The sequence below is a fragment of the Equus asinus genome, chromosome 4, assembly GCF_041296235.1.
Source record: "Equus asinus isolate D_3611 breed Donkey chromosome 4, EquAss-T2T_v2, whole genome shotgun sequence".
In the NCBI taxonomy this organism is placed as follows: Eukaryota; Metazoa; Chordata; class Mammalia; order Perissodactyla; family Equidae; genus Equus; species Equus asinus.
Window position 1 is genome coordinate 23,515,401 of NC_091793.1, and position 136,155 is coordinate 23,651,555.

The 136,155-nt window shown below is 59.4% G+C and overlaps 3 protein-coding genes and 3 long non-coding RNA genes across 21 annotated transcripts in view; 4 read left to right on the forward strand and 2 right to left on the reverse strand.

Moving 5' to 3' along the window:
* Positions 1–5,127: 5,127 nt before the first annotated feature.
* LOC139045037 (uncharacterized) lies at positions 5,128–8,476 on the reverse strand. Its single transcript, XR_011502600.1, has 3 exons — positions 8,346–8,476; positions 7,885–8,010; positions 5,128–5,261 (listed from the first exon to the last, which is right to left on the reverse strand). It is a non-coding gene; the product is annotated as an uncharacterized lncRNA (long non-coding RNA).
* A 1,522-nt stretch (positions 8,477–9,998) lies between these two features.
* CARD10 (caspase recruitment domain family member 10) lies at positions 9,999–35,646 on the forward strand. Of its 2 annotated transcripts, none has more exons than XM_070506912.1 (21): positions 9,999–10,378; positions 10,553–10,804; positions 11,648–11,785; positions 13,525–13,850; positions 17,675–17,866; positions 18,781–18,936; positions 19,507–19,632; positions 20,748–20,939; positions 21,964–22,098; positions 22,390–22,505; positions 23,336–23,364; positions 23,764–23,887; positions 29,334–29,493; positions 29,932–30,043; positions 30,511–30,754; positions 30,933–31,002; positions 32,000–32,114; positions 33,467–33,625; positions 33,719–33,834; positions 34,280–34,395; positions 34,617–35,646. In XM_070506912.1, exons 1-21 carry the CDS (start codon positions 10,240–10,242, stop codon positions 34,852–34,854), a joined length of 3,255 nt encoding a protein of 1,084 aa, XP_070363013.1. In that variant the 5' UTR covers positions 9,999–10,239; the 3' UTR covers positions 34,855–35,646. The 2 variants fall into 2 exon arrangements, with proteins under 2 accessions (XP_070363013.1, XP_070363012.1); XM_070506911.1 differs by having other exon boundaries at positions 10,122–10,378; positions 34,283–34,395.
* Positions 35,647–38,264: 2,618 nt separating this feature from the next.
* Positions 38,265–84,174, forward strand: MFNG (MFNG O-fucosylpeptide 3-beta-N-acetylglucosaminyltransferase). 14 transcript variants are annotated; one of them, XM_070506915.1, is made up of 15 exons: positions 38,266–38,753; positions 43,891–43,939; positions 44,219–44,321; positions 44,743–44,896; positions 47,842–47,927; positions 49,711–49,876; positions 51,463–51,548; positions 75,015–75,153; positions 75,364–75,561; positions 75,846–75,918; positions 76,547–76,684; positions 77,225–79,363; positions 79,645–79,735; positions 81,771–82,212; positions 82,907–84,174. In XM_070506915.1, exons 1-11 carry the CDS (start codon positions 38,499–38,501, stop codon positions 76,633–76,635), a joined length of 1,398 nt encoding a protein of 465 aa, XP_070363016.1. In that variant the 5' UTR covers positions 38,266–38,498; the 3' UTR covers positions 76,636–76,684; positions 77,225–79,363; positions 79,645–79,735; positions 81,771–82,212; positions 82,907–84,174. The 14 variants fall into 14 exon arrangements, with proteins under 14 accessions (XP_014706720.1, XP_070363016.1, XP_070363017.1 ...); XM_070506916.1 differs by having other exon boundaries at positions 77,567–79,363; XM_070506913.1 differs by having other exon boundaries at positions 76,547–79,363.
* A 3,700-nt stretch (positions 84,175–87,874) lies between these two features.
* LOC106837590 (uncharacterized) lies at positions 87,875–135,051 on the forward strand. 2 transcript variants are annotated; one of them, XR_001399669.3, is made up of 3 exons: positions 87,875–88,397; positions 97,007–97,168; positions 134,912–135,051. It is a non-coding gene; the product is annotated as an uncharacterized lncRNA (long non-coding RNA). The 2 variants fall into 2 exon arrangements; XR_001399670.3 differs by lacking the exon at positions 134,912–135,051 and adding an exon at positions 122,288–124,227.
* Positions 127,283–132,183, reverse strand: LOC106837588 (uncharacterized). The gene is made up of 3 exons (XR_011503038.1): positions 131,682–132,183; positions 129,871–129,953; positions 127,283–129,191 (listed from the first exon to the last, which is right to left on the reverse strand). It is a non-coding gene; the product is annotated as an uncharacterized lncRNA (long non-coding RNA).
* Positions 135,052–135,198: 147 nt separating the features above from the next.
* Positions 135,199–136,155, forward strand: part of ELFN2 (extracellular leucine rich repeat and fibronectin type III domain containing 2) — a 7,543-nt gene continuing 6,586 nt past the window's right edge. The window contains exon 1 of the mRNA XM_014851231.3: positions 135,199–136,155. This exon is cut by the window's right edge and continues 1,664 nt beyond it. Within this exon, the coding sequence (XP_014706717.1) occupies positions 135,344–136,155 (812 nt within the window). The 5' untranslated portion in view covers positions 135,199–135,343.

Sequence of the window (136,155 nt, forward strand, 5' to 3'; positions counted from 1 at the left end):
TGTTTCTTACCTTAAAGTCTACTCTGTAACATCGTGACAGCTACAGCAGATTTCTTTTGGTTAATTGTGTGATATATATCTCTCTTCATCCTTTTGTTTTCAGTCTTTCTGTTGTCTTATATTAAGATCATGTCTCTTGTGAGTAGCGCACAGTTGGGTTGGTTATTTTTATCTAGTGTGACAATCTTATCTTTCACTTGGAATGTTTGGAGTAATTTTTGAAAAACTACATGTTTCTATTTAATCAGCACAAATTGGCTCTGAAATAAAAGATGAATTAGCTCTTTCACACATTTTCTCTCTTCTCTTGCTACCTTCTTCCCAGTTATTATTGTTTATATTGTTTTTGCTTTGTTGGAGTTATTTTTTTTTAAAGATGGGCACCTGAGCTAACATCTGTTACGAATCTTCTTCTTTTTTCTTCTCCCCAAAGTCTCCCAGTACATGGTTCTAGTTGTGAGTGCCTCTGGTTGTGCTGTGTGGGATGCTGCCTCAGCGTGGCCTGACGAGCGGTGCCGTGTCCGCGCCCAGGATCTGAACCTGCGAAACCCTGGGCTGCCAAAGCAGAGCGTGCCAACTTAACCACTTGGCCACGGGGCCGGCCCTGTTGGAGTTTACAACATTTACATTCTGTTTTTTCACCATAACTTCTTCCCTTGGTTAGTTTTAATTCTCTGTTGAAGTGGGTTCAATGCCTTTTCCCACAGCCTCTCCATTTCTGCATTCATTTATTTAGAGCCGTCTCTTATTCGGCTGCTCGTTTCTATCAAGTAGTTTTTCAAGATGGGCCTATATATGCTTCATGTTATTACTTTTAGTTTAACAACACAAAGACATCTCAATAAAGGCATGAACCCATAAAATAAACCCAAACCAAAGAAAGCAATAGCAAGAGGCTCCCGTCGCCCCCTCAAGGTGCATTGTATTTACTTTCATTCATCTCCTTTGATTTGTCTTAGAAATGGTGGTTCCAACAAGAAGGACCCAAAACTAAAACTATGCAACTATGTACCAGGGGGCTTTGGGGAGGAAAAAGAAAAATAAAATCCTTAAAAGAAAGAAGAAAAAAGAAACGGTGGTTCATAGTGAGATTTCATTCAAAATACCGGTTTCCACTTCACCTCCAGTAGATCGCAAAAAGAAACTGACCGCATCAAGTGTGGGTGCAGCTGTGGGATGCACGCACCACCGCGGGGGCTGTGAACTGGTACAAGCACGTGGCAAGACTGCTCAGCAGAGCTCCTGAGACTGAGCACACGCTAAGCCCATGACCAAGCAAGCCCGCTGTCGGTATGAACTCAAGAGAAATGCTGTGCATGTTCATCAGAAGACGTGTGCATGAATGCTCGCAGCAGCAGTATCTGTAACAGCCCCCAAACAGGAATGACCCAAATGCCCATTAAACAGGATATTCACACAACGCAATACCATTCAGTAATGAGAACGGACAGTGTGCAAATACACGTGCCTGCATGGAGGAATCTCGCTGACGCGTGGTGAATGAAAGACCGCAGATATGAAAGAACACAAATGGGTGCAACCGATCCATGGCGACAGAGGACAGAGAGGAGTCGCCCCTGGAGGAGTCTTGACTGGGCCCTGGAAATGCTGAGCATCTTGGTCTGGGTGGTGCTCACCTGGGTGTATACACAGGTAAACAACCAGTGAGCTCCCACTGAAGATCTGTGCACCTTACTGTGTTTTATACCCAAGTAGAAAAATTTTAAAAGCTTTACAAAAAGCTTTGAGGCGTCAGGTCACCTCGACCCAGGACTTGGAGACTGAATCTGCTATGCACAGGCAGAGCAGGCTCCTTGGCTGGCACCTTGATCCAGCCCCTGTCACCTGCTGTGGCAGAAGAAATTTTCCAAAAACATCTGGCACAGTGTTTCCCACTCGACACGTGTTCTGAAACTTCGCTACTCCTCCAACAAGAGGTACAGTCTATGCCCTGCCCCCCCATCCCCTCCTGACTCCACCCCCAGCCTGGGCGAGCTTTGACTGCTTTGACCAATAGAGCATGACAGAAATGACACTGGCTGACTTCCAGGGCCAGGTCATGAAGAGCAGTGGCTTCCTCTGTCTCTCTTTGGAGACCCATCTTTGAAACCACCATATAGGAAGCTGGCTGCCCTGATGCCACCATGCTGTAGAGACCATGCAGTGACCATAGAAAGAGAGCGAGGTGCCTGGGGAGCCCCAGCTGTCTGGCCTCTAGCTGCCCTTTGAGGTGTCCCAGCTGATGCCATGTGAGCAGAGAGGAGCAGAGCAACTGAACTACAGATTCAGGAGCTAAATAAATGGTGCCTGTTGTTTTGTGCTGCAAGGTTTCGGGTGGGTTGATATGCAACAAGAGGTAACCGGAACACCAGGTAACTTTCTTGCCCAGTGCTCCCTCCAGGCCCTCTCTACTCCACCCCTGCCAGCCGCACAGGTACACTCAGTTCCCTGCCACAGGAGCAAAGTCCCCTGTCTGTGCCACAGGAATCTGCTCCACTCTTCCAGACCTGGCTTCTTCCCTGCCTCCTCCAGGGAGCCCTCCTGTCTGCAGCGTTGGGCAGTCTTTAAAATCAAGCTGATGGTGGAGGATGATGATAATGGAGGAGGCTATGCATGTGGGGGGACAGGGGGCAGATGGGAAATCTCTGTATCTTCTGCTCAATTTTGCTGTGAACCTAAACTGCTCTAAAATATAAAATCTATCAAAAAAAAAAAAAAAACAACAAAGGGCAAAACTGTGTGTCTGGGTTCAAATTCCAGATCCTCCACTGCCGAATTGGGTGCCCTCGGGCAAGCTGCTTAACTCGGAGCCTCAGTTTCCTCCTCCATAAAGTGGGGGTAGTAACAGCGGCTCCTCCCCTGGTCTGGCGCGAGGATTAAAGGCATTAATCTACAGGAAGCGCTCAGTAGGGCCCTGGCACCAGCAAGCGCTCGGCGATGTTGGCGGTTCTGCTTACGGCCCCAGGCCTGAGGTCCTGTCTCCTCTGAGCTCTGGGAGCTTGCTGTGTGTGAGACGCATGGGAAACTTGACGCGTATTGTTTGTTCACTACTTTATCCTCCCCGTATCCCGGAGTGCCAGCTGTGCGCCAGGCGCTGGGCCCGGCTCTAGGGTTGCAGCAGTGAAGGAGGTGGACACACCTTTGCCCTCAGGGGCTGACATCCTATGGGGATGGAAGTGGACAAATACATCAAGAGTTGACAGATTGTTTTTTTTTTTTATAAGCCAGTTTTTATTTATTTATTTTTAAATTTTATTTATTTATTTTTTTTGAGGAAGATGAGCCCTGAGCTAACATCTGCTGCCAATCCTCCTCTTTTTGCTGAGGAAGACTGGCCCTGAGCTAACATCCATGCCCATCTTCCTCTACTTTATATGTGCGACGTCTCCCACAGCATGGCTTGCCAAGCGGTGCTATGTCCGCACCCGGGATCCGAACCGGCGAACCCCAGGCCACCCAAGCAGAACATGCAAACTTAACCACTGCGCCACTGGGCCAGCCCCAAGAGTTGACAGATTTTCATGAGAGCTACCAAGGGCAAACAGAGGAGGTGGGGACAGAAAAATAGAGGCCGTCCTTTCCACAGGGTGGACAGGGAAACCTCCCTGAGGAGGGACCTGTGGGCAGGGAAGGGTGTGGAGGAGCCAGTCACAAAAGAGGGAGGGAAAGGACTTCAGACAGCGGGGCGGGACCAGAGCAGAGGTTTCAGTGGGGTCCGAGGGTGCAGGGGCCAGGACCAGGGTGGGTGTGAAGGCGGGGGAGGCCGGGAGGGGCCGGATGGGCCAGAGTCCGGCTCCTCCCAGCAGGCCGAGCCCTCGCGGGGTGCAGGGCGCTTGACGTGTGCAGGACTGGCCCATTTCTTCCTCTGAACAGCCTGTCCCCTAGGTGGTGTGACCCACCCGTTTCACAGAGCAGGAGACCGAGGCCTGGAGAGGGGCTGTGGAGCAGGCAGTGGGGCTCCGTGCTGCTGTTCATGTCATCCTGGCCGCCCCATGGCACGGTGGGGAAAATGGGGCAAGAGAGGAGGGTCCAGCTCCCCAGAGTCCAGTCACAAGCGAGGGGCAGAGCAGGCATCTAACCTGGTTCCCCAGAGGCCTTACCTGGGCCTGCCCCCCGGGGTTGCGTGAGAGGGAATGAGTTCAGCACCTGGCAGGGGTCAGAGCTCCCTCGGTGAAGCCACTGGGATGATTATTCACCAGCCTCCTGGGCAGGACCGCCCACTCACCTCATCTCCTCCCCTGGGGGGGTTCTGAGTCACGGGGACTTGGGAGAGCAGGACTGATGGCTTGGAATGTGCAAGTGCAAGTTCGAGCTAGTGAGAGGAACGCCCTTTGGGAACATAATGTGAGCTAGTGAAGGGCCCTTTGGGAACATAATGTGAGATTTCCCGCCCCTGGGCCTTTGCACTGGCTGTTCTTGGTATGTGGACGGCCCTTCCCTCTCTTGCCTCTTTCCCGGCTTTGGTTTTTATGGCGCTGGGCAGAGTTGAGGATTCCCTTGTCTTATCACTGCAGGCAGCTTTACCTGAAGAGGTTGGCCCAGGGCACCAGTCGGGGCTGCGCACTGAGACTAGGCGGGGAACTGTGCTGGCAGGTGGGCTGGGGGTCACACAGGACAGGGCAGACCCCCCCCCGCCCCATGCTTAGCACGGGACCAACAACATCGCCTATGTGGCTCCACGTGTTTTAGCTGTGTCCTCATCTGAAAAATGGGGAGAATAGGAGGACTCACCTCATGAGTTTGTTAAGATTTAAGGAGCTAATTCTGGAAAACGTTTTCTATAATACAGCGCTCAAAACCGTTTGCTACTGTCGTCGCCGAGTGCCAGCTTTGTGCCAACACTTTACATAAAGTCACTCATTTAACGGGACGCCATTGTTATCATCTCACTCCTCAGTCTGGCCAAGAGTCAAACCCTCACTGGAGTGTGGTCTGTGTGATCCCGAGGTCGGTCACCAGGACGGCACGGCAGAGGAAGGCATGCGAGCCATGGGGCCCAGTGAATCAGCTGGCAGGTCCCCGGCCCTCCCTTTCCTATTGACTCAGCTGGGATGATTCTTCAGGCCTTTCTCTGGAATTCCCACCCCAGGCAGCATTCCCCGGTGGCCACCTCCTCCTGGATGCACTCTCTGCTGAGCTGGCAGGCGGCTCGTGCTCTCATGGCAGCCCCTGGGCTGTGTTTTGCTTCCCCCTTGGGGTCGCCATCTTCTCTCAGGAGGAGCGCCGGTGGCTTGCCTGGATGGGCATCTCCCTCCGATTACCTTAGGGGTCAGAGGGGCAAACGGAGGCACAGAGAGGACCAGTGATGGGGCTGGGTAGCACAGCCACGGTGAGGGGGGTCGGGCTGGAGAAACAGCTTCTATTTCTGGCCGCTTCCTCTGTCTTCTCCCAGCCCAGCCCCAGACGCCCCAGAACGGAAACCTCCAGCCCAGCTCAGCTCCAGACCCTGGGGGAGCTCAAGGCCAGGCAGGCTTGAATCTCTCTGTAATTGATCTGCATTGGGATGGGGGTGAGTCAGCCTTCCTACTGCCCCCCGCTGCCAAGGCTGCTGGGGGGGGGTTGCCATGGGGGAAAGAGAAGGTGGAGGCAGGGCCACACTTTCTCCCTCTCGTCCCTGTGGGTCCCCAGCTCAACCACGTGATGCTGAAGGGCAGCTCCTGCAGCCAAGCCTCAGGGTGCCCAGCTCTCTCTGCCTGGGGAGCCCAGCACTCACCCAAGCCACTGAAGCCTCCAGCCTCAGTTCCCTCAATTTCTGTAAAATGGTAGTCTTTTCCCCCTAGTTTCGTTGAGGTGTAATTGACATACAACATTGTATTAGTTTAAAGTGTACAACATAATGGTTTGATACATGTATACATTGTGAAACGATGACCACAATAAGTTTAGTTAACATCTATCACCTCATGTAGTTACAAATTATTTTTTTCTTGTGATGAGAACTTCTAAGATATACTTTCTTGGCATCTTTCACATAAACAACACAATCTTGTTAACTCTAGTCCCCCTGCTGTATATGACACCCCCAGCACTTATTTTTCTTGTAACTGGCAGTTTGTAACTTTTGCCCCTCTTCAACCACCAATCTGTTCCCTGTTTTATGAGACTAGTTTTGATAGATTCCACATACAGGTGAGGTCATACAGTATTTGTCTTTCTCTGTCTGACTGATTTCACTGAGCCTAATGCCCTCGAGGTCCATCCATGTTGTTGCAAATGGCAGGACTTCCTTCTTTCTTACAGCTAATATAAAGTGGTCGTCTTAGAGACTCTTCCAGCCCAGACTCCCATGGTCAGCCACAAAAGACTCCCCAGCCTGCCTATTCCTCCCCCACCCCCATGGAAAGGTCTCAGGGGAGGGACCTACTGCACAGAGGTGTCCGAGGGGGACACTGGGCGGTGGGGAGGGAAACAGACGTCGCTGCATCAACTCAGTTGAGTGTTGCATTTAGCATCCACCTGTCAGCTTGCTAGGCGCCCTCAGATGAAGGGCAAGGAGAAATCTAGGAACGTGCTCAGGATCACAAGCGCGTGTTGTACTGGGTTTGAACCCCGGGGCTGGTCCGGCTCTTGTGTCGTGCAGCCCATCAGAAGGCATCTCCCCAAATCCTGGGTCTGTTCACCAGTCCCCTATTGAACACCTACTGTGTGCCGGTCCTGTGCTGGGCACTGCCACATATCGATGGATGTACCCCAGGCCCTGCTCTTGGTGAAGAGATGGCCAGACAAGGTGAGATCAGTCTGGGGGAGCCCGGGTTCACCATGACCCACATTTACAGTCTAGCAGGAGAGAGAAACTGAGGCTCCAATTCCTGGGCTGCAATCAGAGGCTGCTAAAGAGGGAGAGAAGGGGCTGGGGCTGGGGCCATCCCTGAAAGAGGGAGTGAAAACGTGGGTCCCTGACTCTGTGGGCTTTGAGGCTGGTTTGGGAAAGACATAGTAACACAGGATTACTACTGATTAAAAGGAAAACCAAAGTCTTGACAATGACCTGCAAGGCCTTCTGCTCTGCCCCCCCCCCCCCGACCTCGTCTCTTGTCCTACTCCACTCCTCATCCTCACTCATCCTGGAACATTCTGGCCCACTCCTGCTGCCCAAGGACATTTCTCTTCTTGGAGTGGAAGCCGACACCACACAGGTAAAGAAAGCGAGAAATGGGGACATGTCTGATGGGGAGAAGCGCTGTGCCAAGAATAGCCCGGAGTGGCTCGGGGCTGCATGGGAGCCGTGCCGGGGAGCTCTCCCTGCCTGGATGCTCCTGTCCCAAGGGAGGTGACATTTGATCAGAGACTTGAATAGCTAGAAGGAGACCTCCATGCCAGGAGCATTTAGGCAGAGGGAATAGGCGGGACAATGGCCCTCAGGTGGGGAAAGCCGACTGGTTTCAGGAACAGAATGAGGCCAGTGAGTGAGCGGGCAGTCGGGGGAGGTTGGGGGGCGGGGGGCGGTGCAGCCGGCAGGGTCTGGGGGCAGTCTGCATTTTATTCCACTTTGGTGGGAAACCTTTGGAGGGTTTTAGCCGTCTTTTAAAGTGATCCCTCTGGCTGCAGAGCGGACTATGGTCCAGAGCTCCATGGGTGCACGGGTTAGGGGCTTGGACCAGCGGGGTCAGAGGGGGTGGGGTGTGGGCTGGTTTGAGGCGTGGGGACACGCTTTGCTACAAAGCGGGAAGAGGACTGACTGCGCTGTGCCCATTTCACAACTGAAGGAATTGCAGCTCAGAGGCAGTCCCTGCACAGGGGGATCATGGTGCCCATTCTACAGATGTAGAAGTTGAGACGGGAAGGAATTTGTCCAAGGAGACATAACTAAGGTCACATGTATGTCCCTAGGGCACTTTCTCTGCTCGCAGACGTCTCCCTCTCTAGGTGTAGCTGATTACTCACCACCTGCCTTTTGCAGACAAGGAAATTGAGGCTCAGAAGAACAGCACCCATGGCAATGAGCCTGCGATAGGACCCAGGGCTCCTGGTGGAGGCCTAGACTCCTGTCTCCCTGCCTTCCTGGCGTGGCTGTAGGGAGAAGATGAATGTAGCAGAACCCACAAGAGCACAACAAGGGAGGTGATGCTTAATTGCACATTCCCACCCTCGGCGCTATGGGTGCCCAGGGACACGAGACGGATGAGGCGGCTCCGCTTTGTGGGGAAGCGGATGTGTGCCCATCTGCCTCCCACCTGGCTCTATGCCCACTGTGTGTGTGACTGTGTGTCTGTCACTGTGCCTGCGAGTGTCACTGTGCATGTGAATATATGAGTGTGGTGCCCATGGGCACTGCAGCTTCCCCAGGAGTGTTGGGCACCCAGGAGGACCCAGCTACCCCCTGCTCAGACCCGGTGTCCCCTCACCTCTATGTCTGCTTCTCCGCAGGCTCCTTGGTTTCGGTGCCTTATCTCTGGGCCAGCTTAGGCTTCTGGGTGAGAAAATAATTAACCACAGACGCATTTTCCAAGCTTCCATCCCGTTCTCCTGGCCAAGTTAAAAATATTCACAATGAGCAGGGTTGCTGGTGGGACAAGTGCAAGAGCCCGAGGACACTGGGGGGCCACAGAGAGGAAGGGGTGTATTAGGAGGAAGGCCTGGTTTGTACATGGGCACAGAGCTTGGGTGAGGAGAAAGCAGGGCCAGGAGCTGGGCTCCCCGTGTGAATTTGGGCAAGCTCCCTGCCTTACTGGGCCTCTCCTTCCTCCTCTGTGCATTGAGGAATTTGCACTGGAAGTCAGTACTTCCAAAGCATTTCCCCTGGACATAAACAGGTGATCCCCGAAACAGAAACAAACAAAAAATGACAAAAACTTCTGTGGTTCTTCAAGCTTGGTAAATGACACCAGGACATATAAAGTGAAACTGATTTCTTTACTGCAGGGCTTTTCAGAGCTTCTGTTTGTTGCAACTTTATCTCTGGATAAGTGACAGAAATACACGTGGCATTTAATTCGGGTGGCATTGAAGGAGTTTGGGGAGTCCACAGCTCTGTCCTCGCCAGCTCTGCCCCCGCCAATCCTCACTCTTGGCGGGCACTCACTGCTGCATGGAGAGTTGGTGTCCCCTGTGCCAGCAGATGCGGGTTTAGACTTCACTGTGTGAGTGACCACTAGGTTCCCAAGGCCGGAGGGGGAGGGGGAGGCGGAGGGGCATTTCTAGACATCCTTGACTTTGACCACAGAACCACTCCAAGGTTTTCTGGGTCCAGCATCTGGAGGAACACCCTTTGGGAAACCTGGGGTCCCCGGAGCCCACGTCCTCCCCTGAGACTTTGTGTAGGACGGGAGTTAGCAGTGGCACCCTGAGCATTCCCACGCCGTCTCTGATGGCCGCCGTGACTGCTGTGCTTCGCTGCCCCCTCAGGGGCTGCCCTGGAGCTTGAGGGAAGGTGTCAGAGCTGGCAGTCTGTTTGGGGACACTGAGGCCACAGAGGACAAGCACTTGCCCAGGTCGGAGCAGGTGAGAGGCCTGGGTGGGATCAGGGTCCCAGGCTCCCAGGCAGTGCTCCCACACTGAGGGCCCCAGCGGCCCCACGGCTGAGCAGGCCATGGAGCGCGTCCACCTGGGAGAGCTCTGGGGAGGGGCCTGCGGGAGTTCCCTGAAGCTGAGCCCGCGCCCCGCACTTCGTGGCCATTTCCTGGGAGATGGAGAAGATAGGACTGCGACCCGCTGTGTGGCTCGTGCGCAGGGTTGGTGTGATGCGTAGGTTATGTGGACGTGCGTGCTGTGGGAGCTCTGTATGAGTATGCTGGGTGTTGGTGTGGGCCAGGTGGCGTGACGCTGTGTGCTGGTGTGACGCGTGCACCGTGGGGTGGGACACTGTGTGCTGGGGTGACGCTGTGTGCTGGGGTGACGTGCGTACCCTGGGATGTTACGCTGTGTGCAGGTGTGACGTGTGCACCGGGGGTGTGACACCGTGTCCTGGTGTGACGCCGTGTGCTGGGGTGACATGCGCCCAGAGGCCGCGCCGCGAGTGCCCGGGCCCTCGCGCGGGGGCGTGCCGTGGGCGTGGGAGCCGCAGCCGCGTGTCGGGGGCAGGTGTGCCGCGGCGCCCAGGGTCTGAGCGCTCGCGTCCCGGCCCCGCCCCCGGAGGTCGGGCAGGTGTGGGCGGGCCGCCCGACCCCGCCGCGCCGGCCGGGAGAGCCGGCGGGAAACAGGAAGCGGGCGGAGGCGCGCGGCCGGACGGCCGGGAGGCAGGGCGTGCGGGCGGACGTGCGGGTGCTGGCCGGCCGGACGCTCGGCCCGGCCGGGGCGGCGATGTGGGGAGGCCCGGGCAGCCCGGGGGGCCGCGGGGACGAGGGCGGGGCCGGGGGCGCCGCGGACACCGCCCCCCTGCGCCGCCGGAGCCGCCGCCCGAGCGCGGACCCGGGAGCCCGAGGCGGCTGCGGCGTGCGGGGTGAGTCCCGGGGGCGCGGGCGCTGCACGCCCACCGGGCCGACGGGGCGCGGGGTGGGGGTGGCTCCGGCGACGACGGGCGGCCGGTCCTGCGGGCGACGCCCCGAGGCGGGATCGGTCGGCGCAGCCCGCCCCGGGGCGCCCCTGCTGAGCCCCGCGCGCCTCTGGCCCGCAGACCCCGGGGACGCGGCCATGCCGGGCGGGGCCGAGGCGGAGGAGGCCGAGGAGGAGGCCGGGGCCGGCTCCGGGTCCGAGGCGGAGGAGGACGCGCTGTGGGAGCGGATCGAGGGCGTCCGGCACCGGCTGACGCGCGCGCTCAACCCGGCCAAGCTCACGCCGTACCTGCGCCAGTGCCGGGTCATCGACGAGCAGGACGAGGAGGAGGTGCTGAGCACCTACCGCTTCCCGTGCCGCGTCAACCGCACCGGTGAGCCGCGGGCGGGCCCCCGCCTTCCCTGGGGCCTCGGCCGGGCCGCCCGTGTCCCCGAGCGCCGCGCTCGGAGCCCTGGAGCCGAGGGCAGGGCCGTGGTCCCCCGGGGCCTCGGTCTCCTCATCGGTCGAGTCGGGTGCTTGGATGCGCCCACCATCCTGACTCCTCCTGAGCCGCCATCACGGCCCAGCGGGTCCCCAGTGCCCACACCGCCTCTGGGTTTTGTCTGTTTAGGGGTTTCCTCTCACTTCTGGGCCCGCGTTAGAGCAGGGGCTGCGGGTGCAGGCTGGGCGTGGGACCTCTGGGTCACAGCCCGTGGACTTGGCATCTTTCCTGTGCCCTTTGCTCTCTTGGGTTCGCTCTACCCCTTCCCTCTGTGTGCCACACGCTCCTTGGAGAGTCAGTTTTCAAGTGCTCAAGACCCGTGTTAGCTTTATGAGGGTCCCCACTCCCACAGGGTGTGCCTTTGAACCAGAGCTGGCAAAGCGATGAGGGTCTCATGGTGGAATTTCAAGCGCTGGCCAATGGGAGAAACAGTTTACTTTTCATTTGAGGGTGGGGGTCTTCTCTGTGCCACTGGAAAGGCTGCGTTTGCTGGCCCTGCATCTGTGGGGGGGCTGGTGGGGGTGAAGTCAGAAGGTTGAGGAGCTGCTGAAGTGCAGGGGCCATGCCTGGGTCTGGCTCTCCTGCTGATGTGTTGAGACAGGCCCCTGTGTGTGTCACAGGCTCAAAAATCTGGGGAAGGTGGCCCTGGAGCAGGAGTGGGGAGGGGGAGGAAGTGGCTGGGCACTGGGGGAGGCCTCCCCGTGACCCCCCGGGCACCCCTCTGCCGCTCCACAGGGCGTCTGATGGACATCTTGCGCTGCCGCGGCAAGAGGGGCTACGAGGCCTTCCTGGAGGCCTTGGAGTTCTACTACCCAGAGCACTTCACGCTGCTCACGGGCCGAGAACCTGCCCAGCGTTGCTCCATGATCCTCGGTGAGTGTGACCACCGGGCGTGCCCGCGCCTCGGACGCCATTGCAGGGCTTCCTTACCCGGCCCCGTCAGGGAGGCACTCCCATCATCCCTGCTGAACAGGTGGGGACACTGAGGCACCAGGAGAACTGAAGCCGTGTGCCCAAGGCCCCGCAGCAGGCTGAGTGTGGGCCTAGGGTGCTAAGCCGGTTAGTATGAATTCAGAGCCTACACACTTCCCATGGCTCCTTCCCCCTGGAATTGTTTTCAGACGTGTGTGTGTCAGACGGTCGTGGGTTTCCAGTTTCTTGTGTGAAAAATTCAAATGCTCCAGATAACTCCAGAATAAAAACAAAAGATCTTTTACTTCTTCCTTCAGCTCTGTTCTACTGGTAACAGTTTGGCAAGTCTCCTATTTTTTGTTTTTTATATGCGCGTGTGCACACGCACACACACACAGGAATCATCCTACGTGTGTCGTTTCGTATTTCAATTTTTTTCCGAACAGCTGATTTTAGCAGTTCTTCCACATCTGTTACACTTGTTTTAAATGACGACTTAGTGTTCGTTAGTGATGTGCCCTAAGTCATTTTACCATTCCCCTCCTGATGGACATCGAGGTTGTTTCCAGTTTTGCAACATTACCAATGATGCTGGGAACATCTTTCTCTGTGCATCTTTGTGCAAATGTGTGTCTCAGGAGCAGAAGTTCTGAGAACTAAGAAGAGTCTGTGTATTTTAAATGTTAAATCAACGTACATCCCACCAGCAGTCTGTGAGTGCACATTTTGCTGTCCCCTCATGCATCCTGGGGATCATTTAAAAATCGTTTTTGCCAGTCGGATATGTCAAAAGTAGTATGTTACTGTTTTTAGTTCATACTTCATTGAGAGATGTAGTACGCAGCTTGCTAGCTGGTACACCTTGGGCAAATGAGTTGACCTTTCTGTACCGAAGTTTTTCCGTCTTTAAAATGGGTGCAAGAATAGTACCTACCTTAAATGTTGTCATGAAGACTAAATAAATTAATATATGTGTCTAGCCCAAAGAATAAAGTCAAATATTAGTGGCTACTATTAGTATTGTTATTGCTGGTGAGTTGGAGCATATTTTCCTGTGTTTATCAGTCATTTTTGTTTTGGGACTTGCCTATTCATAGTTTTTGCCCATATTTTTATTTGGTTGTTTGACTTTTTTTTTTTTTTTTTAAAGATTTTATTTTTTCCTTTTTATCCCCAAAGCCCCCCGGTACATAGTTGTGTATTCTTCGTTGTGGGTTCTTCTAGTTGTGGCATGTGGGACGCTGCCTCAGCGTGGTCTGATGAGCAGTGCCATGTCCGCGCCCAGGATTCGAACTAACGAAACACTGGGCCGCCTGCAGCGGAGCGTGCAAACTTAACCACTCGGCCACGGGGCCAGCCCCGGTTGTTTGACTTTTATTATTGATTTGTAGTAGCTCTTTATATATTGTGGCTCTGAATCCTTTGTTATATTTTCTCCTGCTTTGTTGCTTGCTTTTAACTTGGTTACATCTTTCATTGTTCAGAAATTTAGACATTTTTATATGGATTTGTCCAACTTTTCTCTTATAGCTTCTAGATTTTGTGCCTTGTTTAGGAAGACCTTTCCTACCCCCAAATTATAAAAGTGTATTCTAGGATTTCCTTCTGATGTTTTTATGTTTTGGGTTTTTCTGTACAGTCTGCTATCCCCCTGGATTTTATTTTCCCTACCTGGCTTTTCTCTCCCCTGTTCCCGGCAGATGAGGAGGGGCCCGAGGGCCTGACTCAGTTCCTGATGACAGAGGTGCGGCGGCTGCGCGAGGCTCGCAAGAGCCAGCTGCAGCGAGAGCAGCAGCTGCAGGCTCGGGGCCGGGTGCTAGAGGAGGAGCGAGCAGGACTGGAGCAGCGGCTGCGGGAGCAGCAACAGGCACAGGAGCGCTGCCAGCGGCTGCGGGAGGACTGGGAGGCGGGCAGCCTGGAGCTGCTGCGGCTCAAGGATGAGAACTACATGATCGCCATGCGCCTGGCACAGCTCAGTGAGGAGAAGAACTCGGCCGTGCTGCGCAGCCGTGACTTGCAGCTGGCGGTAGGGCCTGGGGAGATGGGCTGGGGCAACCTTTGCAAAAAATGATGGTAATACGGTAGCCAGCGCATATCCCAGAGCCACTACTGCTGGCCGTTGGACCATGGGCAAGTCCTTCACCTCCCTGGGCCTCCGTTTTCTCATCTGTATTATGGGGATGTTGATAGCACTTATTTCATCAAGTTGTGACTGTGCAGTTCAACTGGGGGTGATTTTGCCCCCCAGAAACACTTGGCCGTGTCTGGAAATGTTTTTGGTTGTCCCAAAGAGGAGTGTGCTATTGGGATGTAGTGGGTGGAGGCCAGGGATGCTGCTCAGCATCCTGCAGCTCACAGGACAGCCCCACAACCGAGAATGGTCCAGCCCAAGATGTCAGTAAGTGCTGAGGCGGAAAATCCTTGGGTTACGAGGATTCTGGGAGTTGAATACATGCACAGTGCCTGGCACGGGGTTAGTGCTCAAAGCCTGTATCGTCGTTAGCCTTTGGTGTTGATATTATTGTTATGAAGTGCCACTGTGTGCCACGCTAAGTCACCATGCGCCAGGTTCTCATTTCGAAATGCAGACTCTGAGGCTTAGATCGTAAAGGCACGCACTCAAGGTCACAAAGCCGGGAAGTGGCACAGCCTGGACTTGAACCAGGTCCGCCTGGTGCCGGCACTGGCCTCCGCCCTGTGACGCTGTTCTGCCTGCTCGGGTCCAGGGGGAGTCTCACCCACCCCTCTCCAGCAGCGAGTGAGGCCACGCCTCCTACAGGCCCAGGAGCCCAACCACATTTTCTTGGTTTCTTACTGGGACCTAGCTTGGGGGTAAAGCTGCTGTTTTCCTGCCTCAGGGAGTTGTCTCAAGGATTTAACAGGGCTCTCGGTGCACAGTGGGCCTTCTCTGGCAATACCACATGAGGTTCCATAGGGGCTTCTGACTGTGGGATTGGACCCCCTCGGCCCCATGAGCCTCAGCCATGGCTGTGGGCTTGCAGGCTGTGGCAGGTGCCCATGGACGATGGGTGGCAGGCGTGAGGCCGTGGATGTGGGTGCACTGCTGTGCTGCAGCCTGTAGCTGTGCATGCTGGCGGGTTGTAATTGGGGAAATGAGTCCTGATTGGGGGCAGTGAGGCCACGGGTTGGAGGGCCCAGGCTGCCGGGCCGGCTTGAGGGTGCAGGAGGCTGATGTGCGCGTGTGCGTGACCTGAGTCTGTCGTCCGAGGGCCTGTGTGGTGTTTGGCCTGCAGTGGGGCTGTCTGAGGCCTGCAGACTGGCTGCAGGTTGAGCAAAGGGTGGCACGGACAAGGCTTTCTTCTCTGTGCCTTTGTTTCCTCATCCTCCTCACAGCGGGAGGTCCTGGATGAGGATGACAGAACAATACGGCACCTCCTGTGCGCGGGCACTTCCTCAGGGCTTGCCACGCACCATCTCCTTTAATTTTCTAGCAGCTCCATTGGGACAGGGGCGGGGGCACTGTCATTGTCCCCATTTATGGAAGAGGGATCAGAGGCACAGAGAAATGGGTTAGAGCACTTTCGTAGGGTCCCAAGATTGAGAATTTCTGGCCTCGCTCTTGGCACTGGTGGTGGGGGGGCTTGCAGGCAGGGGTCCCCCCCTCTTCACCCAGGTCCTCTTTTTCTGAAACGGACATAGGACTTACTGTGAGGTTTTCTTGAAAGAGAGGGTCCTGCTGCCCAGAGAGGACAGCCACCGGCCCAGGGGTGTGGCTGGCAGGGCTTGTCACACCTTTGGGTTGCATGTGATGGTGAGTTGGGTTGGATGTGTGCATGTGACTGGTGGGCTGTCCTGCGTGTGTGTGGCCGTCTGGAGTCCCTTGGGGTGGGCTTGGGGGATGAAGGAGAGGCGATGGAGGTGTCTCTGTGTGCCCACAGATAAGCCGCAGGTGCACATGGTTTGACCACCTAGGGTTAGAGTGATCTGCCGCTAGGCAGAGAGTGGCTGCTTTCCCCCAGTTTAGGGGGTAGAGAGTGAGGGGGGACATTTAATTAATAGATAAGATTTTCTTTGAATGTGACTACCGTGGGGCCAGCCCAGTGGCCAAGTGGTTAAGTTCAGGTGCTCTGCTTCAGTGGCCAAGGATTTCATCAGTTTGGATCCTGGGCACGGACATGGCACCGCTCATCAGGCCATGCTGAGGTGGCATCCCAAATGCCACAACTAGAAGGACCCACAACTAAAATATACAACTATGTACTGGGGGGATTTGGGGAGAAGAAGAAGAAGAAGAAGAAAAAGAAAATTGGCAACAGATGTTAGCTCAGGTGCCAATCTAAAAAAAAAAGGAAAACAAAATGTGGCTACCGTAAATTTACCTTAACTCATTGGAGCTTTTCTGCCACAAAATTAACAAAGATGTTGCAGATGGAAGTGAGAGCGGCTGACGGTGCCTGGCTTGGCAGCGTGGGTCCCCTCCCCCTGTGGACAGGTGTGTGGTGGCTGCAATTTAATCCTGTGTTTTATAAGGTGCAAATTTAATGAGCTGTTATTTCTAAGCAACATAAACTTAAGGAACGAACGCTGTAATTTTGTGCTAAGTGAGTTCGTACACCAGGATTAAACGCATCCGTATTTCCTGGCGTTCAGTGGAGACTCCCAGGTGGCCTGTCCCCTGAGCTCATCGGGGAGCCTGCTGGCCGCGGGTCCGGGAGGAGGCCGTATGTGGGGCTGCGGTTTGCCGGGGAGAGTGACCACACTGGCCCTTGTAACGAGCTGTCTTTCTTTGGCGGTTCACAAAGCGTGTTTTGTGAGGGGAAAGGAATGTGCGAGTCATGAATTTCTTTCTGAGTTCTTTGCGGAGGAGGAGTGGGCTGTTAATTCCAGTGCAGCTGCCTGACCTAGCCTCCAGACCCGTGTGTGTGTGCATGTGTGTGTGTGTTGTCATGCTAGACTCTGAGGGGTGGGGGCTGTAGGTCGTTGTCCAAGAGAGGCCAGGGCACTCCAGGGGCACCAGGCATTAGCGTGCCTGAGTGTGGCCCCAGAGGTCATTGTGTCCTTTCCCAACTATGACTTCATTTTGTGGCCTGCCACCTGCTGCTACTCTTGTCACTGTCTGGCCACCTCAGACCCCACATGAATTTGGAAAATGACTCTGGCTGAGTGCATTCATAATCCAGCAGACTGGCCGGGTGGATCTACTCTCAGCCCCGTGGCCACCACCCAGCTGCCCGCCCACACCCCCGGGCCAGCGTCTGGCTGCACACACCGAACTGGTGACAGGCAGGGGTTCTGGGCTTCTGTTTAAAGCTATGGAGACAGCCACTGTCACAGCCCAGCAGCTCTGCCGCCAGCCTCTGACGGTTTAAAGGGCCCTGCCCACTGTCTTGTTTGGTGCTTGCAGTGACTTTGGGAGGTGGGGGGTGGGGGAGGGCCTTGGCTGGGTCCATTTTACTGACAAGGAGATCGAGGCACAGAGAGGGGCAGTGACTTGCCCACAGCCACACTGAGTGGAGGCAGAGCTGGGCCCAGACCCTGGCTCCACTGTTCTGGGTGCAGCCCTGCTTCTCCTCTGCCACGCCGTCCCTGGGCCGCCCTGCCTGTGCTCGCTGTCAGCGTTGTGGGACGGACGACCGTGCTGAGATGCAGCACACCCACCCCCAAGTCCTGGGAGCCGGTTCCCCTGGGAGGCTGGCTTGGCTTTGCTGCCCCTCTTCCTTCCTCATCCTATTTGCCCAGCCTGTCCCTTCTTCATAGACGAGTCCGGGCAGGACCCCTGCTCAGGCCCCTCTGGGGACCGAGGAGGCACCCAGGAGTGAGGGAGCAGGGCCTCTCCCGGTTGCCTGGCTGGTGGTCCCTCCCCTGGCTGACCTGTATCTTGGGCCCCAGGTGGATCAGCTGAAGCTCAAGGTGAGCCAGCTGGAGGAAGAGTGCTCCCTGCTGCGAAGGGCGAGGGGGCCGCTCCCTGGGGCCGAGGAGAAGGAAAAGGAGCCGGACAGTGCCGACCTCGTGTCTGAGCTGCGCGCTGAGAACCAGCGGCTGACAGCGTCGCTGCAGGAGCTGCAGGAGGGCCTCCAGCAGGTGCGAGGGGCAGCGCTGTGGGGTGGGGGGCCCTCCTGCTGCTCACCTGTCCTCCTGAGGCCTGGACAGTGAGGGTTCTAGAATCCAGGATCTGAGATCTGGAGGGAATCCTGGCCAGCCTCCTGTCTCAAGCTCTGAGCGGAGGGCCCTTAGTGCTCAGCTCTCCCTGGGTGTTTAGTCGGGGGTGGGTGGGTGGCCCCAGGAGGCCTCTGAACTCCCTGGAAATGTGCACCTGGCTTTGGTGTGAGAGTTTTTTTTGGAGAGAGGGCCCCCGGCTTCCCTCGGATTTGTAGAGGAGTCTGTGACCCTGGGAAGGCCCTGGGTGGCCCTGGGGCTTGCACAGTGCCCTGTGGCAGGTCGGCGCCGCCTGGCCCCTGCTCCGCACAGGAAGTGGGGGATGGGAGCCAGGGCTCTGGTGTATTTCATAGGGTTGCGGGTGCCTGGCTGGGGTATGGGTTGGGGGCTGGATCTCAGGCCTATGGTCGACCTGCCTGGGCCAGCCTCAGCCCCTGTGACGACCCTTTGTCAGAGGGGCAGGAACAGGCCTTGGAAATAGCACCCGTCTGTTGCCCTGGGCGGTGGGTGGAGTTCTGAGCAGGAGAGAGTGGCCTGGCTCTTGCTTTAAGAGTAAGACCCTGGCTGAGCTTGTCAGAGCATGCCCTCATCCCTTACCTCACTTGCACCCCAGATGCTCCCTGGAGGGCGGGCCGGGCTGGCAGGGCCACACCCACTCCAAATACTGGGAAACCCAGGTCCAGAGAGGTCATGGCCCTGTGCCATGGTGGCAGAGCACTTAGTGGGGTGGGTCTGTGGGCGGTGTGTCCCCCCTCCGCCTCCCCCCCCCCCACCTGCAACACACACTCACGGAAGGCCCTGGGCTGGAGGCTGAGGCAGACCTGCACTCTGGCTCCCAGGAGGCTGGCCGGCCGGGAGCCCCAGGCTCAGAGCGCATCCTCCTGGACATCCTGGAGCATGACTGGCGGGAGGCGCAGGACAGCAGGCAGGAGCTGTGCCAGAAGCTGCACGCCGTGCAGGGGGAGCTGCAGTGGGCCGAGGAGCTGCGGGACAAGGTAACGTCCTCCGTGCACCCCCGTCCTCCCCCTGCCTGGCCCCCACCCTCCTCCTTGCTAACAGCCTGGCTCCTGGGGAGGGCAGGGTGGTGGACATCACTGGTGTATTTCCCCGACCTTTCCTGAAGGTGCCGTGCTAAGAGCTGTGCATTTATGCGTTCTCAAATATTTACTGAGATGCATCAGCCAACAAAACAAAGGCCCCTGCTCCTGTGGAGGGTAAATTCTAGCAGGGGAGATAGCCAGTGCGCCACGCACCTAATCCTAGGTCACTCCCTTCATGCAGCAGAAGGAAGAGCCAGAGCAGGGGGAGCGGGCACGTTACAGTTTAAACGGGGAGGCCACGGTTGGCCGGGAGGGTGTCGTCATTGTTGTCCCCATTTTACAGATTAGGAAGCTGAGACCCAGTGAGGTGAAGTCCGTGGCCCAGGCCACGCAGCTGGGGAGGTGGGCACTTGTTACTGGGGCTCAGGCCTCTCTCCCTGGACCTGCTGGGCACCTGCTGGTTAGCTTCCCTGTCCCCAGCCCCGGGGTCTGACCTGGGCACCTGCTGCCCCGCCCCGCTCACAGTACCTGCAGGAGGTGGAGGACCTGCGGCTGAAACACCGCACGCTGCAGAAGGACTGCGACCTGTACAAGCACCGCATGGCCACCGTCCTGGCCCAGCTGGAGGAGATTGAGAAGGAGCGGGACCAGGTGAGCCCAGCCCGCTGCGTGCGCAGCCCTGGTCCGGCCACGGGTTCTGGTCCAGGGCAGGTGAGGGGAAGTGGACGGGAACAGTAGAAAAAGACTTTAAGGGGAATGATCGGTTTAGGATGGGGCAATAGGCTGGGAGAGACACAGACACAGGACCGTGATTGCTCGAGAGGCACCAGCCTCGCCCCCTGAACACAACTGCCCCACCGCAGCTCCTGGGACGGCTGCGAAAGTTGGTCCTGGCCCCACATTTCTGAATTCCTTGTTCTCTCCATGTCAAGGACAAGGTCTGCACAGGGGAGGTGCTTGCAAATATTTGCTGATGAAGACATTCTCTAAAGGTCTGCCTCCCAGGCCCTGGGTACCACGGCCCCCACCTCCTGAGGCCACGGGGTGCGCTGAGGACCCCAGGCCAGTTCCTCCAGGCCCCCGGCCCTCCTGTGTGAGGAGATGTGAATCCTGCTAGAGGAGCTGAAGTCTACACATTAGCGTGGGCCTCAGGATCCCCCGGTGGGCTCGGTGAAAACATAGATGGGATGCTCCATCTCCAGGTGTTCTGATTCAGGTGGTCTGAGGTGGGCCCAGGAATCTGTGCTTCACCCGGCTGCTCCCAGCCCCTGGGCCTCTGGCCCCAGCTCTTTCTGAGGCATTGGGTGGCAGGTCCCGGCCACAGGCCCGGGTCTCAGGGACCCTGGTATTCCTTATAGGAAAGTGCTCTGTGTGCAATGGGCTGGGTTTTGAATCCAGGCTCCTCCACTTAACGCAGATGCTGTGAATAAAGCCCCTGGCACACAGTAGGTCTCCCAGAGAGATTTAAGTTGTTCTCGGGAAATGGTAAGAGCGTGGACTCTGCAGCTCGATCGCCTGGCTTGAAGGCTCTGTGGCTTGGGTTTCCGTGTCTGTAAAATGAGAGGAATGAGAATCTCTAACTTGGAGAGGTAGTGTGAAGGTTAACGAGCTGATACTTAGCGCACGGCTCGGCACACAGGAAGTACTTACTGAATGTCACTTGCTGTTCCTGTGGCCACCCCTGTCTGAGAGTCGGAGGCCAGGACAGTGGGGCCAGCGTCGCTCCTTCAGTGCTGGCCCCAGCCGCTGCCCTGCCCCTCCCCCAGGCCATCCAGAGCCGCGACCGCATCCAGCTGCAGTACTCACAGAGCCTCATCGAGAAGGACCAGTACCGCAAGCAGGTGCGGGGCCTGGAGGCCGAGCGCGACGAGCTGCTGACCACGCTCACCAGCCTGGAAGGCGCCAAGGCCCTGCTGGAGGCACAGCTGCAGCGGGTCCAGGGTGGCCCCTGCCTCAAGGTGAGCGGGGTCCAGAGCCCAAGGGTCCTGGTGGGGACTCTGGGGTTGTGGCGGGAGTGGGAGCCTTTGGTTGGGGCGGGTGTGGGTTGGCGCATCAGGGAGCAGGACGGGAGGGGTGGGTCTCTGAGTTTCTGGGGTGGCTCCTGCGGCACTAGAGATGGTTTGAAGCCTGTCTTTGCCTGCACTTGGAGAAGCCTGGCTGCCTGAGGGCCTGCGAGCAACTTGGAATGCAAAACATGGGCCCTGAAGTCCTTTAGAGACCAGCCAGTCCTATTCCGTCATTGAACAGGGCCCAGAGAGGATCAGAGGCTTGCCCAAGGTCACACAGCCAGCCAGCACTGGAGCTGGGCCCCCAGACCCCTTGTAAAGCAGATGCTGGTCCTTGGACCTCTGCCTTTTCCTGTCTTGGGTTTGCTTGAAGATGATCAGTAGGCCAGGTGTTTAATGCCTGGAGGAATAGAGGGGGAAGCATGAATCTGTGATTTCTCACTTTTTAAAACCCTCAGTGGCTTTTTTGCTTTTAGGTAAAGACAAAGCCCCTTCCCATGCCCTGGAGGCCCTGCAGGGTGGGCCTCTCCCTCCCTCTAGCCTGATTCTCTGGGTCTCAGCCTTTTAATTCTTGGGATGTGTCACAGTCCTGCCTCAGGGCCTTTGCACATACTGTTCTAGCTGCCTAGACCATCCTCCCTAACTTTATCTACTTAACACCTACTTATCCTTGAGTTCTTAAGTTCAAACCACACTTTCTCTGGCAAGCACTCAGATGCCCCCAGGCTGGGTGTGGCCTCTGAGTGGTGGCTGCCTTGGATACATTCCTTCTCTGCTGTCTTGGCAGCTGGGGTTTATTTCCTTCATCTGCTTGTTTACAGTTTGTCCCCTCTGCTAGGCTGTGAGCTCCATGAGGGCAGGGCTCCAGCTCCGTCCTTCCCCACTGTGTCCCTGTTCCTGGCACACGTTCAGTAAATGGCCGAGGCTGGCCCCGGCCCAGCACCGCTGACCCCCGCCCACCCGCTTCCTCTCCCAGGCCTGTGCCTCCTCCCATTCCCTGTGCTCCAACCTCAGCAGCACCTGGAGCCTGAGCGAGTTCCCCTCCCCCCTGGGAGGTCCAGAAGCAGCCGGGGAGGCGGCTGTCACGGCGGGATCTGAGCCCTACACCTCGGTAAGACGCCTGCCCCACCCCGAATATAGGGTGGAGGGACACCATCTCACGTGTGAGGAAACTGAGGCCCAGGAAGGCCAAGGGCCTTATTTAAGCTCATCCAGAGCCAGCTCGGTGCTGGGCCCCGGCCTGGGTTCCAGGAGCCCAGGGGAGACACCCACCCACTGCAAGCATGTGGAGCCCACTCCTCCGCTCTGGGCCCTAGTTCTGTCTGTGAAATGGGCACAGACTAGGGGTGTCAAGTTGTGGGAAGGTAGAGTGGGGGTGACCAGGCCCCGTTGTGCGTTGCAGGAGGAGGCCACAGACAGCGAGAAGGAGATCAACCGGCTCTCCATCCTGCCCTTCCCCCCCAGCGCCGGCTCCATCCTCCGCAGGCAGCGCGAGGAGGACCCCGCTCCCCCTAAGAGGTAAGGGGCAGCAGCCCAGGGAGGTGGCGCTGCCATTTCCCAAAACAGCCACCTCCCAGAATCCCTAATGTCAGATCAGGTCCAGGCTGTCACCTCTCTTGACTGCCCCAAAATCGCAGGAGCTCTGGAAACCCAGGTCCCTGGAGTCATCGGTGTGACCGAGGTCAGGGGTTAAGACGAGGCCAAAAGGCAGTGGGCTCAGCCCCCATGAGCACCCTGGCGGGAGAGTCACAAAGATCCTGAATGCAGGGGAAAGCCAGCATGGTTCAGTACTGGGGGATGCAGGGAATGCTCCAAGGGGTCAGGGACCTTAGGCAAGAAAGCCAGCCCAGCTTCGGGCATCAGTAGCAAATGGCAGCTAGAAAAACCAGCCATATCCGGTGGTGGCAAGACTAAGAGCAAGGGATGTCCCGCCTCCTGGTGTACGTCTCCTGGCACCGGCTTGATCGGATGAGTGAATCCTCCGTGACTGGGGCGTGTGATGAGGAGGTCACAGTCTAGTGTGGGAGGCAGACCTGGGAGCCACGAATGACAAAGGTGGAAAGTAGGGGCGAGCGGTCAGGGGAGACTTCCAGGAGGAGGTGGCGTTGAAGGACAGGCCAGGGCATTCTAGGTGGAGGGACATGGTGGGGGTCGGGATGTTAGCTTCTTGCCCTGTGAGTTTAGGGGAGCTGGGTGGCACGCATGCCCTGTGCCTGGGACCTCCGCCTTGGGTCTGGCCTGTGTGTGCTCGGGGGCTGTGGGACCTTTCGGTGGCTGGGACAGGAGGTGGGGATGGGGCAGTGTGCCCACTGCATCTCAGCGCTGCCCCGTCCCGCCCTCTCCGCCAGGTCCTTCAGCAGCATGTCGGACATCACAGGTAATGGCCCTTGGGGACTGTGGGGAGGGGTCGTCTGGCGGGTGGCTTTTCAGCCCAGTTGAGGCCTGTGCTGTCTGCTCTGCCCTTGGCCTGCGTCCCCTCCCTGAGGCCCACCGTCCCCTGGCCGGGGTGGGGGGCTCTGCTCGGGGGGCCCTGGGGGACTGTTCACGCCTCGCGCTGAGCCCAGCCGGTCCTCTCTCCGGTTCCTGGCTCTGCTGTTGGGGCCCCTCCTCCATTCTGGCCCACCTTCCACCCTCTTCCAGGAAACTGAAGGGTCACCCTGGTAGGCTCTGGGCCCTGGGCCATCCCTGGGGTGGTGGGGCTCTGCTCCTTCTCATGGACCCCAGGCCTCCCTTGTTTCTCAGCCCAGCACCCCTGAACCCCACTCCTCCTCCCCAGGGAGCGTGACGCTTAAGCCCTGGTCCCCCGGCCTCTCCTCGTCCTCCTCCTCCGACAGTGTGTGGCCTTTGGGAAAGCCCGACGGCCTCCTGGCCAGAGGCTGTGGCCTGGATCTTCTCAACAGGTACGGAGCTGCCTGGGGGTGAGGGAGCTGTGGGGCTGGGCGCTGGATTCCTGGAGGGCGCGCAGGGGCGAGGTGGCAGGGCGCAGCTGCTAAGCCTTCGCTGTATGCATCTGTCAGAATAGGGAGAGTTTTAGACCCAGGCCGGCCTTGGATTCAAATCCTGTCACCACCGCTTATCGTCTGGGTGACTTGGGCTGCTCACTTCACCTCTTTGGGCTCATTTCCTCATCGGCTAAAGGGGAACAGTGATCTCTTCTGTGTGTGGGTGTTTTTGAGGTTAGGACTTGTGTCAGTAAAGCGCCCAGCTTTGCCAGGCGCTTAGTAGGTGCTTAGTACCTGAACTGGTTACTTGCACTGACATCCTGCTCGCCCGTCCCCCCCGGCTCCGAGCCCCCAGCAGGACTGAGTGGCCCAGCAAAGCTCTGTGCAGTGGGTGGGGTGAGGCCGCCGCCGGAGCCCCTGCAGCTGGGCTGGCCCCACGCCCGGGACAGGAGTCACGAAACACCCTGGCTCAGAGCGCAGGGCGGGCGCTGTGCTCTCAGTGCTCGTCCGTGAGGGGCCTCCCTGCTCAGGCCTGCCCGAGATCTCAGGAGGGCGGGTGGAGGAGGAGGCCGTGCTGAGGACTCAGCCTTTGACCTCAGCCGTGGAGAGCGAGCAGGTGGGGAGGGCAGCTGGGTGCCTGCACGAGGAGAGAGCAGAGGCTGTCCAGGGTGGCCTGGGTTTGGCGGTGTCTGGAACTTGAGGGGGGGAGGCTGGGCTGAGTCAGAGCCGGCTTTGTGAGTCAGCTGGGAGAGGGTGGACTTTGGTGTGTGCCCCCTGGAAAGCCTGGGAGGGGTGAGCTCTTACTAAATGCAAGGCCAGCTGCTGGCTGCCTTACAGCAGTCCCTCTGTCCTGGGAGTTTATTCTGTGTGTCCTGGAAGGTAGGCGTCATTATGATCATCCGTGTTTTATAGAAGAGGAAACCGAAGCTCAGATAGGTTAAGCGACTTGCCCGAGGTCACACAGCTGGGAAGTGCCAAGGCCAAGGTCCACAGCGACTTGGTCAGATTTGGGTGTTTGGAACCTGTGTAGGAAGCTCTGAATGTTCGAGCTGGAAGGTGGGGGTGCTGGATACAGCGGACAGGTCACACGAGAAATCAGGGCAGGGCAGGACCAGGGGCCTCCTGCCTGCTGGAAGCAGCTTGGCCAGGCCGCGTCCAGGCCCCTGCCCCCACCCTCACCCCCGGCAGCGGGCCCAGTGCGACATTGTTTCTCCCCGTGCAGGACGTGCTTCTGGGGGAAGGGACGGAGGTGCCTCCCTTCCTGCCCGCCTCGGCCCTTCCTCCCTTCCTCCAGCTCCGGCCGGCAGCAGGGGTCCTGGCTGCTGTCCAGGGGGCGCAGGAGGTTCTGGCCCAGCCCCTGCCGGGCCCCATGATCACATGGGGCCACCTCTGCTGCCCACGCCATTCCTGGAAAGGAGGGAGACCGGGGAAGAACACAGATTGGGGTGGGAGGAGGGGTGGTGGACTAGGAAAGAGGGGGACGGACAGGCAAAGGGAGGAGAGGTGCTGGGGGTAACGTGACAGCACAGTGGAGCAGAATAGATTGGGGGCTGGCTGAAAGCCCGGCTCTGTCACTTTCTCCTGTGGGGCCTCAGGCAAGTCAATGTCCCAGTGCCTCAGTTTCCTGCTCTGTAAAATGGGGTCACAAAAGTTCCTGTCCCCAAGCATCATTGTGGGGGTTCCGGTATTCCTATTGGAGAGCTCAGAACGGTGTCTGGCTCACAGTGATGGTGATGTCAACTCTCAGCTCTTATTATTGTTGCTGTTGCTGCTTAATTCTCAGAGTAGCCCTGGGAGGCTGGGAGTTTTGGCTCCATTATGCAGACGAGGAACACGAGGCTCAGGGAGAGTCAGGGAGTCGAGGCCGCGTGGTGGTGGAGTTGGGGATTCCGCTGTGCCTTCCTTCCGTCTCAGCTGCTTTTCACTGCACGCTCGTGTTGAGTCCTTGCTACATGCTGGGTACTTCCAGTTCTCTGGTCTCCCCTGCCCTTCTTTTTTTTTTTTTTTGAGGAAGATTAGCCCTGAGCGAACTGCTGCCAATCCTCCTCTTTTTGCTGAGGAAGACTGGCCCTGAGCTAACATCCATGCCCATCTTCCTCTACTTTCTATGTGAGATGCCTGCCACAGCATGGCTTGCCAAGCGGTGCCATGTCTGCACCTGGGATCCGAACTGGCAAACCCTGGGCCGCCGAAGTGGAATGTGTGAACTTAACTGCTGCGCCACTGGGCCGGCCCCTACCTTGCCCTTCTTGGCGCTAGGCCTTTGGGGCAGGGCAGAGGATGATGGACAGTGGGCATGCGGGGGCAGGCCAAAGGATGGGCAGACAGATGGACAGGGAGGAGACAGTGAGGAAGAGCCCCAGAGTGCAAGTGGGGCACTGAGAGGGAAGTGTAGGGGGGCACTGGGAGAATATCGCGGTGCTGTCTCCCTGGCGGGGGGGCCCCTCCCCGCCCACACTTGTCATGTAGATGCCCAATCGCTTGTACTTCTGCTGTCCTTGCACAGAGAGGGTCTGAATAGGTCACTGCCTGCCTCCGCCACCCACGGCTATGCAACCCTTGTCAAGTTACAACTTCCCATGTCTCAGTTTCCCTCTTCTCTAACATGGGGGGAATGACAGATGCCTCCCATAGGGCTGTGGGGAGGATCAAGTGAGGCAATCTCAGCCTCATAGGCCCCTGACCTGGAACAGAGCAGTCACACGGCCTAGAGATCATCCCAGAGTGCCTGAGGTGGGCCCACTCATCCAGGCCACTGGGCCATCACTGCTCAGAGCTGGCAGAGCGACGGACAGGCCCTGCTCCCCGCTGTGACCTGACCTCCAGACCTGACACTGGGGGAGGGGCTGGGAGCCTTCACCTGATGGGCGGGACCCCGTCCGTCCCACCGCCCACAGGCAGGGTTGGGGTCCATCCCTGTGGATGGAGATTGTGTTGATGGAGAGCCGGGAGGCCCGGGAGGTTGGAGCAGGCACCATCTGCCCCCGCCATGTTCCTCTCTCGTCCCCCACCCGCTTGTCTGCCGAGGCCTGGGGCTGAGAGGGACCTGGTCTGGACCCTGCCCTCAGCGAGCCCCCAGGTGGACTATGAAAAGTGTTGAGAGCAGGTAGCCCAGGGTGGTGGGGGCTCAGAGAAGTCACTTGGTCCCTGTGGGAGGTGGGCATGGGCGTCCTGAAGGAGGGGATGCCTAGCTGGGTCTCAGGGAGCAGCGGAAGTTGACAAGAAGGGCCTGAAAACCTGGGGTGGCCAAGATATTGTCCTGACCCTGGAGTTGCAGGGAGGGGAGGGGCGTGCTGAGGTAGGGGGTGGTGAGCAGGTGGGTCGTGGAGGGCCCAGGTGCGGGCTGCTCGCTGGGCCCTCGACTGGAGAAGCTGTGATGGCCAGTTGTCTGTGTGTTTGTAACAGGTGGGAAGACTGGGGCCACAGAGAGGTGACTTGCTCTGAGTCACACCTGGTGACAGGGAATGTCTGGATTTTATTGAGCACTTGGTTTCGCTGGGCACTGTTGTAAGAGCATTCTCTGTTTAACTCATCGAGTTGCACAACCAGGTAGCAGACGCACACGGGGCTGCTGAGGATGGGAGGGCCGTCCTCTGTAAGCAGCCGGCCATCTGGCCCTCTGGGCCACATTCCTCCAACTCTGCTGACTGCAGCCCACGGAGAGAGAAGCCCAGAAACCCAGGACACGGGCCTGAGACAAAAGGATCACGACGATCGCTGGGCTTCCCTGGAGGGAGGCAGCCTTACGTTTTCTACTCCATTCCATTAAAACACGGACTTTCACAGCCCCCTGGGGACAGGCCTGTGGCTGGAAGCCCCCGGAGCCCGCTGGTGTCCACTTCTACCTGCATTACCTTTACGTCCGTCTGACCCTCGCACCCACAGTGGGAGACGGGTGCCATCCTTGTCCTTGCTTTATGGACGTGGTGACAGACTCCAGCTGCCAGCTCACTCGCCTAAGTCTAGGGTGTAGTTGGCGCTGGGGTTTGGAGCTGGCCCGGGTTGCTGCAGCCATACGGCCATTGGGCAGCATAGCCAGGCCCGGCCTCAGGCCTCCCAACTTGGCCCAGGCCTTTCCACGTCACCTTGATGCAGCCAGGACAGTCCCGGGGGTGAAGGGGCCTGTGAAGGCAGCACCGATGCCTCCAGCACCCAGGGCCCGCAGTCCCTCGGGCCCGGCTCTCGGTTTTGACTGAGAGGGCAGGAGCAGAGACGGGCCCCTGGGCTCCAAGTTCCCCCTCCGCCTGGGTGTGGATTCAGCTAAGGTCGTTGCAGCCTTGCCCGCCCTAGGCTGGCAGCAGGGGGCAGTGTGGCTGTGTGTGCTGCAGCTGCGAGGGTGGGTAGGGAGGCGGGTAGCTGCCCAGGCTCTGCCTGGGTCCCCTCTCCAGCTGGGGCACACCTGCTAACTTGTGTCTCCGCTTCCCTAACACCACGGCCAGGGAGGGGGTGATGGGAGAGAAGTGCGGTCAGTTGTCTCTGCCTGGCCACAGGGCCCACCTGTTCTCATCCAGGGACAGGCAAAGCCCTGCCATCATGGGGATCTTGGTGACTCTTTGTCTTAACTGTCAGTGGTTCCTACTGCCCACGAGAGGAAGGCCACACGCCTTCATTCCGTGCCCTCCACGTGGCCTCCAGCTTGCCTTTTCTGGGAGCTGTTTCCCAGGATGTTAAATCAGTTAATCAGGGTGAGGAGCTTAGCATGGTGTCTGGCACATAGGAAGCCCCCAGGGAGTGTTTGCTGTTAGTTATTATTACCGTTATTAAATTCTTCCACACATCCTGTATTCTGCCCTTCACACCTGTGCCCGTGCAGCCCTTCAGCCTGGAACGGCATCTCCTCTCTGTCCCCCACGGGCTTCTGTTCTTCCCCACGGTGTAGCCCAGCTGGGCTTCCTCCGGGGAGCCGCTGCCCTTGGGCTCCCACTGCCGGCTGTAACTGCCTGTGATGTGTGCTGTGTTCTACTGGTGACCTCCCTCCCTAGCCTGTGAGCACAACAAGCCTGTCTTAGTCATCTGCTCTGTGCCAGACACTGTGTTTGGTGCTAGGGATCCAGAGGTGAACACGAGAGAAGGCTGGTTCCGAGGGTGCTCTTTGCGGTAGGACACAAAAGGGAAGATGGAAATGCACGGCAAGGTGCAGACGCGCTCCTGCAGGAAGTCCGCCTCACCCACCCGCGCAGGGGTCTGGGGGAGAGAGGTGGCTTTTGACCTGAGCTTTGCAGGATGAGCAGAATTTGCCAGGCAGAGAAGAGGCAGAAACGCATTCCAGGCGGCAGGCACAGCAGGTGCAACGGCCCGGGGTGGGAGTCATGGCATCTTCGGGGGAATCGCTGTGGTTCTTCAAGAATGTCGGACTGAATCAAAACTGACTCAACTGATTCCCATCTCCCGTCTCTCTTGTCAGGTCTCTGGCTATCCGAGTGTCTGGCCGGAGCCCCCCCGGGGGGCCGGAGCCCCAGGACAAGGGCCCAGATGGCCTGTCCTTCTTTGGGGACAGCTGGTCTGGGGCCGTGGTGCGGAGGGTGCTCTCTGGGCCCGGGTCGGCCCGGGGGGAATCAACAGAGGTGAGGACCCGCCCCTCTGAGCTGGAGGTGGAGTCAGTGCTTCAGGCGGGGCGGGGCACCCTCTGATTGGTGGATCTGGGTGACTGGGCGGGGCTTCTGGGGATTGGCCGGGGCAGAAGCGGGTTCCGCGATTGAGCAATCGCTGGTGGTCCTGCCTTAGCCAGCGTTAAATGAAACCGGATCGGGCGTAGGCTGGGATGTGGGGCAGACTGCCAGCACCTGGACGGATCCCGCCCTTGACCATGGGAGAGACCAGGACGAGCCAGGCTGGGTGGGAGTCTTGTGGGGCGGAGGCAGGGTCTGACCAGGCAGCCCCCTGTGAGGTGGGGGCATCTGAATATGGGCCGTGGTCACCTCCCGACCCGGTCTTCGTCCAGCCTCAGGGCTGCTGCCCTGGGTAGCTCACTTCTGTCCCTCCCTCTCTGGGTTTTCTCCCAGCCAAGGGCAGAGGCTGCTGGTCTGGAGCGGGCAGGCCTGGAGGGTGAGGCCCAGCAGGGCACCTTGCCCTGGAACCAGGTGTCCACGCTCCCCTTCCTGATGGATGTCAAGGGTAAGTCTGCCCTGGGGTGAGGACTGGGAACTCACAAGTGCTAGGAGGTCAGAGCTGAGGGCCCGAGAGAGGGCTCACCCAGCCCATGGTGCAGGTGGGACAACTGAGGCCCCAGAGGGAGACGCTCTGTCTCCAGCCTTCTGGCAGTGCCCTCGCTCCCACGCTGCTGCTGTCTCCTTGCTGGTCATCTGTTCTTGTGCCCTTCCTCTGTCCTGTCCTCAGGACGCAGCTTACTTACTCCTTTCACTAAAGGAGTACTCAATAGGAGTCCCGGGTCTGTCCCTAGGGGTCTTAGTGGCCGGGAGCAAGTCCCTACCCTCTCTGGGCCTCAGGCTCTCACATTGAGAGGGGGCAGGTGGGTCCTGGCGGCTCAGCCTTGGGGGTCCGTGTCTCTGGCTTCTCCGAGGCTGATCCGTGACTTCATCCTCCTCTTGCTTCCCTGCCGCCCCTGCCCTGTCCATGCCCAGCCTGCCAGTCCTTCCATGAGGCCCTGGATGCCTGGGTGAAGGGGCTGGGTGCCGAGCCTTTCTACATTCGAGCCAACCTCTGCCTGCCTGAGCGGGCCGACCCCCACGCCCTGTGCGTGAAGGCCCAGGAGATCCTGCGGCTGGTGGACCCGGCTTACAAGCGGCGGCAGGAATGGTTCTGCACGCGGGTCGACCCCCTCACGCTGCGGGACCTGGACCGGGGCACTGTGCCCAATTATCAGAGGTGACGCAGAGCCAGGAGCCTGGGGACGGGGTCCCCCCTGGGAGCCGGGACTGGGATGGGGGATTCTCCCCCTCCTCCTGCAGTCCCTCACCATCCTCCAGGACAGGATAGGGGGCTGGAGGAGAGGAGGTGACGGGCTCCCTTTCTTCCTACAAACGTGTGACATGCTCCCCCACAGGGCCCAGCAGCTCCTGGAAGTTCAGGAGAAGTGTCTGCCCTCCAGCCGGCACCGGGGGTCCCGCAGTAATGTAAGCAGGGCCGGGTGGGCAGGGCGAGGGCCTGAGGGGAGGGGTGCTGAGGGTGCGGTCCACAAGGGAGAGGGCAGGCTCCATGCCCTGGTGGAGGAGAGGAGGGAGCCTCCAGGCCGCTCCTTCACCTAGTCTTGGTGGGTTGTCTACCATGTGCCCAGCAAACAGAACAGCAGGGCTCACTGTGCGGGGTATCGGAGAGGATTTGCTGAGATAGATGCGCCACATATGTGGTAAGCACATCAAAGCGACAGCCATGTCCCCTTTGCCGGTCCCTGGATAAGGTCTGGGCTGGGCTGGGAGGTCGTCCCCACTGTGCACATGGGCATAGAGAGGCTCAGAGGCCGCGGCAGAGAGAGGGTTGAGGGCGTGGCCTCTAGCCGGGCTTCCGGGATTGGAATCCCAGCTCTGCTGCTCATCAGCCGAGTGACCTTGGACAGCTGCCTGACCCTTGCTCGAGGCTCTGTGTCCTTGTCTGTGAAATGGGGGAGTTACGTTGCCTGCCTCCTGGGCAGTGGACTGTGTCAGTGCGTTCGTGCATGCCCGGGGCCTTGTTTGTGTTTGTCACATGGTAGGCATCCGATACCTGTGAGCTGTGGGTGTCATGGCTGCTGTTATTTATCTTCCTACCTGAGGTCACATTGCTAACTCATTGGAAGAGACCCCGGAGTTTGTCTCTTATGTGACATTAGGCTCCTCTGGTCTCTGGGCCTCGGTTTCCCCATCTGTAAAGTGGGGGTGGACCTGCGGTTCCTCTGCCTCTGCCTCTGCCAGGTTTGCTCCCTGGGCCCGTAGAGATGGTTGCCCTTGCCTGCCTGGGGAGCTGCGCCCGGCCCTGGGGGGCAGGAGGAGGCCTGGGGGGGAGGGGGCTCTTGTGCTGACCCAGAGCCCCCAGACAGCAGTGGCAGTGGGGCCCCCTCCACCCAGGGTCCCACTCACTCTCCCCTCCCCCCGAGGGTGGGATGAGCTGGGCCCTCAGCTGCCCCTCCCCCCCCAGCTGAAGAAGCGCGCCCTGGACCAGCTGCGGCTGGTGAAGCCCAAGCACGCGGGGAGTCCTGCGGGGAGTCCTTCGGCCGACTCGCCGGAGCAGCTGCTGCTGGAGCCCTGCGCAGGTGAGGCCGGGTGCGAAGGTGCGACCTGTGCTGCTCGCCGAGTCAGGAGTGTGCACGTCCGGGTGGCCTTTGGCCTGGAAGGGCCTGTTGTGAGGACTGCAGGGGGCCGGGGCGCATCCGGGGGCCTGAGAGAGGAGGCTCCCCTGGTGGGAGATGGGCCACAGAGTCAAGGGAGCGGGTGGAGGAGGCGCAGGTGCGCGAATGCGATTGTGGGTCTGTAGGAGCTTGGGTGTGCACCGGCAGGGGCCTGTTCTTGTCTGGCAGAGCGTGTCTAGCTGTGCTTGTCATGCGTGTGGGCAGCAGGTGCCATGAGGACCCCAGAGGGGGTCCTGGAGGCAGCAGGGTGAGGCCTCGGCCAGGTCAGGGAGGAGGGGCTGGGGGAGCCCAGATACGGGGGTAGCAATGCTGAGGGGCCAAGGGGGGCGGGGAGGGTGGTTAGGGAAGGCTTTCTGGAAGGGAGGTTGTTTGAACTGGGGCGTTCAAGGATGAAGAGGAGTTTGTTCCAGGCAGAAGGCACAGCTTGTGCAAAGGCACAGAGACGTGGCTGTACGTGGTGTGCTTGGAGGACACTGAGAACAGCAAGTGGGTATCGAGCGCAAGCTCTGTCATGCGTTGTGCTCGGTCCAGGAGACACAGGGGTCCCGCCCTCTTGGAGCTTACTGCCTAGCAGGGGGCAGGAAGCAGATGCCTGCCGATGAGAGAATCATACCTGTGAGCATAGTTACAAAGGGTGACGTGTCATGGAAGAGGACTGGGTGCCCGGGGCCCTGCCCTTCTGGGGCTCAGGGAAGGTGAGACCTGGGCTGTGAAGGGAGAGTGAGAGTTAACTGGGCCCAGAGGTGCAGGGGTGGGGCTGTGGCCTCCCCAAGGCGTGCAAAGTCCCTGTGATTGGAGGCAGTTGGTCTGTGAGGCAGGAGTAGAGTCTGTGATGGGGCACGTGGCTCGCCGCCTCCCCAGGCTCTGGCGGGGCTAGGTCACCCACGTGGAGGATGTGGCTTTTTTCATGAGAGCCGTGGAAAGTCACTGGTGCGTTGAAAGCAGGGGGGTTACAGGATCTGATTTAGTTTGAAAGCCTCTCTTTGGCTGCTGAGTGGAGAATGGCCTGTAGGGGGCAACGGTGAGGCAGAGGGTCTAGGAGGAGCCTACTGCAATGGTCCCAGCGAAGGAGGGGGCAGCTCTACTGTGTGTGTGCACCCGCAGGTGGAGGAGGAGCATTGATAGGACTTAGGAAGGGAATAAAGGTGGGGGGCTTGGGAGGGGGTGCTGGGGTTTTGAGTATCCAGGAGAGAGGAGCTGGGGCCCGGCCTGCACCCTCATCTCTTCCAAACCCACCCTCCCTCCCCCCACCACAGAGCCCGAGCGGAGCCTCAAACCCTACAGCCTGGTGCGGCCGCTGCTGGTGTCCGCCCTGCGGCCGGTGGTGCTCTTGCCCGAGTGCCTGGCGCCCCGGCTCATCCGCAACCTGCTAGACCTGCCCAGCTCCCGGCTGGACTTCCAAGTGTGCCCAGCGGGTGAGCCTGCACGCTCGGGGGCAGGGACGGGGTGGCACCCCCCCGGGGAAGCCAGGCCCCCAACCTTCATCCCTGCCTCTCCCTGCTCTGCAGAAAGCCTCTCTGGGGAGGAACAGTGCACGTCCTCTGCGCCTGGAGCCCCCAAGGCCCGGCCTGCGCCCCCCGGGCTGGGCAACAGGATCCGTGCCATCCAGGAGTCTGTCGGGAAGGTAGGTGCGGGGCGGGGGGCTGCCCTCTGGGCCTTAGAGCCGCAGTCTATGCAGGCCTGTGCTGCTCACTTGCAGTGACTGGTCGGCTCCCTTCCCTGGGACATGGGTGGGCCGGGCAGTCACCTGCACGTGGGTAACCCCTGATACATCTCACCTGTTTGTCCTTGTCCTCAAACTCACCACTGCCCTGGGAGCTGGCTGGGGGCTGCAGGGGTGGGCGGGGGGTGGTTCGCCCCATCCCACAGGTGGGCAGACCAAGGTCCAGAGGCGGGAAGTGACTTATTTCCCAAGGTCTCCCGCCTTCCCTTCCTGTTCCTTCCTCACTGCCAAGGTCCCCTGGATGGGGAAGCAGGACCCCGTAGGGGGCTGTGCTGTGGGGCCCGGTCAGGGGTCAGGGAGGTTAGTGTCTCTGGGCTGGGCATAAAATGTGGCCTTGAACCCCGAGAAGAAGCACTGTCTATTGGAGCTGGGCGTGCGGGGCGTGCGGGAGCTGGTTCAGAACGACATCTACCCCATTGTCATCCACGTGGAGGTGACCGAGAAGAATGTGCGGGAAGTCAGGTGAGGCGGGCTGGGGGCTGGGGGCTGGGGGCCCCGGGGCTCCTCCTCTCTGCGCCTGTCCCTGTCCTCTCTCTCCTCCTTCTCACTATTTGCCATCTGTCTTGTTTTGTCTCCCCATCCATCCTCTCTCTTGGACTCTCATGTCTTAATCTGTCCCTGTCTGTCCCTCTGTCCATCTTCATCCCTGCCGTGACCGCTGCCCCCCGCTCCTCTCTCGGCAGGGGGCTGCTGGGCCGGCCCGGCTGGCGGGACTCGGAGCTGCTTCGGCAGTGCCGGGGCTCCGAGCAGGCGCTCTGGGGGCTGCCCTGCTCCTGGGTGCAGGTGCCCGCGCACGCCTGGGGCCACTCGGAGGAGCTGGCCAAGGTGGTGCGCGGCCGCATCCTGCAGGAGCAGGCCCGCCTCGTGTGGGTGGAGCACGGCAGTGGCAGAGGCGGCAGCAGCAGCAGCAGCGAGGCCTGAGGCCCCCGATGCCTGTGGCTTCCTCACGCACTTCAGAAGCTGCCCGCGGGGCCCTCGTGTCTTCACTGGAGCCAGATCCTCCCCATCCTGAGCCTTCCTGAGGCCCTTGGACTCTCGGACGGGGCCCTCGGCTCGCGTTCTCTCCCCAAGTGAGCCAGCGGGCGCCCTGGGGCAGAGCTTCCCTCACCGTCCTTGCTGCTCTGGGCCTTCCCGTGTGCCCCTGTGTCTCCGTGTTCCCCCTCGGGGGTCTCACGCGTGTGTCTGTGTCCTCTCCCTCATTGCTCGCCCGGAGCATTTGAGTTCTCAGCCCCATGCACAGGTTTGCACACCCAAGTTCTCACGGGTCAGGCCCACATTCTGTCCCCACCGCGGGGCACGTGAGTTTCCCAGGTTCTCAGCCTGCTCTGCTCTCAGGAGCCCCGAGCCCGTCACGCGTGACTCCTGCCGTCCAGCTCCCGTTTCCTGTGTGTACCTCCACACGTGGGCCTTGTGGCTTCCCTGGTCCACTGTCCCCTGTGTCCTTCGTGTCTTTCAGTCACGCGTGTCCATGGTTGTCTCCTGTGTAAACGTCATGCCCCCACCCCGTGACACTTGGGCACTCACACGCGTGTGTTCCCCGTGAGCACACCCAGGACCGTGTTCTCACAGCACCCGTGCCCTGCCCTGCCCACCCTCAGAGGGACAGGTGGGGGCCGGCTGCTCCGTCACCAGAATGTACGGCTCGTGGATGTTCATGGGCCTTTTTCACTGAGAAGCTGCACGTTATGGAACATTAAAGAGCTTGTGAGAGAAGCTGGTGGCCTTTTGCTTGCCTGCATCCCTGGCCTCGGTCCCCACTCCCCCCCCCCCCCCGACTTGTCCCCACCCCCAGCTCAGCCTGATGCTACCTTTCAGGTCCCCACTCGCCCGTTGGGAGGGTCGGATTTCACTCCTGACTCATCCCAGAGCCGCCAGCCATCTGTGCTGGCGTCACCTTACCTGCCCCCCCGAGTGACCGGAGGAAGGCCTCATGGATGCCCCCCCCCCCCCCCCCCCCCCCCCGCCAACGTGCTCAGCCCTGCCTGTGTCTGATCATCAAAGGAGTGTCCCCTGGAGCAATGACACTGGGGCTAGCAGGGTGTGGTCTTAAGCTTAAGGGGCCCGGTTGCTGAGTCCAGGAGACCAAGAACAAACCCTCAGTGTGCAAAAAGGGCCCTGAGACAGCCCCATCAGAGAGAGGATGGTCACCTCCCCTGGGAGAAATCCAGGCATGCTTACTGGAGGAGGTGCCACTTGAGCTTGTGGTTTGGGATTCCTTTCTTCAAGAAGCATTTCTTGGGCCTGTGTGCCTGTGTGTTGTCCTTGGTCCTTCTGACTGTCCTTGGTCACAGTGATGAGCTTGGACAGGCCCCTGGGAGTTTTGGGGGAGTGAGTGCACTAGGTGGAGGGAACCTCAAGAGCAAAGGCTCAGAGGCAAACAGTGGGTTGAGTTTGGCCCCCAGGGAGTGGTGGGAAGTGAGGCTGGGACGTCCACGTCCGGGCAGGGCTGCTTACGTCCCCATGTGCCCTGAGGTCCGACTCAGACGCTGTCTCCGTGAAGCCCGCCTGGTTCTCCCCGCCCTTGGACTCTGCCTTCTGGCAGGGTGGAGGGTTTCCGGGTGGCTGTGGGCTCCTGGGTGTGGAGACCAGGTCATGCTCATTTGGGTAAACGGACCTCCCCCTCCTTGCCATGTGCCTGACCCAGTGCTTGGTCTGGGTGAAGATGTGGGAGCCCCGTGGCTCAGCTGCCTTTGCCTGGTCCCATTTTGGGTGTCCTTTCCCTGGGGCGGAGAAGCCCACTCATCCTTTAATCCTCACCAAGTCTTATTTTTGTCGCCATTTTACAAATGATGAAAGTAAAGTTCAGAGAAGTGAAGAAACTTGCCCAGAGTCACACAGCTAGGAAGGGGTCTAGTCAGGATCTGAACCTTGGTCTGTGTGGCACAAAGCCTGGGCTCCTCCCTTGGGGATGCTGTTCTGAGAATGCGGGCAGTGAAGGGGCCTGGCACGGGGCTGGCCCAAAGGAGGGTGACTCAAAGAGGTGGTTTTCCTTTCCTCTCCCTCCATGGTCCTAATGCAGGGTTGGGCCTCAGCGGCCCCGTTCAGTCACCAGCCACTTGGTACTTGGTTGTGTTGAACTAACAAATTTTACTGAGCTCCTTCTGTGTGCCAGGCACTGACCTAGGCACTGGGGATGCAGTGAATGAAAAGAAGAAATTCCTGCCCTGGGATTCTCAAGGAAGACAGACAATAAATAAGTAAAATGTACAGGGTTGGAAGATGAAGTGCTATGGAGAGAACACCACAGAAAAGGGGGCCTGGGAGGGACAGGCCTGAGGACTGGAAGGAGAGGGGAGAAGGGATTGCAATTTAAATAAAGTGGTCCAGGAAGGCCTCATGGAGAAGATGACATTTGTCTAAAGACCTGAAGGAGGTGAGGGAGTGAGATGTGTGTCTCTCTCTAGAGAGAGGCCCAGGCAGAAACAGCGTGTGCAAAGGTCCTGAGGTGGATATGTGCCTGGACTGGTCAGAAGCCTAGTGCGTCTGGAGTGGAGGGAGTAAGGAGAGAGAAGTGGGAGGTGGGGTTGGAGGTGACAGGGGGGCCAACTCACACAGGGCCTGGAGGCTGGTGTGTGAACTTTGGCTTTTGCTCCAGGGAAATGGCAGTCAGTGCAGGTTCTGGTGGAGGAAGGTCGAGACAGGAGTGACTTATGCAAAACAAGGCAGAGGTGGTGGCTGGAGAAGGCTTCTGTCTGTCCACTGGCCTGGCTGGGAGATAGGCAGCAATAAAGACTGTTGAGTGAGAGTGGGTACAGCCGGCCACAGCAGGACAGGTGCCTTCATGGGCCTCTGCGGGCCAGAGACCTGGGTTCCTCCTGGCTCTCGTGAGCTGCTGGATCATCTTAGATCCTTCTGGGCCTCGTGTGCTCAGTTGTAAACCGGGAATCACGATTCTAGCACTGTTGTGAAGACCAAAGGAACTGAGCAGGCTACTGTGGGAGCCCCAGAGCTTGGGGCGGGGGCACCAGGGAAGGCTTCCTGGAGGAGAGAATCCTTGAGCTGAGCCTTAAAGTCCAAATAGAATTAAGCCTGGTGGAGGGAACGTGGCGAGGATGGCAGGGGACGGGGGAGAGCATCCTGGATGGGGAACAGTGGAGCAAAGGCTGGGAGGCTGGATACCAGGGTACTGCAAAACACGGATGGGCGCTGAATGAGCTGAGTGGAGTCTGGGGAGCGGGCAGGCGGGAGGCCCTCGCTTCCATCCGGGCACGGAGGGCTGGCTGCCCCCACCCCCGCAGCAGCTGGCAGAGACAGGGCTGTGCCTCTTTCTCAGCCACCTCTGGGGCTCCCTAGGGGCGCCCCGCCCCTCGGGCTGCGCTGGAGGCTGGGGCGGGGCCAGGCGCCCCAGCGCCGTTGGGAGGGCCCGGAGCAGGTGGAAGGCTGGCGGCGCTGGCGGCGCCGGCGGCTGGGCCTCCCGGTCCAGAGCACCACCTCCCACCGCTCCCTTCCTTGCCTGTCCCCGATGCCCTCCAGACTTTTGCCTTTGCCGGGGCCCCCGCCTGACCAGCCTCCCCTCCCTGTCCGGTTGGGATTTGGGGGCTGAGCCGTCTGGGGTCCCAGGGCCGATGCAGTGCCGGCTCCTCCGGGGCCTGGCCGGAGCCCTCCTCACGCTTCTGTGCATGGGGCTCCTCTCCCTGCGGTACCACTTGAGGCTGTCCCCTCAGGGCGTGCAGGAGACCCCCGAGCCGGGCCCGCCGAGCTCTCGGCCCCCTGAGCTGCAGCTGCACGATGTCTTCATCGCGGTCAAGACGACCCGGGCCTTCCACCGCTCCCGCCTGGAGCTGCTGCTTGACACGTGGGTCTCCAGGACCCGGGAACAGGTGACAAGCAGGCGACTGGGGGTCTGGGGAGTGGCCCCTGGCTTTCTACTGGGCTGGGGTCCCTGGGGGCCTCGAGGGAGAAGCTGCCTGCCCACCTGCCCACTCCTCCTTCCTCCCAGGCCTGGGGGCTCCTGTGGCCCTGACCGTGCCCTCGCTGGCCCTGAAGCCAGGTGCTTCTCAGGCCCACTGCTCTGTCTCTTTCAGGGGCCAGGCTGGGCCCTGCCCCGGGCTCCCGGGTCCCTCCTGCGGGTCCCTCTGTTCCATGGCTGTTCCAGCACAGGCTTTGTTCTGCCTGCCCTGGCCCAGCCTGGCATGGGGGCAGTGGTGGGTGTCAGGCAGCTGAGGCAGAGGCTGTGAGAGGTCCTGACTCTGCCCCAGGCCCTGGGTGCTGTCCTGCTGCCCTGGCTGTGCAGATGGAGACCAGGGGCTGAGCGACAGAGGAGGGGACCGTCTAGGTGGGGCCTGGTCAGGGAGAGGGCCGGGGGAGGGGGCATCCTTTCAGAGTTCGTGATGGCCCTGCCCCCAGGCCTTCTGCCCAGGCTGTGCCGGGGGAGCGGCACTCACCTCCCGTGCTCATTTCCTGGGGGCATTTTTCTAGGGAGGCAGAGAGAGTATGTGTGGTGATGGCGGGGGCTGAGGCCATTGTGGGCGAGAGGTCAGGGTAGAGGCCCCCCTGGCATGTGGGACGGTGTGTGTGTGAGCCAAAGTGTCAGTGTCAGACGTGCTTGACAAGAGGCTTGTGGGTGACAGGGGCTTGTGGCTTCTGTCTTTCCGGGGAGGCAGCTCGGACGAGCGGAGTCCCTTCCAGCAGCTCTTCCTCTCCCCACAGCCTGTGCCCTCCCCAAGCAGTCAGTGACTGGGGGTGTTGGGGACCATCTCTGGGGAGGTGGAGGGGCAGGTTTACTCACACACACACACACGCTGTCCCCACTTTGGCGGTTGGCTCAGTGGGAGGAAGTGACTGAGCCTCCGGAGGAGGTCAGGGGCTCCTAGGAGACCAAGGAGGCGGGGATGTGACGTCTGGAGGACGCCAGGGCCCCCTGGGGAGAGGGGACCCCTGCCCCACTTTCCTGCCCTGAGGTCCTAGCACCCCCGATTAACCCTTTGCCCGCTGGACCCGCAGCACCCCAGGCTCTTCCCGGGGGCCCTGCACAGCCTCTCATCTTGGGGACACTCTGGTTCCGCCCTCGGAAGCCGCTGAGCCTGGCCCTCCCCACAGACCTTCCTGTTTGTGGCGCCGTGTCTGTGTGTACCGGAGCACGGCCTCACGTGGTCTGAGGCCCTTTCCTGTCCCGTCTTGATCTCCATGGTGGTGCCCTTGCCCCGGATGAGGGAACTGAGGACAAGGAGGAGGAAGTGCTGGCCAGCGTCACCCCAGAGGCCTGACGGGGCAGAGCCCAGTGGGACCCGCCCCTCCTCGTTGCCGAGCCCTGGCCCCCAGAGCTGCTCGGGTCAGTGGGGCACAGGAGAGGGTCCTTGGGCCTCCAGCCTGGGTGGCGGGGCGTGGCAGGACCAGGCTGGAGAGGAGAGGCAGGCGGCCGCCCCTCAGCGCCCCGAGCTCAATCCCACATGCTGGCCAGGCAGCCGGTGGGGGCGCCTGCCTGCGCAGTGTCTGAGGGCTGTGTGACGGACTCATGGCCTCTGGAACCCTCACAACAGCCCTGGGATCAGGGGCAGGGAGCAGTACACATTCCCATTTTACAGGTGGGGAACCTGAGCACAGTTAAGCAGAGCAGGGAGGTGAAGTCACTCAGCTGGACCCGGGTGCAAGGGGCGGAGTCTAGAAATCTCGTCCTTTGAGGCAGAGTTGAAAGAAGGAAGGATGCTCAGATAGAGGAGGAGGACGGGAGAGAGGGAGGCCCACTCTTGCCCCCGCATCTGAGCCCCCTTCGCTTCCACCTTTGGCTTCTCTCTCTCTGTGACCTTGGCTCAGGCCCAGGCCCTCCCCCTTTTGGCCCTCAGTTTCCCCATCTGCACAGGACAGGAGGGTCTGGGAGCCCCTCTCAGCTCAGCCGGCAGGAGCGGGCCCGAGCTGGTTAACTCAGGGCCGGGCGCCGGCCCCAGCTGGTTAAGGGCGCCTGGTGGCAGGTGGGCCTTTGTGGCCGCGGGCTGGGGCTCACATGCTGGCCTTTGTCCCAGGCGAGGGGTGGGCGGGGGAGGCATGTTCTGTGGTCCATGGGGAGCCTTTCTCTTCCCTACAGCCCCCTCGAGGGCTGAGGGAGCAGCACTGTGTTCCCCCTTCCCCCCACACCCCGCAGCAGATGGTCCTGGCCACCCGGTCCCCTGACCCCAGCAGGCTGCCTTTGTTTCCTGTGGGGTTTCACCCTCGTCAGGAGGCCCTCCCTAAACAAATCAAGTGCGGCCCTAGGCTCAGAGGAACCTGCCCGCGGCTCTGTGCCCAGCTCGGGCTCCCAGGGACGGAATACCAGCCTGGGCCCTACTGCGGGACTCCCCCCCCGCACCCCAATTACTTCGGGCTTACTCCTTGGCCCGTTTGGCCCGTGCATGCTCCAAACTCGAGAGAGTTCCACTCTCTGGTGGCTGTTTGGTGGCAGAAGTTTGCCAGGGAGCAGGGCAAAAAAGGCCTGCCTTATTTTTCAGGGTCCCTCGGGGGTGGTGTTGAAAACAGACGGGGCCGGGGCAGAGGTGACTGCAGCAAAGCAGGCAGGAGGTGACGAGGGGGCTGGACCACGGGGCGGCTCTGGAGGCTGGAGGGGAGAGGTCGCGTCCCGGGCGGTTTGGAGGTTGGGGGGAATTTGCTGACAGGCTGGGTGTGGGTGCGAGAGAAAGAGAGGGGACACGGTGATCCCCAGGGGTTGGGTCCCAGCAAGATGGTGAAGACCGAGGGAAGGGTGGGTCTGGGGGCGTTCGGGCATCAGTCTTGATGCACTGACGCCGAGGCGCCCACTGGGCCCCCGGGGAGAAGTCACGGCTGCAGGGGGATCTGAGAGCCGGGGAGAGGCCAGGTTGGAGGGGCGCACAGGCGACTCTCTGGCTTCTTGAGGGGGTTTGAAGCTGAGAGGCTGGATGGCATCACCGAGGGAGTGGATGGGATGGAAAAGAGGACCAGGGGCTGGGATTGGGCCACCAACACTTTCCCCAGGGAGACTCAGGGACCCCAAGTCTTAGCCAAATCTGATGGAGACAGACCCCAGGGAGAGAGGCTCAGAAGGTGCACGCTGCCCAGGCCTTGCATGGGCAAGCCAGGTGCCAGGACAGGGAGATGGTTCAGACAGGCCTGTGCCCTCCAGCATGGCACTGTGTGGTGGGAGAGACCAGGGGATAGATTTGCATAACCAAGGGGTTGCTGTTACCATCAGGAGGGACTGGAGGCCGCGGGGCACATGGAAGGGGTGTCAGGGAAGGCTTCCTGGAGGAGGTGATGACTGAGCTGGGAGTTAAGGGGAGAGAAGAGGGCACAGCATGTGCAAAGGCTTGGAGGGATGTCTACGTGGCATACTTGGGGAACTGAAAGAACTTCAGGTTTAAGAGCAGCCCTAGGGGTGAGGCAGGAAGTGATGAGAAAGGCTGCATCTGGCGCAGGGGCCAGGTGGCTCCTCATGGGGCACACTTGGGAGACTGGCCTTAATCCTAAGGGCAGCAGGGAGCCACAGAAGGTGTTAGCGGGGGTGGTGGGTATGTGTATTATCTGATTCTGGTTCTGACAGGAAAACAGATCTGAAGGAATGAGGCAAGGTCTTGCAATAATCCACTGAGAGATAACAGCGGCTCTCCGTGGGGAGACAGGCCTGGTTCCCTCTGCCTCTTCCTGTGCCCAGCTGTGGCTTCAGGCCTCTTGTGCCTCTGTTTCCCCTGATATACAAGAAACTGAGCCTAGCTTCACTGCCGACCCTTCCCTCTTCTTTCACACATTATCTCGCTTTGTGTCACAGCTACCACAATTCCCCATTTTACAGACGGGTAAACTGAGGCTGAAGGCAGAGGCTGTTCGGATCTGAAGGACTGATTTCTGGAAAGGAGGGAGAGGCCTGTGGATGAGCAGGGAGGGGCATTGCGGTCGGAGACCCAGAGCCTGGAGGGAGGACGGGGCGAGGCCGGGGCGGCCGGAGTGGCGGATGGGGTGTCGGGGGCTTAAACAGGTGGGGTCCTTTCTCCTTGGTCCTCCCTTGGAAGGGGGGTCAAAATTGCCCCAGGCCCTGGGCAGGGCAGCCTAGGGGTCAGAGGAGGCCCTGGATGTGGTCGGTGGACGGTGGGACCTGCTCCGGAGGGGGAGCCTCTGCACTCGCTGGGCCGGGCGTGGAGCGGGTGTGGGACCAGTACCCGGCTGGCATGTCTCCATCCTCCACGTGCCGCCTCTGAGGGTTGTCCTGTCTCTCTTCAGAGTGTGTGTTCAGTTTACTTAAGGTGTTGAGTGGCTCCCGCCCGCCTGGGGAGGTGGCGAGCTGAGGTCTGAGGCCTGTAGGTTCGAATCCCAGCTCGGCACTTGCTCACTCCACAGCTTCCGTGTGTCACTTAGCCTCCGTTTGCCATCTGTGAGGGGACAGAGCACAGCACCTGCCTCGAGGTCCAGCGAGGTTGTTGGGGCCAGGGCACATGAAAGCTCCCGGCGGGAGCAGCTCCAGTCCGGGAGAGCTGCAGCGGGTTGCGATGTAAATTTTCTGAGACGCGTCAGGGCCCCCGCACTTGCATGGGAGTCTGTGTGGCCGTGGGGGTTGGGACTGTCTCCCTAAGTGGTGTGGCATCTGGCGCGTGGGTCTGTCCACACAGCCTGTCTCCCAATGCAGTGTCTAGGGTTGTGAATATGTGACTGTGGAGGGCCAAGCGGGACTGCGATGTGTGTGTGAGATAGAAGAGGGTGTGTGCAGGGTGTGTGCCTGGCAGGGTCCTGGGGGAGCTGGTGTGTAGGGGCCGCGTGCGAGCGAGGCTGCTGAGCTGGTGGACACGGTGAAGCTGTGTGTCTACAGAAGCCGGGTTGTGTGTGTCGTTTGGGGGCAGGGTAGCGCAGAAAGTCATGTTGTCCTAAAGGAGTGTGTGACTGCGAGGGGCTGTGTGTCCGTCCCTGAAGGAGGACAGAGGGTGGGATGGGTGGCCCGCGGGGGCGTGGCTGTGGGGGGCAGTGGGCTGCCCTGGGACGGCCCTGGGCCCGCTGGGGTCCTGACGCCTCTCTCCTTCCCAGACGTTCATCTTCACAGACAGCCCGGACGAAGGCCTCCAGGAGAGACTGGGTAACTCTGGTGTGGGGGGGCCTCTCGGCTGTCACTGGGGAAAGCTGGGGTGGCTGTCCCCTGGCCTGGGGGCCCCTAGGAAACAGGGCTGTCCACCTTGGCATGTGGGGATTCCCCTTTGCCCAGGAGGGGCAGCTTCGTCCCTGGAAACGGGTGTGAGTGTGGGGAGGGGCTGTGCTGGACAAGACCCTGGACACGTGGCTGTCTGTGAGCCCTGCTCTGCATTCTCACTGTGGGCAGGGCTGGGTGGGGTCCCCTGACTTGTCCTCCCCTCGCCAGGGTCCCACCTTGTGGTCACCAACTGCTCTGCAGAGCACAGCCACCCCGCCCTGTCCTGCAAGATGGCTGCTGAGTTCGATGCCTTCTTGGCCAGCGGGCTGAGGTGAGCATGCTTGGGTCTCTTGCGGTAGGCGTGACCTTTGCCTCAGGCCAGTTCCTGAATGGGGTGCCGTGTCAAAAAGGGAAGTTCTCTGGGTCCCATGAATTTAATCATGTAGGGCCTCGGGACTCCAACCACCCATCCCCCTGGCAGGCAGGGTTCAGTGGGCTGGGCAGGCCTTCAAGTCCTGTCATTCACTGGCTGTGTGACCTTGCACAAGTGTCTTTACCTCTCTGAATCTTGAACCCCACCTATTAAGTGGGCACACCTTCCTTACAAGCTTACACGAGATGCTACCCGGCACTTAACAGGTACCTTAAACGTTAGGCCCCCCCCACCCGCACCCTGCAACTGTGTGTTGACTGACTATGGGGGCACAGGGGAACCCCCTCCAAGCTCACTATCCCCCCTTCCATCCCCACAGGTGGTTTTGCCACGTGGACGACGACAACTACGTGAACGCGCGGGCGCTGCTGAAGCTGCTAAAAGCCTTCCCGAGGACCCGCGACATCTATATCGGCCGGCCCAGCCTGAACCGGCCCATCCACGCCTCCGAGCCGCGACCCCGCAACCGCACGGTGAGTCCCTCCGCTCCTCCTCCGCCCCTGGACAGCTGCCCCAGGGGCGGGGCCAGGAGGGGCGGGACCAGTCCGGCGGCGGGGCGGGGTCAGTCCGGGGCAGGGTCAGCCTGGGGCGGGGCCAGGCGTAGGGCGGGGCGGGGGGCGCACCGGGGCGGGGCCGGGTTTTTGTGTTTCGCGTTTGGCCTCATTTCTGTGCTTTTGGCCCGTGGCTTTGCCTCTGATCCTCAGTCTCCTTCTCTCTGAAATGGGGAGACTGAAATGAAGCAGGTAAGGCACAGAAGCTGGCACATAGTAGGGCCTCCGTCACCGAGGAGCAGTGGCTTGTCCTGGTCCCACAGGCAGGGCTCCCAGCTACCTGTATGCTCATGCAGTTGTGCAGGTTGAGTACTGCTGGGCCAGATGTAAATGCCGCCGCCCGGTGTCCCCGAACACTCCTGTCGCCTAGGACCCTCCTCTCTCCGCCTCACTAACCAGCAGCTGGAGAGTGGACACGGGGCACAACAGGGGCCCAGAGCCCGCTTCAGCTCCAGACCTGAATGGACACTGATTAGGGTTGCCAGGTTTAGAAAACAAATAAACAAAAAACGAGGATATCAGTTACATTTGATTTTCAGATAAACAGTGAAGAATTTTTTAGTATAAATATGTTTCAGGTTCTCCCCCGGTCCCCGGGGCCCCCCAGGCTTCTGGTGTTGGGATGGCCCAGGCCCCCGGGGCTCCCTTGGCCCAGGGAAAGGGCAAGTTAGGGAGCCCCCTCTCTCGAGGCAGTGCCTGGAGCAAGAGCCGGCCCGCTGTGGGTTTCTCTCCCTCCCTCGGCCACCATCTGCTTCATTAGGAAAATCAAGAGCAGGGAACACCAAGCCTTAATTATCAGCAGCTAATCAGCCTCTGAGCCCTAATTAAACCCTCCTGGGCCCGGGGCTGTGTGTGTGAGCTGGCTTCCGGGTGAGCTGAGGTCCCCCAGGCTCCCGCCCCACCGCAGCCCTGGCCTTAGGGCTTGAGAACTCCGCTCTGGAGCCTGATCCCCTGGTTTCACACGCCAGCCCTGCCACCTCCTGGCTTTGTGACCTTGACTGAAGTCACCCCATCTCTCTGTGCCTCAGTTTGCTCATCTGTGAAATGGGTGATAACAGTCCTTACCTCATAGGGTGTGTGTGGTTGTGCACAAGGAAGAAATTAAGTGAGGTCATCTATCCAAGTGCTTGGAAAGGGACGTGGCATGTACCAGACACGAGTGAGTGTCAGTGATCAGGACCTGACTCAGTGCAGCCTTCATCTCCCAGCCTGTTCCTGGGCAGGCTCAGCACCCTGCTGGGCACACCCAGGCCCCGCCCTGCAACGTGCCTGGGTGCCATGCATCCCACCGTGGGTGGGATCCCAGGACTCTGCCCCAAAGTGTCCCGGCCTGTTGAGACCCTGGGGTCCCCCAGCAAAGGGGGCAAGACATCCACTTTGGGGTCATTCCTGGCTCTGGGCCCTCGGGCAAGTGACCTCACTTCTGGACACCTGGCTCACCTCATCTGCGGCACAGCCCTTAGCCTGGGGCTCGGCACAGTCAGTGCCCCGGTTAGCGCCTGTATTGTTACTGCTTTTGTTACAGTAATTATCCGGGAGCGGAGGCCCTGCACTCATTCATTCATTCACACGCACTTATGGGGCACCTCCTGTGTGCCAGGTCCTCAGGAACCCATTCATTCTGCCGTGTTGAGCCCCGACCTCTCTCTAAGAAGGCAGAGTTTCCAGAAGTAAGCTCATGGAGGTCTTAAGGAGGAGGACACACCCCCAGGCCAGTAGCATCTTCGGCTTTCAGAACTGGAGCACGTGTTCACAGTTGACATACCTGAGGCCCAGAGAGGGGTGGTGATTGTCTCAAGGTTGCACAGCTGTGCAGTGGAGGAGGCGGGGGCCCCAGAGTCAGGCTTCCCAACTCCCTGCCCAGGGCTCATCTCACTGCTGCACCATGGGGGATAACCCAGACCGTGCAACGTGCATCAATGAAGCACCAGCTGTGTACTTGGGAGAAGGTAACCTCAGGGAACTCGTTCCATTAAGAGATGGTGCAGCTGAAAGGGTACAGTGCTTCCCAAAAAAAGCTTTAGAGAAATCTAGGGTGAATTCCCGGGTCCTCCCAGAGGAGGGGGTGAGGCCCAGGGTTGTGGTGATGTTGGGCAGAGGCAGAGAGTTGTTTAAACTGCAGAGGGCTGTTATTGGTTCCTGTAATTGAGATGTCAAGGGGTTTGCTGGCCTCAGGGGCTCACAGGCCTGTCTGTCCTTCTCTCTTTACTCCTTCTGAGGCCTTGTTCTCTCCTTTTGCAGAAAAGCTTTCCTGGTCCCAGGAGTTGGGAGTGGTGAGGCCGGTGGACGTGGCCATGTGGGTGGCCTCAAGATTATAGGTCCCTGGCCTGGTGACCCTGGAGAGAGCATCTCTTTCTCACAATTAGCCTATAGAGCTCAGGGAAGAACTCGGATTGGCTGGCCTAAGTCATGTGCCTCTCGCTGAGCCAATCACTGCATCAAGGGGTGTGGCTTTGTGATCCTCATTCCTGGGGCACCTGCCCACCTCTGTCCTAGGGGGGCAGGGCCCTGTTTGGGCAGCCCCTGCTGAACCACATGGGCTGAGGCAGAGACACTTCTCTGGGGAAAGGGGTAAGGTGTGCTAGGCTGACAGATACAACACACGTCCTCTTTAACCGGAATCCAGCCAGATTGGGGTCTCACTGGTGATGCCATCAAACTTAATTAGCTACGTGACTTTGGGCCTCAGTTTCTTTCTCTGTCAAATGGGCATAAGAATGTCAGACTGCAGAAGGACTCTAGTGAGATGTGAAATAAAGAGCTTTGGAGCCGTGCTGACTGGGGGTGAGAGGTGGCCAGGCTGTTGCCCCCACCCGCCCCACCCCAGGCTCACTCCACCCCTTGGCCCTCCCTTCCTCTCCCCCCAGAGGCTGGTACAGTTCTGGTTCGCCACTGGGGGTGCCGGCTTCTGCATCAACCGCAAACTAGCTTTGAAGATGGCCCCATGGGCCAGGTAAGTGGGGACTGGGGGTGGAGTTGGCTGCTGTGTGCGGGGCCTTTGCTGCAGGAAGGGCTTGAGAGCAAGCTCAGGAGAAACTACCCCTTATTCACGCTGGGTCACGGAGGTACCCAGTGGTGAGCGAGGGCCTGCCCCCTGCCCTCGGGGTGCCCCGCCTAGGGCGCTCTGCCACACACAGGCGGGTTGTGTACGCTCTGGAGCCTCACTGCCCCCATCTGTAAAATGGACCTGAGAAGACACAACTTGTGGTTGTTCAAGGAGAAAAGTCTGGGCTGGCACCTGGTGGGCGCCAGGCAAATGTTAGGTCCTGTTCGCAGCCCTCTTCTCACTGCTCATTGGCACAGGGAAGTGAAGGCTGTGTAGTGGTACTCGGGAGGGAGGAGGAGGAGGGAAGGCTTCCTGGAAGAGGTGGCATTTGAACTGCAGTGACCTTAGTAAGCTCCAGATTGAGGGAGATCCTAGAGGGAGTGGAAGCCCTCAGTGTGGGGTTGGGGGCACCGGTATTCTAGAGAGGAAGTGGCAAAGGCCTGGCCTCTTGACGTCTGCCTGGACAGACTGTTATTATTATTACTATTATTACCAGCAACTTCAGTGTCACCACCTTGTATTGAGGGTTGACTCTGAGCCAGGCTGTGCTCCACCAAGGGTGTCACAGCCTCTGAGGGGGTAGGTGGTCTTGGCTTGCTTCTACAGCTGAGGAAACCGAGGCTCTGAAAAGTTAAGCAAGTGACTGGTCCAAGGTCACCCAGGTCCAAGGTCACTCAGCCGCTGGTTTGGCCCCAAGACCTGCGTGCTTCGCCTTTGCACCAGCCTGTGCTGCCCTGCCCTGGGTGGGAGGGGTCCTCGGGGGGATTCGTGCCCTGCGTGGGAGCAGGAATGCTGTCTTAGCGCATGTTGACCTCAGGTGTGTACACATGATGGGGTCTGCCCTGGGCCTGGGGTCTTCTGCCCGCCTCTGGGGCACCTTTGTGTGAGTTAGAAAAAGGCACCTCGTGTGGGCAGATGCAGCTGGGGAGGGCAGTGAAGGTGGGTTTCCACACCCCCTCGGCCCCTCGGCCAGCCGTCCTGGGCAGCAGTGGGGAGACTGCCCAGTCAGGCCCCCAGGGGTGTTAACGCTCTCAGTGCAGTCAAGTGATGTCCTTGCCTGGGACACTGTCCTCCCCCTCGACTCCTGGCTCATCCTGCAGGACTCTTTATAGACTGCCACTGTCACGATTAAATACAAAGCAAATCGAAAGGCTGCCACCTCCTCTGGGAAGCCCGCCTTCCTTCCCTGTGTCCCTCAGGCCTCTGCTTCCCTCTGACTTGGCGCCAGTCCTCCTCTGAAACGACCTGCTCGTCTGTCTGTCTCCCTCCAGAAGGGGGCTGCTGTTGATGGCACGAAGTGTTTCTTCTCTGTGTCCTCAGCCCTAGCTGGTATCTGGCACCAGGCAGATGCTCCAGCTGAGCAATGAATGAAGGAGTGAGTGAATGAATGAAAAGGAAGGGAGGTATACATATGTCCCTATAAATAAAGGGCTTCACCTCATCAGCCCTCCTGTTAATCCTCACACCAGCCCTGGGAGGGCGGGACTATCATGCCCATTTCACAGAAGAGGAAACTGAGGCTCCCCGAATTCGTGACTTGCTGAGGTCCCACAGTATGCAAGAGGCAGATGCTAGAGCCCAGCTCTGGTCTGCAGCTGGCCAGGATGGAGGGTGGGCCTTCTGGGGGCCAGGGAGGGTTCTAGGTGTGGAGGTCCTGGGCCAGTGGCCACAGCACGGCTCTGTCCCTCAGTGGCCCCCGCTTCGTGGACACGTCTGCGCTCATCCGGCTGCCTGACGACTGCACTGTGGGCTACATCGTTGAGTGCAAGCTGGGCGGCCGCCTGCAGCCCAGCCCCCTCTTCCACTCCCACCTGGAGACCCTGCAGCTGCTGGGGGCGGCCCAGCTCCCGGAGCAGGTGAGCTGACCTTGGGGCAGGTGGCAGTGGGGGAGGCGCGTGTGTGGGCTATCCCCTATTCATGGGGAAACTGAGGCCCAGGGTGGCAAAGGACCCCCTTCAGGTCCTTAAGGTCAGTGACTCAGCCCTCTCCACCTTTAACCCTCAAGGGCTGGCATTTGTGATGCTAAAATTTTTTGCTCTGCTTCCTGAATTCCAGCTGGAAGGACCTACACAGACAGATGAAGCTTGTCCTCAGGTTCATGCCACCCTGGTCCCCTCCCCCCGTACCTCCTGTCCCTCTCTCCAGCCTTCAGTCATCCATCCTCCCTACATCCCTCTGAAGGGGCCAGCCTGCCCTTTCCAGCAGTGTCGGGCGGCAGCCCCCTCCTGCATCAAACCTCACCTGTCCGCTGCTCGCTGCTGTCCTTCTAACCCGGGTGTTTCTGGGAAGGACCGGGTCTTCAGTGAGGTCTCTCAGGCTTAATGTCAGGCTGGGGGAGGGGTGGGGCCCCATCCCACCCGGCAGGGAATGACTCTGCCGAGGCCCACCTGGCGTTGCCTTGTGGATGCCGCTCGTGGGTTTGCAGCCCTGTAGATGGTCCCGGCTGGGAAGCCCCTGGGATCTTCCGCCCAACCATGTGAGTCAGAACTCTTTTGGCTGCCGGCGACAGAGAGGCGTCACAGACTGGTTAAACCAAAAAGGACCTTTATGGGCCCGCATACCTGAGAAGCCCAGGGCTTGGCTTGACTTGCCAGATCCAGCTGGGTCTGGGTGCTCAGACCGTCCCCTCTCCCTCTGCCCACCCCCCTCCCCCGCCGCACTCTCAGGAAGGCTTGCCCGTCACGCTCGCCAGGCTTGGAACTGAGGTTGTGGGGTTGGTCCTGTTGGGACCTCGGGGCATGAAGCCAGGAAAGCGGGGCGGATTTGGGGTAGCCAAGCCCAGGGCACCCTGCTGATTGGGGTTTTCAGAGCACCCGCTGTGCCAGGCACCGCACTGGGGGCCTTATCTTCTTTAGCTGTCTGGCTCCTCACGACATGCACCCGAGGTGGATACTATACCCATTCTACAGATGGGGAAACTGAGGCCCAGAGCGTGGGCCTAACCACGACACACAGCTGGTACAGGGCAGCGGAGGATTTGAACCCTGGTTGGGTGGCCCCTCAGCCCACAGGCTTTAACCACTGTGCTTGACTGCCACTCAGCTGGGGTCATTATCCCGCGTCCTCATTGCCTGCGGAGCAGCCTGGCGCTCTGGGTGGGGAGAGAGTGGCCAAAACCCCTCCGAGTTTCAGGAAACCTCCTTCTAGGCCAGAACTTCCTGGAAAGGTGCCTTCCCTCTTGAATCGTCCCAGCCTCCAGGGTGGGCTGGACTGTGGGGCACAGATGGGGTTTGGGCATGAACATGCTCCACAGGCTTCGAATGCCTCGGGGATGGGCAGTGATGCACCCCCGGCTGAGGAGTTTTCGGCACAGAGACAGGGCTTCCTGTGCCCTCACAATGCCTGTGTGGCCTTCCCTGCTGCCTGCAAACGCTGTCCCCTTGTGGGGTCCCCGGGGGACGCCTCCCCACCTTCTTTCTCTTTTCTGCTTCTCCTTGCCCAGGTCACCCTCAGCTACGGCGTCTTCGAGGGGAAGCTCAATGTCATTAAGCTACAGGGCCCCTTCTCCCCCGAGGAGGACCCCTCCAGGTGGGTCTGGGGGCTGAAACTGTAGGATGGGAGGAGTGGGGGCTGAGTCCAGGCATCCGAGGATGGGGGTGCCAGGAGGCGGGAAAGAGAGAGCGCCTGGTGGCTGACAGCACAGAGCTGGCAGTGGAGGGAGTGGATTTCAGTCTCTGCTCAGCCACTGGCTTGCTGGGTGACCTTGGGGGAGTGCCTAGCTCTCTCTGGGCCTCAGTCTCCCCATCTGGGACACAGGGAGGCTGAGCATTGTGGAGCTGAAGGGCTCTCCCAGCCCTGATACCCTGGGATTCTTCAGAAACCGCTGGAAGACTGAAATGTCTTCACTGAGGGAAGGAGGCCTCTCTGATGGAGGAGCTTCAGGTGCCGATGGGGAGTTTTTATTTGATCTTCGTGGGCTCTTTGCTTTCTTGATTCCTTCTTCAATGGTTCTTTTTGGTGGGTAGAGGGGCAATGGGGGCTAAGATGCCACCCAGGCACCTTCCGGGTTGCCCCCAAACTGGCCACAGGGAGATTAGAGCTGTTTAGCTCAGCCCCCCATTGCTGTAGAGCAGCTTGGAGCACAGCCTGTGACACACTGTAGCAGGAGTGACCAAGACCTGCTCACGAAGTAAAGGAAGCCATTGTGACTGAATGAGGGAGGAGGGTGGTGTCAAATTCAGTTGGAGACATGGCAGGGGACCCCCTCCACACGGCCCTATAGGCTCTGTCTGGACTTTGGATTTGCCTGAAGTATGTAACCCTGGGGGAACCAGGACTCCTGGCGTTGGAGTTCTGCAGAGCTGTCCTGGGGCAGAAGGCTCACAACTATTTCAAGGGCCCTGGGGCCAAGGCTATGTTGAACAGGCTGGACATTACAAGGAGACAGGGTTTGGCTCATTATAGGAAAAAATATTCAAATTTCCAAGATGAAAGGAGCTGCCTTTTAATGGAGTGAGCTCCCCATCAGTGGAGGTGTGCAAGCTATGGCTATACTGCCAAGAGGTTTGAGAAGTGATGTTAAGTTCTCTCTAAGCCTGAAGATTCTAGAAGCCATAGGTTCCTGCCTAATGAGGCTGGAGCCAAACGGGGACTCAGATGTGTGTGGTCAGATGATCTGGCCTCAGCTGAGGTCTCTTCATGGCTTCTCTGGCCTTTGAAGTCTCTCTAAACTGGTGGTTCTCAACCTGAGGCCGTTTTGCCCCCTAAGGGGCATTAACAATGTCTGGAGACATTTTTTATTGTTACGACTTGGCGGGTGCTCCTGGCATCTAGTGGGTAGAGTTCAGGGATGCTGCCAGACATCCTACAATGCACAGGACAGCCCCATGGCAAAGAGTGATCTGGCCCCGAGTGTCAGCAGTGCTCAGGTGGAGGAACCCTGCTCCAAACCATCCCTGTGATGTGCAGCCCTAGGGGCCCGTGGGGGCGAGGACGGGAGTGGGACTGGCTGTCTTGTCCATTTCTGGTCTCTCCGCAGGTTTCGCTCCCTCCATTGTCTCCTCTACCCAGATACTCCCTGGTGCCCACAGCTGGTGGCCCGATGAAGCCTCAACTGCTGGGCTGAGGTCTCTGGTTGTCCTTTGCCTCCCCAGGCAGCCCTGAGGGCCTGTGGCAAGCGCCCTGGGGTGGGCAGTCCCTGGCAGGGCCTCCGAGTGGTGGGCAAGCCGAGGATTGGATGGTGGCTGGTGGTGAAGACATCTCAAGCTCTGGGAGGTGGGTTGGACAGCGCAGGGACAGGTGAGGGCCAGAGAGGTCTCAGGGGCTGGGCGTCCCTGGGCCTTGGGTGGCTCAACTGAACCAGCCCCTTGAGCGGGGCTGGGGCTCCGGAGTCCTAACCCTCCAGAGCATCTCACGGGCCCCTGGGTGGGGTCTGGCCTCTGCTCCCAGCTCTCGTCTCTGAGTCATGCCCCTGGGGTCAAGCACTGGGCCCCCCACCCCTGGCTTCCTTGGCTGGATCCCTAACCACTGAGGGGAGCCAGATGGAATAATGGCAGGACCCCGGGCCTGCGGCAGCTTCTGTCGTTGCTGACCAGTCTCCAGCTCCTTGCTCCCCATGCCTTGCTAGCAGAACCCAATTTCGTTTGAAGCATCAGCATGCCCAGAATCAGATGATGGCTCAGTGGGTCCCAGAAAATCACGATGATCCTTTTGCTCATTTTCCCAGCCTCCCTTGCTGTTAGGCACTACCAGCTCTGGCCAGACTCTGTCTGTTAGTGTGAGCTGAGCAAAGCCAATAGAGAAGCTTCTGGGGAAGGTTTTGTGGTCCCTACCCCATCTTGCTGCTGTGAATGTGAGTGTGATGTCTGGATCTGGGGCAGCCACCTTGCTGCCGTGAAGGAAAGGCCAAGATACTCATCTGCAGCTGTCCCTTTCAGCATCTGGTTCTGTAAGAAAATTAAACCTTTATTTGTTGAAGCTGCTCGGGGTCCAGTTTCCTGTTACCTGCAGCTGCAGGGTCCTGACTGGGGCAGCGTCCTTGATCTGTCTGTCACAGTGGGGATGGTGGTCACTTTTAGGGGCGTTGCCCATTCTGTGGATGAGAAGAGGAACACCAGCTTCATGGGTTGCTATGTGGGTGAAGTGATGAAGTGTTTGTAACGAGCACAGCACAGAGCTGGCACGGAGAAAGGAGGGAGTCAGTGAACGGTGACTGTTAGTGTGTGCTTGTGTCGCAGTGTGCCAGGTGTGTGCGGGTGTGTGCGTGTGTGTGGCGTGTACCTTCCTACACGTGTCTATGCATAAGGATGCGTGTGTGGCGTGTGTGTTTGCGCCTATCACACATATGTGCGTATGTACGTGTGTGTGAGTACGTGTGCCGTGAGGCGCTGGTGGGCTCGGAGCTATTCCTCCTTTCCTCTGCCCTCAGGGCCTTGTGGGGGCGGTCAAAGAACCAGGGAAGGCAGGATGGAGGCTGGGAGCTGAGGGATTCAGCCTCTGGTGTCGGATAAAGGGGCGAGTTGACAGCCAAGGTAGGAGCTGGAGAAATGAGAGCGTTCTTGGGATTTCAGGTCCCAGAGAGGTTGGGTGAATGAATGAAAGTGATGTTGGTGAAATTTCAGGTCTGGTGGTGCATGGGGGGAGGGTTAGCGATGGGCGGTCTCTTCTCCCCGCCTCCTTCATGCCCAGTGAGGTTGGAAGTTGGGGTTACAGCTGGGCTCGTGGCTGGGGGGAGGGGCTCTGACCAAGGCAGCCGGAGCTGGGGGCTGCTCTGGAGCACGTCCCCTAGCCCTTGAAGGACCTTGTCCCGGCCGCAACTCTGTCTGGGACAATGGAACCGTGGATCACCAGAGTCTCAGCCCTTGTTTTCCAGGAGGAACTTGAGGCTCAGAGAGGGACCACCACGTGCCTGTGGTCACACAGCGGGTCAGCTGTAGAGCTGGGCTGCTTGGGCTCTTCCAAAGCCCCCCTTTCTTTCTGGGCTGACCTACTGCTGGGTGTGTGGGACGCGAGCCCAGTGGGGTGGCCCCTGGCCCTGCAGCCAGTGAGGGAGGGAATGGCGTGCGCCCCAGCTGCTGTCCTGTCCTTCCCACCCTGGACGTGGGAGGCTGCCGGCCAGCCTGCTTTTAGAAGCAGCAGCAGATTTGCGGGTTGTTCCCAGATCCTGAGGGTCGGGTGGAGGGAACAGGACTCGGGCCATCTGCTGCCTCCATTGTCCCAGAATAGCTCTGGTTGGGAGAGGGAGCAGAGTCAGCAAGGGTGGGAATTGGGAGGGAGGAAGGAGGGAGTCTGGGTTTAACCCTTCGTGAGTCTGCATGAGAGGGTGTGTGTGAAGCTGCGTGCAGTCTGTGCTAAGGTCACCCTTGTGGGCCCCACAGGCAGGGGCTGGGGGGGGGTCAATGTTGGATCGCCCTGTCTTGGCCTTGCTATGCCCCTTGGGCAAGTGTTGTTCCCATTTTGCAGATTAGGAAACTGAGGCACAAAGAGGGAGAAGGCCTGTGGTCCAGGTCACAGGGCTTATAGGTGGCAGAGCCAAGATTTGACCTGCAGAGGTCATCTCAGTGTGGGACGACTCTGCAGGGCTGGAGAGCCTCGCTGGGCCTGGGCTCTGTGCCCTTGGGCAGGTGACTTCACTGTTCACCTGGCTCACCTGTAAAATTGGCACAATGACTTCGGCAGATCGAAGTCGTATCGAGACACCGCACAGAGAGCTCCTGGCGCAGGTAGCTGCTCGATAGCAATACCTCCCTGCTGTCTCTGAGCTCAGTGTTCCCAGCTGTAAAAGGGGTGGACTGGCCGCTGCCTCCGCCCCACCAGCCAGGTCCGAGCCATTGCCAGTCTCGCCCGCGGTACCACAGCAGCCCCCTCGCTGCCTCCCCTCAGGCCCTTCCCTCTTGCTCACTGGCACCGGCCACATGGGTCTCCTTGTTCCTCCTGGCGGGTGCCCAGGTTCTCTGCCTGTACCAGCTCTTCCCTCTCCCTGGGATACACCCCCATTTCTGCATGGCTGGCTTGTTCTTGCCAAGCTCCACTGTCCTCTTCTAGGGAGGCCCCCCCGCCGATCACCCATCACAAAGCAGCCACCTGACAGGGGTCACTGTCCGTCATCTCACTCTGTGGGAGCTTGTGCATAGCTCTAACCCTCACAGGCAGGCACGGCTCTTGTTGGTGCATCAGCTTACTCATGTGTGTGTTTGTTGCTGCCCCCATCTGACTGTCGGCTCCATGATCCCAGGGACGTGTTGCTTCTGCTCACTGTGACTCTCTGCCTGGCGCACAGCAGATGCTCGACAGATATTTGTGGGATGAATAGAGAAGCGAGTGAATGGGTTTCTCAGAGCTTGCAGCTCTGTCAGTTCTAAGATTCTACAAAAGGTGCTGAAACCACTGGGCGCAAGGTGACTGGGGAGCTTCAAAATGGAGGGATCGGGCTGGGGGCACTGCTGATTTTCAGTCTCACCCTAAAAGGGAAAGTCAGACTAAGAGCTCCTGATAGGATGCGCTGGAAGGACACAGCGCCACCCAGGAATATTGCCCAAATATTGACCCTACACAGATCAACCCTTTGATCTAAATCCCAGTTTCCAGGAAATAGGGGGGACAGTGGAACATGTTAAATGACACCATGAGGGTGCAACCCACCAAATTGACAATGAGGACAATTCTACAGGACAAAGGACCTGGTTTCTTCAACACGTAAAATGACATAAGGAAGGAAGGGAGGAAGGACTGCCAGAGAGTAAATGAGATTTAAGAGACAGAGCAACGCAATGCAAGGCATCGACCTAATTTAGATCCTGATTCATATAAACGGACCCTAAGAAGATATTCGTGAGAAAAATGAGGAAATTTGAACATGGACTTTGTATTAAATGGTATTAAGAAATCGTTAATTTTGTTAGGGGTGATAATGATATTGAGGTTTTTTTTTTCTATAGAAATCTTCTATGTAAGAGACATATTCTGAAGTATTTATGGGTGAAATGATGTAACACCTAGAATTTTCTTTGAAAAGGTGCTTGAGGAGAGGAATGAGATGAGTGGCAGAATGAGATGGTTGTTGAAGCTGGGGGAGGGGCACATGGGTTCATGATGCTCTTCCTTTTACTTTGGTGTGTGTTTGAAAATTTCCCTAATAAAAAGTAAGATTAAATAAATAAAGAGGGTCTGTGGATATTCCCCGTTGCTGGCCATGGCCCTCCCCCTTCCCCTGTCCCCTTCTCCCTCCCCCGTCCCATCCTCCATGCCCCACATTCAGGCCCGGAGAACATCTGTTCTCATCAGCCACGGCTGTCCTGACTCCACTTCCTGCTCTCCCCAAACACCCAGAGAAAAGAGAGGCAGACCTTGACAGGAAGCTGGCCCCTGCCTGGTTTGCATTTTGCTTCTTACTTGATTTCTCTGAGGCCCACACGGATTTCTTTTAGTTCTGAGTGCTTGTCCCAGCTGCTTAGTATACCCAGCAGCACTTTCCTTGGGCACAGTCCTTGGACGCATTCTTTGCCCACTTGCCACTCCCCCTAGTCATCCATCCAGTAGGAATTCACTGCTCACCTCCTCTGGGGGTGGGGTTCCTGTGTTTGAGGCTGCACAGGGGAATCTGGTGCAAGCCCCACCCTCCATGAGGAGGTCAGAAGTAGCAGAAGGCATCACACGTTGCCTTGCAGATGAGGCTAGGGAGACCCTAAGGAAAGATATAAATGTTAGTTATGGTTATGAGTACAACTGTTTTCAAGTACCTGTGTATCTCATCTTGGGGGACAAAGGTGAAGTGTGAACCTGGCACAGTGTCCACCTAAAACAGAGGCAGTACTCTCCCTGCTTCCCCCCCTGCATCTCCTCCTGAATGACTTTGTAAACTACCCCCGGAGCAGAGACCCTGCTCAGTGCACCTCTGTGCCTCACATTATCTGGCACAGGGCTGGGCACACAGCAGGCACTTTATGAAGATCAATGACTAGGTGAGTGAGTCAACCTCAGGCCAGTACCAAGCTGGCTGTATTAGAATCACAGTGCTTGGAAAAACAGACTTCAGGGCTCCACCTTAGATCCTCAGAACCCAAGTCCCCAAAGAAGGGGACAGGGAATCTGTATTTTTAGCTGGTTCCCCAAGAGGCTCTTAAGTTGCTGCTGGGTTAGAGAAAAAGGTGGGAGTTGAGGCGAGTTCAGCACCATGGACAGAACCCTCACGGCTTCCTGTCTTCTCTCCTTCCTGGGACCAATTGGGGCAGGAGCGTTCATGGTCTAACCCTGCCCAGGTGACACCTGTGGCCTTGGCCCCCATGTGACAACAGCTCTCTTCTGTGCTTCAGGAGCGAGTTTCGGGGCAGGCATTGGTCCTGCTGCGGGAGATAGCTCTGACTCTGCACAGGGAGGGGTGGTGTAATAAATATCCTTTCCACTTCTTTTATAAGTTGTAAACGACCCCCATACTGTGCAGGCAGCAAAGCATGAAGCCTGAGCCGGCGTGAACAAATTAATCCCCCAAACATGGTTGGAGCACCTCCTGTGTTCAAGGGCTGTGCTGGCAGCCAAGGGGCACGTGGGGAGGAGAGAGATACGGCTGCCGCCCCAAGGAACCCACAGCTTGTCAAACACAGTTCAGTGATTGTTAGAAAGGAGTGTGGGCTTGAAGATAGCCAGACCCTGAGTCAGAGAGTGTGCACACTGGAGAGGCAGCCAGGGGAGTGGAGAGAACAGACTTTTGATGGCAAAGGCTTCCTGGGTTTGAGACGTGGCCCTCACACTGTTAAGCTGTGTGGTCTTGTGCTTAGCTCTCAGAGGCTCAGTTCCTAATCTGAGAAATGGGAGTGACTATATCCCCATGCCCCAGGGCACTTGTAAGGATAGTGCTCACTCAGCCCAGTGCCAAGGACGCAGCCCCAGCACCATTCATTCCCTCAAAGGCTCCACATTTATGCCAGGCATGGTGCCAGATGCCGTGAACAAGACGGATGAGAGCTGGTGCCCAGGGACCTTATATGGGGGAGCAGTGCAGGGGCGGCTCTTCCACTGCTCCTCCTGGCCCCCAGCTGGACTACATTTGCAGCCTCCCTTGCAGGGAGGGTGGCCATGTGACTGAGTTCTGGCTGATGAATGTGCCCCACTTGCACTCGATCTCTCTCTGTCCTCATCGCTGGCTGGAGGAGAGGACTCCGGGTCAGGGGAGGGCGGAGCCTGGAGACTCCACTTGTGTTGAGTTGAGCCCCTGGGTTTTGGGGTGTTGGTTACGGCGCTCAGCCTAACCTGACTAATACAGGGAGACACAAGAAACAGTAAGCAAACAGCAGGAGCTCCAGAGAATGATGGAGTGACGAGGGACATAGGCAGGAAGGAGACAGTGGTGATCTTTAGGGGACACATTTTGGATTTCTTTTTAAATTCTTCTATGCTTAACTAATAAACCTTTAACCCCTCAATGGTCCTGGTCTGAAATTCTCCTGCTTTGGCCATATAACTTCCTTCTCAAGCCTCTTGAAACCCTGTCTTGAGTGATATATAAGTCACTCATTGACTCTAGACTTCATTTCAAGGGCCCGCTGATCAGGTTTGTCTTTAATTTGGCCATGCTGGGTCGGAAACCTACCCCTTCTTGCTTTGTAGCTCCAGCGACCTTTCTCTTTCCCACCCATATCCTCGCCTTCCCGGTCAAGAGTGGACCTATGTTCCCGTCTCTCCAGCCCACTGAGCCCCCAGCTTGGTTCATCATTCAGGTGAAAGTATCTTCGTGCCTTTAATGACTTTCTAGAGGCAGGATGCAAACCACACGAGTGAAAACACCCAATTTACCGGTTGATTTGCAAGAGACATTTATATAGTCCAAATCTATTTTGTTTGTATCTGATTACTTTTAAATTAAAATTAAGTAAATTCCAATACATAAGTAATGTGTCTCTTGTCCCATTTACCCATTACTGCCTAACAAACTACCCCAAAACTTAGTGGCTTAAAACAGCGACACCACTTATTTTGCTCATGAATCTGCTAATCTGGGCAGAGCTGGGCAGGACAAATCGTCTGGGGCTAGGGTCATCTGAAGGCTCTCTCATGCGTCTGGCACCTGGCTGGGGAAGCCTCTGATTGCTGGCGTTGTTCTCTGTCTCCGTGAGTCTCTCTGGGATGATGTGGTGGGGCAGCTGGGCTTCTTGCATGTAGCTTAGCTTAGGGTTCCCAGCCCAGAGAGCCAGGTGGAAGCTGGACCACCTCTTAGGACCCAGCCCAGGAAGTCAGGCAGCATCACTTCATTAGAGCTATTAAAAATTCATTAAAGCATTAAAAATTATGTTAAAATATGTGTAACATGAAATTTGCCATTTTGACCATTTTTAAGTGTACAATTCAGTGGCATTAATTACATTCACAATATTGTGCAGCCACCACTAAAACTTTTTCATAATGTTTAAGCGTAATGTTTTCAAGGTTTATCCAAGTTGTAGCAATGGTGTATCAGAACTCCATTCCTTTTTATGGCTGCATACTCTTCCATTGTATGTATACGTCGCATTGTGCTTATCCATTCATCCATCCATGGACACTGGGGTCGCTTCCACCTTTTGGCTGTTGTGAATAATGCTGCTATGAACACAGGTTTATAAATATCTGTTCGCATCCCTGCTTTCAGCTCTTTTGGGCAGACACCCAGGAGTGGAATTGCTGGACTGTATGGTAATTTTGTGTTTCATTTTTTTTGAGGAACTTCCCTGTTGTTTTCCACAGCAGCTGCACTATTTTGCATTCCCATAACAGTGCACAAGGCTTCCAATTTCTCCATATCCTAACCAAAACATATTTTCTGTTTTTTTTTTTTAATAACAGTCATCCTAATGGGTGTGAAGTGGTATCTCATTGTGGTTTTGATTTGCATCCCCCTAATGATTAGTGATATTGAGCACTTGCTTATGGGCTATTTGTATAACTTCTCTGGAGAAATGTCTTTTCAAGTCCTGTTCCCAGTTGTTTTTTTTAAAGATGGGCCCCGAGCTAACATCTGTTGCCTGTCTTTTTTTTTTCTCTTCTTCTTCTCCCCAAAGCCCCCCCAGTACATAGCTGTATATTTTAGTTGTGGGTCCTTCTAGTTGTGGCATGTGGGACGCCGCCTCAGCGTGGCCTGATTAGTGGTGCCGTGTCCTCACCCAGGACCCGAACCGGCAAAACCCTGGGCCGCGGAAGTGGAGCGAATGAACTTAACCACTCGGCCACTGGGTGGGCCCCAGCTGTTTCTAGTTTTTAATTGGGTTGTTTTTTGTTATTGATGCATCCTCATTCTTTTTTACAGCCATGTCATTTCAAAGAATAGCTATAGCGTTTTTTATTAACCGGCCGTCTGTTGATGGATATTCAGGTTGCGTCCCATCGTGTACCCTTCCAACAATGCTACAGTGAATTTTCTCCTGCACACGTTATCGTGCTTACGGGTGAGTGTGTTGGATGATAAATTCCTAGCAGTGGGATTGGTGAATTACAGAGAAGGTGCATTTATCGTTTAGGTAGATACTGTCCGGTTGCCCTTGAGAGAAGGTATACTGACTTATCTTCCCTGTAGTCATGTAAGAGAGGAAGGCACCGCTTTACAACTAACACACATGTCTCAGCATTGTGCCAAAGATTTCTTCTTCCTTGGGGATGCTAATCTGACATTTCCTAGTACCGATTAAAACATCGGCCTCACACTACATTCTGTTAAGGGATTTGCAACTTAATTGCATTTGTTCATGAAACAGAATTAATACTGAATAACTTGCCGTCAACAGAACTAATTTTGACCCTGTGCTATGACAAATCTATTCATGTTTTGTGTTTTAAAAATCTGTTCCAAGTTAAAAAAAAAAAGCTGCTACTTGAGTACCATTAAACGGATATAAAAAAATGAGACTCAATCTCTGTGTGGACGCCAACCTTTCCAAATAGGACAAAATTTATTTTTATCAATTCTTTCCCAGAGGTATGGCCATGGAAATTCACGACTGGAAATTCTCTTATCAGTAGTATCTGACAAGGTAATGGAACAATGCTCAATCGAGTATTAACTCAACCCGCGTGTTCTAGGCTACGTGTGCATTTAGAAGCAAACAGCACCCTTTACGAAGCTCACACCAAACCACTCACCCCTCCAATTTCTAACAAGAGAGTAACTGAGAATTGTTATGGGCAAATCAGGATCCAGGTAAACCAGAGAAACAGGTTATAACCACGTTAACTATGTTATGTTAATCCACGTCCATCATTAACTAGTCACCGTTTTCAAGAAGGGGAGTTCCGTTTTAGGGGAGAAAGTTCCCATAAATGAGGAACAAACTCGAAAATGAACTCAGGACAGCACATTCTGTATGTTCTACACAGAAACAAGTGTAATATTTATATGAACTGATAATAAAGACAAATGCCAAATAAAACATGCTGTGCAGGGTGAATAAATGAGAAATAATCTGTATGTTAAAACCATGGTAAATGCACATTAAACTTTACACCGTGTGTCGATCTAGGAGCTAGGTTACGTAAATACTAGCTCACGTCTCTTTCCTTGCCTGATACCTTTGAGTTCATAGTCCAAACTCACCCAGCAGAGGAATCCCAGGTCACCCAAACACATCTTGCTTCCTCCTCCGGTGGCAGTTTCACTATCTCAAATGGTGGTGAAGCCGGGCTGCTCCTTACATGACGCCCATATTGGGGGCTTGTGACTTTCCCCTCCTCTGGGAGCTGACCAGACATGCCGGCTTCCTCCTCAGCTACCTGAGATTCAGAGACACATACCTGCCCAGAGAGAGTTTTTAGAGCTTCCCAGGTGACTCCAATGTACAACCAAATTTGAGACCTACTTCTTCTGTAAAGATCATCCATAATCAGTGTGGTCATCTCTTCTTTTTTTTTTTTGGCTGAGGAAGATTTGCCCTGAGCTAACATCTATGCCAGTCTCTTCCTCTGTTTTGTATGTGGGTCACTGCCACAGCGTGGCTTCTGACGAGTGGTGTAGGTCTGTGCCTGGGAACTGAATCCGGGCCGCCGGAGTGCAGCGTGCTGAACTTAACCACTAGACTACGGGGCTGGCCCCTCCTTCATTCATTTTTTACACTAGTGTTTATTGAACACCTTCAACGCTAGGCCCTGAGGATACCCGCATGTTATTTACCTAATGTTTTTCTTTATACTGACCCTTGTGTACCTAAAGAACTTTGTTTTAAAAAGAAAGTTTATATCATGGATTTGACGGGCCGTATTATATCTAACAGACATCAAAATAGGTACGTGATTCTTCAAATAATCAAGTTAATCACTGTTATCTAAAAATTATCTTGTCTGTTCCTAGTGATGTTCACACCACCTTTGAGGAAATGATGAGTTCGCTGTTCATTCATTCACACATTCCTTCCTTCCCCCACCCTGCGTTTCCTGAGCTCCTCTGACAGGCCTCGCTCGATGCTGGGCGGCCTGCCCTGTCCTCTGCTTGACGTGCCCAGCATCCACCTGCCGCCCAGGAGCCTCCCACTCTCTCTGCTGCTGCACCAGGAGTGGAGCTGCCTCCCGCTTCTTCAGGCCCTGATGAAGCTCCTTCTTGAGCTCCTTCCACAGACGCCTGGCCTTCCCTTTGCCTAACCCGGCAGTCCTGGAGGTGCGCATGGGGTGCTGCTACCTGGATCCGGGGTTGGTGTCGCCATGGGCAGTGTAGGCCATCACCACCAGGGGGCCCCCCTGCCTCACCGCTGGCTTCTTGCCCGGGCCAGGGCCAGGGGAGCCGGCTGGAAGGTTAGGGGGCCTGGGGCGCGGCTGGGGGGCCAGGCCCAGCTTGGGAAGGGGGCTTATGGGATAAGGGGGCATGAAAATGGGCCCCCTGCACTCAGATTCTGAGAAAACCTTTGCTCCTCCCTGCCAGGCGTGAAAAGCACACAACACATCTCTTTACCAGGTTCCACAAAACACGTCCAACGGGGGATGGCAGCTGTCACTGAATAACCAGGCCATTTGGTGAAGGGCAAGGTCGCTCAGGTGCAGATGCCGAGCCCACTGTGAGTGCTAGACCACATGCCTATGGCCAGATCCCGAAATCCCCCTGGACCTCGACCCTTTGGTATTCTTTCAGGAAGAGGACCGGGGCAGATGACAGGATGGAAGGCCAATGGGGGCCTCTCCTGGGGCCACCCAGATCCCCACCTCCAGCCAGTCCGGGTGGACTGGGCCTTCTGCGACTGTCCTTCCCCAGTCTCCCGGGCCTCAGTTTCCCCTTCTGTAAAATGGGACTGAAATCACGTCTCCCCTACCTGCCTCTCTTGGGAGCATGGATGTGAAAGCCTCTGCAAACAGCAGAGAGCAGGTGTCAACAAAAACAAGAGGATCTAAACTGCAGCTCGGCTCCCCCACCCGCCCCCCAACCCCTTCCTGCTTTGCAATTTGTGCAAATCTGTGCTCTGTGTGGTGAGTCTGTGCCTCGCTGGAGCTGGTAATTAGGCGCGGTGCTGGCTCCTGCCTTGCCCTTCGATGACTTTTTCTAATTGCTCTGATCTGTGTTTTCAAGGACTCGCTGGAAAAGAAGAGTCACCAGCTCCGCCAGGAGGGGAGACGAGGAGGGAGCCCCAGGCAGGAGGGAGGGCGAGGTCTGGGGGCCGGCACCTGCTGTATGCAGCCCCTGTGATGGGGGCTGGGGAGACAAATGGCAGATGTGGTTCTAGTTCCTGGGTTCTCCTGGTTCCCAGGGCTCGGTGGGGTTAGGGCGTGAATGGAGGACGCACAGGGGGAGGTGAAAAGATTCCTGGGGAGCCTGAGGCCTGGGAGAGGGGATGGAGGAGGGAAGGGAACCCTGATTGGGTTTTGTTCCCGGGAGAAGACTTGGGGCTCCACGGAGGAGGGAGCTGAGAGCCTGTGGGGGCAGGAGTTGGGGGCACAGGGGCAGAGAGACCCCGGGGTGGTGGGGGGAGCAGGTTTGTGCTGAGCGTTCCTCTCTGCCCGGCTCCCTTGTTTTGGGGGAGCGCGCAGCTGAGGCTTCCTCCGAGGCAGGACAATTCTGTGCAGTCTCTCTGGATTTGTCCTGCCTCGGGGAGGACAGTGCAGTGCGCATCTGTGTCTAGTGTGCTGTCTCTGACTGTGTCTGTGCACGAGTGCGTGAGTGTGAAAGAAAGAGGGTTGTGTGTTACCATCGGTAGCTGCTAGCTCTGTTGGCTTCAGCTCCCAGCCTTGCCGAGTTTCCTCGCTGAGCCTCTGGGAACCCAGCCTCGGCCTCGGGACAGAGGTGGCCAGGGCAGCTGGGGGCGGGCGTGGGGTAGCCTAGATTGCGGCTTAAGCCCCTACTGTTGGGGTAAAGCGATTATCAGGGTGTGTGTGTGTGTAGGTTGGGAGACTGAGCTCGAAGCCTTTAGCAGCTACAGAATCCTCAGCCATCCTGAGAAGGCCCAAAAATTTGCCGCGGCGGCTTTTCCCTCCCTTTCCTTGACATGGTTTCCTCCGGCCGGCTGACCTGGATGCGTGCATTTACTCCAAGAGTCCGGGCTCCTAGACTACTCCTCCGGCTGTAACGGTGAAGTTTCCAGCAGTGTCAGAGGGGAGCGAGCTGGGGAAACAGGGAGCTTCCTGGTGCTGCCTTAGTGACACGGACAAATTGAGATTCTTGACCTCGTGTTTGACAAATGAATCGCTTATAATCACCACTTATTTTTACTTGCATAAACCTTGGCGAGAGGAAAAGCTTTGGGTTTCTCTTCCTGGAGCCGGGAGACCCTGCACAGGGGTAATTATAATAAGAGCAGCGAGTGTGAGGTCAGCGGGTGAAATGTTCCAAAACTGGTGAGTAAATTCAGTTTCCTATAATAAACATACAAGAGCGAAATCCAGTTCTCACCACCAACACGTCAACCGCAGCTGAGACTTGGGGCCCCTCCTGGGTCCCAGGCCCGCTCCGAGCCCTTCCCAGCTCAGCTCCTCAATCCTCACCGCCCCCCCTAGGGAGCCCGTGTTACAGATGAAGGGACCAGGGCGAGAGGAGGGGGAGGAATTTGCCTGTGATGACACAGTTCACCGAGCAGGGGTTTGAACCCAGGCTGCCCAGTGCCCTTGCCGAGGCCCCAGTGCCTGCCATGCGTAGTGGGACAGCCTGGAGGACGGGCACCATGTGGTTTGCTGGTGCCACCTCTTGCAGGAGAACCACGAACCTTCGTCTTACTGGAAAAGCTTGCCAAGGCCTCCGTTTCATGTGGCAAAGATGGAGGAGGAGGGGCATAAAGGAGACTTCCGCCCGCCTGGCTGGTGCGCATCCTGTCTGTCTGTCTGCTCTCCGTGATTTGTAAATATCCTCCCGCTTCCCCTTTGCCTCTGTGGCGGGCAGGCCGTCCGGGCCAGCGCTGTGCTGTCTCAGCAGCGTTTGTGTCAACAGCTCCAGCCGCAGCCAGCTGATCTGCTGGGCTATGGGGCCCACCTCAGGCCAGGCTGAAGCTGAATCTCCATGTCTAGGAGCTGGGCTTTGCATGCTGGTCTTTTGGGTGTCTTGGATGTCTGAGAGGGAGGCAGGGAGGCTGGGGGTGCCTCTGTAAAATGGGGATGCAGGAGGCAGGGGTTGCACGGTAATATCTGCCTCACAAGGCTTTCGTGTATCAGTTAGGGATTGCTTCCCCTTGCTGGTAACAGAGACTGGAAATAGCAGTGGCTTCAAGCACATCGAGGCTTCTCTCTCTCTCTCACATAAAAGATGTCAGGGGGGAGGCGTCCAGGGCTGGTGGGGGGCTCAAGAGTGTCATCAGGGAGCCAGACTCCTTCTCTCTTTTCATCCCACCAACTGTAGCCTGTGGCTTCCATCCTCAAGATCACCTCATATTCCAAAATGGCTGCTGGGTCTCCATCATCACATCTGCTTTCCCGGGGCCGCTGGGCACAGATTGGCCAAATGTTCCCCCCTGTCTACCTAACAACTTATGCTCGCCCCTCATTGGCCTCTCCTAGCTGCAAGGGAGGCCGAGAAATGGAATCTCTTGGCTAGGTGCATTGCACCGCGAGTGTTTGTTACTAAGGTAAATGGGATAGGGGATATTATAAGGGTCCCTGCAGTCCCTGCCACAGAGTCCAGTAGAGCACTCCTGTGTGCCCCACGGTGAAGCCTGTCTCTTTTTCCAGGCGCTGTGACTATTTCAGATCGAACAACCAGAGAGGGTGAGGAGAGGGAGCCCCAGCAGTGGGTGCCACGACGCTGGCCCTTCAGGGGCTTGCTAGTTTAGGGTTTTCTTTCCCGCTTAGTATCCTGTAGCAGTTCCGGCCTTGGGGAAGGGGGTTCTGCTGGACCACCAAGGGGAGGCTGAGGGGAGAGAGGGAGAAGGCTGCCAAGCACGGGGCTCAGTGGCTGCAGGAATGTTCCAGGAGGAAGCGTGACGGCACCAGTGATGGCACAGCTTGGCGCTGAGTTGGGAGGTCCGGGCGGTCCACCTGGGAGGGCAGGCCAGTGGATGCTGAGTGAGGCTGCAGTGAGCATGCGTGTTCAAGTCTTTGTGTGGATGTACGTGTTCACTTTGAAATACCTAGGAGCAGAATGTCTGGGTCACAGAACAGTGTGTGTTTCACTTTGTGAGAAACTGCCAATCAATTCTTCAGACAGGTTGAACCCTTGACACTCCCACGGCTGTGTAGGAGGGTTGACCTTCATCCCTCCAATATTTGACGTTATCAGTCTCTGTAATTTGGGCATTCCTGTGGGTGTGAATGGCAGCTTATAGTGGTTTCAATTTACATGTTTCTGATAGCTGCTAATATTGAATGTCTTTTTGTGTGCATATAGGCCATTTTGATGTTCTCTTTTGTGAAGTGCTAGTTCATATCTTTTGCCTGTTTAAAAAATTGTTTTTTTTCTTATTGATTTGTAGGAGTTCTTTATATGTGCTGGATACTAGTCCTTTGTCATATATATATGTATATTGAAATATCTTTTCTGCTTGTGTGGATTGCCTTTTTTTCTCTTGATGGTGTGTCTTTTTTTTTGCTGAACCTAAGTTCTTAATTTTAATGAAACCCAATTTATCGTTTTTTTCTTTTATTGTTAATGTTTTTTGTGACCTGTTTAAGAAAGCTGTGCCTCCCAAAGGGAAGTCTTTTTAACACATCACTCCCCCTGGTTCACCCCAGCTGGCTGCTCTCTCTGCCTCTGTGTCCCCTGTTAGGAGGGCCTCCGGGGAGTGGGGAGGTGAGGAAGGTGGAGCTGGGATGGGAGACCTGTGGGGAAGCTCGGGCTGAAAGCCTAGGTTCCTCGCCCGCCTGCCTCCCCAGGACACGAGATGTGTGTCCCCCACCCCCTTCCTTCCCCTGTGCGGATTTGGGTTTATGCTGCAAGATTAAAGCCGAAGAGATTAAAAGATTACCTCTGGCCGGGAAGGCAAATTCTGCCTCTTTGCTCCGGGAGCCCTGGGGTGAGGGGAGGTGGGGGAGGTAGTGATGGAGCCCCCTCCACCTCCGGGGCCCTCCCTTTCCTGCGGTGAGGCCCTCCCCCCGGGAGGCCAGGCCTGGGGCACCCTTGTTGTGTGTGGCCTCGGGCGCCCACTCGCCTCTCCCGCCTCGGTTCCCGAGTTATGGGGCGGGGGTGGGGGCTGAGCTGGACAGTGAGCCCCAACGTGGGCTCCAGTGGGTTCTCAAAGTGCGCCCCCTGGACTGGCTGTCCCAGCATCAGCTGGTAGGTAATGTGTTAGAAATGTAAAATTCAGGTCCCTCCCCAGACCTACCGAGGCAGAAACTGGGGAGAGGGGGCGGGGTACAGCAATCAGGGTTTAAAGGCCTCCAGGGGGTGCTGAGGCATCTTTAATTATCGTAACAATTGCGACTTTTAGAGCATATAACTGCTCACCAGCAGCTCTTCTAAAGAGAATGCACCCACTGGCTTGTGATGCGGCTAGTATTAGTCACCCCACTTTACACAGAAGGAAACTGAGGCACAGAGAGGTGAAGCAGCTTGCTCAGGGTCACACAGCCACTAAGTGGCCGAGCCTGGATTTGGACTTGGGGAGGCCGGCTCTAGCAGCTGAGCCGCGGACGCCCGCTCTATATGGTCTCGTATTCCCAGCTCTGCGTACCCTGCACCTTTTCAGAAGCCCACAGCTTTCTTCAGCTGCTCCGGGGTCGGGGTGGGGGGGACGGCTCCAAAAGGCTGACAGCGCTGGGGCCGAGCTCTCCAGGTCATTTCCTGGCCTTCCCCCAGGGCCCGCTGAGATCTGCTCCCACCACACAGGGCCGCCTTCCCGCTTCCTCTTCCTGCTTCCCTGGGAGGCGCTGCTGGGAAAGCCCTCGGCTGAGGCTGGTGGAAGTGGATGCTGAGAGCTGACCCCGGCTGCACAGTCGGCTGGACCAGAGACAGGCCCGCAGCACAGCGCTCCAGGTCTCAGAAACTCACTCTTGTCTCAGCTCATTTCCTCATTCGGTGTTTCCTGATCCCAACCAGAGAGAGGAGAGGCCAGCGAAAGCCGCAGGCAGAGAGAGGGAAGAGGGGCAGAGGGAACCTGTCCATTAATTTTATGATTCTCCCCGCCAGCCTCCTCCTGTCACCGGGGATGGTAAAAAACCCCAACCCCCCACGCTGGAGAGTGATCAGGGAACAGCCAAGGCTGAGATGAGGAGGCTGATTTATGGGGGCAGCGCTGGGGAGCGGGAGAGAGTGTGCCAGCGGTGGGAGAGAGCAATTCATCACAGCTGCTGGGGGGAGCGGAGACGGCCAGGGCGCCCAGCTCTGCTGCTTGGGCCCCGTCAACCTGGGTCCCATGGGGCCGCCCACCTGCCCTGCTCTCTGCCAGGTCACCAGGGGCCCGGCTCTCAGGGGGAGCGGGGCACTGGGGGGTAGCTTCAAGATCCCCAGCATACCCCCCCCCCCCAGTTCTTTGTTTTTTGAGGAAGATTAGCCCTGAGCTAACATCTGCTGCCAATCCTCCTCTTTCTGTTGAGGAAGACTGGCCCTGAGATAACACCTGTGCCCATCTTCCTCTGCCTTATATGTGGGACGCCTGCCACAGCATGACTTGACAAGAGGTGCCATGTCCACACCCAGGATCCAAACCGGCAAACCCCGGGCCGCCGAAGTGGAATGTGCGTATTTAACCGCCGCGCCACCGGGCTGGCCCCAGTTCTCTTGAATCTTTGAGTGGGGGGTGAGGTGGGGAGGAAAGCCCCCTGGACACAGCCCTGGGCAGTCTCTGAGCCTCAGTTTGCTTGTCTGTAAAGGGAGGGCCTTGGCCCAGCTGGGCCAGCCTCGTGGGGCGGTCATGGAGGGGAAACGGTGTGGCCCGGAGCTGCAAATTCTGTGACCCCTATGAGGTGACGTGTGAGCTTGGAGTGGCGAGCCTGCTGCCGTGGGCCTGGGCCTGTGCCGGGCTCTGTGTGGGGAGATGCGTGCCAGGCATGCAGGGGCCGCTGCAGCTGAGCGTCTGTGTGTGGGGGCACGTCCATGTGCACGTACACGGCGAGTCCAGAGCCGCAGCTGCATGTGTGGCACATACACGTGCGTGTGTGCGTGCACGTGTGTACGTGTGTGTGCATGTGTGTGTGTGCGTGCACGTGTGTACGTGTGTGTGCATGTGTGTACGTGCGTGTGTGCGTGCATGTGTGTACGTGTGTGTGCATGTGTGTGTGCGTGCACGTGTGTGTGCGTGCATGTGTGTACGTGTGTGTGCATGTGTGAGCACGCGTGTGTGTGCGTGCATGTGTGTGTGCGTGTGCGTGCATGTGTGTGTACGCGTGTGTGCGTGCATGTGTGAGCACGCGTGTGTGTGCGTGCACGTGTGTGTACGTGTGTGCGTGCATGTGTGTACACGTGTGTGCGTGCATGTGTGAGCACGCGTGTGTGTGTGCGTGCATGTGTGTGTACGTGTGCGTGCATGTGTGTGTACGTGTGTATGTGTGCGTGCATGTGTGAGCACGCGTGTGTGTGCGTGCATGTGTGTGTACGTGTGTGTGTGCGTGTGTGAGCACGCGTGTGTGTGCGTGCATGTGTGTGTACGTGTGTGTGTGTGCGTGCATGTGTGAGCACGCGTGTGTGTGCAGGCATGTGTGTGTACGTGTGTGCGTGTGTGTGTACACGTGTGTGTGTGCGTGTGTGAGCACGCGCGTGTGTGTGAGGGCATGTGTGTACGTGTCGGTGCAACTGCCCTGACAGCCGTGAGCTGCGCCTCCCGTGTAACCCTCCACCCCTGCCAGCTCGGGAGGCCCCCTCTGGGGTAGGGGGGTGGCTGGGTGCTCATGCCCAGGCCCCAGCCAGCTGGTTATTTATTGATTAATTCTGCTGCCAGCTGATGGATGCCGAGCCCGTGCCAGGCGCGGGCCGGCCTGATTTACATAATTAAAAACCATCAGTAACAGAGCCAGGCGTCACCCGCCCGCTGCCTCCTCCACACCGCCCGCCCCCGCCCCCGTCCTCTGTACCCGAGGCTTCCTCCCCTCCCGGGCCCCTTGGCTCTTCCACCGGCCCTGTCCCGGCCCAGCGACCTGGGCCCTCCACACATCAGCCACCCAGTCCGTGACGGAGACGGCAGTTTTCTCAGATTCTCGAGTCACTGACTCTGAGATTCTATTAGTCAACGGTTCTGAGGCTCTTTGCTGGAGAGCCCCGGATTATAAGATTCAGCTGCCACCCTCCGAGGACGCGATTTTTCAAGAGTCTATTACTCTGTGTGACAAAGGGGGAAACGTCGGCGCTCGCAGCCCTGCCTGCTCTCAGGGAGGCGGGCTGCTGTCGGGAGGGCCCGGCTGTCCCCGGAGGGCCCCGCAGTGGGCTGGGTGTGTTGGTCACAGCCTTACAGGAGGAGACATTTGTCACTGCAGAGGCCGACGGTGGTGGTGGGGACGCCATGGGGAGGGCAGGAGGGAGAAGCCCTTGGTGGCGGCCCCCCTTCAAGAGGGACATCAGAGAATATGGGATCCTGGGGCGTGTGGGGTGTCAACCCCCTTGTCGGCGTCACCTCCAGTGTCTTCAGCAAAGGCTGTCACATTTAGAGGGGCAGTTTGGGGGGATGACTGGCTCCCCCACTTCCCAGCTGGGGGTCTTGGGGAAGCTGCTCACTTTCTCTGAGCTGCAGGTACCTTCACGCCTGGAAGATGGGGTTGTCGCGAGGACGGAGTGCAGCCAGCGGGTGGTGGGCCCTTGAGGGACGGTGGCGACTGTCGTGTGGGAGTGGGTCTTTTGGGGAGACCAACAGAAGGCTGGGGAGACCCAGTGAAGGAGGGGCTGCGGGAGGGCTGGGGGCTCTTCACACGGGCGGGCTGGGTCTCCCTGTTTCCGCTGGTCAGCTCCCAGGGAAGCCTGTGCTCAGAGGATGTTTGCTGAATGAATGAATGATTTTCTCTTCTCTCAGGGTTTCCCAAACACGGTGCCAGCCCCAGCCAGCCCTCAGCCGGTGTAGGCAGGGTACCTGGGACACATGGCTTCTCTCGGGTGGGTCCCTGGGCCTTGCTGTCTGCGGCTCCATCGGTCCCCATCTCCCTCCGCCCCTCGTCAGCCGCCGCCCCTGCAGTCGGCCTTCCTCTGAAGCAGTCTGGGGCAGACATGGCTGACCGACCCCACATCCGCCATCGTGGCCTGGAAGCGCACGCATAGACCCTGTTCCCCAAGCCACACATCTTAGTCCTAGCGTGACAGAACCTGAGGACCTCAGTCCTGTCGTCCCGGAAGCTCAGAACTGAAAAGCCCCAGCGCAGCTTCGCTCTCACCTGTGACGTCATGAGCTACATGGCGGTGCAGGGCTCCCGGCCGGCCACCAATCTTGGGTGGACTAAGAATTGTTGTAATTTAAAACATCTGACTAAAATATAATGTTCAAAATTCATGAGAGAGGGGCTGGCCCAGCGGCACAACGGTGAAGTGCGCACGTTCCACTTCGGTAGCCTGGGGTTCGCTGGTTCAGATCCCGGGTGTGGACATGGCACCGCTTGGCAAGCCGTGCTGTGGTAGGCGTCCCAAATATAAAGTAGAGGAAGATGGGCATGGATGTTAGCTCAGGGCCAGTCTTCCTCAGCAAAAAAGAGGAGGATTGGCAGCAGATGTTAGATTGGCTAATCTTCCTCAAAAAAAAAAAAATTCATGATAGACTGTAAGATGGTGAGCCGCTGTGGAAAACAGTTTGGCAGTTCCTCCAAAAGTTAAACAGATTTACCACGCGACCCAGCACTTCCACTCCTGGGTATGCAGCCAAAGGAGCTGGAAAGTTCTCTGAAAGCAGAGACCCAAACAGATGCTCGTAGCCCACATTCGCAGCAGCGCTGTTACGATAGCTAAGTGTGGAAAAAAACCCCAAAGTCCATCAGCAGAGGATGGAGAAACAAACTCCAAAACATACAAAAATATAAAACAGATGCACACAATGGAATACTATTCAGCCCCAAAAAGGAAGGAAATTCTGACACATGGATGATGCTCGAGGACATTATGCTGAGTGAAACGAACCAGACACAAAAGGACAGAGACTGCGGGATTCCAGTTGTGGGAGGCCTTAGAGCTGGCATAGTCACAGAGACAGACAGCTGAAGAGGTGACCAGGGGCTGGGGCCGGGGCTGGGGGTGGGTGTTCAACGATCACAGTTTCAGTTTGGGAAGAGAAAAAGCGACAGAGGTGGGTGGTGGTGATGGCTGCCCAGCGATGTGAGTGTACTTCACGCCACTGGACTGTCCACTCAACAATGGTCAAAATGGTAAATTTTGTGTTATGTATATTTTACCACAATAAAAAAAAAAGGCTTCTTTTTTTTTGAGGAAGATTAGCCCTGAGCTAACTGCTGCCAATCCTCCTCTTTTTGCTGAGGAAGACTGGCCCTGAGCTAACATCTGTGCCCATCTTCCTCTACTTTCTATGTGGGACGCCTACCACAGCATGGCTTGGCAAGCGGTGCCATGTCTGCACCCGGGATCCGAACCGGTGAACCCCGGGCCACCGAAGCGGAATGTGCGCACCCAACCGCTGCGCCACCAGGCTGGCCCCAAAAGGCTTCATTTTATTGAGAGAGATTATTTTGTTTGTCATGCTTCATTTTTTTCTTTTTAACGTTCATGATCGATCCTCCAGGCCCCTGTGCTCCTGGCACACAGTGGGCCCTCAATCATTACTTGCTGAGTAGAGGAATGAGCCAGGCCTCCCCTCTGGCCTGGTGATGAGCTAGCTTGACCAGCGGCTCATGTTTCCCATCCATGAAAACCAGCTGCTTTTCTTTCATTCTTGATTTCACCCAACCAGACAACCCGTTACTTAGCCGCAGGTTGTCGGGGACGGGGACAAGGGCCTGGTGGCAGTCAGGCGGTTCTGGCTTTGAGGATTGGACACAGCCCCCGAGATGATGAAGGCGATTTCTCACGGTGGCCTCTCTCTAGCGCCTGTCAGATGAGAAGCTGGCCTGCGCAGTGCGCCCGAGAGCCGGAAAGGGGTCAGGACAAGCGGCCGGACCCTCTTGGCTGCATTTCACCCTGGAGAGGGTTCCTTCTGGTTCGGCAGCAGCTCTTACGTTCTGGCTTTCACACACTCATTGCTGTGTCATCGATTTCTCCCCCCAGCAAGCGCAGAAAACTGTCAAGTGCTGGGACAGAGTCAGGCTCTTGGGGATCAAGAGATGTGCCCCACGGTCTGGTCTCACAAAACCCTGGTATCTTTTTATCAGTTGTGAAAATTGTAATTTAGCCCCAAGGCGACAGAGTCAGATTACTGAAGGTGCTGAGCGTACGGCCAAGGCCGGTTGCTTAAAGTCAAAGGGATGGTGTTCGCTGGCGTTCCCGCGTCGTACAGGAAGACTTTTAATCTTGTCCCTCCTTTAAAAAACCTTGATGTGCACCTTCATTCGACAGCGAGAGTCGCTCAGGTTGGAAAAGCAGATCTGCGCTCGCTTGTCTCTTCTGGCAGCTGGCTAAGAAGATGTCCTCTCGGTGCCTTTGGTTTGATCGCTCTCGTGATTTTCTCACTTTCTCTCGTCATTAAATGAAGATTGGGAGGCACCTTGTCACCCACCAGCTGCTCACTGTGAATGAGCGCTGAGCATGGCATTCCCAAGCAGGCACCTCCATCTCCGTAGCGGCGATCTTCCTTGCAGCCCACGTGGTGGCCGGGAGTCCGTCCTGATCCCCGTGTCCCTTTCCAGGCTACATCGTGGCTCACAAAGGAATCATCAAGTTAACCAAAAAATGTGCTGCCCGGCAGCATCGATGTTGAGCGATGAACAAGGACCCAAATCAATTGTGGAGGACATTCCCCTCGTGTCTGAATGGATCAGGCTTCAGGTGATGGAAAAAATCCAGCTCTGAAGGCTTTAATAAACAAAGGTGTATTCCTGAGATTATAGGTCTGTCTGCTGTAACAAAAGCCAAAATATCAGTGATTTACATAAGATGGAAATTTACTTCTCTCTCATATAACAGTCTGAGCATAATGTGACCAGTGCCGATGGGTTGCAGCTTTTAATTTTATTCCCTGCCGTCCACAACCCACAGGTGGCTCCACCATCTGGTTTAATATGGCTGCTCCAGCTCCTGCCATTGCATCTGCATTCCAGCCTGTGGGAAGGGCAGAAAAACAAAGGAGAGATATGCACCTTTCCTTTTGAGGGTATGAATAGGAAATTGCGCAACTCACCTCTGCTCTCATTTCATTGGCCAGAATCCAGTAATATGGCCATGCCTATCTGCAAGGTAAGCTGGGAAATGTAGTCTTTATGTGGGCAGCTGAGTATTAAGTGAAACTTCTGTTTCTGTAGAGGGAAGGGAGACCTGATATCGGGGGACAGCTAGTAGTCTCTTCATTCGCTCAGTGAATAGTGTTGAGCCCCACAGTGGTGAGGAGGAAGCAGTGAACAAGACAACAAGTACCCTGTTTGTCACAGGTTTATACTCAGGCAGGAGGAGAGCAGGAGAGGGTTTCAAGGAGGAGGGAGTGGTCAGCTGTGTCTAAAGTGGCTGTCTTCTTCATGTGACAGGAAGCTTTGAGGAGAGACAAGATGGCTGCCACAGTCGGCTCCAGCATTATGCCAGCATTCCAGGCGGAAGAAGGTGGGAGAAATGTGGGGCCCCACCAGTTGCGTCTGACTGATCTTAAAAGAAGAGGAAAAACTTTCTTAGAAACCCACTAGCTGCTTTCTGCTCAGATCTCGTTAGTAGAATGGGGTTGCACGGCTACCTGTAGCTGCAAGGGAGGCTGGGAAATCAGGACCAGGATTCTCAGATTGGCCAGAGCTTGGCACATCGCCCATCAAATGCAGCCAGCGTTCAGCTAAGAGAAAGGGGGCTCGCCGGGGGCACCCCCCATACGTGTGCCAAAGTCTGACACGCCCGGCCCACCAACGGTTGTCTGCGTCTGTACAGGGAAACCTCTGCGGGCACACACACATGATCGTTACCCATCTTCCATGTTGTTGGCCATTAATTTCATGCCCCCCTCCCGCCCCACTCCCAACAGTGTTATTTGATGAAAGGTGAAATAATTCTGCCAATAGCTTAACCTCTTTGCTCTGACTACTTGTCACTCACCGCTGGCTGGCTTTATAAGTGTCCTGGCAATATGGTGGTTTGTACTGGCTTTTCCAGGAGGCCAGCCGCTTGAATAACGCCCTCCCCTCTGCCTTTTCTGAGGGAAGCCATCAATTTTGTTCTGGAAAGCTTTATTTTGTGCTTGTTCTAGAAACAGTCCAACGGTTTCCCAGAACAATGTTTGGTGGGGAAAAAGATGTGAAAACCTCAAAGGCTCCCAGCCACCACCGGGCACCCTGACATGAGAGACCCCACGTGGGTCACACGTATGACGCAACTCCACTTTCAGGTATTTTGGGCTGAACCTTCTATTTTTACTTTTCTTCTTTGCTTGTGCAAAATCCTACCCCTCCAAACCAGCACCTTCCACAGGCGCATCAAAATCCTATTCCCTGTGGAATGCCTTCTTCTGAATTATAGAATTTTTGGTAGTATTTTCATCCCTACTTGAATGTTTCCACAGACCATTTGGCATTATTAATCCACTTTTGTTGTTTGAAGCTATAACACAGCAGCAAACACGTCAGAGGGAGTGCTACGTGCCAGGCACCACTCCAAGCGCTTTATATATATTGTGGCCATTTTAAAACGTGCCCCCAATTTGTTTGACGCTGCTCCTGTTAAGAGGTGACATCTATGTCCCTTCGACTTTAATCTGGGCTGCACTTAGTGACTCGGTGATTGCCAATAGGGGGCAGCGGAAGTGGTGGTTTGCGATTTCCAGGGCCAGGTTCGAAAGACCACGTAGCTTCTGCCTGGTTCTCCTGGGACACTCGTCCTGGGGAAGGCAGCCACCATGTAACAAGCCCAGGTCCCCTGACTCCGCCAGGCTGGAGGTGGGCTCTTCAGTCACCAGCTCCAGCAGAGCTGCCAACCCACGACAGGCACGAGGTGCAGCGTGTGAGCGAGCCGTCTTGGCCACCCAGTGCTGCCCCGCTGAGCTGTCGGATGATGGCAGCCCCAGCCGGCATCTGACCACACTCGCATGAGGACCCTGAGAAAGAACAGCCCAGCTGAGCCCTTCCAGAGCTCCTGACCCACAACATCGTGAGCAGAATAAAACAGTTGTGTGTGCGTGTGGGGTTGTTTTTTTTTTTTTTTGCACCACTAGGATTTTTAGGCAGCAATACTAACCAGAAGACACGGAACTCATTCACTCTCGATTTTTTAGAGAAAGAAGTTGAGCCTCAGAGAGATTAAGCAACTCACACACGTTTTCGTGGAGGAGATAAGAGACGATGCAGGTGGGCTGATTCTAACATTCTGCCTCTTGACAATAAGGGGGGAAAAAGGGGAAATTAACAAACAAGCAGCAATACACAAACTGAAAATGCGCCAGCCGGGCTAACGGCACCCTGCTGAGGGACCCGCCACTGCAGCCCGACGGACTCTGGGACACACACCACTTTTAAGAATCGAGTGATTCCTGCAAAATTCACAGTGAATTTCACGTTTCAAATTTGCAAATCATAAGTAAATAAAATTCTTCCGAGCCTTCTTGCATCTAAAACCTCTGAACTGCCTGGGGACGTCAGGGTTTTGAGCGCACATGAGGGAGGCCCTGACCCCCGACTCATAGGATCTTAGGCACGGGAGTGCAGGAGCTTCCTGGCACAAAATATTAGAGCCAGAAAATAAAAGGACACCAAATGCAACTGTTGGAAGCACCTTGCTGCTCATCCCATCCAACCTCCCACCCAGGGCAAGATGAGGAAAAGCCACGGGAGAGCAGAGCAGCTGCTCCATGTGGGGGCCCGAGCGGCGGCTGAGGCAGCTTATGATTAATGGCCAAGAACCACAGGGAAAAAACAGCCATCAGATCACGGGTTCCGGGTGGTCACTGAGGGTGGGGGATGGGGTCGCCTTGGTGGGCATGTGACCTGTGCAGTCACCCGGGGCCCCCTGCCTTGACGGATGCCACATTTGGTTTAATGCTCTCCATCGCCGTCTTGAAATTCTTAATAATTTTTGAGCAAGTGTGTCGCATTTTCATTTTTCACTGGGTCACACAGAGTGTGTCGCTGTCCAGGCTGGGAAGGTCTGAGAGCTGGCTCAGGAAGGGGCATCTCAGGTGGGGGAGCAGGGCAGCAAAGTCTGGGAGCTAGAAAGCCCCAAATCGGCGTGGGAAGCAGTGACTTGCCCAAGACCACTTAGTTAGGGGGTGGTAGCACAAGGAACTGAGCCCAGTCTTGTCAGACTCCAAGGCTCCTGGTCTTAAACACTTTGCTCTCTTGTCTCCTGGGACAGACCTCACACCTGAGCTGCCTTTCTGACTGTTCCTATAATCTCAGCCTTCTCTTCCAGGGAGCCTTCCTGGATTGCTCTGGCCCAATCATGTTTGCCATTCCCTCCTTACTTCATCCTTCCTACCTGGCTGAGCCACGGCCCTTGCCCCAGCCTGTCTCCTTTCCCTGCCCCTCCTGGCCAGAGTCTACGGTAGCTTCTGAGCCCCCAGGCTGATTCTGACAGTGCCTTACCCCTCAAGAAGTCTTGGGCTCAGTTCTCCTGCTGCAAACTTCATGTAGATTCTATAGTGCAGCCTCTCTCACCTTCCTATTCCTAGAGCTGGGCTCCTGCCTCAGTTTCCCTGTCTAAGACGCCAAAGAACTATGGGATAATGGGACTCAGGCCTGGTTCACATTCTGTCCCACCACACACTCTAGTGCAAGCAGCTTAGCCTCTCCAAGCCTCAGTTTCCCCATCTGTTAAGTGGAGGGAGACCCCACATCAGCCAAGTGATCAGGGTTAGCATCGCCAGTCATGTGGATGTCGTGCACCCAATGACGAGGGCGCCACACCTCTGTGTTCTCTCCCCTAACCGAGGGACGTGCTACAAGATGCGTGAGCGGTACCCTCGCAAACCAAGGTCATGAAAAGCTAGGAAAGAAGGAGAAGCTGTCACAGACCTGAGGAGACCAAGGAGACCCATGGCTAAATGTGACGTGAGATCCTGGACCAGAAAAAGGACGTGAGTGGAAAAACGGTGAATCTGAATGAAGTCTGGGGTTTAGTTAACAGTAATGTACTGGTGCTGATTTCTTAATTTTGACAAATATACCGTGGTTATGTACGAGGTTAACACCGGGGGAAGCTGGGTGAAGGGTATACAGCAACTCTCTGTGCTCCCCTTGCAGTTTTTTCTAAAAATCTAAAATTATTCCAAAATGAGATGTTATTTAAAAAACCCCAAAGCTGCACCGTGGCCACTGCTTTTGTCCACACAGTGACCCTCCCCCATTCTGCTGACAGGCCCCCCCTCTGGCCGCAAGGGTCGGGATACCTGAGCTGCCTGGGCCCTCAGTCTGGCCGCCTCATCCTGGCCACGTGATTGGTCCAAGGGGTAAGCATGTGACCCACGCTGGGCCAATCAGAGTCCTCCCCTAGAAATGCTCGGTTGGAATTGGCAGAACAGCTCATCCCCGGCTCAGCGCGAATCTGTGAGGCTGTGGGGCTGCAAGCTGGGGGCTCCAGGGGCTCCTGGGGGCCCTGCAGTGGCGACTGTGTCCTGAAAGAGCTAAGCCACCGAGAGAGAGAATGCTGGTGGCATTCGGGATGGCCTCCCCCACCTTCCCAGCCTTCCTCAGGCCGACCCTTCCCGCCCTGCCCTGTTATAGGAGCCAGGATACCCTCTTTGAGTCTAAGCCAGTTCAAAGTCGGCTTTCTGCCCCTTGCAAACGACGAGTCCCGACTGGTAACCTCCTCTCAGGCTCTTGTGGGGATCTGAGGCGTGACGTGACCTGGCACACGGCCGCCCCGCCAGGTTGGTCAGGGAGGCTGGGGTCCTCTCCGAGGCTCTGGGGCCTGCCCTGAACGCCAGCCCGCGTGGCGGTGGCCCCGATGCCCACCCTGCTCCTCCCCAGCCCGGGTCCTGCTTCCAACGAGCCCACTGACTTCACACACCCTCCCGCCTCCGGGCTCTGCTGGGGCCTCCCCGCTCAGAGCTGAGTTTGCAGCCATGATTGGGCCCGGCTCTGGGAAGGCATCAGAGAGGAGGAACCGGAACTTGGCCTCTGGCAGAAAATTCCCTCCTCAGAAGTGGGGGAAAACCCGACGCCGGCCTGGCCAGACACAGCGAAAGCAAGGCGTGCTGGGGTTTGGGCTGCCACGGTTTGTGCAGCTCGTGTCCTAAGAATGAAGTGTGACGGGAGTTCCACGGCCGCAAGCGGCAAGTGGGCGGTGAGCTCGAGGTGCCAGGGGAGGTTTCAGAGAAACCGCAGGCAGAGCGATCCGAAGGATCTGAGTGAGAAAGGGCCAAGTCGCTCTTTTATCTCAGGTCTGGGCTGTGGGCCAGGAAGACAGAGCCACCACTGGGGAAATAGAAGGAGTGTACGGAGGCCGTGCAGCCACTTTGTCCGAGGGGGAGGGGAAGGGGCGCCTAAACGCGGGCTGGGAAGAACCATGCATGGCCCGAGGAGGGACGAGGCAGGGTGTGGGTTGCCTCCCTGGGTCTCAGTTGCCCCAAACTGTGCCCCCGGTCGTCTCAGGTCTCTGTGATTGCTCCTTCCAGGGCCCTGCCTGCCTGCCCCTCCCACCTGTCAGCTGGCAGGTGGCTGGAGCATCTCTTCCTGGGTGCAGGGTTCCTTTTGCCCAGTGCCCAGCCCTGGCCCCCGGGCAGAACAGAATCGCATGTCTTTCTGCTCTCCCATGCTTTTTCTCTCCTCACCTGGCCACGCTCCCTTCCTTCCTTCATTTGTTCACTCAGGCATGAATGTGATCATTTTATTCAACGAATATTTTTGGAGAGCTGCTGCATGCCAGATTCTGGGGAAATAGAGGTGAAGAGGACAGGCCCCACCCCTGCCTTTGTGGCAGCGATGGGGAGAGAAGGGCCCGGGTCTAGGGTGCATTTTGGAGGCAGAGCTGACAGGAGTTGTTAATGGATCAAATTGCTGGAAGCCCAGGTGGCATTGAGGTGGCATCTGGGTTTTGGGGCTGAGTCACTGGGTGGCAGCCACACACACACCCTCCATTCCCCACAGAGCCTTGGGAACACACAGCTCCTCACCCACCCACAGGGACTTCAGACGCCCGGATTCTAGGCTGAGGGAACGTCAGGAATCCAGGCAGGGATTCCTGGGAAAGAGGAGCTGTACTGGGGCTAAGAATGAGGCCGCCAGCCTCAAATACACGGGAATCCTGCAGCCCCAGGACGGCCCCATCGGCAGGAAAGCTGGGGTGACTCCCGGTGCTGCCTCTTCTTCTGTGTGATCTTGGTCAAATTGCTTAGCCTCTCTGATCTCATCAGTAAAATGGGAATCATAACAATAAGGACCTCTTAGGATTGTTGTCATCATCCACTGAGACTAATTCATGGGGAACACTTGGCGTCGAGCCTGAAAGACATAGTAAACGCCCCCATTTCGAGCTATTATTAGGATTCTAGGTAGAACGTGGCCAGGTTGCAGAGAACTCCAGATGCCGCTGCAAGGAGCTGGTGCTTCACCCCGTGGAGTCGGAGCCTGGAAGGTTTGGGGCAGAGAAAGAGCACGAGGAAACGAGCCAGTCAGCACCTCTCCAGTCGCTGCAGCATCCCGAGCCTCAGAGCCGACAGCAGGTCAGCGGTGACAAGCCCGGCCACGGGGCCGGTGACCTCCAGCTCCCAGGGGCCTCCGGCTGCCCCAGTTCTGGACCGGCTTCTGACCCCACCCCCAGCATCCCTCTGGGCAGCACCAGATAGATGGTTTAATAATGCGTGCTGCCTGGCTGACCTTGTGGCTGCGGAACCAGCTGAGATGCACACCACCTTCCTGCCGTGGTCACAGGGCCCAGGCCAGAGGATCCAGCAGAATCCCAGGACGGAGAATCCTGGAGCCCCAGGTAACGGCGCTTAGACCCAAATGGCAGACGCTGTGACAGTGCAGGGCTTGCGGTCTCTGGACTCTATGATGTGGTGGGCATAAGTCAGGTAGAGGCCCAGAGCACGGGGTCTCCCCCAGCCCCCTCCAGCCCTCCCTGGGGGGCAGGTGGTCTGTCACAGGGCTCTCCATGCCTGCAGACCCCACCTGTGCTTCAATAGGCTTCCCGGTCTGACCCTTGCACCGCTGGGTGGGGCAGCGCATGAGGGCCCTCCCCAGCACCCGCTTTGTGCCTGGCGAGGGGCTGGGCACCCAGAGGCAGACCGGGTCAGACGTGGCCGGGTCTGGGAATAGCTCACGCTCTAGCGGAGGCACCAGGTGGTGAGGCTCCGTCCCTCTCTGTCCAGGCTGCCAGGCCTGCTCTCACGTGACTGGTGGGGAGGCAGGCTGGCCACCCTCACCACCCAGGAATCTCAGCCCCAAGTCAGGCCGGCAGGGTGCCCTCGGCACCCCTAATGTGGTTCCCTGGGGCCCCTCCTGTAAGAGGATCTCTGGGTCAAAGGGTATCGACCTGGACACTTCAAAATATCCCCCAGAGTGTGGCCTCGGCCTCTGGCCATCGTAAGCACCCTCTCGTTGGGGCCACATGCCCGGTCACCCTTTGCTCTTGTCAAGTCTCCTCAGGACCTTCACACACTTTCTTCTTGTCCCAGTAGCTTTGAGCTGCCCTCGATTCATGGCCTATGAGGACCAAGACTCTCAGAATCATAGAATCCTAAGGAATCGGATCCTCCGACTCCAGGATCCACACCCCCGGTGCTGTTTCTGCCTTGGCTAGTCTGGATGCGGAACACAGAACTTCCTCAGTTTCCCCAAATGTAACTCCAGCCCACTGGCCCCCAAGACGGCTCCTGATGATAGCTTCCTCCTGGAACTCACACCCTGTCCTCTCCCGCCACGCCCAGGGAGGCGCCGTGTGACCAACAGGACATCGCAACAGTGACAGTGTGTACCTTCTGAGGGTAGCTCATCCAAGACCTGTGGCTTCCTCCTTGTTCTCGCTCTGGGGGAGGCAGCCCACGCTGTGAGGATGCTCAAGCAGTCGTGCGGGGCAGTCCATGTGACAAGGACCTGAAGCTGCCCTCCCACAGCCGGCCCCACCTTGCCAGCCACGGGAATGAGCCGTCTTTGGAGCAGGTCCTCCAGCCCCAGTCCAGCCTTCAGATGGGTGCAGCCCCAGCCACACGCTTGACTCAACCTCACGAGAGACCTCAAGCCAGAATCACCCGCTTCCCGATTCCTGACCACAGGAACTGCGAAACTGTAACCACATTTTGCTGATTTAAGCCACTGAGTTTGGCAATTTGTTACACAGCAATAGATGGTTAATATGATAACCACATAGACTTTTCCCAAGGGAGGTGGGGGGGCCAGTGAGAGGGTGGGAGAGGAGGCTGAAGTGGGGGGGAGGGGCTTATCTTGCAGACTCCCCAGCAACATAACTTAAAAATCCCTTTTAGAAATGTCTATTCTCCAAAGACCCTTCACAATCAGCCTCCTCTGGGGACGTCCCTCCCTCTCACCTTCTCCGGACCTGAGGTCTCCTGCCTACTTTCCTCAAACCCAAGCTCCACATCCTCTCATCCTTATCGGGCCCAGGAATTATCTGTTCCCTAACTACTGCCTTCAACCTTCATACCCTGACCTGTCACGGTGCCCAACAAAACACTGCTCGATGAGAGGACCGACCTTCCTGAGAAGGCAGCTCAGGCTTCACGTCTTCGTATTACATGGGGGATGGCTCCACAGTGGGGCAGGAGGCAGAGATTTCAGGGGGGGCCTCTTCATTCATTTTCCTTCTGGGTTCTGTGTCTTATGACCGGTCCCTGTCCCCAGTGATCACAGCCCTCAGTTCCAGCATTGGAGGCACCACAGAAAATCTGATTTTTGGTCTGGATCCAAAACAGGAATGTGACACCCTGTACACGCTCTAGTGTGTGTGTGTATTTCTCTAAAAGAATCACTTAACCTAATTTTCTTAGCATCAACTCAAAATGCCGTGTAGACCGAGGGAAAAAAAAATTCACCTAAGTACAGAGGGTAGATCTCGTTATGCACCTTCAACAAGCTTTTAGCATCCCTCTGTTCCTCTCACTCCTCTGTTCCTGAAGCCCCATGGAAAGGAAGATGTCCTGGAAAATGTCCTTGTGGCGATGTGGCCAGGGCAGCAGGGTCGTTTGGACGTGAGCCACATCTTGTGAGCTCAGGAGAAAAGGGCATTTGTTGGTGAGCTGTTCAAGAAAGCTCCCACGCCTGGCGGGGAGATCCCAGAGCAGACGGGGTCCGGGATTCAGGACGGGGGCCAGGCAGCTGGAAATACCTGCCTGTCATCTGGCACTGAGGTTGCTCAGATGGTTCTGCTTTGGCCATTTTTTCTGTCCCCCTGTCATCACTCCAACCGTGACTCAGTTAGCCCAGCCTGGGCGGGGGGAGGCACCTTGAGTCACATTCCACCAAGACTCGAGTCACATTCCACCAAGAGGAGATTGGGGTGTTGGGGGGGAGGGGGATAGATGCTGGATGCCCCAAACAATACCCTCCTAATGATCACTTTGGTGACTTATTCACAAGAATGATGTTTGGAAAGGGTCCTGCACAGTGCTGGCCCTGAGGGAGCCCCATACACGATAGCGACCACGACAGAGGTGATGGAGTGAGGGATAAGTCGGAGTGGGGGGGACACACGTGAGAATGAATGATAATACAATGCGACACTGCTCTCCTTAAGGCCTATCCAGAGTGTTCCGGGAGCCAGAGGAGCAAGAAGTAACTTGGCCAGTTCAGCTTGGGGGTGGTCAGGGGAGGCTTCACGGAGGAGGTGGCCTTTGGGCAGTACCCGATGATAGACTGGAATTAGACAGGTGGGGAAGGAACATGAGAGGAGGAAAGGCTTCCAGGCCGAGGGAACAGCAGGATCAAAAGCAAAGGTGTGCAGATGACGGGGGGGAGAGATTCATGGCATGTTCTGGAAAGGGCAGGAGTTGGTGTCCTGGGAGCATGTCGGGGGGGGGGGGGATACGAGATGATGCTGGAGGGGTAAGTCAGGGCCCCACGGGCAAGTTAAGGAGTGTGGGCTCATTCCCTAGCAGAGAGGGCACACCGTTCATCTCTGTGTCCGCACACGGGGTGGACGGCACCCACGGATCATGACACTTTCCGCAGAGGGAGCCCCTAGGCAGGTGCGGCCGGTCATTCGGCACCGTCGGGAGAAATGAAACACACCGCATCCCCACAAGGGCTCCCGGAGCTATGAGGGGGTTTAAATAGCGGGCGATAGGGAGGTTGTTGCAGGTGTCCGGTGAAAGACGGCAAAGCCTAACCTAGGACAGTGACCACAGGGATGGACACACAGCTGCTCACGTCTGTCTTGACCTTACCTCTCCATCAAGAAGTCTCCCCGCCCCCCAGCCCCTGTGCCTGGCCGGGTGCTCAGGGTCCCCTGGGTGTGTGTGTGTGAGCTCTATTTTGGTGAGGAGGTTGCTGTTTTTCTGGACCTGCACTCCCCAACATGGTAGCCACTAGCTACATACGGTTACTTAAATCTAAGTTAATAATGTAAAAATTAAAAATTCGGTTCCTCGGTCCCAGTGGCCCCGACTTCAAGCACTCAATAGCCGCATGTGGTCAGTGGCTACTGTATGGGACAGTACAGACACAGAACATTTCTACCATGGCGGAAAGTTCGACTGGGCAGTGCGGGTCTGGAGGAAGCCCAGTGCAGTGTCCAGATGGTGTGGTCCACCATGACCCCCAGCTCGCCCAGGCCATCTCCGTCTTCCATCTGGTGGCAGTGACTACGTTAAGAGTCTGAAATTTACATCTGTCTACTAAGGGAGAATCTTAGAACGTTTTAGGACCCAGAAGCACCTCAGAGCCTATCCAGCCAGACCTGGAGGTCCCAAGGGGAAGGAGGGGCCCATGTGGTGACCCCAGCATCGAGCTGGGGACACGGCTGCTCTTCTTATTTTCATTTCACAAAGGAGGAAACTGAGGCTCAGAGGGCTGTGACTTGCCCTTTGGCAGATGACTGGGAAGGTCACGAAAACAGAACCAGGAGAGGCTCTCTTGCCGCCCACTAACTGGTATTCCCTGGGGTCGCAGCTCCGTGCCTCGCGGGAGCCCGTTAGGCGGGCCTCCACCAGAGCCCCCTCCGAAGGGGTGGGGGTGGGGTGAGCCGCGGCCGAGGGGGTAGGTCGGGGAGCTCTGCAGTTGCGAGCCGGATCCGCCAGAGGGCGCAGTGGACGCTGCGTCTCCTCCGGAGGTGTCTTGGCGGCGGGGAAGCATCTTCCAGCGCCGACTCGGGCTGGGACGCTGCTTCTCGCCCGGCCCCGGGACAGGGACGGTCAGTGCGTTCCACACGGGCCCCGGCCCTCTAGGAGGCCTCAGTTTAGAGGGCAGACACAACATAATGGCTTGTTTGGGTGTGCAGCAAGGGGCCTTGAAGGGTGGGTAGGAGTGTGCCAGGCAGCCTGGAGTGCAGATTGGAGGGCAGAGGTGGAAGCCCCAACAGTCTTTCTCCTACTTGGAGATGATGGTGGCCTGCGTCTCGGTGCTTGTGTGCCCTCCCAGCCCCATCCTGGGGCTGCTTTCCTGTCGTTTCTGAACAGACGTTCTTTCTGCTCCAGTAATGCCCAGCTCCATGGAGTTCCCTGCACACACACACACTCCAGGCTATTTATTTCATGCCTCTGTGCCTTTGCACATGCTGTTCCTGCAGCCTGGGACTTTTCTCCACCTTCTTCAGCTGACCAACTCCTACTCATCCGTCAAGATTCAGCTCAGGCAGTGGCTTCCTGCAGGCACCGCCCCCTCCTCGGCCTGGAGGAGATGCTCCTGCCGGCAGTCTGCAGCCGGGGCGGCGGGCGGGCGGGTGCAGCGTTCCGCTGTGCACTTCCTGAGGACAGGCACTGGTGCAGGCGGCCCGATAAGAGTGACTGAGACGCACAGGGCCTGCTGTAGCAGCGCTTCAGCTTGTGGGTTTGCGGGTCCCAGGGGCCGACGGGCGCCTGTTTCTTCCTGCACAAGTCACAAGCCCAGTCTCCTCATCAGGGGCTTGTGTGCCCAAGTGCAGGGGTACGGCCTGGAGGCCAGAGCTTTCTCCTGCAGCTCCTACCTCGCCCTAGCATCTAGCATCTCCCCCTTCGTAGGAGGCGCAGGTGTGCGCGGGGGTGGGGGGGGTGGGGGTGGGGGCTGCGTTGGCCAGAGAGGAGCTTGGGCTCAGAGCCCAGCATCCTCCCCCCCCCCCCGCCCACCTTGCATGCTTCTCAAGGGGTGGGGAAGGCAGCTAGCGGCAGCCAAGAGCCCTGGCACAAGGAAGAGACCTGGAGTCCAACACCGGCTCTGCTACCGAGCTCGCCGTGTGACCTTGGGGGAGTCACTCCTTTCACCGAGCCTCAGTTGTCTCGCCTGTAAAATGGGAACGCAGCAGCCACGCGTCTTGGGATGCTAGCCGTTCAGCACGGGACGCGGCGGCCGGGCATGGGGTAAGGAGGGGGTCGGCGGGCGGAGGGGGAGTCCGGGGGTCGCGGGCGTCCTCGGGCGGGCGCTGGGGGGCGCTGCGCACCTCGGGCGGCCCGCCCCTCGGCAAGTTTGCCTCCAGCTGTTGAATGCGCGCGCGACGGCGCCGGCGGCACCCGGACCCCGGGCTGGACAGGGCCAGGCCGGTCCGGGCCGGGCGGGGTGGGGGCGCTCAGCCGTCCGCGGTGCCGCCGCTCCCGGGCGCCGCAGCTGCCGCGCTCCAGCCAGGCGCGGCCCCCGCCCCCGGGCGTGTGTCTGCGAGTGTGCGTGTGTCCGTGGAAGCATCCGGCCGGGAGAGGGGGCGGGAGGGTCTGGCTGCGGAGAGGCCTGCGGAGGGAGCCCGCGCCTGGTCGGCGAGGGCGGACGGACGGACAGACCGCCGGCCGCGGCCCCTGACGCACGCTGCGCCCGGGCCCCCTCCCGGGCGGCGGGGGTGGCGGTGTCTGCGCGCACACGCTCGCTCACAGACACACACACTCACACGGGCCACGCCATAGACACACGACACGCACCGAGCCACGGCCGGGCGCCGCGCACACTCGCACCCGCGCTCACACTCACTCACGCGCAGGCCCCGCGGCCGCGGTTGCCGGAGGCGGCGCTCAGCCCGGATCCCGGCTGGGGCTGGAGGTAAGTGAATTCCTCCGGATCCGAGCGCCCGGGGCCGGCAGAGACGGTGGGAGTGGGGGCTGGAGCCGGAGGGCCCCCCCCTCCGCCAGTGGGGTGGGGCTTGGAGGGGGACACAGCCAGGGGAGGATGAGATGGAGAAAGCCACCCCAGTGCCTCCTGGGTCTGAGGATCCCCGTGAGACCCCCGGGGGACCACTCTGTGTGGGGGGTGGGGGTAGTGGTGGAGGCGGGAGGTCGCGGAGGACGGTCGGTGAGGTGAGCATTTTGGGGGGTGGTGCAGAGGCTCGATGGTGGCGCCGGTGAGTGCCACACCGCACCTCTCTGTCCCCATCTTTGCGAACCGGTGGGCCTTGCCCCCCGCTTTCACGGAGCGCTGCCGGGGTCAAGGAATTCATCTTCGTAGCTGGTAAGGGGGGGTGATTGGTGCTGGCTGACAGCTCCAGGGGCAGGCGGCCGGGGTGGGGCTTTACCCCCCTTCCCCGCAGGAGGGCGATGGGTTTGGTAAGAGGATCAGAATTGGGGAGTGGGGACCCCCGGGGGGTGGGGACCCTTGCGAAGGCTCTGCCCCTTTCTTCCTGGCGCTGGTGCCGGGCAGGCAGGGAGGCAGCCCAGGGAAGCAGCAGCAATCGGCAGAGACTGCAGCTCTGGCAGGGCCAGGCCACTGCCTGGCTGTGTGTGTGTGTGTGTGTGTGAGCGTGTGTGGGCTCCAGCAACTGGCAGAGGAGAAGGGCAGTGGGGTGGGCTTGTTGGTTGGAGGGGCGGTGTGTGCACGTGGGGAGGGATGTGTGTGCGGGGTGTGTGCACCCAGGGCCGTGTGCAGGGGTGGACCCCACTCTCTCTGTACACACACACACAGACACACACACTGTCCGTGCCCAGCAGGGTTTCCTCAGCGTCTGGAGGAGAGAGAGCTGATGTGTCTATGTGCGTGTTCACTCAGGGAGCTCGTGTCCAGGACAGAGGCAGCGCGGCTGTGGTGTGTCAGGCGTGCCCGAGGAGGGAGATGGGAAGCGGGTGGTGGCGGTGACCCTGGCTTGCTCTGGAGGACCAGGAGGACCGCGGTCCTCGAGGGCACTTTCTGCAGCTCTGGGCCCTTCCCAGCCTGGCGGCTGCCTCCCTCCGCCTGGTCCCCTTGCCGAGAGACACAGGTGTTGGACCGGAGTGCGTGTGTGTGTCTGGGCTGCGGCGGCTGTCGGCTGTCAGCAGGCCAGGCTGTCGGAGGAGAGGAGCTGGGGGAGGGGGTGGCGCTGGCAGCACCTGGAGGAATGTGGTGGAAGCTGCAGGCCTGGTCTGGTCTGCCTGATTTAGTCCCTGGGGGACGTTTTCCTGTGGGGAGCCACATGGTGAGGGCTGGGAGGTTTTGCGTGGGTATGCATGTGTGTGCCCCACTCACACACCTGTTCCTGGGGCCCGTGGGCACCTGTGGGACGTGCCATGTCCAGGCCATCAGCAGGGCATGTGGGCCTGCACATGTTTGTAAATGTGTGTCCTGTGAGAGGAATGCGCAGGCACGCACATGCACATGGAGGTGCACTCTGTAAATGCCTGTCCTGAGTGAGCGGCGTGCATGGGCGGGGACCTCCAGGCAGGAAGACGGAGGGATAATTGAGGGGGGCATCAGGGAGAAGTGTGTGTGTGTGTGTGTGTGTGTGTGTGTGAGAGAGACGTCTGCATGGGCCTGTGGATGTGACGTCAGTGAGAACCTCTGGGCGTGACATCAGCTCTAGGTTGCTGGTGACGTCACTGGGATGGCAGTGTGAGGGGTCACCCCCACCAGCCAGTGTGTGATGTCAGTGGGAGGGTGTGCGAGGCGTCACTGTGCGTGCATGTGGCTGTGTGGTCACGTCCTCTGTGTTGTGAGGGGCGAGAAGGGGGATGGATGGGCCTTAGGGTGGAGTGGTCCCTCCCAAGAGGCCCCGTTTCCTGAGGGAGTGTGGGACCCTTTCCTTAAGACCTGCCCCCCTAGAGCGTATCTCCTCTGCCCCCCATTTCATATGGGAGCCTCTACCCCTCCCTGGGCCAGTCCCTGCTCTCTGCCCGCTCCCAGCCAGGTGGCACAGACCCTGGGGTGAGTGTGTACTAGTGAGTGTGAGTGCAAGTGCTCATGACAACAGAAAACGGCCCCAGCCGGGGAGCCAGAGACTTCTGGCGCTGATCCTCTGCTGGCAGTCTCTGTTTATGGTTTAGGGACCCCCGTCACCTCTCTGAGCCTCAGCTTCTCATCTGTGACCGCGGGGTGGTTAGAGAGGTGAGGGGGCTTACAGGAGACGGTGGGCCTCCGGGGGTCCGGCGCCTGGCTCGTGGGGGGGCTCAGTCTGTGTGAGCGCCATCCCCGCCTCTGTCTCCCAGCCCAGAGCAGCTGTTCTCCCTCTGGGTTTGTCTTACTTTGTACAGAACTTTCTTTCCTTCCCTCGGATGCCAGCGGCCGTCCTGTGAGGCTGCCGGAGCCAACGGCTCTCATGGGGCCGTGTGACAGCTGAGCAGAGTGAGGGCTGGAGGGCACAGTAAGCTGTGGTTGATTCAGCCCTTGGTGGGAGCTCCTCTGCTGGGTGGGTGTGGGAGACACACTGGGTGAGCAGGTCCGCTTCCCAGGGCACTCTGGTTTTATGGCGAGTCAGGGAGCTATGGGCAGTGGGGGTGGGGGGTGGGGTGCCAGGGTGACGGGCCCAGGGCGGAGAGGTCATTGACTACAGGAGAGGCTGCCTCTTGACTCCCAGTCCACTGCTTGCTTGTTCTTCCGCCCCACGAGATTTGAGATTGCCACGGTGATAGAAATGGGTGCGTCGGCTGCCGAGCCTTCTCTAGTGGACTTGGCCCTGGGGGGGGGGGATCCCCGGGGGCTCCATGCCTGCTCCCCAGTGTGGCTCCCTTGTCCCCTGAGGCCTGATAGGGTGTCTGCTCTGGAAGCAGAAGTGGTTCTAGTCACACCTCTGCTGGCTGTGTCCCGCCGGGTGTGACACGGGGGTCAGCCTCTCCTGTCTGTCGGCCAGGCGGTGGCTGCTGGCCTTGCAGGCTTGATGAGTGAGTGTGCGAGTGTGGTATCCACGTGCAGGGCCGGGACGGCACCCGTGGCGGTGACCCTCACCCTCTTTAGCTACAGTGCCCCTGGGCCTGGGCCCTCCCTCCTGCTCCCCCCACCCCATCTGCTGGGACCCTGTGCTGTGCAGAGCGGACAGCCCGGAAGCAGCATTGCCTCCAATCCCCAGCCTGCCTAGCAAGTCAGGCCTCTCCAGGGGCAGCGCTGATACTCCAGGCCGTTAACTGGATCCTCTGCCGCCCACTGGCCAGCCCTGATCCCCTGTTAATTAACCTTCCCCTGGCTCAGTGAGCACCGGGGCAGAGGCAGCGACGCTGGTACTGGGGACGGTGTCTCCGGGGTCAGAATAATAGAGCTCCCTCCTCCTCCCCCCAGAAAGCCCCCAAGGACTGGAGAGCCACCTGGGCCGGCTTACACCTGGGTGCCGGAGGAAGGGCGCTGGCTGCAAGACGCTGCTGACAGCAATAATTACAGTGATAATAATAATAATGACATTCGCTAATATTCATTGGGCCTGTACTGAGCCGGCCCGGTGTGAAACTCTTCATAAGCAGCACTCGTGTAATCTCACGAAAGCCGTCTGCAGTAGAGCTACGATTATTCCGTATTTCACAGACAAGAAACAGAGAGGTTACAGACCAGCTCAGGGCCACACAGCAGTGGCACCAGGACTGGAAGCCCCGCAGGTGGACTCTTGCATCATTAACTGTTAATTGCTGAACAACTTTGCCAGGGGACCTTTCCATTGGGGTGCCCTTCTGGCCGAGGGACCCCGCAGGGTCTTGCTTTGCTCATCTGTAAATGGGGAAGCCCTTTGTCGTGGCTGCAGGGGCAGAGGGGCAGAAAGGTTCCTGGGTCTCAGTGGCGCTCCCCATCTCTCCTGTGCCCCTCCCTCCGTAGTGACCTGTGGCCTTCCTGAGGCAGCCCCTTGCTCCCTGTTCTCCTTTGGTGTCAGGCTCAGCCTGGGCAAACGCTGGGTGCTCTGGAGGAGCTCCCCTGGGTGATGCGGGGGATGCTGCCCTGGGCTCAGTATCTTCCCCAGGCCCTGAGTCTGTCGTGGCCTCAGCGGTGGCCCCCTGGACCACTCTGCTGTGCTCTCCCCCGTCTCCCCCTGCATGTGGAAGAGCAGGGGCTCAGCTCAGGGTCTGAATCCTGCCTCTTTCTCTTCTCCATGTGTGTCCTGGGCAAGAGCGTTCACTTCCACGAGGCCCTGTTTCCTCACTGGGAAGGGGGAGAGTGGTACCGAATTCCTACCTCTTCCAGGTTAGTTACGTGAGAGGATGTCAAGTGCGTAGCACTGTGTCTGGCACATAGTAGGTGTCAATTAGATGAGCTCCCTCCCCCTCCCATCTGTCTCCCTTATTCTTGGAGTGGGTCTTGGGCTGTGTGTGTGTCCGTGCGCGCGTTTCCTTCCCTCTCTTTTCAGCCTCCACTTCCACCCCCTGAAATGCATAGAAACTGTTTCCTGGAGCCAGGCTGTGGGTCCTGAAAAACATGGAGAAGGGCCTGGGAGCTGCCTGCCCCCCAGCTGGAGTGTGCAGAGGGGCTGGAAGGCGGGCAGGGCGTGTCTGTGTGTGTCTGTGACTTTGTGTGTACATGTGTGTGCACGAGCCTGTGAGTGCACTGGTCACCACCTGTCTCGGGGAAGGGAGGAGCAGTCCCCAAGGGCTGCCTGCCCAGCCCCTAAAGGCAGGCCTGACTCAGTTTCCCTCTTGGCCTGTCTCTGTCATCTCTCTCCTCCCACAATTCTCCCTGGGCCTTGGGGAGGCAGAGGCTGTGGGTCAGCCTGTCTGCCTCCCTGCCTTCCTTGTCCTTCTTGCTACCTGGGGTCAGGGGAGTTCGTGGCTCTGCTTATTTAGACATTTCCTGTCTGTCTCTCCTTCTGGAGGTCAGCTCGACACAGGTGGAGATGAGTAGGCTCTCAAACAACGCTATTGAACAACTTCCTTTTCTCTACGTGCCACTGAGGATGGGCCGGTGCATTTTCCATTCAGTCCACACGCACAGCACACACACCCTTAGAAGCACAGCTTACCTAGGATCACTGCGGGGCCTGGGGCTCGTGGGCCCCAGAGATGAGCTCCTGTCCTGGAGAAGAGGGGAGGCCCGTGGAACCTCTGCCCAGCGCCCAGCGTGGGGCCTGCACCCAGGAGGGCCTGCTTGCCAGGTGGTTCTCGTTAGTCTGTGCCCTGCCCGGGAGGGGTCCGGTGCTGCAGGCTGGAGGCAGATGCTGAGCCAGCCTTGTGATCAGGGTGGGAGAGCTGGAGCGACTGCTGCTCGGGGCATTGCAGAAGCCAGGACCGCACACCTGCCATGCACCAGCCCAGGGCCGATGCTCTATTATCTTGTTTAATTTTGCTGGAGGATTGTGAAAGAGGTCCAGCCGGCCTCTGGGTGGGGGCATGCCCAGTGGAGCACACACAGGGACCTGAGGTCCAGAGGGAGGAAAGCCTGGAGTGGATTTTGGGAAGATGGGTCTGGACGTGTGGTTTTGGTCCACCACACAAGACCGTAAACGGAGCTAAGAAACCGAGCATTCTCCTTTCTGTCGGGGAGTGCCAGAGTCTCTGGGTGTTTGTTAAAATGCAGGGTCTTGGGCCCTGCCCCTTGAGGTTTTTACTCAGCAGGGCTGATGTGGGGCCCAGGACCCTGCATTTTTAGTGCGTTTCCAGAAGGTGAGTTCATGTGTTTGTGGGCTGGATGGCAGGGGAGGGGTCTGCTGCGGGTTTCCAGGGATCTTCCGGACTCCTCCCACACTCCCTGGCAGGCAGCAAGGCCACCCTCATTTTCCAGAAGACCCTGAGCTCCGAGAATTGAGGCACCTTGCGTTGGGTGACACAGCAGCAAGACCGAGGCCCATACTGACTAATCCTGAGTAATAATCTTCCATTCGGACCGCTGTTGTAAGCCTGCTCAGGGAGCCCCTCAGAACGCCCCTCTGTATCATTCCTGTTGCTAAGAGGAGGAGACGGGGCAGAGTGTGCGGCCGCGGGTTCCAGGCTGCACAGCTGGTAAAAGCGTGAAGTGCGGGGTGGGTGGGGGTGGAGTGAGGCTGGAGGGGGCCTGCCCTGGCATCTGGGATGGAGCGATGCCCTCCCCCTCCCTTACTCTGGTGCGAGGGCGCGGGTGGAGCTGAGCCTGCGGCTGTGCGTGCGAGCAGAGGCCAGAGGCCGGGGTGGAGGTGGGAGCGGAGAAGCCAGAGGAGGGCGGTGAGCCCGGAAGGCCTCCCGGAGGCGGCGACCCCAGGGTCGCGGACCTGTGGCCCGAGGCCGTTCATCCGGTGGGCGCTATGGCCAGGCGGGTCCTGGTCTGGCGGGCGGCGGAGTGGGTCGGTTCCCCGGGCGCGTCCCCGGCTGGCCCACGCCGGGCCGGTGCGCGGTGGCGGGGCCGGAGCGGGGCCGGGAGCGCGCACGGAGCCCCCTCCCGGGCCCGTCCCCCGCCCCCCCGCTGCCGCCCGCGGCCCGCCGGTCCCGGCTCCAGCCGCTGGCAGCTCTGCGGTGTCCCCGCCCCGCGCGGCCGGGTTCCGCCTTGGTTCCCTGTGCTCAGGATTTGCAGCCGCATCCCCGGACGCTCGCAGCCAATTTCACGGCCTCTGGGCGCGGCGCGCGGCGCGCGGCGCGGGGCTCGTGCTGGCGGCGGGTCCTCGCGCGCCGGGACCCCGGGAGAGGGGGTGGAGGGGGCGGCCGGCGCGAGGACCCGCCGAGTTGGTGGCAAGGGGGTGTGTGTGTCAGGTGGGTGTGGACAGGATGCGGGGGGGCGGGGCGCCGCCGTGAACTACCCTGGGAATGCTGTGCGGGTGTGTGCGGGGGGCGCGGATCTGAGAGCGGTGCCCCGTGTGTGGACATGATTGGAGCGTGTGTGTGTGTTGGCGTGTGCGTCTGTAGGGGCTGTGTGCCCGGGCATGGTTGGGTGTGTGTTGGGGGACGGTCCCCAGTGAGCAGGGGCCAGCGTGTTTCTGTGGGTGTGTTGACCTGTGTCTGTGCAGCGTCCCCAGGCATGCTGGCACGTGTGTGTGTGTCTGCGTGTTGGGGCGGGCACCTCTGTGTCTGGGTGCTGTGGGCAGCTGTGTACAGTGCGTCTGCATCTGTGTGGACACGTGGGTCTGAGGGAGTGTGACATTCTGCTGTGTTGGACGCTGTCTGAGTGTCCCGTGGGTGCTTGTTGTGTGTGAAGGTATAGTGTCACCCTGAGGTGCCATATTGTCCCTGCTGGCCGCTGGGCTCAGGGTCACGTGGAGCCCCATAGCTATGGGGGGTCCCCCCCGGGCCTGGGCTGGGAGCTCTTTCCTGGGGCAGGCCTCTGGGTGGGTGATGGCGATGGGGCTGAGGCCCGGCAGGGACTGCGTGTGTGTCTCTGTTCTGTGGCTGGCTCCCAGCACCTGGTGGGTCTACAGATGTTTGTGAATGACAGCGTCGAGGGGGCTGAGATGTGAGCCCCTGCCTACCTGGGAGGGCCGGGAGGACCATCTGGGTGGGTGTGGGTGTGGGGCCAGACGGGGAGAGGGGTCTCCACGGGAAGGGGATGAGCGTATGCGTGTGCACGTGTGTGCACAGATGGAGGCAGGGTTCAGCCGGGGCGCATCTGCCTGGGAGCGTGTGTGTCTGTGCAGGTGGAGGTCGGGCAGGTACCTCGCTCGCTCGTAGGGGGTGTGAGCACATATGGCGGGAAGCGGGGCAGAGGGATTGTACCTGGCGGGGCACAGGCTGTGGGCACACTGGGGAGGGCGCGTGCCAGTCCTGGCAGAGTTCTGAATTAGAGACGCGTGCTGGGACAGGGGCCGGGGGAGGGGTGCCTGTGCCCTGCAGCGGATGGAGTGGGGTCCAGCTGTAGAGGGAGTGGGCGGTGTTGGGGTGACCAACAGGAGGGTGGCGTGGTTGGGCATGAGAGGCTGTGTGTGGGGGCCCTGGACCTCAGGTCAGTGTGAAGGTGCGTGTGGCCATCCCACCTGGGTGTGACGTGTGTGTCCATGAGTGTGAGTTGCGGACCTGGAACTGTGACTTGGGAGGAACCTCCAGGCTCTGGGGCCCAGCAGGGAGTGGAGTAGGGTGGGGTGGGTGGGCGTAGGGAGCCCTTCAGTTCCCAGAAAATCTACCCCTCAGTTGCTCGGCCCTCCTGCCCAGGGGCCGCGGGGGGACTGAAAGAAGTCCTGTGGCCCCTGGGCCCTCCGCTCCTCCAGGAGTCCTCTGGGGTAGGGTGGGGAGCCCCCAGCCCTCCAGCCGGGTCTCCAGGCCATTCTCCATCTCTCTTGCCCCATCATCTTTCTGTCTCTGTCTCCCTGCCCCCATCTCTTCAGCTCTCTCCCCCATCTCCCCATCTCTCTGCCTCTATCTCTCTCCATCTCTGTCTCCGGCTCCCTCTGGTCCTCCCCTCCCTCTGCCTCCTCCCTCTCTCTCACACTGATATTCATTTGTGGTATATTCGGTTGCCATGGGAAACCTAAGAAAGAAGTGAGTGTACCCTTCAAGACTTCAGCATCTCTCCCTCCTCCCTCCCTCCTGCTGTCCCCCTCCCTCTCGTTCTCTCCTCCTCCCCTCTCCCTCCCTCCCTCCCCTTTCTCCCCCTGCCTCCTGCAGAAGGAGAGGACTTGGGTGAGGAGCTGCCGCTGAGCTGGGCCAGGACCTGAGACCCCACTGCTACCGCTGCTGCCGCCGCCACTGCCTTGGGGACCTCCCTGAGACCAGGCCAGGGACAGAGCCTCGCTGGCCGGAGGGGCCCCCGTTGCCCACAGACGTCTGGTAAGGACAGGCTCCTTCTGACTGTGTGCGAGCACAGCTCACATGACCTGGCCGTGCGAACCCGTGATGTAGCGAGGCCTCGGCCTCCTGTTTGTCCCTCCTGCCTGGCAGGGCCCCTGCCCCAGCTGCGAGCGCCCCCATCCTGTCCCTCCCCAGCTTCCCTTCCAGAGGGCCTGGGAGGCAGCGGCAGAGCGATGGGCCTTTGGGGGGCTGGGACAGGCCCACTGGGGAGGACGAGGCAGCCCCTGCTGGCTCAGAGACCGCAGTCCTGCCCCTTCGCCCGGCGGAGAGGCTGAGCCAGTGGTGTCTGTGCACCACCTAGGGGTGGGGGCTGGCTTCCAGGGGATGGACATGGCCTCTTCTCCTCCCTCGGCTGGGCCTCTCCATCGTAGAGAGGGCAGACTGCAGGCTGGGGGTGAGCTGGAGCAGGGGAGACGCTGGGCGGCATCAATCCTGGGCCTGATCCCTGTCACTGAATCTTGGAGGCGGAGGGAGCGTAGTCTGACACTAGGAGGCCGCAGGCGGCCGGCCGGCAGGAGCTCTTGCGTCCTGGTTGGGGCTGGTGGCTGCCCTGGAGAGGAGAGGCTGAGGCTGTCAGCGAGGCTGTGTTGGTGGTGGCCACGTGGAGGGAGCTGTTGTCCGGGGCGGGTGCTGAGTGACGGTGGTTGCTGTGGCGAGGGAGCCGCCTCTGTGGCATTGTGGTCTCCATGGAGAGAGGAGGAGACAGAGGGAGGAGGCTGGCTGGCTGGCCCGGTGTTGGTGGTTGCTAGGAGAGAGAGATGCCGTCTCTAAGATGCGGTGGTCCCCACGTGGAGGGGCTGTGGCTGCCAAGGTGTTGAGATCCCGGGGAGGGGGAGGGCTGGTGCTGGGCGCTCTGGAGGGGCTTGTGCAGGGAGGGAGTGTGGGTGCGGGGTGCTCCATGGAGGACGGCAGGGGGGAGGGGGAGGGGCTGCTGCCCCACCGGGTCCCTCCTCCCAAGGCCCTCTCTGTCCTTCCCCACCACTTCTCTGGCCAAGTTCTCCAGCCTCTGCCTCCTCGAGCTGTCTCCCTCCTTAGGGCCTTTGAGCATATGAGTCCCCATCGAGCTCCCTCCTTGTCCCCAAGTGACTTCACCCTCATCCTTCATGTTTGCTGTGCTCCAGGAAGCCCCCCAGCCCCCTCGTGTTGATACCTGCCTTTGAGGTATCAGAGAGGGGAAGTGACTTGCCCAAGGTTGCACAGTGGTCAGGCACTGGGCCTGGAATTCAACCCCAGGGCACCTGCCTCCCCAAATGTCCAACTCACCAGGCCTAACTCCTCCCCTGGGAGCCTGCCCCTCCACCACCACCCCCTTCTCTTCCCTCAGTCCCCAGGTATTCTCCCAAAGCACTCATTTTATTTGAATACCCATAATAGGAAGCAGCATGCAAGAGCACACGGCTCTGGGTTTGAATCCTGGCTCTGGCACTTACAGCTGTAGGACCCTGTGCCTCAGTTTCCCCATCTGTAAAATGGGACTGATGCACATGCCTCTTGGGGTTGCTGTCACTTGGGATGATGTCTGTGATGGCCCTGGTGTGGTTCCTGGCGCTTAGACTCGGTGAGTGGTAACCACCACCATTGACATAATTGCTTTAAAAAGTGATTTTAAAGTGGTTTTCTGACATGCCTGGGGGTGACAGCAGGCCCTCTCACCACAGGTCTGCCTCGTCCTGCCCTTCCCCAAGACCCTTAAGTAGCGGGGGTGTTGACCTGACTTCGTAGCAGCAGGAAGGGGTCCTGCGGGGGAGGAGGGCCTCCTGATGGTCACACAGCACCCTGGTCACCGAGCCGGGATGGAACCAGGTGTGGCTGGCTTCCTGTTCAGTGCTCCCCTCTGCTTGCTCCAGGGCCTCTGTGTACCCTTCAATCAGGTGGGCCTCGTCCCCCTAGCTGTTGCCTGAGTCCCCTGCCTCCTGGCTGCTTTCACGGGGCGCAGCCTGCCAGGCCAGCGGCTGGCCGGTACCTGGGAGCATCAGGGGAGGTCTGTTCTGTCCACCTCCCTGGCGTCGCCAGGGGACAGGCCATGCAAGGGACTGGAAAGGATGTCCAAAGAGGGACATTTGAGGGGCCTGGGAGTGACAGGCAGGATCGCTGTCTTTTGAGTGACAGAGATCTGAGTTCACATCCTGTCTGTGCTGCTTTCTAGGTGGGGGGCCCTGGACCTGTTTCTCTGCCTTTCTAGGCCTCAGTTTCTTCATCTGTACAATGGGTGTGATCAGAATCCCTCCTTCACCTTGCGGACGTGACACAGGGGATGAAGTCACAGCACGGGGCCTGGCCTGGGAGGCGCTTCCTAGGGCAGCAGCTGCTCTTTCTAACCCGTCAGCCCTCTTCACATGGCACATGGACCTGGGGAAGAGCGGGGAGGGCTGTCCTCGGTGGCCCCAAAGGGCAGAAGTGGGACCCGCCAGGCACAGACCTCGGCTCACCCAACAAGAGCTTTTCTGACGTTCGGAGCTGTTGGGATGGGATGGGGCGAGGTAGTGAGCGCCCTGTGCACAGCGAGACCATGGAAGGCCTGCGGGAGCGCGGCGTTTGGGATTGCAGGACCTGTGTTCGTGTCCTGACGTTGCTGTTTATGGGAGCCTCAACTTCCCCACCTGCAAAATGGGAGGAATAATAATGGAACAAGGGATTCCTTTAAATGAAGTCAGGTATGTGGAGGAGACCCAGGATTCCCCTGGATCTGCACAGCGCCCCATTTTCCAGAAGAGGAAAGCCAGGCGCAAGGAGCTCACAGGGTTAAAGCAGTAATACCAGCAGCTGATCTTTGTCCAGCATCTGCTGTATGCCGGGCGTTTTCCCGTCTCATCTAATTCCCCAGCCTTTGCACACGCTGTTCCTTCTGCAGGAGTTGCTGTTCCTTTTGTGCTTATTGCGCTACCCAGGCTTGTTGCATGGCTGTCTCCTGCCCAGTGGATTGTCACCTCCTCAGGGAGGCCCTCCCTGACTGCTCTGTTCATTGCTCTGGGCCCCCTCGTCTCTTTGTTTCCTGAGAGCGCCTGACACACCCGGTGCTGTTTTGTTTATTTACTGGTTTATATGCACTCTCCCGTCCCCGGGGTGTATCAGCTCCACGAGAGCAGGAACTTTTTCTGTCTTGTTCCTGCTCTGTCCCAAGTGCCTTGAATGGGACCTGGCACATAGTAGGTGTTCAGTGAACATGTGGTGACTGCGTGGATGGTTGGCCCTGCCAGCCACCCCGGGAGGTCAATCTTATCATTCCCATTTGATACCCGAGCACAGTGGGGCGAGGGAGGCCTGGGAAATGGCCTGTGGACACGTGGCTGGAAGTAGGTGGCAGGCCTGGCGTGTGACCCCAGATTGGGCTGACTCCAGGGCAAGTGCTTTTTCTGCTGCCCTGCCCTCCCCTGCCCCACTGGGGAGCCTGGCCTTTCAGGCAGAGTGTGTGGACCTTGCTCTGAAGACAGGGGCAAAATCTCAGAACGCTCTTAGGTAGCGAAGCCTCCTGCCCTAAGGAGGAGCTTGTGGTAGCAGCCTGAATTGTCAAAAGAAATCAGTTCAGCTGCTCGATAGCTGTGTGACCTTAGGCAAATTACTTAACCCCTCTGTGTCTCAGTTTACTTGTCTGTAAAATGGGGGTAATCTCTTGGCTTATCTCGGCTGGCTTCTGGGAGGCAGTGGGCTTTGAGCTTTGATTTGCAGGCTTGGCTCCAGGGCCCCCTCCCCAGGGTGGGGAAACAGCCTCTGCCGAATTCCCGAAGTCCTGGGACGCCTCCCTGCCGGCCCTGGAGGGTTGAGATTTTGACTTCTGAATAGGCAGCATTTTAAGCGCTTGGGACAGGCTGCTTTCTGCCCTGCCAGCCTGAGCTTTCTTGCTCACCCCTCCCCCGCACCGAAAAAAAAGAGAGAAGATCAGAGAGAGGGGAGAGGGAAGGAAGCTGGTTCTAACTGAGCACCTGGGACATTCTGGTCTGCGTCCCCTTTCACAGTCCCAGCGGCCCATGCGGAGCTGGGTGGTTATGCCCATTTGACAAGTGACCAAACTCAGGTTTGGAGAAACTCTCTAGAGGGGAGGAGCAGGGCTTTGGACCTGGGCCCAGAGGCTCCGGCCTGCACTGTTGACAGAGGGGCGAGAACGACACAGGAGCCTGCGACGGGTCTGCTCTGGGGTCCCCCAGGGAGTGGGCTGTTGTTCCCAGCCCGACCAGGGCGGAGCTGAGAGTGGCCCCAATTTCAGGGGCTGGACCTTGAGGGGCTGTGGAATGGAGAGGCTGCTCCCCCTGCCTGGCAGAGCCCCCCACCCCCACCCCCGCCGCTGGCAGCCACGCCATGGCAGGGAATAGACCTGGCGTTGTGCATGCTTGTCCTGGTGTCTCACTCAAGACCCCATTTGTTTGGGGAGGAGAAAGGGGGGTCTGTGGTGCCCAACAGAGGTGGGATTCATGGACAGGCCCGGGGTGGGGGGGCCTGCCTGGTACCAGCCAGGCCTGGAGGAGTGCCAGGACAGAGTGAAGGGAGGGGGCTGAGGCGTGGCCCCGGGCCCTGCCTGCGCCCTGGGGGCGGAGTCTTGTACTCTGGGGAGAGCTGTGTGGATGGAGGTGCAGGAGGAGGGAAGTGGGAGTCCCGTCCTCGTTACTGCCTAGTCCGAAACAAGGAGAGCGTGGTGGCCCTGTCCTTGGGGAGCCCCTAGTCTTGGAGTGGGGAGACCATGCTGTCAGGTCCCTTGTCTGGGGGGGACAGCCCTGACTTAGGGAGCCCCGTCTGATGGGGGTTAGAGCCTCGACTCCCAGGAGCCCCAGTCTGAGGGCGGGGGCGCCGTGCGTGTGCTGGGCTCAGTCTGCTGTGTGAGTACAGGAAGAGGGGGACAGTCTCACTGAGTGGAGGCTCCCCGAGTTCTGGGAAGACTTCCTGGAAGAGGCAGTCCCTGAGGACTGGGAAGGGGTTGGATTTGGGACAGGGGCTCCAGGAGGGTCTGCTCTGTGGTCAGAAGCAAGGTACCGTGGGTTGGATCCCGTTGCTGAGTGGTCCCGTGCACCGGAGTCTCAGTTTGCTCATCTGTGAAATGGGGATGCTGCCGGGCTCCTGGAGGGGATGGAATGAGATGGCGTTGGAGAGAGGAGTGTCTGCACACAGTAGGCCCGCAAGGCTGCTGGAGGTTCCATGGTTGTAAAGGCCTGAGGAATTCTAGAAGCTGCCGAAAACCTGTCTCCCCACCCCCTGCCTCCGCACGGGGTCACAGCTCAACCAGTCCAGCTTCACCTTTCACAGGCCAAGAGGGAGCGTGGAATCTCTGCTGAGCTGTGAGGTGGAGACAGGGCCATAGGGCTCCTTCCTGCCTCCAGCTTGCTGTGTGACCCTGGCTCTCCCACACCCTCTCTGGGCCTCAGGCTGAGACCCAGCGCCATCTTTGAGGACACCATCTGAGATCTGTGGGGAGATGCAGACCTTCCGCTACCCAGGGCTGGGCCTCAAGGATGGAGGTGGGGGCTCGCCAAGGACCCTGAGCATCCTGGGAGGAGATGGACCCTGAGCATCCTGGGAGGAGATGGACCCTGAGCATCCTGGGAGGAGATGGGCCGCAGAGGGGTCGGCAGAGGAGAGCAGGTGCCCGAGGCGATGGCAGCTCAGGGGCCCACGAGCTAAGCAGAGCCTTGGGGAGCAGACCTTTCCCGCCTCTGCCAGACACTGAGGTGCTGGCCTGGGGGCAGCATGTCGGAGTGGAGAAACCCCTGGGGCTGAGAGATGGGGTGACCCTTGGTCCAGCACGTGGCCCAGGCCCCCATTCGACTCCCGATTCTCCCTGTCACAAGCTGCCTCACCTCTGCGTGCCTCAGCCTCCTTGTCCGTAAAATGGGAATAAAAATAGTACCCACCTCTGCACCTGCCACACCGCGAGTGCCCAGTGAGCGCCGACCCTACTCACTGGTGGGTTCCTGGCGGGGAGCAGGTGGCGGGGCTCCAGCAGCCTGCTCGCCATTGCCTCGTGCTGTTGGGGAAAGGCTGTGGCCCGGGGAGTCCCTGGGCCTGGGGTGCTGGGTCTGGAAATTGGGGGTGTCTGCCTCTGCGGCCCCTCCTGTCTCCGCGGTGCCTCGCAGACAAGATGTGGACGGGGCTGACGAGTCTTGGAGTAGGCAGTGTGGGTTCCACTGTAGCTGCTTGGCTCTGGGCGGATCATCCTCTGACCCTTAGTTTCTTCATCTGTAAAATGGGCTCAGGGCCGTTATGAGGATTCAGTCCGACGATGCAGGAAGGCAGTGTGCATTCCCTGCTTCTCTACAGGCCGTGTTGTACCCGCTCCTCCCTGCTCGGATGCGCTGCTGGGGTCGATGATCGGGGAGGGGCTTTAGGAATGGGGTTCCTGGCTTGGCAGGGCTGGCCGCTGACCTGGACGCTCTGTCCCGGATGCAGGAGGAGCTCCGGGGGGCTGTGCTCCAGGACCGTCTGGGCCTCCAGGGCAGCTGCAGATGCTGAGGGGCCTGGGCAGAGGTGGGAGCCGGGCCTTAATGGGGAATCCGGACCCCAGAGCACTGGAGGGTCAGAACCGTGGTGTCTCCACCCCACCCCTGCACGCAGGGGCAGGCTGACGCTGGAGAGGCGCTGGCCCAGGGTCACACTGCAGTGAGTGGTCGGCTGAAAGGAGAACCTGGGTCCAGCGACTTTTCGCTTGGGCAGTTTCACTTTGCACAGCCCTGGGGCCAGCCGGAAGTGGCTGGTCCTGAGCTGGGTCCCCGGGGCCTGAGCTGAGCTTCCATATCTGCCTGTGACTCTCACTGTCCTTGTCCCCTTCCGTCTCCATCTGCCCGCCCATCTCTCCGCCTGTGGCTCCTCAAACGGCCTTGCCCCATGGTTTGTGGCAGCCTTTGTGTCCCTCCCTCAGGCTGCATGCAGCCGTGGATGGAGAAAGCTGGGTGTGTGTGGGCGTGTGCATGTGTGTGCTGGGTGATTGTCAGGTGTGTGTTGTGTGTTGGAGTGTGTACACCCCCTTTCTAACTAGGCAGTTGACATGCTCTCTGTGTGTAAAGCAGACAGGGATGAGCTGCTGGCCCCTCCCCATCGCCGGCGGGGCCCTGCCCCATGTCCCCGGCACCCGTGAGCACGTGTCCGCCATCTGTTTTTTACCCACGTGGGACCTGCCTCGCCGCCTCTGCCCTTCATGTGGCCCTGGACCCCACACTGCGGCGTCTCCCCTCGAGGCACAGTGGGGTCCTGATCCCCTTGGGCAAGGGTCCCCTTGCACAGCCATTTCCCTGCTGTGGGCGGCTGGGTTGGTCGAATTTTTCCAGTTTCACCAACAGCGCGCAACTTCAAGGACTCACACCTCTGACCCCGGCCGCCCCTTTGCAGGGGGGTCTGCTTCTGAGGTTGAGTGTGGCCATCTGGGTTCCCCTTGAAGCTGCTGGCCGAGGGCCTTAGGCAGGACCCCTCTTCTGGATGGGATTCCTGCCAGCGGGGCTCCGTGGGGCCTGGGGAGGGCTGGGGTGTGGGGGTCCCAGGCCAGGAAGCCCCCAGCCGTCCCTGGGGCGGAATGCTGGGGATGGGATGACTGTGGCCGATGCTGGGAGGCCATGCTGCCCCCAGCTGTTCCCCAGCTGCTGTGTCCCAGGACCACTGGGCCTTGGCCCCATGGCATTACAGGGGGCTGCTTCAGCACCTGGCGCCCAGGGCCCCTGAGTGGCCACCGGAGTGCTCGGGCCTTCAGGCCTGGCCCCTGGCCTGCGCACGCACGGCTGTCTCCCTCAGTGCCTCCAGCCTCTCTTGAACCCCTGGGGCCTGAGCTGGGGACTTCTTCATTCTCTTGGCTGAGCTGGAGCCATCTCAGTGCTGTAGGGAGAGAGCACTGGGCAGGGAGTCCTGCGTCCAGGGTTTGAGTCTCAACTCTGCCCCTTATCCTCTGTGGGACCCAATCCAGAGGCTGCCCATAGAATCAAAGGGAATCACTTATTCCCTTTATTTAATGACACCTGAGTGACACTTACCACGTGCTGGACACTGTGCTAAGGACTTTACAGAAATGAAATCCTCACAACAATCCCACAAAATGTGATCATCCCCATTTTACAGGTGGAGGAGCCGAGGCACAGAGAAGTTAGGGGTCCTGCCCATGGTCACACAGCAAGTCAGTGGTGAGACGAGAATTTGAACCTGGGCCATCAGGGTCCCCAGGCCACCCTCCTAACCACCTTGCCATGTTGAGTGCCCCTGGTGATCTGTGGGGAGCTGTGCTCGGGCAGGGCCTGGGCCAGCCTGGTCCCCTGGCCTGAGCCTTGAGGGGCGTCCAGGAAGGTGGTCCTGGTGCATGTGGGTGTGGCAGCTTGGGATCAGGCCAGATACAAGTCCCTAACGTATCACTTCCTGAGCAGGTCACTTGACCTAGCTGAGCCTCAGTTTCCCCATATGTAAAACAGGGTAACAGTACTTACCTGGGAAGGCTGTTTTGGGAATTCTGTGCTGTGAAGCATGAGGGGCATGGGGCGCATAGTAGGCGCTCAGCACATGGTGGCGGCTCTGATGGCTCCATGACAGGGTGAGGGGGGCGGTTGGGGGGTGCCCTGTGCCAGCAAAGCTGAGTGCGCTCGGGAGCCTGTGATTAGGGGAGGGTGGGTGCCAGCCCCGCTCTGCACCGGGCGACACCTGACCATCTGGTGTGTCCATCGTGCAGCTGGGCCCAGGGCCGGGACACATCAGCTGTGTGTGTGTGTGTGTGTGTGTGTGAGGGCCACACCACAGACCCTGGTGTCACACACACACACTCATGGTGGAGAGTCCTCACTGATGAGGGCCGGGATGAACCTTGGAGACCATATCATCGTGCTCCTTCATTGTTGCAAAGTGGGAAACTGAGGCCCAGAGAGGGGAAGGGATTGGCACCGGGCCCACGGTGAGTTCTGATTATCTGACGTTTCGTCGCTGGATGGGACCTTTTCTAAAAAACGCAGCGACAAGCCCCACCGACAGTAGCCCATTGCCGTCAAGCTGGCCCCCGTCCTACGCGCTCAGGTCCCTGCAGGGCGCTTTTCTCTGTCCCGGGCTGTGTCGACAGTTTACGTGTTGACTCCGTGCCTCGTCCGACACAGGGAGCCGTGAGGACAGGGCCCCCATCCATCCGTTCACCACTGAGCCTGCGTGCCTGGCATGGGGCCTGGGGCGTGCGTGGTGGGCACTTAGCCTGCAGGTTGAAGAATGTGGCCCAGCCCCAGGCCCCCCAGCCTGCACCCTCTCGAGGGAAAGGCTGGGTTTTAGAGGGGCAGGGACGTGCCTAGGCCGAGCAGGGGAGACCCCGGCCTCCTGCCTCCCAGGCCTGCGCCCTCCTGTGTTGTGCACTTGTGTACACACAGGTGCACACACATGCAACACACACATGCACCACACACACGCATGCAACACACACGTGCATGCACACTCAAGCACAGAGAAGCACACACTCTACATCCTGATCCAAAAGCTTCCCTCTGAGCATTGGTCAGTTTTCTAGCTTACAGGTGTCCGTCTGTCCATCTCTCTGCCAAGGCCATGGGTTGGACACCTGCTGGGGCACCTGTTCTGGGGCCTCCCCTCAGCCTGAGGCTGCCCGCAAGATGGGGCAGGAGTCCTGGAGGGGGTCCGGGGAGGGTGGGGCCCACCCAGGGGACACCCCCTGAGGCACGTTCCCTGCTGCCAGTGGACTCTCTGTGGCCCCTGCTTCTAGCCACACCCACGGGGTCCCAGCCACCCAAGCCTCCTGGTATCCCCGCCACCTCAGGCTTTGGGGGAAAGGGTGTCATTCCTGAGGACCAGCTTCCCCACCCCCTCCCCCAGGAAGCCTGCCCTGATGCCCGGGAGGATGGTAATTAGCATGAGGCAGGCTGATTAGCTCAGAAATTAAGCCTTTGTTTCCCCGCTCCGCAGTTTCCCTAATTGAGCAGATGCAGAGCGCGGGCAGGGGAGGGGCTGCGGCTGGTCACGGGGCTGGATGGGGGCGCACGGGGCTCTGCACTCACCGCAGGGGGGCAGGGGCAGGTGGGCATGGACGTGAGGGGGGGTGTTGGTCCGGGGCCAGGGGGAGGGATGCGGGGGGGTGCCCCTGGGGGCGGGTCCTGGGCTGCAGCCCCCTGGGGTTGTGCTTGCATGGCTCTGGGAGGGCAGCACACCTGGGACCCCACCCAATGCTTGTCTGCCTTCATTCATTCCTTCAGGTCTTGACATCCAGTCACCAAAAATAACTGCTGTCATTTATTGAGCACCTACTGTGTGCAGCCCCTGGGCTGGATGCCGTTTGTGTGTTGCCTTGTTCAGTCCTCAGATGACAGTGCAGGTATGGGACCCCTCATTTCCTTGGGGAGGAATCTGAGGTTCAGAGAGGTGAGGTGACTTGTCCAAGGTCACACAGTTTGGAGTGGCCAGGGCAGGGTTCAGACCCCGGCGGTCTCACATGGCCCTGTCCTGGGCTGCACAATCCTGTGGTCAGATGGTGGCTGGGGAGGCCTTTGTCCTTCTTATTGGTTCCCTGGGGACCAGTACATCCTCCTCCTTGGGGTCCTGGGAGGAGCAGGAACAACAGGTGTAATAATGACAGCAGTGGTGACTTATTTAGTGCCTGCCGTGTGCCAGGCCGGTGACAGATGCTTCATCTGTTCTCTTATTTCGTGTTCACAACAGTCCCTCGGGCCATGGGGGGGCACCCTCATCCGAATTTCCCATTCGCAGAAGCTGAGGTCTGGGGTCCACGGTTAGTAAGTAGGGGACCCGATTCAGCCCGGGGCTGGGTGGCTCCAGGCCCTTGCTCATTCATCACCACTCCCTGCGGTCGGTGACACCTGTGAGGTGCCTGGCACAGAGCAGGTGGTCAACAAAGGTGAGTGCCACGCCCCCTCCCTGGAGACCGTGTGTCTCTGGGGCTCAGCCGGGCATCCAGGGGGACGGCCCTCCTCATAACAACCTTTGGGGTGGGGATTGCTTGTATTTCCACTCTACAGATGGGGAAGTTGAGGCTCGCAGAGGTGAAGTGACTTGGCCAGGATCTCACAGCTTGGGAGGTGTGGGGGCGGGGATTTGAACCCAGGTGGTCTGGCTCCTCAAGCTGCCGTGTGGCAGGCCAGCATCCACTCCCAGCCATGCCTGGTCCCCAGGGGCCATCCTCCTGGCCTGGTCCTCGGCCCCTGCTCGTGGGGCGGTGCCTCCACTTCCCTGGCTCCTCTGAACAGCCCTGAGCAGGGATGCCCACGTCTCCGTCCTCGGCTGTGCCCCACCTCTGGCTGTTGGGCATTGGGTGTGGCCACCTGCTGACTGGACACGTGTTTAGGGGTGTCCCTCTGGCCCCTAAAACTCAACTTGTCTGATATATATGGGACTCTTCTCTCTCCTGCATCCTGGCACGTTTACTCCTCTGAAGCTCCCTGTTCCGGGGTGGGTACCACCATCCCGCAGATACCCCCCTGGACCCTGGGACTCCTCCCTGAACTGCCCCCTTGGCTTCCCGTCCTCATCCCGTAGGCCACCAAGACCTGCTCTCAAGTCCTCCCATCGCCTGACCACCCTGCTGCCCTCACTCACATCGAGGCAGCCTCAGGGGCCCGGACCACCGCTGCAGCCTCTGCCAGGGCCGCCTGCCTCTGCTCGCGCCCCTCTCTCCGATGCATTCTGCACCCTGCTGTCAGCTTGCACTCCCCTGCCTGGCACTGGCTCCCTGAGGTCCTCAAGCTGAGATCCAGAATCATTACCGTGGCTTCAGACCTGCGAGGACTTGGCTGAGCCTCAGGGCTCCTCCTGGGGGCTCTGTCTCCCTCCCTCATGCCCCAATCCAGTCCTCCTGGCCTTGGTCCAGTTCCTCAAAAATGCCACCCTCTGGGTACCAGTTCCATCGCCAGGATCACCCTCAGCAAAGCCTTCTCTGACCCCAGGGTAGATGAGGCCCCTCAGGTGTCCCTGCGCTGGGGACGTCCCTCTAATTCTCCTAAGAGCCCTTTGAGGGGAGCGGAGGTGCCCATTTTGCAGGTGGGGAAGCTGAGACTCAGAAAGTGAAGCTGGGTCTGAACCCAAGCCTCTCTCGCTGTGGAGCCTGTGTTCTTCTCGCTGTGTGCGGGTGTGCGCATGTATGCGGGCACGTGTGCGCACACCGCAGGCACTGCTGTCTGTCTGCAGTCTGTGCCAGGTGTGTTTGGGCTGGGACGAGCCGCCCCGCTCCGGAGAGCAGGTCCCCGGTGGTCCCTGGGAGCCAGCCTGCCTCTTCCTGTGCGGGTGGTGATGCTACGTGTGAGCGTGGGGCGGGGGCGTCAGTCCCTCGCTAGCCCCGGGACCACAGCCTCCCAGCACCTCCCGCTTTTCTCCCCTTCCCTTCAAAACAAACACCCGCGAGCCCAAACCGCCCATCCAGCCAAGGCGCAGATAGAGCCCGGGTAGGAATTAATTAGTCCTGTTGCCAGGGCAACCGGGACCGGGCTCCAGCCTCCCCTCTCGGCCCGCCCCCCTGTCAGGCCCCGCCCCGCCGCTCACGGCCCCGCCCCCCACGGCCCTGGCCCCGCCCTCTTCCCCTGCAGCAACCTCGGGTGCCCTTGGGGACCCTCCCCAAATCAGGGAGGTGGGTGGGGATGTCCGAGAGCTGGGTTCGAGTCCCCGTGGGCCGTTCTTGGCTTGGTGGGAGCTCGGGCAAGGCCCTGAGCCTCTGGGAGCCAGCCTTGTGCAGTAGGAGGAATTGCTTCACGCCTGGACACGCCTGGGGAGGGCGGTGGAGGGGGCGACTTCAGACTGGTGCCAGAGGAGGAATGGAAGTGGCCTACACTTGAGATGCCGCTGAGACTAGCGCCGGCCTGCAGGGCCCAGAGGCTGCAGGGCCGCAGAGGCAGGCATGCAGCGATGGGAGCCGTCAGCGGCCGCCAGCCTCCCGGCTTGACGGCAGTTACAGTGCTGCCTTCCCCCGCCACAGGCCCTGCACTCGTTCCCCCTCCTCCCTCTCGACCTTGCTCCTCTCATCCTCTGAGCCTACGCCCCTCCCAGGCCTCATCTGGACACCAGTAACCAGGGCTGTGTTCTCCATCCTGGTCCTTTGGTCTGCCCACCAACCCACCAGACTCTCTTTCTTCCTGGGCGGCCCTAGGCAAATTGCTTAGCATCTCTGTGCTTCCAATTCCTTGTCTGAAAAATGGTCAGCACAGCCCCTACCTGGCGAGCTGTGGAGAGCTTCCAGCACAGGGTCTCGTCCGTGGTAACCCCTCGGTCGCTTCTTGTGCCCCTGCTGGATGCAGGCCAGGGGGTGCCCTGTGTGAGGGGCTCTGGGGAAGACAGGGGACAGAAGCCCCACCTTCTCTTGGGGAAGTTGAGGCTCATACACATGGCCACATTGCTGGGTTTGAGGCCCTCCAGCGCCACCGTCTTCTCTCCAAGACCAGCTCGCTGTGTCAGAGTCAGCTGTGTTGCATGGCAGATGGGGAAATCAAGGCCTGGAGGGGATGGCTGGTGGTGGGGGGGGGGCCTGACCGCTGCAGCGGGTCTGGCGCCGTGTCTGGGTCTTGCTGGCTGGTGCTGGCTGGGGGGTAGTTTCCTCTTCTGTGAGATGGGGCATCATGGGTGTGGGTGGTGTAACCCCGCGTGAAGCGCCTGTGTATGCTTGGTGCCGCAGGAGGGGCTGGTGTGGGCCCGGGAGGTGCCATTTCTGGCTGGGGCTGTTCCTGGAGGGGGACCCCAGATGGGGGATATAGAGGGGACCCGAGGGGAATGGGCCTGTTCTAACCACTGTCCCCAGCTTTTGGAGCCCCTTGCTGGGCTCTGCTGGGGTGTGGCACATAGGCGTGCCACCCAGGCTTGGGATACCCATCGCCCGGCCGGGACGAGGCCCAGGGCAGGCCCTGTCTTCTGCTCAGTCCCCTCCTGATCCCGGCGGGACCCGCGGGGCCTGTGGAAGCTAGACACCATCTCTCCTGCCACCTGGCTTGTGGGCCATTTGCTCTTCCCCGTGCCGAGGAGGTGTTCTCAAGAGAGAAAAGGGCCAGGCCTGGTGACTGGACTCTCCTTGCCTCCACAGCACCCCCCTCAGGGACTGTGGGCAGGTGGCTGCCCCTCCGTGAGCCTCAGTTTCCTCGTCTGTCAGCTGGGCCTAATGACTCGTTCAGTGAGATCACCAGGTGGGAAAGCTTTTGAGAAGCGGGAACTAGGGATGGCAAACTCAGAGGCCCACAGGGGCCAGGTCGCTCAAAGGGGTGCATCTGGTCTGAGTAAGGCAATAGGGTATGGTGGGGCCTGCAGTAAACGCCAGCGCTCAGGCCCTGCCTCATGGCATCAAGCTGGGATTTGTGTCAACACTGAGCCAGCCAAGAGAACTGATCCACGGCTGCACTGAGCTGCCAGCTTGCCCCAGAAGGCAAGCTCTACAAATGGATTAACTGGTAGGGGGGGTGGGAGGGGTGGTATTTAACTCTACTTTACATAATAACAAAGCCTAACATTTATTGAGCGCTTGCTCTGTGCCAGGAGCAAACTAAGCACTTTACTCGGATTATCTTGTTTGATCCTCACACCAACCCCACGGCTGTAATTCCTACTTTGTAGGTGATGCATTTAAACCAGAGAGGGTAAGTCAGAGCCCAAGGTCACACAGCACTGGGGGAGGGAGCAGGGGTCGCTCCCTGCTTCTGATTCCTTATCTGGGGGCTTTTCCCTCCAGCCTCTTTGGGGCAGGGTGAAGGGAAGGAAGGGCAGACCCTCTTGGCTGAAAAACAACAAAATCTGCAGCTTTTTGTTTCTGTCACAGAGGAGGCTGGGGGAGGGAGGAGATACAAAAATTAAACAAACGAAGGGTGTTGTGGGGCTGAGGAGCAATAACGTTTTTTACGAGCTTGTTGACATTCGTGATGTTAAGCAAGCAGAAGTTTCTGCCCTTCCTTTGCACACGTTGAAAGGAGGGCTGTGGGGGCCCCGCCCCTCCCCGGGCAGCAGCCCCTCGCTCCCACATATGGGTTTGTTTGCCGTGTGTCCTGACGGCCCCCGTGTGCATGGCACCAGCCTCTTGCGGCTGTGGCTGTCCTTGCTGAGTCTGGGAGCGGCTGACCTGGGTGCCATCAGAGCAGCTTGGCCCTTAGCCTCAGAAGGGGCACGAGGCCCAAAGGCTACCAGCTTTGCTGCCTGAAGGCTGTGGGGCCTGAGGCATGTTGCCTCAGCTCTCCGGGCCTCAATTTCCTCTTCTGTAAAATGGGGACACTAGTGTTCGTACCTCACAGGGCTGTCTCCCCCTCGTGACGCTGCTCATCTGACGTGACGTTGGCTTGTGGGGGTGGCGTGCCCTCTTTGCTAGCTGGCCTGGCTCTTTGGGTCCTTTGTGTCCCATGGCCTAAGGGCTGGGTGACCTCTCTTCCAGGAGCCCGTCCTGGGCCCCCCACCCAGCCCCGCGGCTCCCCACGTCCCGCTTGCGATTGCTGGCCTCCTGCCCTCCTCCCTCGGCCGCGCGGGCTTCCTCGGGGGGCCGTGCCCATCTGTCCTCATCACTGCGGCTGCACCTGCCCCAGGGCTCCAGCGATGGTGTTAACGGAAGGAGATGCGAACTTCATCTCCTTTGGAATTAAAAGTCCCTTCCAGGTGTGTGAGAGTTAAGGTCTCAGTGCCGTTCTTTGAGTTGCGCCTTTTGATCCTCCTGCAAAGAAGGCAGGTGAGGACTGTGATCTGTGGTTACGGGGGAAACAGAGGCCTGGGCGGAAGCAGGCGTCTGAACCCAGCGCTCGCTCACTCACTCACTCCTTTGTTTGATCCAGGGTAGTTTTGGGCTCCGGCTCCGGGCTGGGTGCTGGGGATCTGGGAGGAGTGGGGTGGGCTCCTGCCCCAGGGCGGAGGGGCTGCGCTGGGTGGGCTGGCACAGCGAGGGTCAGGAGTCACCGCCCCTAGGCAGGCCTCGGTCTCCCATCTGTCTAATGTCTTGTACCCTCTGCTGGTTCTGATGGGCTGAGATTCTGGGCCATTTGGGGGGATTTGTCACCAGGCGCCTGCTAAGAGGCCCTGAGACCTCGGGCCTGCCCTTGTCCTAGCCCTGTCCACGCAGCGCTGGCCCATCAGGAGGCTGAGGGGCTCCCTGGGCACAGGGCCCTCTGGGGCTGGGGGAGGTGGCTGCCCTGCTGTGGTCCCCAGGCCTGCGGCAGTGGGGGTGGCCGTCAGCATACTGCAGAGTCTGCCTCTGGACAGATGGTGAAGTCAGATTGGCCCCAGGGGGGTGGGTTAGAAGTGGGGGGAGAGGGGCCTGAGCATTGGTGGGACGGGGACATATGAGAGGAGGGTCAGCTTCTATGAATGGGGTGGTTCCAGTTGGGGGACACCCTGGGGGGGTTGAGGCTTCAGACCAGGGAGGGTCAACCCCCCGCCTCCCAGCTTTCTGATCTTCTCCCTGCCACCCCTGCTGCCCTTGCCCGTTTCCCAGGGATCTCTGGATGGGCCTGGGCCACGGAGGGCTTGGCCCTAGCGGGGGGTGGGGTGGGGCGGGGCCTTGGGCAGTCTGGGCCCCTCTGCACCTCGGTCCCCTCATCCGTGCCTTGGGGCCAGTGCTAGCTCGTGCCCGCCTCCCCAGGGTTAGTAAGGGTTCCATCAGCTGGTGGCGCAGGCCAGGCTTGTAGGCAGGTGTCTGCAGGCCCTTCATTCTTTCATTCACCGAGAAGCCGGGCGCTGGGGGAGGGAGGAGAGGGGAGAGATGGAGTAGGGGAGGCTGTGGGTTTTATTCCCCCCAACGGGAGTCAGCAGACAGGGAGGCAGGTGATGGCCGCCGCGTAGTTCAGGGCTGCGGCTGGAGGCTGGTGGAGGCGGGGGGAGGGGGCAGATACATGTGGTTGGTGGTCGTTGGTCATTGTTGGCTAATGAGCTTGTTCCCTCTGCCTCCAGGAGCCCGGGGAAGGCAGGGGACGGAAGAAGTGTGTGTATTCAGCAGACAGTTCTGGAGCGTCTGGTGTGGGCCAAGTGTTGTGCAAGGCCCTGGAGTCTGGGGGTGAATGAGTACGGTCTGTGCCGTCAGGGACCCCACAGCCAAGGAGGAAGGTAGGCTAGGGTGACTGATGCCCAGGTGGGCTGGAGGGCTTCCTGTAGGAGGCGGCTTGGCATTCTGCTGAGGAGTAGCATTCGCGAGGTTGGGGGTAGGGCAGGAGGGCATACCAGGTCGTGGGAGTTTCAAGGGAAAAGGCCAAGAGGTGTGAAAAGACCCATGGGTTCAGAGAGGGTGAGAGGGTCGCATGCTCGGGCCTGGGAGTGGGGACGGAGGACCCAGGAGTCTAGGGAGGAGGGAGAAAGCGGGAGCTCCCTCCAGCCCAGGAGGAGGAGTCTGGACTGTGCGTTCTCCCGTTCTCCCGTGGCAGGGGGCTCGCCTGGCGTTTAAACACGAGTGTGGGGGATGGAGGACAGAGCCCAGAGCCGGGAGAGCTGAGGAGCGGGGAGGGGAGTTCTCGGAGGTGCTGCTCTGGGGCCGAGCTGGAGGGATGGGAGGCCGGTGGTGGTAGAGGAGGGGTCGAGGGAGGGGCCCAGGGAAGGGAGGGACGGAGGAGGCCCTGTGCCGGGCGTGCGGTGGGCACGTGTGCATGCGTGTGCAGGCGTGTGCACGTGTGTGCACAGTGGGAGTGGTTTGTTCTGACGGTGTCCTCGTTATAGGAGGGGTGTCGGAGGGCTCCACCCTTCCAGCTGCGTAACTTTGGGTAAGTCCTCTGACCCCGGCCTCCATTTCGTCGTCTGTAAAATGGGGACACTTGTTGGGACCGCCTCTTGTGGGTCCTTGTGAGGAAGAGGTGAGATCACTGGCCTCCAGCCCGGCAGGGAGGTGCTCCGGGTCATTGGCTGTGGTCATTACCACCTCCTGTGACACTCACAGCAGCCTGCAGGGCAGCCGCGCAGCCTCAGGGACACAGGAGCAATCTGCTCAGAGAAGCTGTGCGGCCTGCCTGAGGCCACACAGCTGGGAGGGGTACAGAGCAAGGGTCTCAATCCCAGTCGTGCGCTTTCCTCCGTGCCTGCGGCCTCCCAGGACTCCTGTAAAATGCCCAGATGCTCAGCAAGCACTTGTTCCCCTCCTTCTGCTTTGAAAGCCCCCGGGTCTGGTGCAAGGAGAAGTGCGCAGGAATCCAGTTCAGATCCCTGACTTGGCCCCCACCAGCCGTGAGACCCCAGGTCAGCCGCTTGCCCTTGGAGCCTCGGTCTCCTCATCTGTAAGCAGGGGCCTCATGTGCCCAGATAAGGGGCGCCGGGGCTCCAACTAGGTCAGCTCTGTCAGGCCCCGGCTCGGGCAGGGCTCCCCATAGGGGCTCTGTCCATCTTCCCTCCCTTTCCCTCTTCCTCTACATCTGGCTGACTGCACTGCCGCCCGCCGGCTGAGGCCAGTGTGGGAGCCATGGCACTGGTTGAGGCCCTAATGGTCACATTAATAACGATAAGGAGCTGGGAGGCCATGTTTTCACCAGTGGTAATAATGAGTCCACTCAGCATGTGGGGAGGTGGGGACAGAGGCCAGCTGGGAATTCTATGCCTGGGGGCTGTGTGGCTCTTTTGCTTTTTCCATCCCCACACCCCAGGCATCTCCTCTGTGCCAGGCCTCCTGCTGGCCCTGGGGGCCCAGAGGGCACAGGATGCTGTCTTGGCATCAGGAGGGGGATGGTGACTGTTTGGGGGATGCCACTTGGAGCTGGTGGGCACGGGGCGCTGTGGGGTGGTGAAGCCAGACCTAGGGTTCAAGGCAGGCTTCCTGGAGGAGGTGAAGCCCGAGCTGAGCTGAAGCGTAGCGGTTCACAGTGTTGGTGGTCAGTGGTGGGGAGAGGGAGGGGCTTGTGCTGCTGGGGGGTAGGGAACGTGGGGAGGGCCATGTGGCTGGGGCTGGAGGTGGAGAAGGAGAGGCCCATCTCACGGGAGCTTCGGACGCCAGTAGGAGCTCGGCCTCTGTCCTGGGGCTGCGGGGAGCGGGAGAGGCGGCTCCGAGCTGCCCTCTGGAAGGCTGCTTCTGGCCGCCTGTGGAGGGCCTGCAGGAGAGGGAGGCCGCGGCAGGCAGCCGGGGCGGGGGGGGGGGGGGGGGGGGGGGGGGGGGCGGTGGCGGGGCCTGTCCCGGTGAGATGGGGAGCAGAGGACGGACACAGGAGACGTTTTGAGGACAGCGTGGCAGCCTTGGTGGTTGGTCTCATCACTGTCTTCCGGCGGGAAGGGGAGGAGTTGAGGGTGAAGCTGGCATCCGTGGCCTGAGCAAGCCGGCGCGTGGTGTGACCTTGACCAAGAGGAGATGTGTGGGCACGAGGGGGCTTGGGGGGAAGATGACCTGGACCAGCGGAGCCTGGGGCGTCGAGGGCGTCTGTGGAGGCGTCAGGCCAGCAGGCAAAGGCCAGGATCTGGGCAGCCGCGGGCGGGCAGGAGGCCATCCGGAAGGGGCAGCTGCTGGCAGGTCCAGGACAGAGCCCGGGGAGCAGCAGCATCTGAGGGGCTGGGGCAGGAAGGGGCTGCCTGGAAGGAACTGGACCGTGGCTGTGAGGCCTTGGGCAAGGCTCTTGCCCTCTCTGGCCTCGGTTTCCTCACCTGTTATGTGACAGGGACCAGATGTGCTAAGGGAGCTGCCAGCCCTGACTTTCTCTAAAGTAACCGTGAGGGTCTGAGGGTGCAGGGGGGTCCTGGCACGGTGGCTTTGAAGCCGTGGCTGGAAATGAGCTCGCTGGCGGAGTTGGGTTGGCCAGAATTTGCTGAGCTCCCGTGTTGGGGGGCTGGGACAGAGGGGACCGGGCCGTGGTCCCCACCCTCAGCGATGAGGAAGCCCCTGGAAAGCCAGGAGGGTTCCCTCACTTTGAGCAACCTCATCTGTAAAATTCAGATTTTTCTGTAAAGGAAATTTGAGGCTGGTTATATATTTTACAAAATGATTTCCGGGAGGGTTTCCTTAGAATCCAGTGTCTCCAGCGCTTGTGCCCGGGTCTCCTGCTGCTCCTCGAATTCCTCGCTCATCTGGCCTTTCCTACTCTGTGCCGGGAACCCCGGCCGGGCACACACACGGGCTTGTTGGCTATGGGGGGTCTGCTTGGCAGGGTGCAGCCTCCGGGGATCCCCAGCCCCTCGGGGGGTGGCAGGTCCTCAGAGGCGCGGAGCCCTCACGGGAATCTCAGCTCCGGCATCTGGGGGTCAGCCGCAGCCTGGGCCTCTCCTCTGCCCTCTTGGCTTTGGGGTGCTCTTGGTGGCAGCCGTTAGGGGCTGGCACCCTGCGTGTCCCCGAACCCTGAGTGGGCTCCCTGCCCCTTCCCGCGCCAGCTCCCCCACCCCTTGGGGGTCCCCTGCAGGCCAGAGACCAGTTTTGCCAGCTCAGGGCCTGGTGCGTAGTAGGCCCACAGGCGTGTGGATGATGTGCCACCGCTGATGGGTTGTCTCGTCCACCCCCTTGTGGATGGGGACGCCAGGGCCCAGAGCCGGGAGGGCCTGCCTCAAGTCCTTGCTGCCGCAGAGCTGGGATGACGAGGGAGCCGGCAAGAGGTCGCCCCTCCTGGAGCATCCTGGCAGCCAGGGCTGGGAAGGAGATGGGAGCAGAGCTGGAGGGCCCGACGCTCCAGGGCTGCAACTGGGTGAGTCTCAGGCTCTCCCACTTCTTAGCTGTGTGCCCTCAGGCAACTGGCTGCATCACCCTGGGCCTCGGGTCCTCATCTGTCTCTCAGATGGGTGTGGTAACAGTGTTCACCTCACTGGGCTCTGGAGAGGGGGCGCTGAGTCAGTTCATGTCACACGCTCGTCAGGGTCTGGCATGTCGTGAGCGTTGGCACTCCGTGCTCGGGCGCAGACAGCACGGCTGGGGTCCCACCACTCTGTACCAGTGGTGACCTTCAACGCCACGCTGTCTTTCTGAGCCTCAGCGTCCTCATTTGAGGAGTGGGTCTGACGCCCTGTCCTTTGTCGTCCTGTTAAGGGCGGCTGTGTCTGCACGCGGACGACACATGGCGAGGTCCTCGTTGTGGTCCGCCAGCTTCCCTGTTGGCAATGGCCACAGCCCCGCGGGTTTGCTGTCCTGACCTGACAGAGGTCTTCGTTCTGCCACAGGGCTGCTGCTGATGGTGCGGGGGGGCCGAGCGCAGCCAAGAGCGCACTGCTGGCCGGGCGGCCCCGATGGTGCCGAAGGGACAGCTGCCACGACAGGGTCAGACGAGAGCAGGGAGCCACCGCAGGAGAGGGGGGCGCTGCAGGAGGGGGGTCTCGATGGGGAGCCGGGCAGGCCTCGTGGGGCCTTGACCTTCAGGACGACTTTTGGCTTCAGCCTGGGAGCCATGAAGCTTCTGGAAAGGCTTTGGGAGAGGGGCCCTCCTTGGGTCCACGGTAGACGGCATTTTGAGAGGCTGGCTGCTGAGCACAGGGCGGGAGGAACCAGGGGAGGCCGGGAGACGCTGGCAGGCAGTTGCTGCCGTCCAGTCAGGAGCCATCGGTGGCTTGGACGCACACAGGCGTGTGGCCTGGACAGGCCTCAGGCTGGATTGGAGATGAGGGACGAGGGGGTGGGCGGAGTCAGGTGTGATTCAGAGGACGGGACGGAGGCACAGAGAGGTTTGGTGATGGGCCCACAGTCACACAGCCAGCAGCTCGGGGAGGAAGCCTCAGGCCTGCGTTTGTAGGAGGCGGCGGCTCAACCTGCACAGAGGCGCGTGGGGCGGAGGTGGAAGGCCGGGTAGAGCCATCAGTGGCGTCGCTGGCGGTGGCTTCCTCTGCTTCATCACGGGCTCTGCTCAGCGTGGGCATAATGGAGATTGATGAGGGCGTCTGCCCCGGCACGGGACTCCATTCTGTGTCGCCCGCAGCTCCATGAAGCAGGATCCGCATACCGAGGAGCCGGGGCAAGATGGAGGCCGCGTGTCCCACCTCGGGGTGGCGCGTGTGATGGCGTGTGTGATGGTGAGAAGCTCAGGACCCCAAACGGGAGAGACCCTGTTACAGACAGTGCCAGCATCTCCTGGGGGGTGGCCCGGACCTCACTGGCCTCGGTTTCCGCATCTGTAATGTGGAGGTTTTCTAAGAAGAATGGGGCACTACGCGACTTCTCACAGGCTTGGGGCGTGGTTCGTGCTCAGGCAGTGCTGGGTGCCACTATTATCTTTGTCATTGTCATCGCTGTTGTTGTGTGGCAGCTGAAGTCCACCCTTGCTGGCTGTGGGGCATTGGCTTCTCTGATTTGGGACACGTGGTGGTCTGCCGAGCCAGCTTAACTCAGGGGTGGATGCTGCCCTCGAGATGAGGGGCCGGTGCCAGGACCCGGGACCCACTGGCCGCAAAGCCCAGGCCCAGGCGCGAGTGGAGGCTGGTGGTGGCGGAGGGTCAAGGAAACCGCAGAGAGGAGGGGCAGCTGTCTCATGAGAACAGAGGGTCACGTGAGTCCGGGAGAGACTCGTAAGAGCAGGGAAGAGACAATGGAGTCTGCAGAAGGATGGGACGGGGTCGACTTTGATGGAGCCCAGGGCATGCTTAGAGACTGTCCTTTGCCTGATTTTACCAGGAGGCCCAGAGAGGGTGAGGGCCTGGCTCAAGGTCACACAGCAGCTGGTGCTGGGAGCAGATCTGCTGGCTTGGCGGCCTGGGTACCGCCCCCCCTGTGAAGGAGGGATGTGATCTTTTATCAGGGGCGTTTAATAATGAATGAAGTTGAAGTGTCTTTAATGCAGGCAGCAGGCCCGAAGTAATAAGGGGCCCTGTATTACTTCGGAAGTTAATGAATATGCAGGTGTGTCTGAGTGATTAATGGGGCTCCTGAAGCCTTCGGAGAGGGGTGCGTGCGCTGCTGCTGCTGGGCATATGAATATTACATACATTTTGGAAGTCAGATAAACCAGGGGGCGCTGGGCGTTAACGAACCAGAGGACTCTCGCGGCCACAGAGGGCTGATACGCAAACACTCAGGGGCAGATAGATAGCGTCGTGGCTAAGCGCTCTCATTTCTTGCTGTGTGATCTTGAGCAAGTAACTTCACCTCTCTGAGCCTCAATTTCATCATCTGCAGAATGAGCATAAAAATAGTGCCAAGTTCCTAGAATCCTGAGGATGAAATCTGTGAATAGCCCTTAACACAGGGGCAGGCACAGTGGGAGCCTCCGAAAAAAACTGTCAGAGCCTTTTTAGAAAGGAGAGCGCAGCAGTGGTTGAGGAAGGCCAAGGAAAGTGAGCAGTAACTTTCCCCTTCATTCCCCTTGAATGTGGACAGCACTTGACAGTTGTACAGGCTGGACTCTCATTGGTCTACCCCTTTGCTCCTTGCAGCAGCTGCAAGGGACCCAGGAGATGGGTGTTGGGGACGCTGAGGCTCAGAGAGGGCTGGTCACTGCCCAGGTCACCCAGCCAGCAGGGCAGAGGCAGGCCTGAGCTCAGGTCTACACCGCTTGCCCGTGGATCTCAGAGTGGGTGCAGGTCGGACTCCCCGCCAGCGAGCAGCAGGGTCCCACCGAGGCACTGACGGGAAGGGCCTGCAGCGTGTTCGTTGGGCCTGGGGTTGGGGGATCCCGCATTGCCTCTTAGAGCCTCAGTTTCCCTGCCTGTCGGGTGGGGTCTGTCTGCCCCTCAGCCTGTTTTGAGGCCTTCATGAGAAGATGGGACACTGACCTCTCGCTGGTGCTCAGCCTTTGGGGAGCCCCAGGCTGCAGACATCGCTCCTGTGCGGGAGGTCGCGTGCGCCAGCCAGTCTTGCATGCGGGGCCTGCGGGAGCTGGGCCACATCTCTCGGTCTCTTTCAGCCTCAGTTTCCTCATCTTTCAAGTGGGCATAATAACGTGGCTGTTGTGCTGTAGTGTGCAGGCCTGGTGCACAGCCGGTACTGGGCGGTGAGCTCCCCCGACCCCCAGGGCCCGCCTCTCGGCCCTGCGCAGGGGACCTCTTTCTGTGCTCCCGTGGCGCCTCCTTCATCCTGCAGCCCTTTCACCGACGTTTATGGACTGCCCCTGGGTGCTGTGCTGGGCCCTGGGTTTACAGGGTGAGGGAGACCCTTCTCCCTGTCTCTGTCCCTGTCCTTGATGAGGTCCTGTCCAGGCAGAAGGCAGGTGTCCCGTGGTGCAAGCTGGCTTGGGCACGGGAGCCAGAGGACGGCCGCGCCGGATGTGGGCGGGCCAGGGGAGAGGTGCGGGCTTGTCTGCTGTCTTGCCCGCCAGACCTCCCACCCCAGGCTGCGTCCCTTGGCCGTGAGTCCTCAGCTGCCAGCAGGAGAGCCTCAAAGAAAGGCTGTTGGAGTGAGCGAGGGAGTGAACGAGTGATGGCTGGCATCTAGGCCCCTTCCAGGCCGGGGCCAGAGGCACAGCCGAGCCCCTGCCCTGGCTGTCCCGGGGCCCCCGGGCGAGACTGCCTTGCCTCCTTCTCTCTTCCTCCCAGGTCTCTGGCCTGGGCCCCTGGCCTCCCCACCCGACGGTGGGTCATAGAACTGCAGGTTGTTCGTAGGAACCTGAGCCGTCATGGCCATGGGGTAGCCTGCAGTTGACAGATGAGGAAACTGAGGCCCGAAGGGAGAGGCTGTGGGGCAGGGCTGAGCTGTCTCACATGGGGCCTGCCCAGGTCTTTGCTGTCTTGGATCTGAGGATGCTTTGAACCTTCTGAGGGCTGTGGACCAGAGCTCACCCCACAGGGAGGGGAGATCGTGCTTCTCACCTTCCTCTTCACAGCCTGGGGCTCCTGCTGGGTCCTTGGCCTGGAGAGCCGCCGGCAGCCTGGGCCTGGGCTTGGCTGCCTGGGGAAGTGGAAGTGTCTTTGTCTGGGTTATCGTCATGCCTCACCTCCCTCCAGCTCTGCAGGGACACTGTGTGTACAGCCTGGGGTCCAGCCCGGCTGCTGGGCATCAGGCAAACCGCCCCCTCTCCGAGCCTCAGTCTCCCCATCTGTAGAGTGGGCGCAGTTCCCTCCCAGCTTTGTGTGTCGGGCACTGAGTGCCCAGTGCTTCTGAGCCAGAGTTACCGTTTATGCTCCTCACGTGCTCATCACAAGCAGTTCTCAGAGCCCCCGGGACTGGAGTGTCGTCCCATTGGACAGATGAGGCCACCGAGGCCCCAGGGGCGGCGTGACTTGCCAGGGCCATGCTGCCTGTTGGGGTGGAATTCGGACTCGTGAAGTCTGACGTTCCTGCTCCCCGGCCCCAGCTCCTTCCCAGGGCCCGTGGGGTCCTTGGGGCAGGCGGACTCCTTGCCCCGCAGCTCCTGTCGCCACGGGAGCAGCTCCACTAACTCTTTGCTTCTCTTACAGAGCAGAGACGACTGGCCGCCCTGAGCGCTATTCAATTCAACAGACATTTACTGAGTGCCTACTATGCGCCAGGCCTAGGCTGGGCACTGGGGTGGGAGCAGAGAGGAAGAGGGGGGTCCCGTCCGCAGGAGCTCAGGGCTGGGGTGCAGAGAAGACAAGCAGGGGCTGACAACAGCTCAGAGTCAGGAGAAAAGCCGCCTGCAGGGCTGGAAGCGGCAGAGAGCCTGGGTTCCAGTGCATCCCCGGAGAGCTGCTGTCCCGCGTCTGTGCCTCAGTTTCCTCATCTGTAAAATGGGGCGAGGTGAAGTGGGGTGAGACAACCTCTAGGCTCCTTCCAGGATTCCATGGGGATAGAATTGGGATAGGATGGGGGCAGAGCAGGGGGTATGAGGTCTGGGCTGCAGGGGGTGGGGAAGGTGGGAATGGCACCCCAGCTCAGGAACAGCATAAGCAAAGGCCCAGAGGACATGCAGATGGGCGTCCCCACAGCTCCATAGGTCGTGAAGGGATGTCGTGGGGTATGAGCTTAGAAAGGGAGAGGGCCCAAGGGCTAATGTCAGGCTGCGAGCTCTATTCTGCAGGTGTGGAGGGTGGAGAGTCAGGAACAGATGGCCCAGCTTGGTCCTGCCCCCTTCTCCTCCCTCTCTCCCTGGGGTGCGCTCCAGGATCACGTTCCCGTAGAACCTCGGGGCCCTGGTGATGCCTGCACGTGCTCGGACCTTCACACACCTGTCCCCATGGCAACGCCATAAAGTGGGCATTCAGGGGCCCGCTTCACAGGTGAGGACATCGAGGCCCAAGGTCATGATCTGGCCCCCATCCCCTCCTTCTCCCACCAGCTCTCACTGAGCGGGGTGTCTGTCCTGTGAGGCATCTCCCATCCCAGGAACCCCCAGCTCTGAGGACTGCCTGCCGGGGGCGACATGGTGGGGTTGGAGGTGAGGGCAGGAAGCCCCGCAGGTGTTGTTAGCAGGGTGGGCTTTCTCCGAGACCCGAGTTTCTGCCCCACGGCCGCCCTATGAGACGGGGTAAAGCGGCGCCCTTCCCACTTTACAGATGAGCAGACTGAGGCCCTGGAGCCGTGTGGCTGGTCCAGGGTCGAGAAGTGACGCCCTGGACCGGGAGCCCCATCTCCTCATCATCCGGCTGAGGCTGGAGGGGGGTTCTGGCCCCTGAGATCTGTGCAGAAGCTGACCCCACAGCCCTCCCCAGGGACTGGAAAAGATGACGTTGGAATCTCAGGCCTGGGTTCAAATCCTGGTTTTGTCTTGCACAAACGGTGTGATCTGGAGCAAGTCGTTAACCACTCTGAGCCTCGGTTTCCTCATCTATAAAAGGGAGAGAGCAGGCCTCTTCCGCTCAGGCGTTACAGGTACTCAATGAGCATCTGGGTGCCTGGTGTGGGCTCTCGAGGAGGGTTTGGGCCCTTCCTCGGAGACCTCAGTCCGGGAGCAAAAGCAGCAGGTGTGACTCTGGCTGTGGTGGAAGGAGCCCAGGGGACTGTGGGAACCCACAGGAGGGACCCCAGCCAGACCGTTTTAACTGGTAGGGGGAGGCAGGAGGGTAGGAGAGGCTAGCAGGAACCAGCTCCACAGGACCCCCTGGGCCGGGCTTCAGATGTCTGTTGTTGGAATTTTCCCAGAACAGTAGGGAGCCAATGAGGGCCTCTGAGCAGGGGAGTGTCCCGCTCAGATGTACGTTTTAGAAGCTCATCCTCTGCTGGGTGGAGGATGTACTGAAGGGGCTGAGACTGGAGGCAGAGAGACCAGTGAGGATGCTGATGGAGAAACTCGCTTTGGACGAGGAGGCGGGGAAGGAGAGCAGGAGCCGTGGGCGGGTGCGCACGAGGCCTTCCAGGTGTGGAGGAGCTGGGCAGCTGTGGATGCCTCTCGCGGGCTCAGGGAACAGGGAGAGAAGCGGAGGTGGGGGGTAGGCGGGCGGGGGGAGGGTGAGTCCAGTGGTGGATGTGGAGTTTCAGGTGCCAGGGAGGGGTCCAGGAGGCAGCTGGGACACCGTGGTTTGGGCACCAGGCTGCTAACAAGCCTGGGGAAGGGCTAAGATGTTGGGGGGCTGGGGAGCCGGTTTGGGAAGAACAGAGGGCCGGGACCAGGCCCTTGGGGAAGCCCGAGCGGGAGCGGCCTGGGGGACAGGAGGGAAACCGAGGTGCAGGGACTTATGTCTGCTTCCCGGGAGGTGACAGAAGTCACACATGCCAGGCCGTTTGCCCAGTGCCAGGCGCCCAGGAGGGCCCAGGAGGGCCCGTCCCACCTGTCTCTCGCGGGAAGCAGAGCATTGCTGTCCTCATCAGGAGGAAGGTGCTTGGGAAGGGGGGAGGGGGAGAAACATTTGCATGCATAACAAGGCCGAAGTGAGGGAGAGAGAAAGAGGGAGCAGGAGATGAAAAGAAATTACCATACGCCAGGATCTTGTTATTCAACCCAATTTTCAAAGGACCACAGCTGTCGCACTGAGATAATCCGTTAATTATAACAGCCATTGTGCTTTGGCAATGGGAGAGAAACCGAGGCTGGGAACAGGCTGAAGGCGGGGGTGGGAGCAGACCTTTTAGGGGGCTGGACCTATGAGAGGGGGCAGGGCCAGGGCCAGGGCCAGGCAGGGAGGGGTGTGTTGCCCCTCGAGATGGAAAGGAAGACCCCGTCGGGGGCCAGGCCTCATGCCTTCCTCGCTGGGGCTGCTACGGCAGTGGGCATGAGGACGTGCTGTGCCCAGGCCCGCCTCGCCCGTGAGCTGGGCCTGATAACCAGCTGGCAGCAGCTCGCTTTATTGAGCACCTCCTGTGTGCCAGGCCCTGCTTTGTGGCTGTTCACGGTGCCCCCTCTGAGGGCGTGCCATTTCACAGAAGAGGAGACTGAGGCCCAGAGGGAAGCGGCAGCCTGCCAGGGCCCCACTGTCAGAGAGCGGCAGAGCCGGGGTTTGAGCGGAAGGTGGCCCGCTCCTCCGGGAGAGTGTGAGGAAGGGCTGGTCTCTGGGGTTGGCCACACCGACCTGATGGCCACGCGTCCCAGGCCGCGGTTTCTGTGCAGCGGGCAGTCCTGGGGTGGTCCTCCCCCGGGTGTTTCCGGGGCTCCCGCAGCGCAGACAGAGCCTCCTTGTTCTCTGATGCCGCAGCTGCAGGCCCCCGCGGGCCCCAGCACCTGCTGTAGAGGAGCCAGTCCCAGGGCCGGGAGGGGGACCCCGTGCGACGGCTCGGTTCGGGGCTGCTGCTCTGGGAGGGCTCCTCAGCAGGGCCCTGGCTGCTGGGGCCTGGGTGAGGCGGGGGAGGGCAGGCAGGAGTCCCAGGTGAGCAGAGCACAGGGAACCTGCAGTCTGTGGGGGGGGGTTGGTGGGGCGAGGGGCCATCCCAGAGCCCTGGATCCCCAGAGCCCTCGGGGGCCTAAGAGCTCTCCCCGGGGCGTGGCCTTAGCAGCCGAGGCCTCAGGCCTCCTGGCGTCCACCGTGCCTTGCCTGGGATCTCAGCGCAGGCTGCCTGGCAGAGTTGTGTTTGGGAGGAGGCGACCCTCCAACCCCCACAGGAGACCCAGATGTGACCCAGCAGCCCAGGTAGTGCCGTTGGAGAGCCGGGGCCCCACGGGACAAGCGGGTTGAGGGGGTCGTAGGGGTGCTCCCCTGGTTTGGGGTGCCCCCCCCAAGTGGGCCTGCTCAGAGCCCAGGATGGGTTGTGGGCCGGTCAGGGCCGCTTAAAGTCCTGTAGATTGGTGGCCCAGAGAGACCGAGACCCAGTAGAGTTTTAGGACCAAGGAGTTATAGATGCGTATGAAACTCTTGAGCCCCAGACTCATGATCAGAGAACCCCCCAAATGACAGACCCATGCTGTTAGAGTGTCCTTGAGCTGAAAAACCCTGGGGCCGCAGGACCAGGCAGGACCGGGGTCAGACGGAGGTAGGGTCTGTGGCACCTGTGGGTCCTAGACCCGGGGGCTCATGGGATCCGTCACCCAGGCTGGGGTTCCAGTTGTCCCCACTCTGGCGTTCCCTCTGCCGCCGCCTTGCACACTCCAGTGCTCAGGGCTCAGAAGGCAACCCCAGCCAGAGAGGTCCCCCGGGCCCGGGCCCCCTGCTCTGACCCTGCAGGGCTGCAGACCTGGGCAGCCGGGGGTTCCAGGTTCTCCAGAGGATTCCAGAGATGAGGTTTCTGAAAATAAACTTTCCCAAATTTTCAATATTGGCAACTAATTGAAAAAATTTTATTAAACTGCTGTCCAGATGAAACAGGACCCCACAGCATCTCTTGACCCAGAGCCTGGTGCTGTGGCGGGTCAAAGCCACTGTGAGCAGTCGCGAGACCTCAGTTTCCTCCTCTGTAAAGTGGGAATGATCATAGGATGGCTCGAGAGGTCGTGCCGAGGAGTAGACGAGTTATCAGGAAGGGCGCTCAGGCCCGGGCTGTAAGCTCCACGACTCTGTCGTCGTCTCGCCCAGGCCGCCCATCCCAGTGGGCCGCACTCTCCCGGCGGGCCCCTGATGCGCTGCCCCGCCTTGGGACAGCCCCGAGGATGTTGGAAGGCAGGGAAGCGGTCACCCCCTGGGGCCCTGGAGGAGGCAGAGCCGGGAGGGCAGGCCTAGCCGGCGCCTGGTACATAGTAGGTGCTCCATAAATGTTTATTGAATGAATGAATGGAGGCCATGCAGGCAGAGGCGGCCGCACGTGCGCAGGCACTGGTGCAAGAGCGGGTCCAGTGGAGACTGGTGAGTAGTGCCCGGGGCTGCAGGTGAGCGGGGCCTGGGGTTTGCTGGAGCCAAGGCCAAGAGGCCAGTAGGGGCCAGGTGGGAGGGTCAGGGGTCAGGTGGGAGGTCAGGGGCGAGGTGGGGGGTCAGGGGCCAGGTCGGGGAGGCAGGGGACAGGAGTCAGGTGGGGGATCAGGGGTCAGGTGGGGAGGCAGGGGACAGGAGTCAGGTGGGAGATCAGGGGTCAGGTGGGGAGGCAGGGGACAGGTTGGAGGTCAGGGGCCACATGGAGGGTGAGGGGCCAGGTAGGGAGACAGGGGACAAGAGTCAGGTGGGAGGTCAGGGATCAAGTGGGAGTTAGGAGTCAGATGAGGCAGGGACAAGGTGGGGGCTCAGGGGTCAGGTCAGGGGTCAGGGGTCAGGTGGGTAGGGCATGACTCACCTGGGGGAGGCAGTCCCCTGAAGAGCCTGGAGGATTCTGGGAAAGTCAGAGATGACCCCTGGGGTGGGACTAGGAGATGGACTCTGAATACGGGTCATCCTTGGCTGTGGACAGGAGGGTCACATGCTCCCCCAGGGCCTGGCGGGGGGTGGGGTGGGTCCTGGGCTCCGGGGGCTGGGGAGGGTTGCGTGGGGAGTGGGCTGTGTGAGCTGGGCCATCTGTGAAGAGCTGCCTCCAGAACCAGGGTCAGGGCCCCTCCTGTCAGCTTGCTGGGTGGTTGGTCTGGCAAGGCCAAGGCCTCTTGGTAAAACCCTTCCATCCTCCTGGACCTCCTTCCACCCAGGTGTGGACAGGGCACAGGCGCCCCTGACAGATGCGACACCTGGGAGTCAGGGAGGCCTGAGGACCGGTGGAGTCTGTGGGGGATGACACAGGGGCAGTTCACAGGGGGCTTTGGGGTGGCCCAGGAAACCAGAGACACGTGTGCACAGCTGTTCTCCCCCGAACAGATGAGGAAACTGAGGCCCAGAGGGGAAGGCGCTGACCTGCCCAAGGTCATAGGGGAGCCAGCCATCACCATGTCATGACAGCCTGTGACACTGCAGACTGGCCGAGCCCCTTCTCTGGCTGAGGTTGCTGGGCTTGAAGATGAGTGCCCAGTACACTGAGGCCTCGCAAACCCAGCTGAGCCCCTTAACTGTCAGCCATTGCTGCTGACGTGGTGGTCTTGTTAGGCTCTTTGAGGTAAGTTGGAAGTTCCATGAAGGCAGGGCGGACCTGTCTGCGACAGTGCTGGGCACAGGGTAGGTGTGCAGTAAATACGTGCGGGTGTGTAAGGCACGTGGCTGAGTGTGCAGCTGGTTGCAGCTGCGGGCCTGGTCCCTGTTTCCCCTTGACACAGATATGCTGCTTGCCCATCGCAGTTGGCACAGAGCCGGGAGCAGGTCCCGAGGTATCAAGGGGCAGAAGCCAGCTCCCCCGAGATGTGGAGCAGCTGGCGCAAGGGCTGAGACTAACAAGACGTGACTGAATGGGGGTGGATGGAAACCCAGCACCTTGGGTGAAATGCAGACGGATACTGCCCAGGGCCGCCCGCGGACGTTCTGAGGGCATCGGGGGTGCCTGGCTGGATGTATGAGAGGCCCTGGGGTTTGGTTGACATCTAGGACAAGCTGAGGACACAGGCTGGCACACGCTCACCCTGCTCTGCAGGAACGTGGTGCCAAACCAGCGGAGGCGGAGGCCCCGGGTGCCAGTCACTGCTCAGACCACGTTGGCACTGATGCTCTGCTCCAGGTGACGCATTTTGGGAGGGACCTTGACAGCATCACGACCCGGGGCAGCTGGCCTGGAGGGTGGGGGACCTGACACCGCGTGGGAAGAGCGGGAGAGGATGTGAGGCTGCTGAGCCTGGATAAGCGGATTGCAGGGGAGCAGGAGAACAGATGAGCCCATATCGGAGAGGCCTTTGAGGGGGGCTACTGGCCTTGTTCTCAGGGGCTCCAGACGGCGCTGGGACCAGTGAACAGAGGTACAAGGAGCCAGGTTTGGCTTTGTGAGAAAAGAAATTTCTAACAATCAGAGCTGCTCAAGAAGGGACTAAGTAGCCTCAGACGGGTGCTGAGATCTCTGTCACGGGTGATATGCAAGTTGGGAGAAGCCACCTCTGCAGGATTGCGGAAAGTCTGGTAGTTCTAAGAGCTCAGGCTGGCCCAGGTACCTGGCTGTGTGGTTTTTGGCAAATCACTGCACGTCTCTGAACCTCAGTTTCCTCATCTGGAAAATGGGAAGCACAGGGGGAGTCATAGGCTGAAAGGAAGGCTCAGACATTTCCTGTGCACCGTGAGCACCCCATGAGCAGGGCCCCTCCCTCTGACAGTTCACATCCTGCCTCACTGGGCTCAGGGACTCCAGATCTCCCTCCGTCCCCCATCCCTGGCCCTGAGCTTTCATTCCACACGGCGCGTTCTGATGCTGCTCCATGCGTCTGCTACATGCCTGACCTCCTCCAGGCGTGGAGGTGACACTTGCCAATGAGATAAAGTCTGCTTTGATTTCATGGTGGGGCGGGGATGATAATAAAGAACTAAATGATGTCTGGTATTGTTGAGTGCTCTGAAGGGACCAAAGCCAGGGTTGAGTGACCAGTGAGTTATCTCAGATTAGGTGTCAGGGAAGGTGGGGCTGGGGGGGAGCAGCTGGGCAGAGACCTGAGTGAAGCCAGTTAGTGGGTTGTGCAGCTAGTGGGAGAAGAGCATTCCAGGCAGAGAACAGCACTTGCAAAGGCCCTGAGGTGGGAGTGTGCTTGGGGGTTTGAGCAGCATAGCTGGTCTGGAATCAGTACTTCCTGAATGATGGCAGAATTGAAGTCTCTCTCAGCTTGTGGACAGTCCACGCTTGCACACTTTCCTGATTGGGGGTGGGGTGGTACTTACACAAGAGGCAGGAAACCCACCAGACTCCATGCATGTCCAGTCCCTGCCATGGGCCCCACTCTTCAGAGGAAGTTGGGGAAGGAGAGAGCCTCAGATTTCTGATCTGTAAAATGAAGTAACAGTGCCAGTCATGCAGGGTTGACAGAGGGTTCAAGGAACAGAAAACGTCAGATGCAAACGAGCCACTGGGTAAGGGATAGCTATGGGCAAGGAGACTGAAGCCCAGAGAGGTTAATGAATGTGCCTGTGTCACACAGCTCAGCATTCAATCCCAGGGCCCTTTGCCTCCAATATCCATGCTCCGTTCTCTCTGCCCTGCAGCTGGGGCTCACTGCACCTGAAATCCAAACCATTCACCGACCAGACAGTAGTTCCGTGTTGAAGGTATAATTACCCATTTTGCAGATGAGGAGCCGAGCCCCAGAGCAGCCTGCCCGAGGAGCCCCAGTGAGCTAGAGGCAGCGACAAGATCCAGTGTTGGCCCCAGGGGGCGGCGGGCTTTGTCACAGAGGGCAGAGTGGCGGTATCCCACCACTGGGGCCCCTGGCCTGGTGCTGTGCTTCCAGCAGAGAGAGGTGAGGTGGCAGCCCGCCCCGTGAGTTTGGGCTGGGCCCTAGGAGTCCTCGGTCCTCCTAACCCTGGGTAATGGCACTGACAAGGACAGTGACAGTGGCACCTCGGGGAGCCTTGGCCAGCCTGGCGCAGGGGGAGCCGTGCCAGCGCTTGTCAGCTGCCGCAAATGAGATTTCCCGCTGAGCCTCACGTCCCCGCTCCTGGGAGGCCAGGACACGACTGCACCTCCCCTACCTGCTCCCCGACCCCACCGATGTCCCCACAACGTCCCTGCTGGGACAGGAGCCCAAGGTTGCACTCGCCGGGCCTCTTGCCCTGGGCAGAGCGTGTCTGTGTCCACCAGGTCCTGGGGTTTCGTGGGAGCCATGGGTGGCACTCACCTTGCCAGGCAGGTGGAGAAAGTGAGATTCAGGGAGGGCCTGCAACCCGCCCGGGGTCTCCAAGCTGGCCAGCCCTGTGTCTTCCCTGCCAATGCCCGCTCCCGTGTTCCCCGCCTCGTCCCCCTCAGCGGGGCGCTCAGGCACAGCTCGCCTGTCCGTCTCTCACCCAGCCGGGAGCTGGAGGCTGAGGAGGGGGCCCTGTCAGGGCAGTCGAGGTTGGCAGATCAGGATTACCCCAGGTCCCAAGCCTGACGCACCACCCCCCGAACACTGCCTTCCCCAGTCCTGGCCTCAGTTTCCCCTCTGAGAAGGGCTGAGCAAGGGCTCCTTGTCCTTCCAGCTCTGAAGCTCTAAGATTCTGAGTCCGTACAGGGGCCCAGAACCTTGTACCTGGAGGAGGAGGGCACAGAAACCAACTGGGTCAACCGGGACTTCTGTGGGGGGAGCGTGCTGAGGCATGGAGAGGGGGTGGCAGTGGCCCAGGGTCACTCAGACATTCTGTGGCTGTGCCGGCTCCGGACTGAGACCCCACCTCGGCTCTGCCCCTCAGATCTGTCAGGTGTTGCTGACTCCCCTCCCTCCTCTCCTTCCAAGCGTGTCCCCACGAGGGGGGACGTCGTGTACATGCAGCCGGCTGGACTGGGGGACCTCCCCAAGCCCCCTTGATAGCACGCTGCCCCCCAACTTTGCTGTGTCCCTTCTCTCTGTGGTGGAAGGAGAGAGGGGCCTTGGACAGGTGCTGGTGCGCATCCTGGGCCTGTCCCCTGCTCTGGCCGGAGGTCACTCATTCGGGCCACACCTGTGTGAGCAGGGGCAGGTACAGTGGGGGTGGGGAGAGGACGGGAGGGTCCCTCAGGCCAGGCCAGCCAGGAGCATACCTCTTTGCTGGACACAGCGCTGCCCGGGCCGCCCCTCCACGGCCACCGTGTAGAAAAGGCCTCTGCCTCCCAGGGCTGCGTCCTGGTCCAGCCCCTTCCCCTCCCCCTGGGCTGGTCACAGGCTGCGTTTGCTGTCATCTCCCTGGCCCCGGGGTGGGTGGGCAGGGCCAGCAGCAGGCGCTGTGTCCCCCCCATCTGTCATCTCGCTGTGCTTCCCGCGATCGGTTCCTCCATCTCAGACGCGCTCTCCCAGTTCTCTTTAGTCCTCTGTCTCTCCCTGCTTGGCCGGCTCCTTACTTCTGCTTTTTCGTCCTTCTCAGTGCTCGCCTCCTCCCTGCGGGCTCCCTCACCTCCTTCTTTTCTCTCCCCACCCCCCCCCCCAGAGGTGTGGGGGTAGGGCCCTACTCCTCCCACTAGTGTGTGTGCTGGGGCATCATTGTCGCGGGAGCAGGGGACAGCCCTGACCCTGGGGACCCTCGGCCCCAGGCCCGAGAGAACTGCAGTGCCCACTCCTGCCCCCCCCCCCGCCCCCACCCCGCTGCCTTGAGTGCGTGCTCAGCGGGCAGGGGGCCAAGTGCTTGGTACCCCTCCCTCGCTGCCTCAGGCCTCGGCGGGGCGTGAGCAGGCAGCCCAGGGAAGGGGCCGGGGGTGGGAGCCTCCTCCCCTCTGTCTGAGTCAGGGGCAAGGCAGCCAGCCCCGGTACTCCTGGAGCAGGAGTGGGAGAGGGCGGGGGCTGGGGCAGCTTGAGGGCTGAGGAGGGCAGAGCTCAGAGAGGCTGGGGTGGGGCGCGGCAGGGCCTCTGCCCACCCTGGACTGTTGGGGAAGGGAAGATGGGGCAGGACTAGCCTGGGCCCCTTCTCCCACTCCCCTCCCTCCCCTCAGCCTTTTTGTATCCCCTCAATGTGGCCTGGGATTTCCTGAGGCTCCAGCCCGGGGCCTCCAGCTGGCTCAGCTGGCCCCACACCTCCGGGCCCGCCCGCGGGGGTGCTGCCCCCACGCTCATCCCTCCCGCCCCTGCACACACCAGCATGCCTGTGTCCACTCTAGAGAGCTCCTGTAGCCAGCTGCGCGGGCACACGTCCTGTGTACACAGGCATATGTGTGCACACACGCCTGCCTGCGCATCTGTCTGCTTGTACACGTGAGCGCTGCCTGCACCGGCGGCGCTCTGAGCCAGCGCGCACCTGCGGGTGCACCTGCATACAAATGCGGTCCCCAGACACTCAGCCCAGGAGCTGCAGATGGAAGGTCCTCTGGCGAGCTTGGCGCCTCAGCCGCCTCCAGGACAAGCTCGCTGCCTGTAGGGGCGGGAACTGAGGCCCCCAGATGGGTGGGACTGGCCCAGGGGCCCCTAGGAGCCCGCAGCCAGCCGGACGGGAGCCCAGGTCCTGGACTCTGGCACTCAGACTGCGTGGCGCAGCCAAGGACAGAAATGCTGTCTGCCACCCAGGCGCCCCTTCCTGCTCGGTGGCCTGGTGCGCCCTCCTACACCCCTGTCCGCCCCCTCAGTCCAAGCTGGCCCCGCAGGGATGGGGAGGTGGGAGGCCATCTCGCCAGGAGGTCCCCATTGTCACAGCCTCTGACGCCGCGTCACCCTTTTATCCGAGGGGTCATCCGGACGGCCTGTTCACCTGCCACCTCAACAAAAACTGCCTGCCTGGACTTCTCTGGGGACTTTTCCCCCTCTCGCTCTCCATTCCTCTGTTCCAGCCCCCTGGGGCTCAGGGCTGTAAATTGGTTTTGCTTTAACAGCAAAGGTTTATGTATTTTTTTCAGAGTGCTCTCTTTCCTGGAGTTCCCCAGGAGGAGGAGCAGGACGCAGAGGTGGTTCTTGTCAACAGTCTCTGCCTTTCTTCATCCAAACATGGGTTTCTCTGGCCTAGTCGTCACAACCCTGGTCACCGCCCGGGTGGAGGGAGGGAGCACTGGGCTCTTCCCGCTGTCCAGAGAGCAGGGGGCAGGAGCTGGAGCCGGATCTGGCCGAGGGGCTGTGTCCGGCCTGCTGGGCGACCAGGGCAAGTCTCCCCTCGTCAGGGGCTCTGTTTCCCACCTTGGAAAATGAGTGTTTGTGGGCTGTGAGCCCTGTGCCGCCAGCGCTGCCCCTCTGCATCTCAGGGGAACACGGCTCACCTTCCTTCTTCCCCATCAGATGGCCAGGCGGGGACCTGGTGCCCACTTTATAGATGTGGAAGCGGACTCGGGGGTGTGTGCTCTATCCGGCTTATCAGAACAGGTGGACAGGCTCCAGGCCTCCTGACTCCTGGTGCCTCGGGAATCTTGATCTGGCCCAGGCTGTGCTGTGTGACTGGGGGCAAGTCCCTGCCTCTCTCTGGGCCCCTGACTCTCCATCCACGGAGGGGATGTCAGGCTTTGGAAGCCACTATTCAGAGGCCTCTGGCTTCTTCGCCTGCCTGAGCACCACCCCCTAACCCCCAGGATCAGGGCCTCTAATGGAAAGCAATTGGGGAAGTGATAGTGGGAGTGTGTCTGCCTTCCCAGACTCTGCTTGTCTCTTTCCCCTGGCTCTGCTTCTGCCTGTAGGATGAGCTCTCCCTGTGCCCTCCCACTGCAGGAGACCCCAGCCTCTGCATCCCTCTGCTTGGGGGCCCACAGCCTCACTGCTCCGCTCCCCCTCCCCCATGGAAGCTGAGACAAGGGAATTATTTTTGGAACAAGAGCAGTTACACAACAAATGAATTATTTATCTTGGGGCGTGGAGGAGAGGCGGCCTTTTGCTGGGCGTCTTAATTCTTTATCTGGACGGGAGGGTGCCCGCTCGGGTACGTGGCCATGTGTGTACAAGCCCATTTGTCGTACACCTGTCTGTGTGTGTGCGCCGTGGAGTTCGGGCTCGTGTAGGGGCATGTGGGTCTTTGTGCGGGCAGGTGGACCAGTGTGGACACGAGTGTGCTGGGGCATGAGTGTGAGGCTGTCTGTGACCTCACCTGTTACTCTCTGGGCTCCCTTCTCTGCCCACCGTCCTCAGACTCCGACCCCCTCCCCCTCCCTCCTCCTTTCTTCAGTCTCCCTCCTTCCAGGCCCCCACCCCCTCCTCCCCCTCTCGCCCCCATCGTCCTCCCTTCTTTTATGTAACAGGGACCCTAGAGTGCTCCTGGCACAGGGGACCGCCCCGTGGGTGGAGAAGGGGCTGGGGGCCCATGCTGGAGCTTCGAGGGGCCACTCTGAGCCTTTGCACTGATCTGTCACCCCCTCTTGGTGCTGCCTTTCAGGAACAAGGTGACAGATGGGTCTCTTCCTTCCCACCCTCGTCTCTCGCGCTCCCTCTCGGAGCTCCGCTCTCCAGCCTCTCGCGGGAATCTTCTGAAGTTCTGGACTCAGGACCCGAGGAGGAAGAGGAGGAGGAGGGAGAGGAAGTTAGGCCCTGAGAACCTGTGCACCTTCCCGTCAGGAGAGCAGCAGCGCAGGGACGCAGGCTGTGGGGCCCGCCGCCCCCCTGGCCCAGGCCTGGCCGCAGTGCCCGGCGCCTGCCAGTAGCGCCCTGCCAGCCTCACTGGGGGCCCCCGGGCTGGGGGTCGCCCCCAAGATGGTGGCGGCCCCAGGAAGGACTGTGCTGCCAGCCCCAGCCTCTGGCTGCTAGGCCCTCCGCACCCCGGCCCCTCACGCCCAGCCCGGCCCGCGAGGGGGCTGCGGTGGCCAGCGCCATGCTGCGCCTGGGGCTGTGCGCGGCCGCGCTGCTGTGTGTGTGCCGGCCGGGCGCCGTGCGCGCCGACTGCTGGCTCATCGAGGGCGACAAGGGGTACGTGTGGCTGGCCATCTGCAGCCAGAACCAGCCGCCCTACGAGACCATCCCGCAGCATATCAACAGCACCGTGCACGACCTGCGCCTCAACGAGAACAAGCTCAAGGCCGTGCTCTACTCCTCGCTCAACCGCTTCGGGAACCTCACCGACCTCAACCTCACCAAGAACGAGATCTCCTACATCGAGGACGGCGCCTTCCTGGGCCAGTCGAGCCTGCAGGTGCTGCAGCTGGGCTACAACAAGCTCAGCAACCTGACGGAGGGCATGCTGCGCGGCATGGGGCGCCTGCAGTTCCTCTTCGTGCAGCACAACCTCATCGAGCTGGTGACGCCCGCCGCCTTCTCCGAGTGCCCCAGCCTCATCAGCATCGACCTGTCCTCCAACCGCCTCAGCCGCCTCGACGGCGCCACCTTCGCCAGCCTGGCCAGCCTCATGGTGTGCGAGCTGGCGGGCAACCCCTTCAACTGCGAGTGCGACCTCTTCGGTTTCCTCGCCTGGCTCGTCGTCTTCAACAACGTCACCAAGAACTATGACCGCCTGCAGTGCGAGTCGCCGCGGGAGTTCGCCGGCTACCCGCTGCTCGTGCCGAGGCCCTACCACAGCCTCAACGCCATCACCGTGCTCCAGGCCAAGTGTCGCAACGGCTCGCTGCCCGCGCGGCCCGCCAGCCACCCCACGCCCTACTCCACCGACGCCCAGAGGGAGCCCGACGA

Bases quoted from the DNA above. Each gene is read 5' to 3' on its own strand.
- CARD10 (XM_070506912.1), top strand. From the start codon at position 10,240: ATGTGGGGAGGCCCGGGCAGCCCGGGGGGCCGCGGGGACGAGGGCGGG. The intron at 13,851-17,674 runs GTAGGGCCTGGG...CTTGGGCCCCAG, and splicing joins GCCGTGACTTGCAGCTGGCG to GTGGATCAGCTGAAGCTCAA. The intron at 23,888-29,333 runs GTACGGAGCTGC...CTCTCTTGTCAG, and splicing joins GGCCTGGATCTTCTCAACAG to GTCTCTGGCTATCCGAGTGT.
- MFNG (XM_070506913.1), top strand. From the start codon at position 38,499: ATGCAGTGCCGGCTCCTCCGGGGCCTGGCCGGAGCCCTCCTCACGCTT. The intron at 38,754-43,890 runs GTGACAAGCAGG...TCTCCTTCCCAG, and splicing joins TCTCCAGGACCCGGGAACAG to ACGTTCATCTTCACAGACAG. The intron at 49,877-51,462 runs GTGAGCTGACCT...CTCCTTGCCCAG, and splicing joins CGGCCCAGCTCCCGGAGCAG to GTCACCCTCAGCTACGGCGT.